This window comes from Haliotis rubra, unplaced genomic scaffold (genome assembly GCF_003918875.1).
Source record: "Haliotis rubra isolate DU_JTF1 unplaced genomic scaffold, ASM391887v1 Scf19, whole genome shotgun sequence".
Lineage (NCBI taxonomy): Eukaryota > Metazoa > Mollusca > Gastropoda > Lepetellida > Haliotidae > Haliotis > Haliotis rubra.
In genome coordinates this window covers 3,832,410-3,976,588 of record NW_025765891.1, presented here as the reverse complement: position 1 = coordinate 3,976,588, position 144,179 = coordinate 3,832,410, and the positions used below count along the sequence as shown (strand labels likewise).

At 39.3% G+C, this 144,179-nt stretch overlaps 2 protein-coding genes across 2 annotated transcripts; both read left to right on the top strand.

The window, feature by feature from the left end:
• The first annotated feature begins 23,561 nt into the window (after positions 1 to 23,561).
• Positions 23,562 to 119,938, top strand: LOC124274387. The gene is made up of 14 exons (XM_046709767.1): positions 23,562 to 24,332; positions 70,170 to 70,277; positions 71,061 to 71,104; positions 71,615 to 71,820; positions 72,318 to 72,438; positions 73,780 to 73,849; positions 76,768 to 76,857; positions 93,737 to 93,954; positions 94,337 to 94,411; positions 115,278 to 115,344; positions 118,313 to 118,389; positions 118,966 to 119,039; positions 119,207 to 119,353; positions 119,825 to 119,938. The coding sequence occupies exons 1-13, from the start codon at positions 24,176 to 24,178 to the stop codon at positions 119,304 to 119,306; spliced, it is 1,407 nt and encodes a 468-aa protein (XP_046565723.1). The 5' UTR covers positions 23,562 to 24,175; the 3' UTR covers positions 119,307 to 119,353; positions 119,825 to 119,938.
• Positions 119,523 to 132,593, top strand: LOC124274299 (prominin-1-like). Its single transcript, XM_046709642.1, has 15 exons — positions 119,523 to 119,542; positions 119,825 to 119,951; positions 120,814 to 120,917; positions 121,495 to 121,579; positions 123,108 to 123,248; positions 124,678 to 124,810; positions 125,878 to 125,948; positions 126,121 to 126,174; positions 126,951 to 127,031; positions 127,145 to 127,213; positions 128,790 to 128,876; positions 129,895 to 130,004; positions 130,706 to 130,735; positions 131,066 to 131,101; positions 131,843 to 132,593. Exons 1-15 carry the CDS (start codon positions 119,523 to 119,525, stop codon positions 132,378 to 132,380), a joined length of 1,686 nt encoding a protein of 561 aa, XP_046565598.1. The 3' UTR covers positions 132,381 to 132,593.
• The last annotated feature ends 11,586 nt before the right edge of the window (positions 132,594 to 144,179 follow it).

Sequence of the window (144,179 nt, the reverse complement as noted above, 5' to 3'; positions counted from 1 at the left end):
ACATAGTTTAATATTGTCCACGGGTTTAACTGGCATAGTTTAATATTGTCCACGGGTTTTACTGACATAGTTTAATATTGTCCACGGGTTTAACTGACATAGTTTAATATTGTCCACGGGTTTAACTGGCATAGGTTAATATTGTCCACGGGTTTTACTGACATAGTTTAATATTGTCCACGGTTTTAACTCCACGACATAGTTTAATATTGTCCACGGGTTTTATATTGACATAGTTTAATATTGTCCACGGGTTTTTTAACTGACATAGTTTAATATTGTCCACGGGTTTTACTGACATAGTTTAATATTGTCCACGGGTTTAACTGGCATAGTTTAATATTGTCCACGGGTTTTACTGGCATAGTTTAATATTGTCCACGGGTTTAACTGGCATAGTTTAATATTGTCCACGGGTTTAACTGGCATAGTTTAATATTGTCCACGGGTTTAACTGGCATAGTTTAATATTTGAAGGCTACCGTGACCCTAACTGTGTTATTACAGATTACGTATACACTACAATCACGACTGGCTCAACACAGACTGGTTGCTCACCGGCGTTTGCTGGCACCTGAAGCCTGGTGTCTCTATACCTTCGTACACATGCACATGCAGCTTGAGATCAGCCATCGATCACTGAAATCGAAGATGTTTGGGTGTTATCCAGAGACCTGGAAATGGAAGTGTATATGCGTCATGTTCCGGAGCTACATTGTTACACTGCAAGCATCCTGTGTTCAACCGTTGTGCGGAACTTGAAGCGCAACCTGCACTCCGGATGTCTCTCCCCGTACTGTTTGAACTGATGTTCTTTATTCTTAGACGGCTTCCTAAAGAGCAGGTTGAGTTTGTCTGTCTGTGCGTGCATGACATAATTGTATAGAACAGAAAAGGCCTGGGTTCGTTTTATGACGAATTAAATGTTTGTTCGCAATTTGCCGGATTACCTGTTAAAGCGTACTTATTGATATTACAAAGTATGACAAAGGAATTAAGACCTAACGCATCACGGCACTGTTTCTGACATAGAACAAATACCTTTTGCAGATAAAGGGGATTCCATGGAAGCCTAGCGAACAATGAACAATTTACATTGATTTGAGTCGATTGAGGGCTGGAGAGTTGCAGCGAGTGGACACGCGCTACAGGATTATGATTCCTCTTTTTAAACATATCGAACTGTGCAGGTTAGGGAACATGTGCAGCCAGGCCCCGACATTCGATCTAGAAATTTCTTTCTGTTGTCATTATATCATTCATCCTGGACAATATTTGACTGGAAATAATGTTAGCCGTAATCTGATAAAAGAGTACTGTTCCGTGTAAGTCAAGACACGAGCCTGTCTCGACATGTCTTTTCGCCATTCACTCGGCACGAACCGCTGTCATTATTCTTCATCCTTTCATTTTCTGTTTTTCATTTGTCACATTATTTACTCTTTTACTCAGCACTTCGATCATATTCCCATCACTTTACCGGTAACTTCTGTAGTCGGGCTAGATCGTTCAATTGCTTGTCCATCTTTTTGAACATTTATTCAAGAATCAGTTTCTACTCCTGCTTGAAACTGTTACATGTGCCTCTGTAACCCCGTGTATGTATCTACATATCTGTGTTTGTACATGTCCCTTAACCGTTTCATTAACGAGGGTAAGTTTATATATTCTTGGTATGCTTGTTTAATTCTTTATCAGTATGTTCTTTCCATTGTTCCTGTGCTAGATTTACCATTCTTAGGACTCCAGATAATATTCCAACATTCAAATCTGAGAACCGCGCAAGCGCAGATGAAACGTTTTGGAGAAGGAGAATGCACTAGGTGGTCACAACACTTATATGTACCCTGGCTACCTGACCGGAATCAATGATTTTCATTGTGACTCAAATGAATTATAATGTTGCAACACGTTTATCTCGAAACAAGATCACGTGTATAAAACTTATATAATGTAGACAGGTTGGGCGTACACACGCACGTACGCACCGACATCCTCACACCCATCCTACATCCCACGGTACCCCATGCTTGTTTCTATAGGTAGTCTAAATGAGCACTATTCAAGGCCCAGGGGTACCTCGTGTCTAAATGAGGATTTTGACCTAGTGGGTTGCAAAAGTCAAATCATCCCCAGGATATCTATATGAAACGGCGGTTTGGGGTCACGCCTACTGAGTGGATCCCACGCTAGCAGGTGAGAGGAAGAAAAGGTAGTGAGTGAGTGAGTGGGGCGAGTGAGTGAGTGAGTATTTTTGTGCAGCTTTTAGCAATGTCTCAGCAATAACACGAATTGGAACACCAGTCTTTGGCTTCACAAACTATACTCATGTGGGGAATGGACGCCAATCACCAGGTTGCCATGCCACTCCGGAAGGAAATATAAGATGGAGATTGTATTTTAAAACAATTTCAGCTTCAGACGAGGAAGGAATGTCAGGTATCATCGTGGGACATGGCGCGGAATCTTCCATTGATCATCGGCACTCACCGACAACAGTAGCCAGAAACCTCAAAGAACATCACCGGACGCCTCAGTACCAGCCTACAAACCGTTGAGACAAGTGCATCTAGGATAGTTGAACTTAGGCTCATATTAAAACAGTCTAAGTGAACTTAGGCTCAGTATTATTCGTTACACTGCTATACTGAGTCTAACAAAACCTAGTAAAAGGTCGCGTCTGCTAACCTTTAAGCGACCTATGACCGTCCAATCAAACGCGGGACTGCCGAACAGATTTAACCAATCAGACAACGACTACTTCTTAGGGTTCGGCGGGACTTACAAAACGGTTTTTGGATTTTCTCTTCCCTGGTCGCTGACACTGATCTATCAACAAACGAAAATCCGCATAAAACAGATATTTGACCTGCATTATATACGCTTAAGGGTTTCTAATGACATGCTTACTATTTGCTTATATTTTCGCATGATGACATCCTTGAATATTGACAAAAACGCTATTTTCACTCATTGCGTGTATCATTCGGAAGCGATCGTGCGGAAAATAGCATTCGGAATCGTTCGAGTTTTTGAGGTAAAGGTTCAAACGGTATGTGCGAATGTAAACTTTCGTGATTTGGTAAGCTGTGTTCTGATTGGTCAGTCCGAAAGGTTAGCTGACGCGACCTCCTACTAGGTTTTGTTAGACTCAGTATAGCAGTGTAACGAATAATACTGAGCCTAAGTTTACTTAGACTAATATTACAATATATTACACCCACACAACTTAAACGTTTTCTGAAATAAACGTTAAACATTTTCTTCATTTCGTTTCGCTTCAGTATTTGTGAAAGTGGGTGATTTCATCTTCCCGTCGCGATGCGGTTGTAAACATAGTAGTTACAGTGACAGTATTTGTAGCTACCACCTTACTGTTGTAAGAATGTATCACTATAAATGTCTTCCGATTATACATACACTGAACAAGAAACGGGGATTCTGAATTTGTTGGTGATATACTAAAGACTGAGCTCACATAGAAAGTCCCTAACAATTTCCATTCAGAAAACGTTTTAGTTCAGTATGAAAACAACATTCAATGCACCTCGCTTTACGTAAGATAGGTTGTTGTTCTTTATGCAGACAGTGTACGATCTGCAAATGTCGTTATGTTGTACGATCTGCAAATGTCGTTATGTTGTAACTTGGGTGGATGTGTCCCTCCTAAATAAGTTTCATAAAGAAAATGCATAATGATGAATTTATTTATACTAAGTTGCCACAGCTGCAAGCTGCTGAATATGAGTTCGAATCCCATATTCGCCTGGCTGCGGTCCATGGTCTGTACGTGTTACATTGTGTCAGAAGTCTACGGTTGCATTACATCGGGCTATCCTTCCACCTCAGAACAACCACCATTGAAACTCGTGGCATTTAACCCAAATTGTTCACTCACACACTATTAAATACAGCGGTGGTAGAGTAACGGCCATCTAGACTCCACAAGGTATTTTATCTGTTGAGTTTCGGGCACCTGTTGGCCGGGCGACTTAATGGATCGGTGAGTTGGTTGATGGCTGGTCACAGTAACCCGACGTCATCGCTGTTCCCGGTAACAGTCCCCAGATTGTCGGATTGTCTGCTTCAGATAGCTGTGATGTTGCGGAACGTGGAGTTGAGCAACAGAAATGTTCAGTTATCCTAACGGAACTCAACAGCGTCACAGGCACTATTTTGCACGGTCAGCCTTGTGTTCATGTAAATGCATATGGCTCTCATACACCAGCATTTGTTCGCAGCTGATGTCGAGGGTGTAACCAGCGTTGCATGATAAACCGTCATAAAGATCAGATGTTGGCAGTGGAGGCGAACTCTGCAACATGACGTCATCAAGGTTCTGCAAGAATGTCTGCGATGGAAGATATAGCCATCATTAACAGTCAAGCACACACCGGATACTTCAACTTCCAGAAACACTTACCCACTATAATCTATTTTTACGCCGCATTACGCAATGTTCCAGCTATATGGCGGCGGTCTGTAAATAATCGAGTCTGGACCAGACAAGCCTGTTACCAACAGCATCATCATCAATCTACGCAATTGGGATACGATGACCAAGCCAGCGAGCCTGACCACCCGATACTGTTAGTCGCCTCTTATGACAAGCATGGGTTACTGAAGATTAATTCTAACCCGGATTTTCACAGGTCCCCACTGTAGTATAGGAGCCATTAGGAGGCAGGTTGATATTTAGTTACTGTACAAGGCAACATGTTGGACATCATGTCCGGTATCGTCCTTGTCCCTTGGACAGTGATGCGAGAAGTCAGATGAAGCAAGTCTAGCCAAACTGACGGCCTCTGTGGTATGGCGGATACAGCCTTGGTCTGCCTTGTCAGTGAAAGGTCGGGTTTGATCTCGACAGCGACATAGGACACGTCATACGGTGGTACATGATACACTGTATAGAACTCTCTCTCCGCGCAAACGTACCACGGTTGCGTATAAGTTTATTAATCGTGAAAGCATCGTTAGATCTCATTTCACCATACGCTTACCATGGCTGAAGAGATGACCACCAGGAAAGGTTTTGATCATTGTTTTGTAGGCAGTGTTCCTTTACACTGTTCAGCTGTTTTGTAGGCAGTGTTCCTTTAAACTGTTCAGCTGTTTTGTAGGCAGTGTTCCTTTAAACTCTTCAGCTGTTTTGTAGGCAGTGTTACTTTAAACTGTTCAGCTGTTTTGTAGGCAGTGTTACTTTAAACTGTTCAGCTGTTTTGTAGGCAGTGTTACTTTAAACTGTTCAGCTGTTTTGTAGGCAGTGTTACTTTAAACTGTTCAAATGTTTTGTAGGCAGTGTTACTTTAAACTGTTCAAATGTTTTGTGGGCAGTGTTACTTTAAACTGTTCAGCTGTTTTGTAGGCAGTGTTACTTTAAACTCTTTAGCTGTTTTGTAGGCAGTGTTACTTTAAACTGTTCAGCTGTTTTGTAGGCAGTGTTACTTTAAACTGTTCAGCTGTTTTGTAGGCAGTGTTACTTTAAACTGTTCAAGCTGTTTTGTAGGCAGTGTTACTTTAAACTGTTCAGCTGTTTTGTAGGCAGTGTTACTTTAAACTGTTCAGCTGTTTTGTAGGCAGTGTTACTTTAAACTGTTCAGCTGTTTTGTAGGCAGTGTTACTTTAACCTGTTCAAATGTTTTGTGGGCAGTGTAACTTTAAACTGTTCAACTGCTTTAGTTCCAGGTCTGACAGTTGATGACGGCCCAGACAACGCGTGGTACCATCCTTTGAGCAGATTACGGCGTTTTGCCAAGTAGCTCAACAAAGGAAGTCGGTGGAAGACCAGGCAACTGTGAGAACACGTGATCTTTAAATATCAGAATAACGGGATCGGGTGGTCAGGCTCGCTGGCTCGGTTGACACATGTCATCGGTTCCCAATTGCGCAGATCGATGCTCATGCTGTTGATCACTGGAGTGTCTGGTCCAGACTCGATTATTTACAGACCGCCGCCATATAGCCGGAATATTGCTGAGTGTGGAGTAAAACTAAACTCACTCACGCACTTTAGATATCAAACACTTTCAACTGGATATGCATGTGTGCGTATATCTATCACTGGGTACTTGGACTTAGACTAAATAAATGTGAGGAAACAATAGTAAGTAACGGAGACATTATACTTAGATATGAAATACACTGTTTAAATGAATGTTTCTGTGACGGGGATGGGGGTCCCTCTGTTTGTGTTATGTACTAGGTGTTTGACTCCAGGGTTTGACTCTCCTAGGTGTTTGACTCTTGGGGGTTTGATCAGGGAGTTTGAGTCTTGGGTTCGACCAAAGTGGCAAACATGTTGGTCTTCCATCACACAGGACTGGCTTCCCACATTTAGCCTACACGCCGTGATATATCTGATTTACTGCCCGGAGCGATGATAAAACACAACTCTCTCACTCACTCACTTAGTACAATGAAACCTTGTTAATACGAACATTGTTAGTCCAGTATTGTAAGGACGTCCGCCTGTACACACAGGATTTTACTCGGTACCCATCCCTCCTTTATTTAGATATTGAATGATAGTGTTTGGACCTCTGAAGTCCAGATTAACGGGATTTCTGGACCATTACATCACGAATATATCCACGGTGAGTAGATATAGGCAGGGTTTGAAGCTGGATCTCACATGCAGGCGAAATATTGTTACTCACATGCTAGTATATCCACGGTGAGTAGATATAGGCAGGGTTTGAAGCTGGATCTCACATGCAGGCGAGATACTGTTACTCACATGCTAGTATATACACGGTGAGTAGATATAGGCAGAGTTTGAAGCTGGATCTCAAATGCAAGTGAGATACTGTTACTCACATGCTAGTATATACACGGTGAGTAGATATAGGCAGGGTTTGAAGCTGGATCTCACATGCAGGCGCGAGATACTGTTACTCACATGCTAGTATATACACGGTGAGAGTAGATATAGGCAGGGTTTGAAGCTGGATCTCACATGCAGGCGAGATACTGTTACTCACATGCTAGTATATACACGGTGAGTAGATATAGGCAGGGTTTGAAGCTGGATCTCACATGCAGGCGAGATACTGTTACTCACATGCTAGTATATACACGGTGAGTAGATATAGGCAGGGTTTGAAGCTGGATCTCACATGCAGGCGAGATACTGTTACTCACATGCTAGTATATACACGGTGAGTAGATATAGGCAGGGTTTGAAGCTGGATCTTACATGCTAGTATATACACGGTGAGTAGATATAGGAGGGTTTGAAGCTGGATCTCACATGCAGGCGAGATACTGTTACTCACATGCTAGTATATACACGGTGAGTAGATATAGGCAGGGTTTGAAGCTGGATCTCACATGCAGGCGAGATACTGTTACTCACATGCTAGTATATACACGGTGAGTAGATATAGGCAGGGTTTGAAGCTGGATCTCACATGCAGGCGAGATACTGTTACTCACATGCTAGTATATACACGGTGAGTAGATATAGGCAGGGTTTGAAGCTGGATCTCACATGCAGGCGAGATACTGTTACTCACATGCTAGTATATACACGGTGAGTAGATATAGGCAGGGTTTGAAGCTGGATCTCACATGCAGGCGAGATACTGTTACTCACATGCTAGTATATCCACGGTGAGTAGATATAGGCAGGGTTTGAAGCTGGATCTCACATGCAGGCGAGATACTGTTACTCACATGCTAGTATATACACGGTGAGTAGATATAGGCAGGGTTTGAAGCTGGATCTCACATGCAGGCGAGATACTGTTACTCACATGCTAGTATATACACGGTGAGTAGATATAGGCAGGGTTTGAAGCTGGATCTCACATGCAGGCGAGATACTGTTACTCACATGCTAGTATATACACGGTGAGTAGATATAGGCAGGGTTTGAAGCTGGATCTCACATGCAGGCGAGATACTGTTACTCACATGCTAGTATATACACGGTGAGTAGATATAGGCAGGGTTTGAAGCTGGATCTCACATGCAGGCGAGATACTGTTACTCACATGCTAGTATATACACGGTGAGTAGATATAGGCAGGGTTTGAAGCTGGATCTCACATGCAGGCGAAGATACTGTTACTCACATGCTAGTATATACACGGTGAGTAGATATAGGCAGGGTTTGAAGCTGGATCTCACATGCAGGCGAGATACTGTTACTCACATGCTAGTATATACACGGTGAGTAGATATAGGCGGGGTTTGAAGCTGGATCTCACATGCAGGCGAGATACTGTTACTCACATGCTAGTATATACACGGTGAGTAGATATAGGCAGGGTTTGAAGCTGGATCTCACATGCAGGCGAGATACTGTTACTCACATGCTAGTATATACACGGTGAGTAGATATAGGCAGGGTTTGAAGCTGGATCTCACATGCAGGCGAGATACTGTTACTCACATGCTAGTATATACACGGTGAGTAGATATAGGCAGGGTTTGAAGCTGGATCTCACATGCAGGCGAGATACTGTTACTCACATGCTAGTATATACACGGTGAGTAGATATAGGCAGGGTTTGAAGCTGGATCTCACATGCAGGCGAGATACTGTTACTCACATGCTAGTATATACACGGTGAGTAGATATAGGCAGGGTTTGAAGCTGGATCTCACATGCAGGCGAGATACTGTTACTCACATGCTAGTATATACACGGTGAGTAGATATAGGCAGGGTTTGAAGCTGGATCTCACATGCAGGCGAGATACTGTTACTCACATGCTAGTATATACACGGTGAGTAGATATAGGCAGGGTTTGAAGCTGGATCTCACATGCAGGCGAAATACTGTTACTCACATGCTAGTATATACACGGTGAGTAGATATAGGCAGGGTTTGAAGCTGGATCTCACATGCAGGCGAGATACTGTTACTCACATGCTAGTATATACACGGTATATACAGTAGAGATATAGGCAGGGTTTGAAGCTGGATCTCACATGCAGGCGAGATACTGTTACTCACATGCTAGTATATACACGGTGAGTAGATATAGGCAGGGTTTGAAGCTGGATCTCACATGCAGGCGAGATACTGTTACTCACATGCTAGTATATCCACGGTGAGTAGATATAGGCAGGGTTTGAAGCTGGATCTCACATGCAGGCGAGATACTGTTACTCACATGCTAGTATATACACGGTGAGTAGATATAGGCAGGGTTTGAAGCTGGATCTCACATGCAGGCGAGATACTGTTACTCACATGCTAGTATATACACGGTGAGTAGATATAGGCAGGGTTTGAAGCTGGATCTCACATGCAGGCGAGATACTGTTACTCACATGCTAGTATATACACGGTGAGTAGATATAGGCAGGGTTTGAAGCTGGATCTCACATGCAGGCGAGATACTGTTACTCACATGCTAGTATATACACGGTGAGTAGATATAGGCAGGGTTTGAAGCTGGATCTCACATGCAGGCGAGATACTGTTACTCACATGCTAGTATATACACGGTGAGTAGATATAGGCAGGGTTTGAAGCTGGATCTCACATGCAGGCGAGATACTGTTACTCACATGCTAGTATATACACGGTGAGTAGATATAGGCAGGGTTTGAAGCTGGATCTCACATGCAGGCGAGATACTGTTACTCACATGCTAGTATATACACGGTGAGTAGATATAGGCAGGGTTTGAAGCTGGATCTCACATGCAGGCGAGATACTGTTACTCACATGCTAGTATATACACGGTGAGTAGATATAGGCAGGGTTTGAAGCTGGATCTCACATGCAGGCGAGATACTGTTACTCACATGCTAGTATATACACGGTGAGTAGATATAGGCAGGGTTTGAAGCTGGATCTCACATGCAGGCGAGATACTGTTACTCACATGCTAGTATATACACGGTGAGTAGATATAGGCAGGGTTTGAAGCTGGATCTCACATGCAGGCGAGATACTGTTACTCACATGCTAGTATATACACGGTGAGTAGATATAGGCAGGGTTTGAAGCTGGATCTCACATGCAGGCGAGATACTGTTACTCACATGCTAGTATATACACGGTGAGTAGATATAGGCAGGGTTTGAAGCTGGATCTCACATGCAGGCGAGATACTGTTACTCACATGTTAGACTTTACTTTGATATTGTCGGAAACAGGGTGTGTTTGAGTTAGCTAAAGATCACGTCAGTTCGGAATTGGGGTCTATTAGTGATTCTTTATCGTGTTCAATGTATGTAAAATTTCTATACTACCAAACATTCTAAAAAATATGATATTATTTGTACATCAGTTGAAATAACGGAAACTTTGTGTACTTTTATTTCCAACGGTCAAGTCGACCTGACCATACAAAACATTCTCATGCAATATTTATGATTGCGTCATCATTTGTCTGTCTGGAGAACACATTTGTTAGTGACAACAACACTGTGAAATAGTAGACGCTGTGTCGGCGAATGATCGTTGCCACATTAGCTGCTTATTGGCCGTAGAATCTGAGCAGTCAGCAAACTGATGCTATTAGATGAGATCTCACGTGAAACCGACTGATTGTGTCGGTATCTCACAAGGGAGCTGAGCTTATCCACTCTCTGATCTCAGTGGATTACCACCTCCCCACTGGGAGAGTTTGGAAACAATGAGGAATGGTGAAAACAGAGCGGCTATGTGCAGAAAGGTCTGATAGGTTTTAAAGTTAGTATGTTGTTGTCTGTCAGCGGAAGTAGAGTCAGAGAGTTTCGCCCTCCTTTACTAGAGGGTTTGTTTGTTCGTTGTTTACTGACTCTCTCAGCAATAGTTTGGACAGCTCAGTGACGGCGGGATGTAAATAGTCGAATCTGGACCAGACAATCCAGTGATAGATATTGTTAGCATCGATCTACACAATTGGGATACGATCACATGTATTAACCTGATGACCAGGGCCCCGTTCCTCAAAGCGATCGTGGAGCGAAGATGATCGTAACTCCCATACTTTAACATAGAACTACGCCTGTCGTAGAGCGACGAACGCTTTGAGGAACAGGGCTCTGATCCCATTACTCGCCTCTTTGACAATGATGCTTTGTTGGAGACCAATTCTAACCTGAATCTTCACGGTTCTCTACACACAGAACGATGGTATGATGAAATGTAAGTCCGGGGAAGGCATTGTAACCATCCGATAGTTACCGATGCCCATTCTAATTGGTTCAGACTAAATGGGGTAGTTGGTTGTTAGAAGCATTAGCTCGTCACGCATTAGACCCGGGTTCGATTCTCCACATGGATACAATGCATGAAGCCCGCTTCTGGTGTCCACCGTCAGCATCGAGCTGGAATATTGCTACAAGCGGCGTAAAACTATACTCACGCACTCACTGATTTAAAATCGGTTCTTACCGCAAGTATAAAGTACTAGGTTTAAATCACTTTTCCCGATCTGCATGTTGCTCGGTATTAGCTGGAAGAATATAGCTCGACTCTTCAGCATACTGACTGGCAGATATAAGGAAACTAGAATTGAAAGCGACGTTTGATGTTTGATGATTATCCGAAATATTAATACGTTATATTTGGTAAAGCTGTGAACACTAGGCACAAAGGTTCCACTCAATGATTAGTGCTTTCCGAATCGCTATAAATTTTATGGTGTTCCCCCAGTTATTTCCGCTAGTATAGTTATAGTGCATTCAAAAGCACGATGTGCTCTCAAGCAAGCGAATCATGGTGTAAGTGCTTCGACTAAAGGGTGTCTCGTCTCGCCGATACCAGTATGCATTACTATGCTATTAGCATGTCAGAGGTCACGTCCAGCTGCTGGCGACTGCGCTTGTTGCTGTGCCCCCCATGGTGCCACTTGAGTGAATACTTCGTCCATCTCATCTCTAGATCCTGTATTTATGCAGTAGCGTGTAACATCAACATTGTTGACTGGTGGGCTGATATGGCGGCCATTTCAATCCTGCGTCCTCCATGTCCAAACTAAAGCTTTCAATCTAATTGATCAACGAAATAATCTAATTGGTAGATGAAAACGTTTATTTGGCAAGAAAAAGATTATCACAGTTAGTTGTTGGCTGGTTTCTTGTTTAACGCCGCACTCAGCAATATTCCAGCTATAGGGCGGCGGTCTAAATAATCGAGTCTGGACCAGACAATCCAGTGATCAACTGTATGAGCATCAGTCTACGGGTAAATTATGAAAAGCCTGAAGTAATACAGGTCTTGTGATCAGATATTTACCATTTTGGAGACACTCAAAAACACGGCTATTATTTGTATAGATCCGGAAACGCATTGCGTTTAATCGAAAACTAAAGACAAAGGACTACCAAGAAGAATAGGTTGGTTGGGTTTTGATCTGCCATTTTTGCAAGTGAGCAGTGGGATGGCTGGCATGATAGATTTGCTGCTACAAGGGAGAACATGCATAACGGACCTTGGTTTCCAGATGATGAAAAGGTTAAAAAGTACTACCATGTTTGAAGTTTAGTTAGGTTTTGCTGTTGCCGTGAAACGGTCTGGAATATCGCCAAGTCTCCAATTCCAAAAAGGATCACATAATCAAAACTGTGATGGTAGTTCTCATGTAAAGTCACAGGCAAAAGAAAGTGTTGACTAAAAACATGAAATTTATCAAAATGTCTCTGAGGTGAAAACAGTTAAATTTAAAGGTCCATTACATCAGCAGGACATATCAAATACATCATAAAAAAACTAGTTTTTGTTTAACATAGAGATTTTTTCTGGGTTACATCTTCTTTTATTCTCGAGTACAAAAGAAAAATAAAATATTCGAGTAAAAGAAGATGTAACCCAGAAAGAATCTCTATGTTCATCAAATATCATCTTCTAAAATGCCAATCAAGCATCTAGTTTTTGTTTGTTTCGTTTGCTGCCAAGTGGTTACTTGCTTTTGTCCTGCAGTGTATTTCTTAACAGACGTAAAATGGATACAGTGGTATCATTTGATGCGAAAAAAGAATTATTTTCCAATCTGGTAAAATTCCAAACATTTCAGATTCTCTTTAAGAGAATGTTTCCGCATACAAAGAGCAATATTGATACCTTTCAGTCAGTCCACACAGAGTGCATACACTCACACACGATGATGACACCGACGGCCTACGCCGCTTCACGCCGCCCGACATCATCCACGGGGATGCCACTGGCTTTCACAAGAAACATGAAGCAGTGGGTGATTTATCAATGTCTAACGAGGCTCACGGTGTGCATCCTTCTACGAGTGACGAGCTTCAAGAAAACCTTGGTAGTGATTAACGTTGCTGTCAAAGGATGAAGAAGTCGCAACAGTTGCTGTACTTAATCTCAGTTTGTAACAATACGCTGTTAGTTTGGCTAATGTTATTTAACGGTTATATGGTAATGTAATGTTATATCCTTCTGTAAGACGTTAGGATCAGGAGGCTACGAAAATGACATTTTCAGGTTGTACACTTTCCGAGGAGCTGAGAATGCATTTTAAAGCGCAAGCGAAGTGATAGTTGATGGGGCTTTTAGAAAAATTCCCCTGAAGATTTGAGTTCGAACTGGTCTTTAGCCACCGTTTCTTGTCGTAAGAGGCGACTAAGGCATCAGCTCGTCAAGCGTGCTGACTTGTCTGATGCATGTTATCGTATCCAAATGGCGTAGATCGATGTTCGTTATGTCAATCACTGGATTGTCTAGTCCGGATTCAATTATTTACAGACGTCATTGAGCTGAGAGCGGCGTCAAACTATAGGCACATTATATGAGTGGAATATTGGGTAATGTTAGTGACCTATTACCATTGTTATATTTTCGTAAATGTTTTCACGAATAGTAAAAAGTATTAGTTCATGAATTAATAACTTATTTGGGCGGTGTGAGAGCGATTATCGTGGTGGGCTATATATAGCTATATACATTTATTGCTATGTACATTTATTGTTTCTTGATGAGGAGCATAGAAATAAGCTAGAAATAATGATATTGTATGCATTTTAACTATAAACACAACCTTCTCTATCTTCAAAACACGTGGGTTTAGAGAGCACGAGGGAGAGTGAGTGAGTGAGTGAATTTAATTTTACGCCGCATTCAGCAATATACCAGCTATATGGCGGCGGTCTGTAAATAACCGAGTCTGGACCAGACAATCCAGTGATCAACAGCATGAGCATCGACCTGGGATACGATGACATGTGTCAACCAAGTCAGCGAGCCTGACCACTTGATCCCGTTAGTCGCCTCTTACGACAAGCATGGGTTACTGAAAACCAATTCTAACCCGGATCTTCACGGGTTGACATGAGTTACGAAAATAGGACATTTCTCGATAAGGCAGCACTTTCGATCACTCTGAACCAGCTGTGAAGGACGTGCATTCTGCTCTGTGAGTATAATACGTTAGTCTATTATAGGTGTCACAGGCCATATTACCACTGGAACATTGAAGAAATCGGCCTAAAGTTAGTCTCGTGTATTAAATGTTACATAGTACACCAGTCACAAAGCCCATGGTTGTCACCGCACTTCCACACTTGGCACAACATCCTACATTCTATATCTTGGCCGAGATGAAACACAAGAAACGTGATTGTGGTTAATGAGTGAACGTTGTGTAACGCTAAACGTATCCGTAGTCTCCTAGCGGTACACAGCGGCGGTCTGTAAATGATCAAGACTTGAGCGGACAGATCAGTTACGGAACACATACACACCGTTTGGGAAACATGGCGCAGTCTTCAAGGTCACGGACCCCGACCATCGATCCAGCATATTTATTCATCGCTAGAATCTACAACATACCCTCAACGTATGTTCTTGCGTCATACGACTTTTGAGATGCGCGCAGCGTATGATCACCTACGGTAGACATAAGCCGCGTGGTGAAGTGTATAGACTGTAGGTACAGGTACAATCATAAATAACACCCCAGCGGTGCCCGTGAAGCAAGGGGTCGTTAGTTCCGCGTTATCTACCATTGTCCAGGATTACTGATGAAGTGTTCATGGGGCTAGAGTTGGTGGTCATTAGTTTTCACGTTAAGGCCTCGTCTCAGCCCCACAAGACAACACTCCATTCCTTCCTCTAACGCAGTACAACAGGTGAGAAGACAGAAACACCCAGCAACATCACGGGGGAGATATCAGTGATCCATATATACAGCTAGACATTGAACTGCAGATTGGTCCCACATTCCTCTAGGTATTCCATAGGTAAAAGGAAGACTTACGTTCGTGTGTTTACTTCTGAGTACAATTCGAACAAGTATATTAGTCAAGGGAGAAGAGCACTGCTTTAGACTTTGGAGTACCATAAACATACTTTTACCTCAAAGGAGTAGATCATCTTATTCGTGTTTAGTGCTGTTGTGGTCCAAGACACCCTGTAATCACCCTGTAATCTGACACGATTACATCAACGTCCGTGGGTCAGTCGCGGTGCAGCCATGGAACCTTGGAAACTGGAGGCACATGTGGTTCAGTGATAAATCGCGGTATCCCCTCAAGCGACGTGACGGAAGACAACGTGTCTACAGACCACGCAATGGACGTTTTGCATCCAACTGCATCAGGCAAGTGGACAGATTTGGTGGAGTTGGTGTGATGATGTGGGGAGCCATCTCATACACCTGTAGATCGGAATTGGTGCTCGTCCAAGGCAATCTTACGGCCGCTCGATATATCGACCAGATTCTCTGTCCTCACGTGCATCGCCTTGTCGACCGCCAAAGGGAGCTGTACCACCAGGACAACGCCAGACCTCACACAGCACGTGCTACAGTGGACTACCTGAACAATAACAACATCAATGTCTTCCCCTGGCCCTCCAGATCCTCGGATCTGAAACCAATTGATTACCTGTGGGATCAGATAGATAAACATGTACGTCAACGTCGTAATCCGCCATTGAGGCTTTAACAGTATCTGTTGTTCAACATGCCACAGGAGGAATGGAGAAGGATTCCACAACGAAACATCCAACAACTGATTTAATTGTGTCAAGGAGGTGTCGTGCAGTTCTAGCAGTAAGAGGTGGCCATACAAGGCAGTAACGTCAACGTCACCTCGTGGACAGCAGTAATGACTATGGTGAATATCATTCTTGCGAAATGTGCACGAGATACCAATGTATTGCTCTACATAATTTCAATGCTGTACCGTTTATTTTCGCTGATTTACATAATTGAATAAGACCAAATTTTTTTAACGATATTTAGCTTTTGCGTTTCTTTTTTTTGAAACGTGTGCTATTTCAACATCTAATTGATTTGTCCTGGGGACATACCCGAGAGATCCAGAAAGTTTCATTGAAATCAATCTAATAGTATTTGAGTAAAGATGCTAAAACACAAACACACAAACACCCACACACGCACACACGCACACCCCAGCTAAAGTGATTTCAAGTAGAACACGCATCCCTTTGTCCACTGTTTATCGTGTTTTGAAAAATATTGCAAATGGATATGGCATTGAGCACCAGGGAGGCGCAGGTAGGCCCAGAAAATTGACTGTCGGTGACAGGAGGCGGCATGGTATTCTTGTTTCTAAATACAAACGAAGGAGTTTAGAAAACTTAAGGCTGGATATGATTGATAGAGGAACTGTGGCTGTCTGTAAGGAGACAATTAGAACTGAGCTGCATGCAATGGGTTTGCAGAAAAGTCGAGGAATTCCATCACCGATCATGAAACCTGAACAAAAGGAGCAAAGGTTGAACTGGTGCTTACAGCATAGAAATTTTAACTGACACAATGTAATTTTCTCAGATGAAAGTTCTGTGTGGCTGTTTCCTTATACAATGAAATTCTGGACCAAGCAAACTGAAAAACCTTTGTATCAGCGCCCAAAGTACAGTCCGAAATTGAACGTGAGGGGTGGCATATCTGTGTTAGGGGCAACGCCCCCCTGTGTATTTGAAGGGAATATGAACAGTGAGCGGTACATAGATATTCTCGAGGGACATTTACTTCCATCTGCTCACGTGTTCTATGGAAATATTTTGATTTTCCAGCAGGACAACGACCCAAAACATCGTTCAAAGCATTCACAGGCCTGGTTTCGGACCCAAAATATGACATTATTAGATTGGCCAAGCTATAGCCCTGACCTAAATCCAATAGAAAATGTTTGGGGACTTATGAAAGAAAGTGTCAATAAGAAAAATGCGACAAATATTGCTGAAATGAAAGAAGAGGTGGTCCGATATTGGGACAGCATGGACCACGACTTTCTAACTTCTTTGATCAGTAGTATGCCTCGCCGCATTGAAGCCTGCATTGCTGCCCATGGTGACTTGACAAAATACTAACTTTTCACCTGTCTTTGAATCTGGAATTATGTTCTGCTAATATTCACATTTAATACGTGAGTAATGAGTGAAAAAAATAAAAAAAATATTACAATCTTTAAATTCTCAATAATTTCTGGTTGTACTGTATTATTGAGATTCATGATATATAATGGTAGTTCTAAAACACGCATCACAAGGTACATTTTGACATACTACATGATAGGTTGTGATAGGTTTATAAAAATATGTTTTTCTCAAACTGGTGTTGCAGCTCGATTATGGGTACCGATGTTCAGTTACCCCAGAATGACACTTATAATCATCAGGGAAAATGGAACCATGTTTTTTCTGAATCCATATGCAATACTGATCACAATTATCAGTGGTTCAAAAATTAACATACACTTCCCACGGAAAGCATTTTTGCTACATAAGCCCCTGCACTAATAGAGCTGATCAGACAAGCGAGACCGACACTCACTGCACCACATGAGGTAGAGAGCTGGGCGGTAGTCGCGCGTGAAATAACCTGGAACCAACACACCGTGACGACCATGCACGCTATCTGCATATTGTACTCTAGTATCACATAATTGATTAATTTTCTAGTGTCACATAATTGATTTATTTATGTAAATTTCTCTTGTTTGTGTAAGTGGGTCATATAACGTACCATGCAGATAATGTAAGAAAATATTCAATTTTTCGACTTGTTTACTACCTGAGGGTTTGAGTTTATGTTTACCTAAAGTGAGTCGATGCCACTACTTGTGGCCTGATGCCACTGGTCTGTGCGTCGTGCAGTGTGACGAGACCTAATTGTACAGCTGACATACACTGCTATCAATTACAGTGGCCTCTCTCTGGGTCGAGTGGAATGCTCTGTGTCTGGTTTGCTTCAACGTAGCCCAATGACTCTCCAAAACAGCATAATTTATTACAGTAGTCACCATTATTTGTTTTGTACAATTGCCAAGAGTCGAGATGAAACAATTCAGTATAATTTATTTGAGGTTAGGTGACTGTGGTCGTTCAGTGCTGTAATAGCGCCTCATTTTGGAATTTGTTTCGGCGGATATCAAGTAGGGCTGGGACGGGTAACCCGGATACCCGGGACGGGTGGGTAATGAGTTGGACCCGGGTACCAGTCTCAATACCCGCACCCGTTATGATCATGTGACTAATAGATTAAACAATATGTGATATGTTATTCTTTCATGATTAAAAGGTTGTATTGGCTTTGAAGATTTAGACATAATTACAGTCACTTCTTTTGAATACAATACATGGTTAAGATATTGAAAAACTCGAACGTTTAGCCTCCGAGCTGAAAAATATATAATTTGCCATTTCTTACAAATCTGATATCAGGAATTAACATAACGGGTATCCGGGTAGGGTAATAGGGGGTGGGGTACCCGGGTAGAAAATTTGGACCCGTCCCAGGTCTAATATCAAGACTGGTTGTTCTTTTGCAATCACGTTATGTATGTTATACCAGGGAGAATAGAAGACTCGCTGGAGATTATACCTGGCTATACAGTTTTTACTTCATCACACCCTTTATCCTAGACTAAGGCTTAGTCTCTGAATATATATAATTTTGATAGTAACAAACAAGCTCATTTATATTGAAAAGGAGCCCTAGGGAGACCAGAGATCCTGAGGAAATCTAGACTTGCTTTATTTAGGGCTTTAGCACTGCAGAGAGGGCTTGGCAGTAGTGAAATTAATGTGGTTCAGGGACTGTGAGACAGACTACCTTTATCCATGCACAGAGGTGCATGCTCAAGGCGCTACAGTAGTGTCAGATGCGAATTTCACGAGAGGAGATAGTTCCTGGGTATAGAACTTTCTGAAGAGAAAGGTTTTTAGGCTGGTTTTGAATATCTCAAGGGTGGGGGATTATTTAATGTTCTGAGGTAGTGAGTTCCATAACTGAGGTGCTGCTACTTGAAACGATCTGTTGCCGTAGGATTGGTATTGCAGGTAGGAGCTGGTTTTCAGACCTTAGACGTCGTGAAGGCTTGTATGGAGAGATCAGTTCTGATATATAGCTCGGTGCTGTACCATTCAAACAGTGGTGGGCAAAACACAAGATCTTGAAGTGGATCTGGGCTTCTATTGGTAACCAGTGTATGGACATCAATACCGGTGTTATGTGGCATCTTTATGGTACACGACTCACAATACGAGCTGCCCTATTCTGGGCCTTCTGGGGTCTGTTCAGCAGTTCCTGACCCAAACCATACAGCAGACTGTTGCTGTAGTCAATGCGGGACATCACAAGTTGTTGGACTAGTGTCTTTGTTACGTCATTGGTAATAAGATGGCGGATATTACCAATACTTCTTAGATGGAAGTAGCAGGTCTGGCACACTTGATTAACTTGGGCTTCCATTGACAAGGTAGAGTCAGAGATGACACCCATCACATGGTCTACCTGTCTACCTGTGGAAAACCTCAGCAGTTGCTGAAGGAACGAACCACGCGATCATCCGACATAGTCATATAGTTCATAAGGTTAGCATACAGTGAGTGAGTGTTGTTTTACGCCGTTGTCAACAATACTCCCTGTATATCTTGTAGGCTACATAGTCGAGTCTGGAGTAGGCAAACCAGTGGACGGGACGTGGGTAACGGTCCACGTCGTCGGGGCGCAGCGACACACATACGTCATCACTCCTCACAATCGTCATCTCAAGCTTACTGAATAGGTTTTATTGTATGGTTGCACGAAACGTGTGCCCCTTGGTCTTGTAGCTACAGTGTGACTCCGAGCGGGAAGATCAGTGGTTCGAACCCGCGTCTTAACAATATACATGGATTAGATCATGGTATTTATTGCTACCCCGACTGACGTTAAGGGGATTAAACAAGTGCTGTCAGGGTTAGAGAGTCAGGGTAAGGTCTAGAAGCATTAGGAACACCACACACGTCCCCATTAGTACTTCTACTGCTTTTGAAAAGCAGTCACACGCTAACGCCGCCAGGTGTGTGGGTGCATGCAATGGACGTAAACTCCAGCTTAAAGTTCATTTTACCTCCCCGTGGGTGGAAGGGATGCTCTGGGTTATGGATGCCCCCGTGGGCGACTAATGGACTGGCGGTCGAGCTTCTGCTAACGTGCCCCGAGGCGAAGTTCGTTGCTCAATCTTTGAACCATTGTTGACGTAAAACACCACTCACTCACTGCACTGAACGCGATCAGTGATCGATACATTTCATAAATACGCGGGAAACGTTTGTTCAAGTATTTAAGTATTGACAAGTGCTTAATACCTAGATAAGTGTCTCCGCAGGTAGGTTCACACACACACACACACACACACACACACACACACAATGTGGTAAAGATATTGTTGTAACCTTTACGAGACGTGACAACACAGCATTGTTGAAAATGTCTATTACAAGAAAAAATAGCTATTGGCGATATAGTAATCCCACTGTATGTGGCCGGGTTAGAATTACAGTTTGTTTAACGCCGCACCCAACTATACAACGGCGGCTAATATAACCAGTCGAGCCTGGACCAGACAATCCAGTGAATGACTTGATGACAGACTGCATTTGAACATAATACATAACCGGACAGCATATCTCTACAGGCACCAGATAGACAGGGTATTCTGTATTAATAAAACCGACTACAGCTCAGTCACCAAGCATCTCCAACTGGAAGGGCTAACTAATCCCACCCACTTTCCACGCTGACGTGGTGTCACCTGAAGGGGATGGTGCTCCTTCCTTTACCATCGTTAGGAGGCTGGCAGCGGAGTTCAAGGGAGGAAGAAAGACATTCAAAGATGATCCACAATCAGGAAGTGCTTCAACGGCCAGCGCTAAGGGAACTGTTGACACAACGCATAAGATTATCACGGATGATCGACGACTCGCTACACGCCACACAGCCCATACAGTAGGAATCTCTCGTGAGAGTTGAGAACAGGTCCAGGAATGAACTGGGCATGACTGCATGCAAGGTTCCGGGGCTTCTGATTCCTGACAAGAAACGCTCGCGTGAGAACAGAAGCAGATCCAGTTGCTTTTTGAACGATGTGCATCCGTGGATAGGCCCAGGGTTCCCAACGATTAGCCTTAGCAACAGTCAATGCTGGGACTATCACCTGGCACCTCCTTATACGAAGAAAGGGCATGCAATACCTGTACTATAAGCTGGCAAGGAGACGGTTTCGGTTTTCTGATGGTTCAAATTAATGCTAAAGGTGGAAGACTATTAGTGGCCAATATTATGCAAATCTGCTGAGACAACTACGTGAGTTTAGCACCTTTAGCAATATTTCAGCAATATCACGGCGGGGGACACATTGTATGCATGTGGGGAATCGAACCCGGGTCTTCGGCTAGACGAGCGAACGCTTTAACCACGAGGCTATCCAACCGCCCCACAACTACGGAGAACACCAAGGGTAAACGTCATGGAACTCTAGGTGATGCCATCCCCAACTGAGCAGGTCATGTCAGCCACCCTTTGTCAATAGCACATATGTCACGCGGTCGTTTGCTACCACCAATCAATACTACAAATATCTAATAAACTAATTTCATTTTCCAAGGTCGCGTAATGGCTGAAGATTGCTATTGCGGAGTGAAGCAATGGTTAATCGCTGCCTCACTCCCTGGAGCTTGTATTGTAAAAGTGTGTACCTCTACTTTACGCGGCAATCATCAGAGCGGCAGCCCAACAACAGGTGGCTGACAGCATGACTGTACACAGTCGACCAAGTGAGACATGTTGTACACAGTCGACCAGGTGACACATGTTGTACACAGTCGACCAGGTGACATATGTTGTACACAGTCGACCAGGTGACATATGTTGTACACAGTCGAACCAGGTGACATATGTTGTACACAGTCGAACCAGGTGACACATGTTGTACACAGTCGACCAGGTAACACATGTACACAGTCGACCAGGTGACACATGTTGTACACAGTCGACCAGGTGACATATGTTGTACACAGTCGACCAGGTGACACATGTACACAGTCGACCAGGTGACATATGTTGTACACAGTCGACCAGGTGACACATGTTGTGCACAGTCGTCCAGGTGACACATGTACACAGTCGTCCAGGTGACACATGTTGTACACAGTCGACCAGGTGGCACATGTTGTACACAGTCGACCAGGTAACACATGTACACAGTCGACCAGGAGACACATGTTGTACACAGTCGACCAGGTGACATATGTTGTACACAGTCGACCAGGTGACACATGTACACAGTCGACCAGGTGACATATGTTGTACACAGTCGAACCAGGTGACATATGTTGTACACAGTCGACCAGGTGACACATGTTGTACACAGTCGACCAGGTGACACATGTTCACAGTCGACCAGGTGACATATGTTGTACACAGTCGACCAGGTGACATATGTTGTACACAGTCGAACCAGGTGACATATGTTGTACACAGTCGACCAGGTGACACATGTTGTACACAGTCGACCAGGTAACACATGTACACAGTAGACCAGGTGACACATGTTGTACACAGTCGACCAGGTGACATATGTTGTACACAGTCGACCAGGTGATACATGTTGTACACAGTCGACCAGGTGACATATGTTGTACACAGTCGAACCAGGTGACATATGTTGTACACAGTCGAACCAGGTGACATATGTTGTACACAGTCGAACCAGGTGACATATGTTGTACACAGTCGACCAGGCAACACGTGTTGTACACAGTCGACCAGGTGACACATGTTGTACACAGTCGACCAGGTGACATATGTTGTAAACAGTCGTCCAGGTAACATATGTTGTCCGCTTGGTCATCAATTAAGGAATCTTCCAACCAGCATGAAGTACTGGACCCTGTTCCACAAGCTACCGTAGCGCTATGACTGCCATAACTCTATATTAAAGTACAACAATATCATAGGGCTTTGATCTTTTTGTGAAACGCGGCCCTGGAGGCTTTGTCCCTCCTGGTATCCCCATCGTCTCCTTTAACTTTAGTATCTACAAAATATAGTGTACGATAAATGAACGCTATTTCATATATGTACATATATTTCATGCCACTGTGTGTTCGGTGGGTATGTCGGTTTAGCTCCACCGTTGCAATATTACCATCGTACGGCGACGGCACACAACCTAGCTATAAATATGAAGGCATTGTTTCTCAAAACAAAGTCGGCCTGTGTTATTTTCCAGCACATTACCTTCATATCCTGATAACGTTCCGTCACACTGTAGTACTAGGCCTGACTGTACATACATGTTGTACAACATCTCGCCTCGTTGAATGTTTGCCGTGTACGAGCGCCGAGATTGCCCTTAGACGTAACACAACAGAAACCTGTACCACAAACATGTCATTTAATGACAGTAAACACGCTATTTAATGACATTCAGGTGGCTGTAAGCGGGTTTAAGCAACTGTTACGCGATATCGTTTACCTTACTGAGGGTCCGTGAGATGAAAGGAACGCGATATATTTAATTATTGTACCACTCGCTTAACAGGGATCCAACAGCCGCATGCTCTTCTGTCACTTGTGAACTTGGCGGCTATAAATAGACTACCACGTGGTGAAGCTTGATAGGCAGCGAATCGCAGGGGCCGGGCAAGTCACTACAAGACTTGTAGAAAGTACATCAACAGTAGGTGCTGATTGTGTTGGCACCAAAGGGAGACAAGCGCTGTCACCGAAGCATAGAATAGTTAGATAGTGTTCAATGGTGTGTGTTCAACTGTAGCTGGGTTGTGGCGTGCCTGTTGGACGTGCTTCCTGTTTGAAACTCGGAGAACGGCATTGTCAGTGACGGGAGGCCGTTTCTTATCGATCGGGATTAATCATGAGAATTGGCGATACAGGATAAGCTAACATCAAAAAGGCGACTTGGATGCCGGGTCGTAGTGGCGATGCAGTTGTAGTTTAACAGCACACTCAACATGAATGGACGGAGATATTTCCATGGACTCGTTTGTGTGTTTCTGATAATTGTGGCAGTTATTGGAGATGAGTTTGTCTATGAGGATAATACCAGTGAGGACCTGGGACATGTTAGAAGTTCAAACGGAACAATATCCTGGGGTTCTCTACCTAAAGGTAAGTGCCTGTATAATATGTATGTATGTTTTTGGCAGTATAAATTTGCTTTTGGCACCAGGGAATTGGTTAGTTTGTTGGCATTTGTGTCTTGACTTGTTCATTGTTAAACTTCTTCAAGACGAACGTGACAAGATGGGAAGAATGGCAATTAACAAGTTCCGGGTTCTCCAGTGTATTAAAACAGCACAGGGCAGGATATCTCCATCGTCGTATACCACGACGTAGAACGACGTAGCACACGTTTATCACAAGCCGTTGCTGCTGTAGTGACAGTGGTAAATTATTCATCCCATTCTTCAGTGGTATTCAGTATGTGATATTAATGTTTTATAAATGCGTATTTCGCTTAGCCTGTCATCGACCACGGATGTCGGACGCTGGTTGTATTTACACAAGGGCGCTGGTTCTACTATTGTCTGTGTTAAAGCATTCATACAAATCTTGGGTAGTCTTCGTGGCATCAACTTTACACTGGCTTAATTGACAATGGATGATAATATCTTTACTATGACAATGGTTGAGTTCAGAGATATGGGTATGGTCGCTCTAACAGATAAAAGATTTTATGACCGCGCCCTATGAACGAGTCGTGTTTCTGATTTCCTCCGTATAATGAATGTTTTCTGTTTTTGTTTGACCTTTATTGAATGATATTGGGCGCCTGTTCGCAAACATTTTACCCATGAATGACATTACAGTTTTGTGATTCCATTCATCTGACGCATTCCCATTTAAAACTCATCATCAACACTTACAGTTTGAGACAATTCTATCTTGGTCAAGAATCAAACGCAATGTCAGATCTATGAGATCCCACGCCAGGCATTGCTCTGTATTTACATGTAAAGCTAATGTTCCTTGGTTGTCCCAGTTAACAGTCGGTGTATATATCAGATATATTGATGCCACTGTGAAACACGGATCTGGTAAATGTGTCACTTGGCACTCAATCGTAAATATAGCAATGCTCTATAGCTATGGATTCAGAGACCAAAGACACAATGCCAGTTTAATATACACTGAAGTATTGATTATTTCAATATGTCGAGCTGTATGGCGATACGGACGAAAAACAAGCCAATTGTAGTGCTTGTGATGTACTCGTCGTCAGTCTGGGATACTTGTTCCACAAGACGTGTGTTCCGATTGAAGGTCGACGTTTTATTATGTGTCGTATTGAAAACCATCTTCAACCGTAGAAATTAAATTACCACACTACGAGTAATTCGGAGAAAGGTGGAGGTTAATTAATGACGAGTTTTAGCATTGAACATCTGTTTGGAGTGCCTCGAGTATTCCAAGGGCCGTGCAGCTTTGTGAAGTGTTCAGGCTTAAAGTCTCTATTCATACTCTGTTAGACACGCAATTGCTTTTGAACCCAGTGTAGTATTACGCTTTCTGAAAGGCTCATACACTATCACTGTAGATAACATAGGATCTGTAAGCAGGGTAACGATTTCACAGCTAAGGTGATTTATGTTCATGGCACTTATTTCGGCTAATCTTGGCTGAAAGAATATTTTTTGTGTATTATTGAATACCAATGCCCATATTTCTCCTGAGAGTATGAGAGTATTAGTTACAGAGAATCTTTTGACAAAAATCGTTTATTATGTTCATTGATATTTCTTGCTTTTATAATGATTTTGATAACGTTTAATCAACACCTGCTGCCATTGTTTTAAGCCATTTTTCGTTTATTGATCAGACCAAAGGATATCTAAAGCTAGTGCTTTTCAGCGATAGCCATAACATGAATAGAATAACTATAATTATTTATATCAATTGGTTTATCAATACACGATTGTATTGATATATGATTAGGAGATGAATGCATTACACAGTCTGTTCACAAATGACTTCCACTTGTAAAAGGCAATCGATCCCTCTCAATTGATTGGTTTCTATCTTTCTATCCACGACTGCTTATTTATAAATACATTAGTTTTTGTTTGTCCGTTCCTCTTACATTCTCCCCTCTGTCTACACCCTCAGTGTCTCACATATACCCTGATGCCAACTTTCACATTGATTATGACCCTTGGTTGACCACTTTCACACTGATTATGACCCTTGGTTGACCACTTTCACACTGATTATGACCCTTGGTTGACCAGTTTCACACTGATTATGACCCTTGGTTGACCACTTTCACACTGATTATGACCCTTGGTTGACCACTTTCACACTGATTATGACCCTTGGTTGACCACTTTCACACTGATTATGACCCTTGGTTGACCACTTTCACACTGATTATGACCCTTGGTTGACCACTTTCACACTGATTATGACCCTTGGTTGATTCACACTGATTATGACCCTTGGTTGACCACTTTCACACTGATTATGACCCTTGGTTGACCACTTTCACATTGATTATGACCCTTGGTTGACCAGTTTCACACTGATTATGACCCTTGGTTGACCACTTTCACACTGATTATGACCCTTGGTTGACCAGTTTCACACTGATTATGACCCTTGGTTGACCACTTTTGCACTGATTATGACCCTTGGTTGACCACTTTTGCACTGATTATGACCCTTGGTTGACCACTTTCACACTGATTATGACCCTTGGTTGACCAGTTTCACACTGATTATGACCCTTGGTTGACCAGTTTCACATTATGATTATGACCACTTTCACATTGATTATGACCCTTGGTTGACCAGTTTTCACACTGATTATGACCCTTGGTTGACCACTTTCACACTGATTATGACCCTTGGTTGACCAGTTTCACACTGATTATGACCCTTGGTTGACCAGTTTCACACTGATTATGACCCTTGGTTGACCACTTTCACACTGATTATGACCCTTGGTTGACCAGTTTCACACTGATTATGACACTTGGTTGACCAGTTTCACACTGATTATGACCCTTGGTTGCCCACTTTCACACTGATTATGACCCTTGGTTGACCACTTTCACACTGATTGTGAAACTCTTAACAATTTGAACTAGTCAGTGAAATAATGTTTTCAAATCTTTTGAAAATGTTATGTTTTTTAAGAACTGTGGTTGACGTTGCACTATTACAAATTAATTTGGTGCTGGTGTATTTTGACATCATCTTGAATAACACTGCCACCATGAGGCCTAAAAAACATAAGGGTTTGGACAATGGTAGTATAACTCAATTCCCACTTCCAGGAGAGCCTTCCATCTCTTGATAAGGCTCTTGGCAAGTGGATGTGTGATAGATTGTGTTACTGACTATTAACAATTCTTCAGTTGTATTTTATAGCTGTGTCATTTATAATATTTCTAATTCATTAACGACAGAGCTGAAAGGAACACAAACATGATTAAGTGGGTTGCTTTTTGCCTATTGGTGACTTTTGGATGAAGCAAATCAATCTGTCACTTTCAATCACTATTCAGTAACCTTCTGGCTTGAAGATTAAGATTTCATGAATAATCTTTGACAATTGGAAATTTACAAACTTTATGTCACACTTTTGACAATCACTGGCTACCAATACAAAGCAATAATTTCCGTATATTGATGTTGCCACACAAGTTACCGTGCATTAAACTTGCTAATGTTAAACCAAGTTATTATTAAGCCTCCCCACATCAATACCAACACACCTAGACAATTCAAGTGATAATACAGCGAAATGCTTCAATATGCAGAACGATGTTTTGGTATTCAGTTATTAAGGTTATTCAGTTCAAGAAGTGCAGTTTGCAGGCTTTGAAAGCAGGACCGATATTACAATGATATCATGGCATGTTGGCTTGTGCATGGGTGAAACCACGGTGGGGTTGCCTAGTAGTTAAAGCGTTTGCTCGTCACGCCCAAGACCCGGGTTTGATTCCCTACATTGGTACAATGTGTGACATTGCTGGTGTCAACGACGTGGTATTGCTGGAATATTGCTAAAAGCGGCCTAAAACTAAACTCACTCATTGGTGAAAGGCCAAAGTCATGCAGGTCTCAGATTGTTTCTACTCAGGTGAGATCAGCAGGCAGGATAATGGTGCCGACAGACCAAGAAACATAATGAAGTTAAACTGAGGCTCGAACCCAGGATCAAAGGCCATGTTACTCTGTACATTAAATTGTGACACATTTGACAGCTTAGCTAAATAAACTAGAACAGCATGCATTGTTACAGTTTGGATTTGCAAGCAGGGACTTGAGAGAGAAAGTGTGTGAGTGAGTGAGTTTAGTTTTATGCCACTTATAGCAATATTCCAGCAATACAAAGGCAGGGGACACCAGAAATGGACTTCCCACATTGTACCCATGTGGGGAATCAAACCCGGGTCTTTGGATTGACGAACGAATGCTTAACCACTAGGCTGCGCCACCGCCCCCTTGAGAGAGTGAGTGAGTATCATCTTGCTGTAGCTTTAACTCTCATGACGTAGCTGCAATGAGACATCGGGTTTTGGCGAGTGGAGTTTATGCTCTGACAACTGAATGCAGGCGAGGAAAGGGCAACAAGACATGGAGTCATGGAGCTGAGGCTATGGAAATCATGGAAGCAATGTGTTTTTGAAGACAGTATTGATTGGGGTTGCGTATTGCGCGTTGTATTGCAGTACTACAGTACATGGTGTCAGCAAGCATCTGCTCACAGGGATGGTGTATTGTTAATATTAGAGTCTGACTGACTGAGTATGGTTTTTACGCCGCTTTTAGCAATATTCCAGCTACATCACGGCTGGGGAACACCAGAAATGGGCTTCACACATTGTACCCATGTGGGGATTCGAACCCGGGTCTTCGGCATGATGAGCCAACACTTTAACCACTAGGCTACCCCACAGCCCCATTAATATTAGAGAGAGGTCACTGCTTATATTGTAATTAATCAAATCAGTTGATGATGGCACTACCTTTTAATATTATTAGTCAAATCAGTTAATGATGTCATTGCTTATAATATTATTAGTCAAATCAGTTAATGATGTCATTGCTTATAATATTATTAGTCAAATCAGTTGATGATGTCACTAGCTTATATTGTAATTAGTCAAATCAGTTGATGATGGCACTACCTTATAATATTATTAGTCAAATCAGTTAATGATGTCATTGCTTATAATATTATTAGTCAAATCAGTTGATGATGTCACTAGCTTATATTGTAATTAGTCAAATCAGTTAATGATGTCCAGAATGGCGATGACCAGTGTGTGACTGACAAAGGTACCAAGGGAGATAATTAGTTTAATTGTTTTCCTGCTGAGTCGGCAAGACCTGACAATGACAACATGATCAACTCCTGTTTGGTGTGTTGAAAATAGCTCAATCAGATTGCAAAGGTCCTTATGGTTCCATGGGGCCTTGAGGTAACTGATCACAGGCCCCAAACCAGCATAACTGACATCCTTATTTGGCATCTCTACAGGGGGCTTGTCATTTGCCAACCTGGAACAGACCTGGTAGCTAAAGAGAATATTTGAGAACCCTTGGCGCTAATCTGTTGTGACTTCCTGGAAATCCAGCATTGTATGAAGAGTGTGAAAGAGAGAATCAGCATTTATGCTAAAGTGGGGAAGCTATCGTCTTATGTCATCGCAAATAAAAGGTGCAACTGTATTGCAGTATCATAGAAAAACTTCTCATTGCTTCAAGCGTCAGGCTCTTCACAGCCTTTCACCGATCAAGTCATTTTGATTATTGCCTTATTAATGCTACAGTAACATATGAATGGTTCTGATAAGTGCAATAATCTGGATTGTGATGTTATATCCTGGACTATTCACATCCATGACATTACCTGAATTATTGCTGACTTTAATGTTCAACATCATTCACTCCTAAACTCTGCACTAATCACATGCATCCAACTATTTCGTGTCTCACCGCGTTTCCTGTTTCATCCCTGACCCTGGGGCAATACTGGCTGTTCCAAGTAGTCGTACAACATCATGTGTACAGATTAAGGGTACTGGCTTCAAATTATCTCAATGTTTGAAATAGCATGTGATGGCTTGTTATAGAACAATGCTTAGCACTCTCAATGTTTAATCCTACACGTTGCCTTACAGGAAGTTCTCCATGCTGACATTCAATTTCCTTGTGTGGTAATTTACCGTGTTGGAAAGTGAAAAAAAATACAAGCAGCTATAAAAGGAAGAAATTGTAATTAGGATATGCCAAAAAATCCTCTCAGGTATAAGATGTTTATTTGTTATTGAGTATTTCGGCATATTCTTCTGATTACTCATCTCGGACCAGTTACGGATCTTTTGACAAAAACTGTAATTGGATAACAAGCTGATGAGAAAAATCAATTCTTGTGATACAAATACCATGTGTCAATGATGAGGGCCTCGACCGACGAGCTTCACACGGACAGCAACCTTCTGATTGAAATAAAACATTGATCTAATCGACAGTTTGAGGATGTGAGGAGAACTAATATCTAAATTGTGTCAGACAACTTTGCTAATTCAGGCATGTAAGTTCGGGATTTCTTTGAAATTTAATCTGCGAATTGTGGAATCATTTATGAAAAATGACTTCGGTTCATAATGATTGATTTTTGTCAAATCTTCTCTTTCAACTTGAGGGTTTATTTCAATTCTTAAGGAAGATGTTGCACAAAAACATTATGTTACAGCTTAGAGACACCGTAATGTCAAAGATGTTTAATTTGAAGCATGTTCAGTGATGTTTTTCTTTAGGTGACAATGAAAAATATTGTTTTGCTTTTGAATGTCAAGGGTAACAGTTTTGTGAGGGTAAGCCTTCATCTACACTAGTAGATAGATATAGGGAACTAACTTCCAGATTAGTTATAAGTTGAGGGTATAGCCCCATCACCTATTTCCTCTTAAGGTTTTGGTTTAAAAACCTAGCTAGCTATTCTCGAAACGTTCATAGCCCTACGAACTTAAGCCCATTCTTAACACACTGGCTACGATCAAAGTTACGAATTCTTAGGGCTACGAACGTTTCGAGAATAAGGGCCCTGTCTTGTATCTTATATCTTATCAGTGAGTTCCTAATGTAGATAATGGATAGTTGTAGTTTCTTGTCAAATCACATTGGCACAGATATTATGTATGCAGTATTTGACTGGAACAGACAAATGTTCTAATCATCATATGTTTTTACAACTCTGAAAACATCGTGTCAGTGATGCAGACTGAAAGTACCTTGAAGTTTTGCCAGGTATAAGCGGATGAATGTTTTTATTTTCCAAATAAATGACTATAAAATATATATTCAGAGCCACCTTGGATGTTGACTTGGACGTTTATCTCCACCACATTCATTCATAGTTTCACCAAAGTACAGATTTATAACGTGAATTACTTCCGTCTTCTTCCCCACCTACTACACCCACCCATCATACCACCGCCATTAACCTGACATGCGTAGGTTTATCTGAAATATACTATTACAAGAACTAATTAACTCATTTGTACCTATATTTGAAGACAATGTAGTGGTTATACAGATAGTTCTACTTCAGAACCTTATCATCAACTCATTAGGTGCTTTGCTTCAAAACATGCGTATAGATATATATATATTTATGATTATGCTGTTATTAACATTTCCAGATTGGCCTGTGATATTTCAGGAGACATTTATCAAGCAATGCATTGAAAGACTTTCATTGTGGAACTATCACATCAACATGAAGCTTTATGGTAAATATGGGATGGTTGGTTAGCCTGGGTAAATAGGGGATGGTTGGTTAGTGTGGGTAAATAGGGGATGGTTGGTTAGCCTGGGTAAATAGGGGATGGTTGGTTAGCATGGGTAAATAGGGGATGGTTGGTTAGCGTGGGTAAATAGGGGATAGTTGGTTAGCGTGGGTAAATAGGGGATGATTGGTTAGCGTGGGTAAATAGGGGATGGTTGGTTAGCCTGGGTAAATAGGTGATGGTTGGTTAGCGTGGGTAAATAGGGGATGGTTGGTTAGCCTGGGTAAATAGGGGATGGTTGGTTAGCGTGGGTAAATAGGGGATGGTTGGTTAGCCTGGGTAAATAGGGGATGGTTGGTTAGCCTGGGTAAATAGGGGATGGTTGGTTAGCGTGGGTAAATAGGGGATGGTTGGTTAGCATGGGTGAATAGGGGATGGTTGGTTAGCGTGGGTAAATAGGGGATGGTTGGTTAGCGTGGGTAAATAGGGGATGGTTGGTTTGCCTGGGTGGTGTTAGCCTAACTGACAACCATCATGCAACAGGCCCTGATTCGATTCACCACAGAGGTGCCATGTGTGAAGCCTATATCTGGCTTGCTAGAGTGTAATTATTATATAGAGAGGCATGGACATATTGTTACTCACTGATGCTCAATGTGTTCATACAAGCCTTTGGGTCCATTTAGTAAAAATTTTGAAACCCATCTTGAGGAAAATAGGGACCAAGGATGTTATTGTAAATCTGTTGAATATCCAACAATCTGAAAGCTGAGAATATGATTCAGGACCTCTTGTAAGACCTGTCAACAGTGTCTGACTGCTCAAAATTTCTATGCATCATTCAGAGAAGTGGACCAACTCTGCTGTTCTTGAGAATCTGTATACATTTACATGATTCATGACCTCTTGTGAAGACCTGCCAACAGTGTCTGACTACTGACAATCTGTATATATGATTCAGAACCTCCTGTGAAGACCAGCCCACAGTGTCTGACTTTGGAGAATCTGTATATATGATTCAGAACCTCCTGTGAAGACCTGCCCACAGTGTCTGACTTCTGAGAATCTGTATATATGATTCAGAACCTCCTGTGAAGACCTGCCCACAGTGTCTGACTTTGGAGAATCTGTACATATGATTCAGAACCTCCTGTGAAGACCTGCCCACAGTGTCTGACTTCTGAGAATCTGTATATATGATTCAGAACCTCCTGTGAAGACCAGCCCACAGTGTCTGACTTTGGAGAATCTGTATATATGATTCAGAACCTCCTGTGAAGACCTGCCCACAGTGTCTGACTTCTGAGAATCTGTATATATGATTCAGAACCTCCTGTGAAGACCTGCCCACAGTGTCTGACTTTGGAGAATCTGTATATATGATTCAGAACCTCCTGTGAAGACCTGCCCACAGTGTCTGACTTCTGAGAATCTGTATATATGATTCAGAACCTCCTGTGAAGACCAGCCCACAGTGTCTGACTTCTGAGAATCTGTATATATGATTCAGAACCTCCTGTGAAGACCTGCCCACATTGTTTGACTACTGAGAATCTGTATATATGATTCAGAACCTCCTGTGAAGACCAGCCCACAGTGTCTGACTTCTGAGAATCTGTATATATGATTCAGAACCTCCTATGAAGACCAACCCACAGTGTCTGACTTTGGAGAATCTGTATATATGATTCAGAACCTCTTGTGAAGACCTGACAACAGTAGCTGACTGCTGAAAATCTCTAAGCATCATTCAGAGAAGTGGACCAACTCTGCTGTTCTTGCTACTTTGCATTTTAGATCACAGGCCAGATCCTCCCCGTCTGAAATATTGATGGACATCATTGAGTGTTAGCACATTTCCTAATTCATGCTATCATCTTTTGACACTGAAGGAAGCCTGTGTCATTTGAAGTAGGGAGCTTCCTCTAGCAGCTAAATTAAAAATCTTGTTATTGTGACCTTTGTTGAAAGTAATCATTATATTCAGTTCTGCTTAAGTTGCTTCCCTTTAAAACAGAACACATCTATATCGAAAGACTCGTGTGTGAAATTATTCAGGCTGTCTTTAGTTCATTAAGGTTGAACGTAGGGGGAATCTACTTATTATTGGATTATTATTGGCAGCATGATAAATGTGCCCTCAGAGGTGTGTTCAGGGTTTGTGAAGAATAGAAAGAAGAAGAACATTCTTAAATTATTGGAACGTGTGCTAAAAACACCATTAGAGAGACCAAACAGGTGTATAAAATGGTTCTTTAATTGCCTCTTCATTCCTCATTTCTGAAATTTAAGATTACCATAAATTTCTTTTTAAAAAGACAACACCTCTGAAAGAATTATGATACTGGGAAACCAGCTATTTCCCTCCACTCTGTCAAACAGTGTGAATGTACAGTTGCACTAATACAATTATTAGAACATCACCGGCAACATTTCAGTAATAATCAAGTCAATATGACTTGACAAGGCTCCTGAAGAACTCTGAGGTTAATATTTCAATAATTGTTAAGTAAACATGACGGTTCACCAAAATGGATAAAGGCTGATTAGTGCTGAGGTTTGCCAATTTTGCTGTTAGCTTGCGGGACAAAAGGTTAGTGGGGATGGGATTCCTAACTTCTGTAGAACTACTGTTAAATATGGCATCTCCTCAAGTTGCCTCTGTCCTACATTATGTACCACAATACCAGTCATAATGGATTCAGTTAACAGCTGTCATTTGGCTCCAGAATTATCTGTTTTCAAATCCCTAGACTGTGCTCAGATCAGTTAGATGAGAAACGGTCAGCTGTATGGTCAGTGATTAACTGGATCATGGTTGGTGACTAAAATGGAGGGATTGTGGTCTGTGACTAAAATGTGGCACCCATCATAAACAAGTGCAAAGGCTGTTCACCTGTAAAGAATTGGGAACATCATCCAAGTCAATGTCAATGTCACTGATCCACTTAATTTTGAAATGTCCTCCACATGTCTGCCTTAAAACATTTAGAAAGTTTCAGTTAGGCCTTGCATGTTGTAACCTTGATTGAATGTTACATTAATAACTGTGTAATTCGTGTGATGTAAAAATAAGGCTATCACTGTTAAACACTGATTGAGGACAGAGTATAGTAATTAAATGAACTATCACACCTTGATTACAGCAGATATTGAACATATGTTCAAAAGAATATATGAACTACCCAAAATAAACTGAAACACTTTTACATGACTGGCTGCCTGACTGTTATTTACCTTCTTGTGAGTACTAAGCGTGTGTCTTTGGTATAGGATAGGTTGGTAACTACTGTCAAACGAGAACATTTTGCGAGCAGGATATTTTTACGAACTTTGCCCTTGTCCTGACCTCGCAAAAGTTTTAAGACGCAGAAACAGCAACGAATTTTCGTGTGTTTTTTAAACTTTATTCCATATTACACCATAATATAACATATTTAAAAACAATGCAGCATACTTAAAACATATTGTCTCTAAGCACTATCCTTTATTAGAACATTATCAACACTGTCTTCTCAACGATTCACTCAGTCACTTGCCTGCAGACATTTTGTCGAGGAGCCCGGATCTCGCCAGCCACGTACAACCCTAGATAGCATTCGGACGTTGGCCCAATGTTGGCAATGTTGGCAAAACCATTGCCAACGTTGGGCCAACGTCTGAATGCTGTCTGGGGTACAGTCTCTTGGTTTTTCTTCACTTGGTCATATCTGGACACTACCCATCGAGCATGGATCGGCTTCATTATACTAATCCTTAAATCAACATGTTTGTCGGTCTTGTCCTTCAAGTTCTTTATCAGGCTGTCAGCTTAAGACTGCGTGAACTGAGCTTTCATGGCTGTCTCGCCGTTGCAGCCAGCCGGAACGAACTTGACCAGGAAGTTACATTGTTTTAAAAAGTTGAGGAATGATAGCATCGGTGCACAGTGAAAACATCAAAGATGACAAGTGATTTCTGGCGTAGTGGCAGTTTGAGTTGTTATTTTTGCATAGATGGGTGCCTCTCGTAAAAATAACACGTCGCAGAACCGGATGAGGTATCAAGGTCGCAAAATTTTAAAGGCGAGAAAATTTCTCATTTTACAGTATGCAAAAACACATATTTTTTTCTTATGTATTATTTTCATTTTTTATATGCATTAATTCAAATAGAAAACAAGAATTGAACGAAAGGTTCTGTCGATCAGATTTACAGAAAAACATATTTCTTTTGGTAGATTTGCTAGAAGACATCATTCCAAAACACTGAAAATAGCATGAATTATTAAGTTTACTGCAAATGAGAGCGACAGTACTTAGCAGAGGAACAAAATAAGCTACAGGAAATATCTCACAGATAGTTTATCAAATATTGAACACACTGAAAATAGCTTTAGATGGACCATGTATAAGATTAGGAAACAGCCACACTGTGATGTCACTAGCGCAGAGCTGGCCCATGGGGTACATTCAATTTGGAACTGAAATCTCAGCATGAGGGTTTGCGAACACATATCATCACTATTTTATAGTGATTGAGAGACGCTTGTTGACAATAAAGCTAGAATCATACAATCAATGATTATACAATCGTGCTTTTAGCCAAGATTTCTCATGAATATCAAAGTGTGTTGTTGCTAAATCTACATGTAATCTAGCTCTACTGTGAGAACACATTGCTCTCACCTTGATTCGTACCATGACAACATAAAACATAAACACTTTGGTGTAAACAGATACACTGAGGCCAGTGACATGGGTTGAGGGCAGGGATATGTTGGTCACAGAGATATCCAGTCGGTTGGTTCAGATTTAAGTTTCTAACTATTCAACATGGACTCCATAAAGATCCAGATTGGAACTTTGCTCCAGCAACACATGCTAGTCTTTACTGCCAGTGATGGGATCGGGTGGTCAGGCTTGCTGACTCAGTTCATGCATGACCTCGTATCCCAGTTGCCAGATGTCAATCACTGGACTGTGTGGTCCGAGACTCTTGCGTATTTACATTGTTGGAATATGTTTGACAGTCGCAACAATACACATTCTGGAATAGATTACAAACATATTCATTGGTCCTGGAGACTGAAATATTGAGAGAGTTATATTTGTCATAGTAATTAAGGACTAATCAGAAAAACTGACGAGGAGTGGTTAGTTGGTTGGTTTGTTGTTTAACGTCGCTCTCAGCAATATTCCAGCTATATGGCGATAGTTTGTACATATCGAGTCTGGACCAGACAATCCAGTGATCGACAGCATGAGAACTGCTGATGAATAAAAATTAAATGGATTGTTATGAGAATACTAGAAAAATGTTTCCTGGCAAATTAATACAAAATGGCAGCCATGAAGGTCTGGTTGATGTTAACACGTCAACGGGAGTCTCTTGCAAGGAGTGAGTGAGTGAGTTTAGTTTTGTGCCGTTTTTAGCAATATTCCAGCAGTTTCATGGCAGGGGACACCAGAAATGGGCTTCACACATTGTACCCATGTGGGGAATCCAACCCTGCTCTTCAACGTGATGAGTGAATGCCTTAACCACAAGCCACCCCCTGTTACAAGGAAGAAATTATGACGATATGGATAACACTGTGGAATAGCACCAGATCCTACGGTTGGTCATACTGTATTCATGTGTAAACAGACGGGTGAACAGAAATGGAACTTGTTGAATTAAGTAAATGTGAATTTAGACAAAAAGTCTTTGAAAATCACCAGATATATTCGAAACAAGTTCTATCAAAGTTTCAAGATGGCAGATATTAAGTTTGTAAAGTTTATCAGATATTCAGAGATGCAGGACACATAACTACTATCCATAACATGTTTTACAGTGACTTGGATTCCTGAACGTTTCTACACGTTTTGTCAGACATTAAAATTTCAGCACCATATTGATTAGAGGATCATATTTACAACAGTCTTTCACAAAACAGAAATAGAAGTGGCAGTTTTACAACAGAAATGACAAATTGGTATTTAATATTCCTTAAAAAATATTATTGCCATTTATTGCTTGGATAAAATGAATTGCAAATGCTTTCGAACATGCTCTCTCATAGAGGACATTATTAGACGGGGAAATACCATCGCTCTTCTGTGATGTGTCTGAACAGGTCGACATTTCCACTAATTCCTACCACAGCTCCCATAGGACCCGAAAGCACACATAATTTGCCTTCCTGTCAAAGCTAAGTGTTGAAAGTGGGGAGGCTAAATTTAGAATCCCAACAGATTATAAATTTGCACATGAGAATGAACTTTGACCCTTCCTATTGCATGATGGATAATTTTCACAGAAAGCTGTTTAGTTGACTTTTGCTTTGGAGAGAAATTACAGCTTTGTCAAAAGCGATTGCTATGTGGATTTCACGTGTGGAATAATCCTTTGTCAAGGCATTGTGAATGTGTGCAGTCATTATGGTTAAATGGAAATAATCCCATTTCGATCCACTGTCCCAATTAATTATTTTCAATATTGCTTTGGAAAGCTGATAATCATGTTTTTATTACTGCAGTTGTAATTTAATGAAAGGAATTATAACCTTTTATAATTGTCCTGCCATTGAATGTATTTGTAATGGGTTGTTCTGGTCAGGCAGAATCTGCTCACCCATTCACAACACCAGGTATCACCACTGTTTGATAGTAATTCAACCCGTGAAGATCCGGATTGGAATTGATCTTCAGTAACCCTTGCTTGTTGTAAGAGGCGACTAACGGGATCGGGTGGTCAGGCTCCCTGACTTGGTTGACAAATGTCTTCATTTCCCAATTGCATAGATCGATGAGCATGCTGTTGATCACTGGATTGTCTGATCCAAACTCCTTTTTTTCCAGACTGCCGCCAAATAGCTGGAATATTGCTGAGTATGGCGTAATAATAAACTCGCTCACTGGTAGTAATTCATTTAAACACATACTAATTATATAGTCAGAATTGTACAACTGACTGCTTTTCAGGAAATTCATGTGAATATAAAAGGGATTCATCGCAATTATTGTATACGATCTTCATAACCAGAAGTACATGTATATCAAAACACGAGTATGTGTTGTAAAGTAGGTAGATTATTACATCCAACTGTTTTTTCGCTTTTGCCATAATGTATTTTCAAATGATGCAGAATCTGTATTTTCTAATATTAACACAAGAATATGGCAAAGACCATAAAAGAATATTGATGTGCAATGAACCAGTATGTATAGCTGCCCTTTAACTGTATTCCAACATCTGATCACATAAAACTACACTAAAGTCAATGTCTTGTGAGCAGTGTAGCTCCTCTAATGCCAGGCAGCCTTCCTATAGACAAGCAATATCCATCTGGGCATACACCAGCAATATAGGGAAAGTGGCTGCTGTAGAGTCAGTGTGGCTATCCTACTGATAGATAAATCTCCTACATATTGAATACAGGGATCGACCAGCTGATATAGTCAACAGGCTGATGTGTGTACTGGATAAAGGACTAATGTATTCTCACAGGAGGTGAGATGTTGGCAATTGTTGGTGCTGACAAATGAAGCATGCATCAGTTGTCTTCTAGAACAGGTTTATACCTGATTGCCTGATTGCTGATAGAAGTCCCAGTAGTTCTTACAAGTGCCTGTACTTACAGCAGTTGGAGTGGTAGGTGGGGTGGGGGTGGCAGATGGAGTGGTAGGTGGGGGTGGTGGGTGGCAGATGGGGTGGTGCTGGTTGGGATGGTGGCGATGGTGGGGGAAAATGGTTTAAGATTTGCTTGTAACTCTGCAAATGTTAATATCTCTTGCTGTAATGTCTGTGAAAAACATGGCACTTAACATCTATTGACAAGATCTGTAACTGGCTTTGATGGCGAAACAACACAGGTATTTGTCACAAACATGACACTAGAAGGTAGCTACAGATGCCAGGTGGTATAGACATGCCCAGTGGTGTATCAGTGACAGTCATGTGTTTCATGATGACTGCCCCTGTTATGACAGGATGTGCTGATCTGTTTGTAAACACCAGGTATCATCGCTGTTATATACATGTCTTCCCACATATAGCAGACATGATGTGATGTCAACTGAATACTGTCCAGGTCACTCACTCACTCACTCACTCACTCACTACTGTCCAGGTCACTCACTCACTCACTCACTCACTCACCCACCCACACAACCACCCACCCACCCACTCACTCACTCACTCACTCACTCCTGTCCAGGTAACTCACTCACTCACTCCTGTCCAGGTAACTCACTCACTCACTCACTCCTGTCCAGGTTATTGCCGATGTGACGTTAAATAATAACTCGCTCACTCCTGTCCAGGTAACTCACTCACTCACTCACTACTGTCCAGGTAACTCACTCACTGACTCACTACTGTCCAGGTCACTCACTCACTCACCCACCCATCCACCCACACAACCACCCACCCACCCACTCACTCACTCACTCACTCACTCCTGTGCAGGTAACTCACTCACTCACTCCTGTCCAGGTAACTCACTCACTCACTCACTCCTGTCCAGGTTATTGCCGATGTGACGTTAAATAATAACTCGCTCACTCCTGTCCAGGTAACTCACTCACTCACTCACTACTGTCCAGGTAACTCACTCACTCACTCACTACTGTCCAGGTCACTCACTCACTCACTCACCCACTCACTCACCCACCCACCCACACACTCAAACACAGTTGAACACAACTAGTTGTTCTCCAGTGATGTCACATTATCACTGATTATCAATAAAATGTATTTGTGAAGCACAGTTATTGTCTTCCCTCAAGCAGAACAATTATTTTCTTGTGTTTGTGAAACTATAGACATCCCAACGAATGACTGTCACCTATTTCATCAATACAACAGAAGCACTCGTGTGATGTTTCCGTTTCAATATTTCTTTATCCTATATGTCTATGTCATATATCAGATGGAACACAAGCACAAACGAAGCTCAATTATTTATTCTGTGCACACTACATTGCTGTAATGACAACAGCTGAGATTGACACGCTGACAACAATATGTGTCTACACAGATATATATATAGTTGACAATGTGTTTCAGGTACCGCCATGTACTTGCTTCTGTCTAAAACTGTTTTGACACCTCACATAGACATTAGTAAAATCAAAATATATTGACAGATGTATTTAACAAGTTTAAGATGAAGGGACCCCTGTCTGGGACAGGCAACAGTTTGGCTAAGTCTACAACTATTGGTTGGGTGCAGGTTCTGAGAGGCAGTGACGAGTGATGCATGCTGGGTCTGTTGATGAGGGAGAGATCAGTGGCTGACAGGCAGATGAGGGGCAGTGATATTGTTTCAAAACTATTTATCCAGCTCCTGTTTTACTGAAATTATTGCTTCCTAAACACAAAAAACTAGGAATGCTGTCCTTAAGCCAGCTTCATCATCCTGATAATTAAATGGCTGCTTGTACTGTTGTCTGATTCTGCCACAAGAAAGTGAAAAATAATGCTGAGTTTCTAATACTGTATGTAATTAATTTCTTTGCTAAATGTGTGTGATGTGTGTGTGATGTGTGCACACGTGTGATGTGTGTGATGTGATGATGTGAGTGTGTGTGTGATGTGTGTGTGATGTGTTTGATATGTGTGTGTGGTGTGTGTGTAATGTGTGCACACGTGTGGTGTGTGTGTGATGCATGAGTGATGTGCATGCGTGATGTGTTTGATATATGTGTGTGTGGTTTCACTTAAGGCTTCAAAGTTTGACATGTTGATTGGCTGTATACATGGTCTAATATCAGAACCCTGCTTGTATCAGTTTAATAAGGCATGAACATTTACATTAGTTTTTCCCAGGTCACCTTCAGGTTAATCCTTTTGTATACTTTCCTCAAGTTGTTTACACCTGAGTACGTTATGCACATATCAACATTCTGATATGTAGTACTGACCTTTTGTTAATCGAGAATAAAATAGACCAAATGGAAAATGGTCAGAGAGAAGTCATCCGCATGAATGATATCTATTCATATATGTTTGATTGTACGGAAGTGTTTTTCAGAAAGATACTAAAGGGAGCGAAATGGTAATGATATATTGGCCAAGGTATTGTGTTGTGGTGTGGTGAGTGTACAGGCAGGTCTCAGTATTGTATGAAATATTCAGGAGTATTTCCATGCCCTCTGGTATGTTTGTAAAGCATCCCTTATTTATGATATTGTATGGAAATCAATATGGATGTCCATTTTGGCAGTGTGTCTGACCAATACTATACAAATACTTGCTGCGGATATCGGTGAGACATACAATGATTCGACACTATAGGTAATATTAATAGGTATTGTGTGGGTTGCAGGCTGCTGAGTGGCTGATAAATAGGTTTGTTCCTTCTATTTAGGGCTGGAACAAAGGGCACACTACTGTAAGGCAGTACAGTTCACTGTGCGGAGTTGTCTCCCTTTTGCTGCTTATCATGAGTTCTAATCACAGATTTACAAAGGTGGTATTTTTGCTCTGTCAGCACTATTCCCACTGAAAGACACTGTTTTTCTATCAAAGTTCCATGAATGAAAAAGTAAAGGATGTCAATTCCTTACAGCATCTGGTTGTGTGTGGGTCCACAGTGTGCAGAGTTGCACCTTTGGGCTTGCCTAGTTCTGGGTTTGTATCTGGGTTTGCCTGGTCCATGTTTCAGGCTTTGTTGGCACCATGCATGTGTTGTATTTTTGTGAAATGGTAATCATTTGAGACTTGCATCACATCAGGATTTCCTCCCACATACTGTCCAGGTCACTCACTCACTCCCTCACTCACTCATGGTGTGTGACATAACACAACATACTGACCATGTAGCCTCAGTGATTGTCACCATGTAGCCTCAGTGATTGTAATGTGTATATGGTTTGGTTGGTTGTTGTTTAACGCATCAATATTCCAGCTATATGGCGGCGGTCTGTAAATAATCGAGTCTGGACCAGACAATCCAGTGATCAACATCATGAGCATCTTTCTACGCATTTGGGATATGATGACATGTGTCAACCAAGTCATCGAACCTGACCACCCGATCCTGTTAGTCGCCTCTTACGACAAGCATGGGTTGCTGAAGACCAATTCTAACCCGGAACTTGACAGGTCCTAATGTCTGTATGGAGAAGACTCAGTTGTAATACAATGAATAATGAACATTCATATATAGTCAGTCATACAATGTAGATCAGATTTCTTATGAATATGGAATTTGGTTTGCTGCTGTTATTTACATAATACATCTGTCTGTCATCCATCACATATCTACTCATATGTACTGACTGTATGTGTGGATTGCCTTGCCTGAATCTCCATACCATCTCTAGGTATAACATCGTCTTGGGATCACAATATCAGATATTGATGGCACCATATATGGAAATGAAGAATAACATTTTTATACTGTAATTCAAAGTTAAGAAACTGCTTGGTGTATATTTGTGATATGGTCATTACTCTAGAACTGTAATGAAATCTTGTACATGGGATAGATTAGAAGGGTAGCAATCACACGATGACATGATCAACTGTAGGAAACAAACGATTAGTCAGCTGAAAGTATGACGATATGCCATATCATCACAGTAAATGATGCCATATTTACGAGAATGAAAGATCATCATGTAAAACTTTGGTAAAGATGATATCAGCAAGTTAGCGTGATGCAGCCTGTGGGAACGTATTTAATCAGAGGATTCGTGACATGTTTGTTTGACAGAAGAGCTACATAGGGTATCAAAGGGAAGTCAGCTGTAGATTCCATTGATCTCTCATGTAAATGAGAGAGTGAGTTATGTTTTACGCTGCTTTTAGCAATATTCCAGCAATATCACGGCAGGGGACACCAGAAATGGGCTTCACACATTGTACCCATGTGGGGAATCGAACCCGGGTCTTCGGCATGACGAGCGAACACTTTTACCACTAGGCTACTCCACCAACCACCACCTCATGTACTCTGTCCTGATTTATTACTACACTACATTATGATTCCAGGTAAGAATACACATTCCCAGCAGCATATACTGGTTGTAAGATGCAATGAAATACATCAGTTGGTAGTGCTCATTAAGCTGGTTGAATGCATTGTCCTTTCATTCATTTTGTTTGGAATGATGCTCATGATGTCAATCATTGTCAGACCGCCTCCGTGGTGTAGTGGTTAGAGCGTCCGCCCGGTGAGCGGAAGGTCGCTGGTTTGATCCCCGACCGCGTCATACCAAAAGACGTTAAAATATGGTACTTGTTGGTCCCTGCCTGGCGCTCGGCATTAATGGGTACAACAAGGACTGGTCAGCTCGGAGTCAGTATAATGTGTCTGAGTGGGGTATTCATGTTTCACTGCGGCATGGTATCTCAGTGGGCTAGCACTATAACCAGCTTAAGTCTGGGCTAGTACAAGCAGCCGCACATACACATAAACACGCATGCACGTCGTCATATGAGCGAAATATTCTCAAGCATGACGTTAAACCCAATTTCACCTCACCTCACCTCAATCGTTGTCCAATGTTTACAGTCCACCATCATGTAGACATCACTGAGAGAAGCATTTAACAATGAAACAAACAAAGAAGCAAGAACAACTTTTACATGACAGTAGCTTCATGTGTAATTAGTGTGTAGGCAGGTAGTCGAAAGCAGAATACACACACGAACCGATATCTTATTTTATTAAAGTTGATTTATTGGTTCTGTTCCTTTTAAATGCAAGGATCCATGGTTTGATTCATGGATTCCCTCACGTTATGATGCTTCGTATACAGTAGATATCCACTATGTGCCTAATCTGGTTTTTTCCACCCACGTCAAGCCTATTCCTGACATTATTGACCTAAAATACTGTTCAAATCAGAGATGAACTTATGTCACTCACTCACACTCTGACTTTGGTGTAAGCAGAATTGACAGTACTGTTTGAAGCAGAATGATCAGCATTCATGAGGTTCTGAGATGAAAATATTGATAGATTCTTTATTCATTTAATGATTGTGTGCAAGGAGAGGAACTGTACCAATGTTATTGATATTAACGACTTGGTTGGGAGAATGTCGGCCGATGAAACAGATGCTATTATGAAACTGTAGTCTGAATCCATAACTCAGCTTGTTTTTTACAGGCTTTAGTGAGTGCCTCTTGACAAAAGTCCACAAACTGATGAAATATTAACGTGTTTATGGACAAGGCGGGGAAAACAATTTCAGTTGGAAGCCATCCCGGAAATGTCTGTTTTATGTCTCCTCATACGCCTCGGGGTCGTTTCAGTTGCTGTTGTGAGATTATGTGTGTTTGTAGTCAGAGAAATAAATCCAATTTTCATATAAAATTATTTATTTCCCATGAGGCCTGCCCTGACGTCTCTGCTAGGACCTGCACTAATGAAGATGGCGATTTTGCCAATCCTGTTGCTGTATTTGGTGCACTGTGAATGGGACGACTTGCTGAAAACCTGACCTTCTTAAACTGATGCACTCTGCTCTCCACTTGGAATAAGACAAAAATGGCTTCCAGAAGCATTGTTGATGTATGGTGAATATTATAGAAATATTTTCTGGGCAAGATGTTTGGTCAATCGCATGTGTAGTGTAAACATTTCCTGGAGAAATGTTGGTTTTTCTTTGTAATTGTTTTCATAAACTGTTTGATAGGCATTTCTTTAAAGGTGAGGATGACAAAGTAGACAAAGTCTTATGATTATCAATAATTTATTGTTTTGTAACAGAAACGTTTCAGTATAGAGCTTTACAACAAATAATGAACACAGAAGGTTATATATAGGAGGTGAGAGATTAACAGTAACATGTTACTACACATGACAGGGTCGTGACAGGTGACAAGTGGAATCAGATGGCCAGGCTTGTATCCCAATTGCGTAGATCGATGCTCATGATGTTGATCACTGGATTGTAAAGTCCAGACTCAAGTATTCACAGACTGCCGCCATATAGATTGAATATTGCTTACTCTGGCACTAAATAACAACCAAACATGACGGGGGTTAACATGAGAAGGTTAACTGGTAACAGTTGATGGATGATACTGCTGACAGGATGGACAGACAACACAACCTCAGGAAGCCAACGAAGCAGGAAGCCAATTAAACTGGATTAAATTTCTTAATGTGACATCACTATTAGAGTTTAATAAAGAAGTCTCATGGATACATATATCTGCTTTTTCATAAATATGTTGTGAAGAAAGTATGTTCCATGTGACAACATAGTGAATAAAAGGTCGTGAACGGTGCTATGCCATGTCAGAAGAAGGAATACACTTGTAGTTCAATACAAACCAAACTGTCAGAGGTTAAGAACTGAAATTTCATTAGTGTCTTGTACGTCAAAACATCAAAGACTTCAATCACAATAGCCATTCCTGGTGAGCTTGTAGGTTATGACCTAATGCAAGATGGATGGTTGCAAACATGGGTGTTCCTGGCACAGCAGCAGCGGTGTACTGTAAATAATTAAGGCTCACTGAAAGTAGTCCCCGAGGAGGGGCCATTAAGGGCAGAACCTAGAGCTGATATCCATCATTGACGAGAATACAGAGTATTGCTTAATTATGCATAATTACATCCTAGCACTGTGGTCAGTTGATGGCTAAAACACAAGGTGGGGAAACACGTAAATATAAATATGGCCATAAAATGGAAACAAGAAAGTATTGACGTCATTGCCATAAATCCCCACGTCTGGGCCCAGGGGAGCTAATAAATTCTGACTTCATGAGGAGTCCAAATGTTAAAATACCATAAAGCGTTGGGTTCAATTCAAGGGGAGACAACTGAGTATTAACTGTGTGGAACTCTAACCCAATATTAAGCATTATTACCCCTTTTGCCTTGAGCTGTCAGTATAATGTAAAGTGGGTTGATTGTCGTTGTACTGCATCCCAAACACATTTCTTTGAACATACATTTCATGTAGATCCAAATAGTTCAATTTGAAATAAGAGAATCTCTGATCTTAATTTAAACAATTAACTGTTGGTGACTTATACACCAAAAAAACTATTTTAAGGCAATGTAATTTTAACAAAACCAAATTTAAGGTAAAATTAAATTGTTTCAAGACCATGGTAGCTATTATTTTGGAGTTGCAGGATGAATCGTCTGATGATGATGGGATTGTTCATGACTTTGGCATTGACCAGCATCATTTATTCAAAACAGTAGCCTCATGATGTTACGCATGAAAACAGTTTGGACCCAGTGCTCTTAGAGAATCTGATGGCAGATTGCTATCATTACATTTGTTGCACAAGTGCTGCAGATTGCTGACAAGTGTTTGATGGCAGTAATGTGAATGCATTGTGTGATTTGTGAGGGGATGTCTGCGTGTCGGTGGTCTGGGGCGAAGTGATTACCATCACCCTGCTCATTTCACTAGAGTGGTAAATGTTTACAACCATCGTCACCCAGGGTTTTATTTCCAGATTAGTCATGCTGACATGACGTCGCTGCAGAGAGTGTGTTAGTCAGAACCATGAGCTTATTACATCAGTTTCTGTAGTTTCTTGTGTCTTCCATGAACTTGTTACATCAGTTTCTGTAGTTTCTTGTGTCATCCATGAACTTGTTACGTCAGTTTCTGTAGTTTCTTGTGTCATCCATGAACTTGTTACGTCAGTTTCTGTAGTTTCTTGTGTCATCCATGAACTTGTTATGTCAGTTTCTGTAGTTTCTTGTGTCATCCATGAACTTGTTACATCAGTTTCTGTAGTTTCTTGTGTCATCCATGAACTTGTTACATCAGTTTCTGTAGTTTCTTGTGTCATCCATGAACTTGTTACATCAGTTTCTGTAGTTTCTTGTGTCATCCGTGAACTTGTTACATCAGTTTCTGTAGTTTCTTGTGTCATCCATGAACTTGTTACATCAGTTTCTGTAGTTTCTTGTGTCATCCATGAACTTGTTACATCAGTTTCTGTAGTTTCTTGTGTCATCCATGAACTTGTTACGTCAGTTTCTGTAGTTTCTTGTGTCATCCATGAACTTGTTACATCAGTTTCTGTAGTTTCTTGTGTCATCCGTGAACTTGTTACATCAGTTTCTGTAGTTTCTTGTGTCATCCATGAACTCCCAATGGCTGTATTTACCACATCAAATAGAATGTTGATCGGCATAGACTTTAGCTTTGTGGCTAAGTTTCAGTCTGATTATGCCTTGGGGCGGTGACGTAGCCTAGTGGTTTAAGCATTCGCTCATCATGCCAAAGACCCTGGTTCAATTCCCCACATGGGTGCAATGTGTGAAGCCCATTTCTGGTGTCCCCGCTGTGATATTGCTGGAATATTGCTAAAAGCAGCATAAAACTAAACTCACTCACTCACTCACTAAGCCTGAAATATGTTGAAATACCAGTCTCTCACTTACTAATATGTAGAGGCAGCCGCATGTACTGGAAATAAAAAGCATTGTTCAAAGACCTTTACTCCATCAGTCTTAAAGAAGCATGGTGCTCTCCAAACAGCCCTTTCTGGAAAACCAGAAGACTCCCCCTTCCCCAAAACACACTCCTTAACTTTGTCTTGTGTTATTAATTCAGGGACACTGTCACTAGCACAGAGAAGTTGTTTAATACAGGGAACACTTCCACTGTATTGACTCATGAATATTGCTGTGGCATTTCAAACCCCTTAAAAGATTAAGTATAATCGTCTTCAGTCATGAAATCTTTCAAAGCTTAACTTCCTCTATTGATCCCGAATCATAAGGAGCTTCGAGCCCACTGTCAAGTAACAGACATGCTTTTCCCAAGTCGCACATTTTTTCACTTATCTGCTCAAATCAAGAGTAAAATCCATTGAGTGGGTTATAATCAATATTTAATGGCCTTAACAGATTTGTTGAGCTTGTGTGGGGTGAAAATGTGACATTTTGACAGCTTTTATTCGTGTTGGTTCCAGCAGACAGTGTTCGCAGAAGGGTTGTGTTTCCGTGGATATCATACCAAGCAAACAATTGGAATGCAAAGTGATTTGGATAGGGATGAAGCAGAGAGACAGACTGAGAGTGAGACAGAATGAGAGAGAGAAAGAGGGAGAGAGACAGACAGACAGAATGAGTAAAAGAATGAGAGAGAGACAGACAGAATGAGAAAGAATGAGAGAGAAAGAGGGAGAGAGAGAGAAAGAGAGACAGACAGAATGAGTAAAGAATGAGAGAGAGAGAGACTGAGTGAGAAAGAATGAGAGAAAGAAAGAGAGAAGAGAGACTGAGAGAAAGAAGAGAGAGAGACAGAAAGAGAAGACAGAGAGAGTAAGAGAAAGAGAGAGAGAGAGAGAGAGAGAGAGAGAGAGAGAGAGAGAGAGAGAGAGAGAGAGAGAGAGAGTAAAATGAGATACAATCAGTGCAGTAAATAGTTTAAAATGTAAATTCCAAAGTCCAAGCTGTTTGATTTCTTGCATCTCTGCTCATGGATGTCTGTAAACTAATTAACAAAATGCTTAACTGTTTTTAATAAAAAAACCTTTTATCAATTTTCATTTTACAAGGTAGTTTAGATTTGTCAATAACATACATTGTTTGAGGAATATCATGAACCGTTTGAATATGGTAGAAAGAGAACCAACAACAGTAAACACAATGGTGACTATTATCTCTCCACAACAATGACAGTGTTTATGTCACATTGTATCTATTGTTTGCCCGACATTGCTGCAATCACATGATCAATATGGCATGCAGAATAAAACCATAAAATCACAACACAAAGGAACTAATTTGTACTGCTGTTCCATCCAGAATAAAAAAACCGATAATTTTAACAGTCTCCCTCCACCACTGATGTTAAAAGCCTACAAGCATGTACATGTCATTGATGACACGACATGTCTTGCTGTCGATAGATTTGGAAGGAAATCACTACCGCCTATTGTCACCAGGCTCTGTCAGTCCCAAAAATCAATGTCCCTTTAATTGATCAGGGTGACTTTGTACTCTACAGGACAGGTTGTTGATAGGCTATTAATCATTATATTGATAAAAATATATCCTTCTTGTTTGCTTTGTTGTTTCAACAAGTTACATTTTGTTTATCTTATATTGTTTGAAGTGAAGATTTTGCTGACAACAAGTACTGTTTGTTCAGGCCAGCATGTTCATACTGGGAGAGTAATGAGGGCTTGACTCCCATGGCTCCTCGAGTGTCTCACGCCGTTCAATTTTCATCAACCCTGTTCATTATGATTAGGGATGCCAAAACTCCTCTGTGAATCCATCTAATTTCACTTGAAATCTCAGTGGCTCTCCGAGTACTACTATAATTACACTGATTTCAAAATCACATGTCAGAGTTCACCTCACAATGGCAATGTTGACTGCATGTGAAAACCTATAGAAAACAGTCTTGAGTAAATGTAGGGTGTGATTTGAAGTAAACTAATGAGATCTCGAAAAACAAACATGAAGAAATTATTTATGTTATTTCTTATTACCAGTAAATATTGAATCTGCACGCCAGATAGGATGCCCCACGTACACAGTGTTGAGTCCTGAATACCAACAAAACTGTCTTCATTGAAATGTGACTCACCAGTAGCGTGTTGACAGTCGTGTTCATCTCTGATATCATACAAACATGTACTGTAGTGTGTAATGTTTGAGCTGTAAGTCGTGTTCATCTCTGATATCATACAAACATGTACTGTAGTGTTTAATGTTTGAGCTGTAAGCCGTGTTCATCTCTGATATCATACAACCATGTACTGTAATGTGTCATGTTTGAGCTGTAAGTCGTGTTCATCTCTGATATCATACAACCATGTACTGTAATGTGTCATGTTTTGAGCTGTAAGTCGTGTTCATCCCTGATATCATACAACCATGTACTGTAATGTGTAATGTTTTGAGCTGTAAGTCGTGTTCATCTCTGATATCATACAACCATGTACTGTAATGTGTAATGTTTTGAGCTGTAAGTCGTGTTCATCTCTGATATCATACAACCATGTACTGTAATGTGTAATGTTTTGAGCTGTAAGTCGTGTTCATCTCTGATATCATACAACCATGTACTGTAATGTGTAATGTTTTGAGCTGTAAGTCGTGTTCATCCCTGATATCATACAACCATGTACTGTAATGTGTCATGTTTGAGCTGTAAGTCGTGTTCATCTCTGATATCATACAACCATGTACTGTAATGTGTAATGTTTGAGCTGTAAGTCGTGTTCATCTCTGATATCATACAACCATGTACTGTAATGTGTAATGTTTGAGCTGTAAGTTGTGTTCATCTCTGATATCATACAACCATGTACTGTGATGTGTAATGTTTTGAGCTGTCATGTGTATATAAGTATTCTGAAATGGAATTAGTACAATGGTTGGGGTGGAGTGAAGGTGTAAGGACTGAGTGAATTTCATAAACACTACCACACTCACTCACTCACTACATGGGCGACAAACCATCATGACAAATTATATGGAGAACAAGTTGCAGAAATTATGGAAATAGTTGTGTGTTTGACAAGAAATAGTTGTGTGTTTGACAAGAAATAGTTGTGTTTTTGACAAGAAATAGTTGTGTGTATGACAAGAAATTGTTGTGTGTTTGACAAGAAATAGTTGTGTGTATGACAAGAAATAGTTGTGTGTTTGACAAGAAATAGTTGTGTGTTTGACAAGAAGAAATGTGTTGTGTGTATGACAAGAAATAGTTGTGTGTTTGACAAGAAATAGTTGTGTGTTTGACAAGAAATAGTTGTGTGTATGACAAAAGAAATAGTTGTGTGTTTTTGACAAGAAATAGTTGTGTGTTTGACAAGAAATAGTTGTGTGTTTGACAAGAAATAGTTGTGTGTTTGACAAGAAATAGTTGTGTGTTTGACAAGAAATAGTTGTGTGTTTGACAAGAAATAGTTGTGTGTTTGACAAGAAATAGTTGTGTGTTTGACAAGAAATAGTTGTGTGTTTGACAAGAAATAGTTGTGTTTTTGACAAGAAATAGTTGTGTGTTTGACAAAAAATTGTTGTGTTTTGACAAGAAATAGTTGTTAATGTTTGACAAAGAGATAGTTGTGTGTTTGACAAGAAATAGTTGTGTTTTTGACAAGAAATAGTTGTGTTTTTGACAAGAAATAGTTGTGTTTTGACAAGAAATAGTTGTGTGTTTGACAAGAAATTGTTGTGTGTTTGACAAGAAATAGTTGTGTGTTTGACAAGAAATAGTTGTGTTTTTGACAAGAAATAGTTGTGTGTTTGACAAGAAATAGTTGTGTGTTTGACAAGAAATAGTTGTGTGTTTGACAAGAAATAAAAATTGTGTGTTTTTGACAAGAAATAGTTGTGTGTTTGACAAGAAATAGTTGTGTGTTTGACAAGAAATAGTTGTGTGTTTGACAAGAAATAGTTGTGTGTTTGACAAGAAATAGTTGTGTTTTGACAAAGAAATAGTTGTGTGTTTGACAAAGAAATAGTTGTGTGATTGACAAGAAATAGTTGTGTGTTTGACAAGAAATAGTTGTGTTTTTGACAAGAAATAGTTGTGTTTTGACAAGAAAAATAGTTGTGTGTTTGACAAGAAATAGTTGTGTGTTTGACAAGAAATAGTTGTGTGTTTGACAAGAAATAGTTGTGTGTTTGACAAAAGAAATTGTTGTGTTTTGACAAAGAAATTGTTGTGTGTTTGACAAAGAAATAGTTGTATGTTTGACAAGAAATAGTTGTGTGTTTGACAAGAAATAGTTGTGTGTTTGACAAGAAATAGTTGTGTTTTTGACAAAGAAATAGTTGTGTTTTGACAAGAAATTGTTCTGTTTTTGACAAAAGAAATAGTTGTGTGTTTGACAAGAAATAGTTGTGTGTTTGACAAAGAAATAGTTGTGTTTTGACAAGAAATAGTTGTGTGTTTTGACAAGAAATAGTTGTGTGTTTGACAAGAAATAGTTGTGTGATTGACAAGAATTAGTTGTGTGTTTGACAAGAAATAGTTGTGTTTTGACAAAGAAATAGTTGTGTTTTTGACAAAAAGAAATTGTTGTGTGTTTGACAAGAAATAGTTGTGTGTTTGACAAGAAATAGTTGTGTTTTGACAAGAAATAGTTGTGTGTTTGACAAGAAATAGTTGTGTGTTTGACAAGAAATTGTTCTGTTTTGACAAAAGAAATAGTTGTGTGTTTGACAAGAAATAGTTGTGTGTTTGACAAGAAATAGTTGTGTTTTTGACAAGAAATAGTTGTGTGTTTGACAAGAAATTGTTGTGTTTTTGACAAGAAATAGTTGTGTGTTTGACAAGAAATAGTTGTGTGTTTGACAAGAAATAGTTGTGTGTTTGACAAGAAATAGTTGTGTGTTTGACAAGAAATAGTTGTGTGTTTGACAAGAAATTGTTGTGTGTTTGACAAGAAATAGTTGTGTGTTTGACAAGAAATAGTTGTGTGTATGACAAGAAATAGTTGTGTGTTTGACAAGAAATAGTTGTGTGTTTGACAAGAAATAGTTGTGTGTTTGACAAGAAATAGTTGTGTTTTTGACAAGAAATAGTTGTGTGTTTGACAAGAAATAGTTGTGTGTTTGACAAGAAATAGTTGTGTGATTGACAAGAAATAGTTGTGTGTATGACAAGAAATAGTTGTGTGTTTGACAAGAAATAGTTGTGTGTTTGACAAGAAATAGTTGTGTGTATGACAAGAAATAGTTGTGTGTATGACAAGAAATAGTTGTGTGTTTGACAAGAAATAGTTGTGTGTTTGACAAGAACTGCCAGTTTATCCCTTCTGACCAATAGTATACCATTTTTGGTCTGTCTTTTACCACATTTGCCAGAGATGCATTATAATGTATATTACTCTCTCTTCAAGCCATTGGGTAGTAAGTCAGCTGAGAAAAACAGCCTGTCTGTGTTTAGTTTCCTGCTTAAAAAGTAATTGAGGTGTGGTGATCATGTAACTGGAAATAGTTAGCTGAAAAGTACATGCTCTGTTGACGGATTTGATCTGATACTTAGAGACATTTTCAGGAAATGGTCATGTTCGATGTTGAGGGAAGGTATAGCTTGGTCATGAGCTGTGGACAAAGGTACAAGTTCTTTGGTGAGATTAGATCTCATAGTGTTACAGATTACATAGAAGAAGGTCTTGGAAAGTGGCAATGTCCGATTTCTTTGCTGTTGCTTGTTGATGAAACATCAACAGCGCTACCTGCTTGGGCACTTATAATCTGATAGTGTAAAAGATTACTTACAGACTCATCTCTATCATGTCTAGACAGTGTCTACTCTGTGCGTGTCTAGACGGTGTAATCACAGTGCCCAGTGTAAGATTGGACAGACACTGTCTCCTTTAAGTGGGAATAACTGGCCAATCAAACAATGTTGTGTGATGGCAGTCCCCCTGTCCCTGCTTGACTGAGTGACGTTGGGGGAGGTCTGTGGCAGAAACTTGATAACATAGTTTTGTATTGTGGAGCAAAATTGCTTAATCCCAGGCAGTTTTGGAAAAGGACATTTTGTTAAAAGCTACAACCATTCATAGTCATACTGTTTTCCATATGACATTATGGACACTGCTGGGCAGTCCCTCCAACGCCACATGAATATAGAAACAATGGCCAACTAAAAGTGTTTTTTTAATTGAAAACAAAAGGAAAATAACTGTGATTCTTAGATTGTAATAGATAGAGACCTTTATGTTACTCTTGGATTGAAATAGATAGGAAACTAAATGTGACTCCTGGGTTGAAATAGATAGGGAACTAAATTTGACTACTGGGTTGAAATAGATAGGAAACTAAATGTAGTTCTTGAATTGAAATAGATTTAGAGCTAAATGTGGTTCTTGAATTGAGTTAGATCGGGAACTAAATGTGGTTCTTGAATTGAAATAGATTGGGAACTAAATGTGGTTCTTGAATTGAGATAGATCGGGAACTAAATGTGACTCCTGGGTTGAAATAGATAGGGAACTAAATGTAGTTCTTGAATTGAAATAGATTTAGAGCTAAATGTGGTTCTTGAATTGAGATAGATCAGGACCTAATGTGGTACTTGAATTGATATAGATCGGGAACTAAATGTGGTTCTTGAAAGAGATGGGGAGTTAAATGTGATTATGGTATATTGAAAATATACGAAACTATGCAGGATGCATGACCATGAATGTAGGATGAGCAGGCACATGTTAGACCAATAAGAACTATGATCATTGGTTCCTGAGATTCATAGGAACCACAAATTTGGTCCTTTAGAGTCTTGCTCCAGTAAAAGACAATCCTATGCTGACTATTGTAATACCTCATAGGTCAGAATCCAGGTGCTTGCAACAAATGCCACGGTCTGTTAGGAATGGTTTCATTGATGTATGTGGCCTTGATAAGAAGTGTTCCTGTCACATGAGTTAGTGAGTGAGTTTAGTTTTATGCCGCACTCAGCAATATTCCAGCTATATGGCAGTCCTGTCACATGAACCGAGTGAGTGAGTGAGTGGTTAATGGTGCATCTTGCTATTTGTGGGGGCAGTAACTCTGGACAGTACTATCAAGTCTATCACTCCAACATGGATCTCTCATTGTTACTGTTAAATTTTACTCACAAATATTCATGATATTAGATTCCTTTGAAGTAAGTCTGCAACTGTTACGTCTACTGCTACTGCTTACTGCTGTTTCTACTACTACTACTACTATTACTACTACTACTACTACTACTACAACAACAACAACAACAACAACAACAACAACAACAACAACAACAACAACAACAACAACTACTACTACTACTACTACTACTACTACCTCAAGTACTAATTTTGCTACTGTACCACTACTATTACTACTACTACTACAACAACTACTACTACTACTACTACTACTACTACTACTACTACTACTACTACTACTACTACTACTACTACTACCTCAAGTACTACTTTTGCTACTGTACCACTACTATAACTACTACTATTAATAATATTAATACTTTTGCGAGTATTTGCATGGTACATTGTAATCAGTGCCCTATTGGGTAATTTATTTTCCCAGTTTCAAGAAGAAATAATATTAAATACTAGAACCTTAGTATATATGAACATTTGTTGTTTCTGTGCTGAAACAAGTAACTGGACAATTTCCCAAACAAAAATAATAAAAAGTTCATAAATGTAATTACAGTGCTTATATTTTTTAACTGCAATTGAGTATGGTAATATGTGCAGCAGGTGTGCACTCTGAGGGTTATCATGTACTCAGTGGGAAACAATTGGAATTCTTAGTTTTATTAGTTATTGTTTTACACCAGATGTTCCATGGAAGTTCAAGGCTGAATAACACATGGCGCCACCAATGGGAAACTGGAGTAGAATATGTAACTACAACTTGTCAACTCCATCTACTTTCTGGGTTTAAGCTCAGGATAAAGTCTTTTTTCTATCATGTTTTTCTGTAATAACATAAGGGGCCTTGTTACACATCTTCACAACCGGGTTCGAATCAGCCCATTTCTGGTGTCCCCATGCATTGATGTTGCTGGAAGATTGCTAAAGTCAGTCAGTGTAATAACATATTGGTACACATCCACAATATCAAATAGGCAAAATATCAATTTCAGCTTTTACACGTGATCTGTTCCAGATGTAAGGTGTTTGTATATGGTAGAATTAGCAAGTGGAGCGATCATGTATGACCCTTCAACCAAATAGAAATGAGGATTTCAGATTGTTAAGAAATGAATGTGCTTCACGGCTATCATTTGTTCTATAGGTGCAATACTGAAGGAGGGATGTGGGAGAAACAAATGCATCACACAGGTGACCTTTCGTGGACTCACTCACTCACTCACTCACTCACTCACTCACTCACTCACTCACTCACTCACTCACTCTCACTCACTCACTCACTCACTCACTCACTCACTCACTCACTCACTCACTCACTCACTCACTCACTCACTCACTCACTCACTCACTCACTCACTCACTCACTCACTCCTCCAGTCTTGTCAAGACTACACTGCTGATAAACCAACATGCACTGTTCATGTATAAAGTTCTGAAGAGAATGTCCATGATGTGTTGAGCGAACATGTATTCCAGAAGCATTGAACGTTGTTTTGTATCTAACATCCACATTGTACTCTTGTAGTCAGCAGCTGCAACATTTGTGTACTGGCAGTGATGTTATCAGGCTCTCTAAGCATGTGCTGTAACCATCGGAGACAGACAACATGGTTTTCAAATTAAATTCGGATTGTGGACTACCTTAGTAATAGGTTATGCATGTGAGAACACAATCGAAAATCTATCTTCTCCATCTTTTGCCTCTTTAAAGCTCAGTATGATAACAGACACAAGCATACTAATTAAACATGTTCATCATTTACACAACATAGGTGATTGTGGATTCATTCTCCACTGTCCAGCTGGAGATCTGCATTTGCATGATATGCTAAGATTAGTGACAGGCAAACATGATCATTAATCTGCTGCTACACAACACATCATGTATATACCTCTCCTCACCTGGCTGTCCTCACTGCAGGCTGATATCGGTATAACTATTTACATCAAAACACTCTATATGCAAAAGACCAGAAAGTTGTCATCAGTGATGTTGTACTTTTTCCTATTTACTCCTGGCTTCTAGGATGCCATCAAGCAGTTACCTTACTCATAGATGTCAAAACACTACATTCATTGTCAAATGCAAACTCATTCTCATAGTCCATTGATTATTGGTAATTAAAAATAAATAATTAATCATCACCACCATCAATTATCATAACCAGATGCATTTTGGTCAATGATAATGGTTCAGGAGTCAACATGGAGGATGTCAATACTTTCCTTTTCACTTTCTGAGGCATTATGGGTAATGGGTCGTAGCTCAGAAGTCTTGATGCATGTATGTCACTCTAACCTTTGGTTTCTATAGGACTTCTTTTGAAGAGGATATGACTCATGTCATCAGCTGATGTGTTGAGAAACAGTAAACAATTGAAAGAGAAAATCAATTTCTATGTACTTACAAGAAGCTATCAGTAAAACAGGTGAGATGCAGTGTCTGGAACAGGCAAGATGACCCACCTGCACCTGGATCCCACCACTTGATACACAAGACAGTAATACTAACATAGCCAATTCAGATTGTGCATAATCCATATCAGAATGTTTCTTCAGTCAGCACTTTAAGGAAGAATAATGAAAATAATTATTATAATATTGTGCTTTCAAATTTCATTTGAAAAAAATGTATTAGTCCAGAGAATGAGATTTTTGACATTACAAAAGTGCCTTCAACCTGGTAGGTTTTAAAGTTAGATGTAAAGCGTTCAGGAATGGGACAGAGCATCGGGTCTATACAGAAGTAGTTTCACACAACCGGGACAGTGGCAGAGCATTTTCTGTTGTGTGATGGTTACGAATCTGAGGCAGTTGGAATGAAGTTGATATGAAAGATATGTGTGCTGACCTGTAACAAGACCTGATGAATGAATGAATGAATGAATGAATGAATGAATGAATGAATGAATGAATGAATGAATGAATGAATTACAGTGCATGTTTGTCATGAGAAGTTTCTAAATTTTAAATGCAAAAATGTTAAATAATATCAAACCCTAAAATTTTTTTTCTGTAAAGAAACTCAGATTTGTTGAACTTCTTTAATTTTATGAGAGCATTTGAATATCCATACATCCATGCAGGCAAAAAGTAGTGGCCTTATATACAGTGTAACTGGTTTATTGAAAACTATGTGAGCTAAAGAACCTACATCTGATGAAATTGAGAAACACTTCAACTGAGGTAGAGTAGGATTGAAAGTAATTATGTTTGACCTTGAGCTTGACATTGCTCCAAGAATCTGGCTCAAAGTCTGTTGACGATGGATGTGAGCTGACAGTCGGCACGGACTTGATTGCCTTCCTCTTTTATATTCAGTATGTTCTGTAGAACTATAAAGGCAGGTGTTACACTTAAGATTCGGTTGAAAACAACATGTCATACTTCACACAGTGTTCTTTCAGAAGTTGCAGTGATGGACTTGGCTTGTTGAAGATCAAAGCTGACGACTGTTGAGATTATGGGGCTTTCTACGGCCATAACCCACAAATATACTACTCAAAAGAACTTACAGAACGACCAGTTCTTTCTTATAACAATGGTTAATCTGTCAAGCAGTTACAGAGCTAATCAAAGGCTTATGTGATTCATGTACACTCCTGTGCAGCAGAATGTTTATGAAGTGTGAATGTCCTCTCACTGTGTATCATATCTCATCATGGACTAATCTCCAAACTGGCAGTGATGTGCACTTACTGGCATATCAATCCCAGGTATTAATAAGTCTGATGCTAAAATATTTCAGTTGGCTTAAAATAGCATACAAATGTGACACAAGCTTGGATTTGGGATATGATTTGTTATATTAAAATAATAATCTTGTTATTTTATTGCAATACTGAGATGATACAAGAGACGATTTGTCTGTAATAATAATAATAATAATAATAATAATTAATTTGTATAGTGCCTATTTTCCAACTTTGAGCTGCTCAATGACGCTGAACAGGGTAGATAATTTACATATCATATGCTTGATTAAACAGGAAAGTTTTTAGACAGTTCTGGAAGGATTTGTGAGAGTTTGCTGTTTTGAGTTCAAACGGTAGATTGTTCCACAAGGTAGGGGCAACTTTGGAGAAGGCACGATCAGCAAGTTTAGTGGATGTTGAGGGAACCGAGAGATTGTACATATTCTGAGATCGGAGATATCGTCCTGATGTAAACATCTGGATCAGGTCCTTTAGGTAGAGAGGGGAGTTATCATTGTGCAGTAATACCACTCAGTAATACCCAGGCAAGACTGGTACATAGTGTCTTGTCAGTACTTCACTCCTTATTTCAACTACAGCATTTAAACTTTAACTTCAGAATTGACCTCAGTATTTTCAGTGTTACAAATGTAAACAATAGTGTGTAAAGTGTACAAACTGGATGTTACTTTCATGATGACATAAACTCAATAAATACTAAAATCAAGTCATGTTAATAAATATTTCAGCATTAATACCTTCACCGACTTCTTATTGAATCATTAATGCACAAGAAACTATGCACAACTGTAGGAAATCTGTAGCACTTTGTTTTTCAGCATATAATACAATCCTCTGACATTCTGTGTCAGTCAATCAGAAAATACTTGTCCATCAGCAGGAATATAAACAATAAACGTTCTTGTTTATCCACTTTATATCCAAGGAATCATTCATTTAAAATAAAAGTCTTTAAAACAGGGTCACCGTTGTGTCAGATCTCTAATGGGATCTGCCAGGTTTGGATCCTGCTTGGGTATGTAATGGTGTGTTGTCCTAAGGTGGACAGAAATCTCATCTGCTAAGTCACTTGCTCCTCAAGATCTGACTATTTTATATTTTGTCAGGGATGTGAGCTCAGACCTTTTTATAAGAAACTATTTTTTACAGAATGTTCTTGAAAAATGTAATCATGCTTCATTCAGACCGCTGAAAACCAGGAAAATACATTGCACAAAATGTACAATGTTGCAAGATATGTGTCATACAAAAACTTTTTAGACTCCTATTTTTATTTTGAAAAAAAGTCTGGTCTTGAAACCATATCCAGTCTCAATGCTTCCCCCAGAATGTCAAATGGTCAGTTCTTCACCAAAAGTCAATAAATTGTTTGTTTTTTGCTCAGTGACGCAATTCGTGATATAAACCAGTTGTAGAAGTTTTAAAAAATGACATATCTGTGGAAAAGATGAAACACGACTTGTCATTTGGTAAATCAATTATTGCCGCCCATGCCAATGTTATTCATTGAAAACATACAATAATAAAAACAGACTGTAATTGCCTTCTTGATGATTTAGTCCAAGCACCAGTGTTGGCGGGAAACTTTCCTAGACCAAATGTCTGATGTTGTGAAGCAGCAGTACAAGTGGGTTATGTTGTAATGAGTTTGGAAAGAAAAACTAGTTTTCATTTTAAAAATATTTTTCTTCTTAGCCTTTTGGTCCTGTCGGTTTATTTTATGTGTGAACGATTATTTATGCATAGAAATGACAGGAAGTGCAATTGACTGGCTATGAAAGTTTAAAAATATAAACAGGGAAAAACTGCAGGGAAAAAGAAAGAGTACACTTGAAAATTAGTATAGACAAAAACATTACAAACATTAGCAAGATGTTACCTGGCTGAAAACAGGCACCATAGAAATGCAAACCTAAGATTCTACTCCTCACTCACTCCTCACTCACTCACTCACTCACTCACTCACTCACTCACTCACTCACTCACTCACTCACTCACTCACTCACTCACTCACTCACTCACTCACTCACTCACTCACTCACTCACTCACTCACTCACTCACTCACTCACTCACTCACTCACTCACTCACTCACTCACTCACTCACTCCACTCACTCACTCACTCACTCACTCACTCACTCACTCACTCACTCACTCACTCACTCACTCACTCACTCACTCACTCACTCACTCACTCACTCACTCACTCACTCCAGTCTTGTCCAGACTACACTGCTGATTAACCAACATGCACTGTTCATGTATAAAGTTCTGAAGAGAACATCCATGATGTGTTGAATGAACATGTATTCCAGAAGCATTGAACTTTGTTTTGTATCTAACATCCTCATTGTACTCTTGTAGTCAGCAGCCGCAACATTTGTGTACTGGCAGCGATGTTATCAGGCTCTCTAAGCATGTGCTGTAACCATCGGAGACAGACAACATGGTTTTCAAATTAAATGCCTTTGAAGTAAATGTTCTACATACTGCCTGTACTTGCAGCTCCCTGACAGCATCAAAGCTGATACGCCAGACCAAATCAAGTAGATATGTTGATAAATTTCAACAAACTCGCTGTAAAGACCAATTCCTGTGATGTGATTCAAACAAGTAGACCAGTTCCTCCACTAGTGACCTCGCTGATGGTTCACGTGTGTCTGGATCTTCATGTTCTTCTATTTCCTCAAATATATCAGTTTATTCCATTATACTTACCAGTTTTCTTCCTTATGTTTATCAGTACTTGTTTTCTCTTGTTTAAAGATTAAACTCACCATCTAGAAATGGGTACAGTTCACACAAAAAATTGCAATGAGATTTTAAATATGAAATTTGAGACAAACTGATTTGAATATGATTTGAAAAACCTCTACATTTGCATGAAACATTGTCCCACGTATATACAACTTGCTTAGGATCTTAGGTTGGTCATGCTTAAGTTTGTGGACTTCGCCAAAGTCATCACTCAAAGCTCTACCATGTTTTAGAAACTGACAAACTTTAATATCACTGAAAGATCATTTAGCATGGTTGTTACTTCCTTGTTCACCCATATAAAATTGCTCTATGCATCATACATTTACTCAAACAACATGGATATAACTTTGGGAAAAGTGATGGCCCCAGATAATGAATGACATGATCCTAGATGCAACATTAACCATACTTGTAAAACCATGCAATCAGTCTAAAACACCATAGCAGTCATCTAAAGGAAAACCCAGGGCTTCATAATTGCAGTATACTGTCAATAATCCAAGAATGCCCCATCACTAACTTCTGTTGATTGTCTAGTTCCTTGCTAATGACAGGTAGTGTTTTGTTGTAGTATAGCTCTCTAATCATTGCATGCTGAACACACATCAATTGATTCAGGGAACTGTTGCACTGGGGGTGCTTTTCAAACAGTAGCATAAAAAATTGATTGGTATAAAAGGTTTTCATTGATTCTCAATTTAAAGTGACCAAACTAATGGATCTAGTGATGTTGATCTGATGCAGCTCAGGACTCAAACTGTTGGGGATTTCAACTTTGGATTTCAACTTTTATGAAATGTCACATCTATCTCTTTCATAGGGGAAATCACCATTAGAACATGCCATAGAATTACAAATTATGTTCTGTTAACAAAGCAGGAATGATGAATGAGTGATGGGGAGTGCAGGTTTCAAATAAGCCGTAACATCAAGTGGTGCTGAAAGCATGGCAACTCATTACGTGGACCTTTGCCAAAACATGTGAAAGTGTTGGAATCGTGGACTAATGATCATTATGGACTGTGTTTTTTTAACCTGTTCGATTAATGAGTGTGGGTTGTTTGGTTGGCTGCATGGTTAATGCATACATGTTCCCGCTCTGTAACGTGCACCGGCATCCATTGTCGGCACCTACATGGAGATTGCTTGGATATTTGTAACCAAGAACTGAGTAAAACCACTCACGTTAGATAAATGTGTTTTTCGTGGGCAATGGGGTAGGGCAGTAGTAGTTACAGCTTTGGTTCCACAAGTTGAAAACTTGATTTTTTATTCAATCACATAATTTATTAAATTCTGTTTTCATTTTTTGCAGTATTGGCTCTGCCACACATAAAAACATTTAATTTAATGTAGCTTTACTTTCTCAATGAACAGTTTTGTTTCATGCAATGTGTCTCTTAAATATTGACTTGTCACGCTGTAGGCCCAGATTCGATTCCCCACATGGGTACAATGTGTGAAGCCCATTACTGGTGTCCCCTACCGTGATATTGCTGGAATATTGCTAAAAATGTGGCATTCAACTAAAATAACTTATTTACTCACGCTAAATACCGACAAATAATTAACTATTGCTGTCAGTACAGTACAGTGGATTCTGACTAAAGAAGGCTGCTGTGGAACAAAACTGTAAGTCCAGTTGGACAGAGATCCAGATTAGTGACATTATGATAGAACGTAATAAAATAGAAAATTATTATTATTAGAAACAGCTTCTATCATGAGAACTAATTATCATGTTACCAATGAGTTATCGTTTGTCAGCACTTATCTCTGCCATTGAGATGTTGGTTTAATGACACTGCCGTTCATATATACATCAGTTTATTGAAGTGAATATATAAATGATTATACAGTACAACCAGAAATTATTGAGAATTTAAAGATTGTAATTTTTTTTTTTTTCACTCATTACTCATGTATTAAATGTGAATATTAGCTGAACATAACTCCAGATTCAAAGACAGGTGAACAGTTAGTATTTTGTTGAGTCACCATGGGCAGCAATGCAGGTTTCAATGTGGCGGGGCATACTATTGATCAAAGAAGTTAGAAAGTCGTGGTCCATGCTGTCCCAATATCGGACCACCTCTTCTTTCATTTCAGCAATATTTGTCGCATTTTTCTTATTGACACTTTCCTTCATAAGTCCCCAAACATTTTCTATTGGATTTAGGTCAGCTTGGCCAATCTAATAATGTCATATTTTGGGTCCGAAACCAGGCCTGTGAATGCTTTGAACGATGTTTTGGGTTGTTGTCCTGCTGGAAAATCAAAAAAATTCCATAGAACACATGAGCAGATGGAAGTAAATGTCCTTCGAGAATATCTGTGTACCGCTCACTGTTCATATTCCCTTCAAAAACACAGAGGGGCGTTGTACCTAACACAGATATGCCACCCCACACGTTAAATTTCGGACTGTACTTTGGGCGCTGATACAAGGGTTTTTCAGTTTGTTTGGTCCAGAATTTCAGTGTATTAGGAAACAGCCACACAGAACTTTCATCTGAGAAAATCTCATTGTCCCAGTTAAAATTTTCTATGCTGTAAGCACCAGTTCAACCCTCGCTCCTTTTGTTCAGGTTTCATGATCAGTGATGGAATTCCTCGACTTTTCTGCCAACCCATTGCATGCAGCTCAGTTCTAATTGTCTCCTTACAGACAGCCACAGTTCCTCTATCAATCATATCCAGCCTTAAGTTTTTTAAACTCCTTCGTTTGTTTTTTGAAACAAGAATACCAAGCCGCCTCCTGTTACCGACAGTCAATTTCTGGGACTACCTGCGCCTCCCTGGTGCTCAATGCGATATCCATTTGCAATAATTTTCAAAACTCGATAAACAGTGGACAAAGGGATGCCTGTTCTACTTGAAATTACTTTAGCTGAAAGGGGGATAACTCTTATGAAAAAAACTAATGAAAAAGGATTAACGGAGTTGTCTCTCTTGAATGAAACCAAGCACTTGATAGCTGGTCATGGTTGTTTATACTAGAAATTAAATTAAACATATTGCTAAAATTCTCAATAATTTCTGGTCATACTATATGTTATCGTTTGAAATTGTTTAGGAATGAATAAAAAAATGCAGTCCCAGCTGTTGTCGAATGACTTCACACAATCACACGTTTAAATTGCGTTCATGCAGAATTTTCCAAAATGGCTGCCGCTCTGTTATCAGTTTCATACTGGTATTGTCATTATACTGGTATTGTCATTATACTGGTATTGTCATTATACTGGTATTGTCATACTGGTATTGTCATTATACTGGTATTGTCATTATACTGGTATTGTCATTATACTGGTATTGTCATTATACTGGTATTGTCATTATACTGGTATTGTCATTATACTGGTATTGTCATTATACTGGTATTGTCATTATAGTATTGTCATTATACTGGTATTGTCATTATAGTATTGTCATTATACTGGTATTGTCATTATACTGGTATTGTCATTATACTGGTATTGTCATTATACTGAGTATTGTCATTATACTGAGTATTGTCATTATAGTATTGTCATTATACTGAGTATTGTCATTATACTGAGTATTGTCATTATACTGGTATTGTCATTATACTGGTATTGTCATGATACTGAGTATTGTCATTATACTGGTATTGTCATGATACTGAGTATTGTCATTATACTGGTATTGTCATTATACTGAGTATTGTCATTATAGTATTGTCATTATACTGGTATTGTCATTATACTGAGTATTGTCATTATACTGAGTATTGTCATTATAGTATTGTCATTATACTGGTATTGTCATTATACTGGTATTGTCATTATAGTATTGTCATTATACTGGTATTGACAATGTACTTGTATGGTCAATATGTTTGTATTGTCAATATACTTGTATTGTCAATGTACAGATATTGTCCATGTACTGGCTTTGAGTAGCCAGAGAGATGAACTGGGTAAAAATGACTGATATAATGTAGTGAATTGATTTTTTTAGATAATTAATAACATCAGTCATTTTAGTTATGGATCTATTTCCCTCCAGTAAATGCAGACATGAATGACAGCAACACATGTTCAGGTCAAACCCCAGCCAACGTGCATGTGCAGTGTGGCAATGCTTACTCATTGAATCTGGAAGGTATTGACCCGAGGTCATCTGTGAGACAAGGAGTGTGTACAGAAGTACACAGGGGACAAGCAGATGCTGCTGGACACCTGTTCTCACCTGGAATCCACCCCTAGCCACCCTGGAGGACTTTGGAATGTCCTGAGGTCCATACGGGAAACAAACAAGAAAACAAATTGATCATTTCTCAGTATTCTATTCAAAGTGCAGAGTCAACTGCAAAAGTCTCCCAGCACGTACATTCCATAGAAAATCACTTATATATATATAAGTGATTTTCTATAGAATGTACATGCTGGGAGACATGTATGTTTAAACTTTAACATGGGAATTCCTAAACTTGAAATTGCCTGATACAGTCTGTTAAGCTGGGTGTGAGAAGATTGTATGTCTTCTGGCTATACCGAGTCCAAATAAGTCCTCCATACTTCCTGCTTGTTGGTCGAGTTGACAAGTATGTGTATTTAGTGCCAGGATCTCTCCCAGTTGTCATGGTGGGCTGTCGTGAACAGGTTGCTTGAGGTCTGTCATGATATCAACCACATGACTTGACTTAAACTGTATGGAATTTTGCATATAGTTAGCTGTAGCATAGAATTACACAAAACATATATTTTCTTTCCTACCAAATGTTATAAACATATTTTTATCTCTTCATACCTTTTCATGAAGAAGCTACCCATTACTTTCACTTTTCTGAAGGTGCGGTTCATTAGCCTTGTGGTTAAAGCGTTAACTTGTCATGCCAAAGACATAGGGTTCGATTCCCCACATGGGTTCAATGTGTGGAGCCCATTTCTGGTGTCTCCTGCTGTGATATTGCTGGAATATTTCTAAAAGTGACATAAGCTAACTCACTCACTCACTTTCCTGAAATTAGATCTTTTCAGTATTAAATATTGATATCCTTGAATACAATGACCGCTGTCTTTCGAAAAACATGAAAGTAACATTTTACATGAGACTACAGTAGAAGTACAACAGTATTTATAACAGTATACCATAATCATGATAATGTGTGTCTGGCCTTGTCCTAACGAAGTTGCTTTTTAACTCATTAAGGCCGAAGACGCATATATGGGGCAAATAAATCAGCCCCTCACAGCGAGTGACGTGTTTATGGGGCAGGTAATTGGCAGTTTCTCACAGCGAGAGCTACATATATTCGTCAACAGAAAGCACCTCTTATTCAGCGAGAGACGCACATGAGTGTTGTACTTTTAAAAATCGCACTGTACCTATTATTTCAACCAATTTAGTAGTACTGAGCAAATATTAGCTTTTCTTATGATAGATGCTACCTTTAGTGTCAATATCAGAAGACGTATTTAAAGTGTTTTGATAGCAATTGCTAATCATTATCATAGGCTTGTACAGCATTTGGCAAATGAACACATGTCGGCGAGAAAGGGGATTATGATGTTTTCACAGAGATAAGTGTCTGGTATGCTTCATACTAAAATACATAGTATGCACATTGATTGAATTAGATGTAATGGTTTAGAGGTTACTGAAGAATTACTTTTTAGGTATTATTACGTTGTCATGTTTCATATAATGAAACATAATGTATAAAAACACAAATAATCACACATCCAAGCTCGAATAGATTAGACATAATTTAACTTACTAATTGGAAGCTTACTGAATTTTACATAGTTATTTTCCCTAATCTAAAGTTGATAATGTTACCTAATCGAATATAAAGTGATAAGTCGCGCCTTTGCAATGAATATATATATATGTCAGTGTTATTACAACAATGAAATCTTATATTACGTTTGTTACAAAACACAGTAAGTTGGTAATTAAAAAAAATCTCACACATAGACAGAAGTAATATCATAAGTTATTACATGTAAACCATACAAAGGTATTTCAAGCATTTTTGTTCAAGCTGTTGAAAGTTTCATGTTGATTTGAATTGTCAGTTTTCTATGCAATTTACATGAGCATTGTGTAAAATATTTGTATTTGATCTATGTAATTATCTGATCCGGTGTAATTATCACGTGTATCCGGGAACTCAATCTCTATTGATCCATCGTCAATAAAAGCAGGATAGTATATCAGTTACGGTATCGATACACATGCGTATATTCATTCAATCAGATTACAGTAATGAGATAATTGAACACCTCTTTCGACCTTGAAATAACAGCCTCCGGTAGAATGCATATGTAGTTACGTCCTTCTTGAAAGGTTTGCCCCGTGACAAGTGTAAAATAAACAGATACGCTGTTATATCATTGGACAACCTGCTTTATGGAGTGACGCCCCTCTCTGTAATGTTTATGCATGCATGCACATCTGTAAACTTATGAACCTCGTTTGCATTCAGTATAAATATAGGCACGCCCTCATTCATAAATATTGGGAGGGGGGATTCAACTTCAAGTTTATACACTATAATAATTCAGTATAGTGTCACTTCGTGAATTCTGTAATACGTGTACTTTAGTTTGGATATTCATTCGTGTACATGAAAAGCAAACCATTATGTTTTATGTTCTAGTTGTGTGCGTAAAATGTATATGAAAATAAATACTATCTCTACTCAATGGTTGGATTTCAATCGCAAAATACTAAAATGAGGACAGATAAACTCGCCAAAGTGTCTATCTACTCCTATTGTCTTATATTATGTGTATATTTCATACATCGTTACCAGTATGTATGTTTTCAATACACAAACTGTTACATGATAGCTTGAGTTGATAAAGCTGAAACCCAGCATATCGACTGGTCAACGATATAGCCAATAATATCAATCTCTATCCAAGCTGTTGGAGTGACCAAACATGCTCTTCAGAAATTTTGCCCACGCCCCATCACCTGTCCTTTCTTCTGTGACAGGTATCTCATGATACGATTGGTCACGGATAACAAATGATCAGCCACTATATTGAAAAGTTAGTGCCGAACGTTCTATTTGGGAAATTTGATGACGCCCTATCACGTGACTCTTTGTTTTATGTCTATGCAAGGAATATGTAGTATACATTTTTTATATGTATGTTTGTATGGTCACGTATGTTTTCTGCATTAAATCTAGATGAAACAAAGTGCCAAGCTATGAATGTGCTGTACGTTAGTCACCGACTAGTGTAATAGTACTTTTATTAAAATAATTCGTATACACTAGAAATGTATCGGCAAAAATGCTATTTTCGTCGAAGATTAAAAAGTATGTAAGTAAATTCTTCTTTACAGTATGTCATTGTCATAGATGTTTTGTAAAATTAAATCTCACACAATGATATGAGAGAGAATTTGTTTATGTGTGTCTCATCTCTTACATACAAAGAATACATGCAAATGGTGATAAAATATAAATGTACAAGCCGCCAAAGGTCTACAAGAGAAGCTTGCAATAAAATTACATAAAACTTTGCAATACACGACATGTATTCACACCTGATTTCTTTCAACATATATCTTTACGACACAATTAAACAATCAGGACTTGTTTGTACGACTAGACAGTTTCCTGTCATCCCTGAAACCTGCCAGGGAAATCAGGTGTGATTAGCACTAATTAGTCTCGGCACAACGATTGGGCAATCAGCGAGGGGGTTCCAGGTGTTGAGTAGTGAGGTGGCTCTGGGGCTTAATGAGTTAATACCATACATGTTCAATTTATTGCCAGAGATCAAGTGATTGAGAAAGTCAGTTGAAACATGCAAAAAACAGCAGTTATATGATGATAGATATTTAGAAATACATTCCTCTCTGCACTGCTGTGCTGTTGTAAAATATCTGATATACACCGCAAAGTATGGCGTGTCATGTAACTATACGGGCTGTACACATAATCGCTCACAGAGACTGTTACACAGAGGTTGGCCAGGGCTGCCTATTGAAGCAGTGCACTTTATACAGGATATATGGTAATATTGTACGTACAGGTATGATAGATAGGTTTCAGGTTGCATTGTCCTTACATTAAGCATTTATCATTGTTATTTTGACATGATTGCAGTTTATGCATCTGAAGGTTATTTTTATGGTGTGACTATGAAACAAAAAATGACCGTATTAATATAGTGACGGGCATAGCTTGACATATGAATGTTTTATTGTCGCAGGATTGTACCATGGTATAACAAGAGATGCTCCAACCAAAGGATGGGAAGTGACGATATCCTTCGCCCGTGCAGTAATCAACAGTATTCAGACGGAACCATTCCCTGCAAGTGAGTCCAGTTTCAGCCCGGAGACCATGACTAGATATCAAAACATTGGTCATTTAGAACATGCCATGGAAGCAAACTCATTTTCAGGGCAATTGTGTGGTTAAAGCTCCAGCTTGACCTATCTGTTGTGTTAATGTCTAGATTTCAGTTATCTTGAGTCGCTGTCAATGTGATGCAACAGGAAAACTGATGTACGTCACATTTGCCGCATCGGTGAATGCCGAACCATCATGATCAGAAACTTCAGGGATTCAAACCCAGACCCTGACACACAATTACTTCATGGAGTACTGTGTGAATACCAACAACTTCAGTATAGACAAGATGGCCTCCAGGGCTTCATGGGGTCCCATGCACTAACTGCTATCTCCCTGTATTAAATGGCTGCAGGCTTTATAACCCTGCAGCAGTGTTGACAAATGCATGCTGTATGTATTTGTTATGTGAGCATGTAAATGAATAACATGGTCATTGATTTTAAGGAATTTTATAAAGGACTCAAAACTGATGTGAAGAAGAGTCTGAATGCCTGCCTGAAATACTTGATAACTGCATTGCAGCAAAATTAATGTATGTTTACAACAATTTATTGTCAAAAGACTTTTTGGAATATATTTGTAACAAATGATGAAATGAATGCTACCTGAAATATCATTGTGAGTTTATGACTGCTATGAAGTCACTGCTATACTCAGGCATTCCACCCTCACTGACAACAGACCTCATCAGCATGTGCTGTTGTCTCCATAGTTTTAGTCTCAGTGAAAGTGTGTTTTGTTACAGAAACGATGCAACGTCTCCTGAAAGGGGGTGATATCGGCATAGATGTAAGTGTATGTGTTTATTTGAGTGAGTGGAGTGAGATTTCCAGCTGTATCATGGCTGTCTGTAAATAATCACACCAGGACAGCCAAACCAGTGGTTAAAAGCATGAGCAACAGTCAGTGCCATTGTTTGTAAGATCAAAAATAATCTTCCCAACTTCATTAATTTCAACAGATTACTCACATAAACTGGGACATTCCGTCTAGAGAATCCATGTGTCCAATAGCATATAGTCATTTAAATTTAAACTTGGGTGTATTCTATGCAATTCGGTTAAATGGTATTTAACACTCAGTCCTTTTAGTTCATCTGTCACTTGGTACCATGACCACAACTGTAACTGGACGTCAGACGTCAGACCCTGTTTTTTCTTTACATTGAATACATGAATGCCAGAGATCAATCAGTCTTGATAATCTACCTAATTATTGGGTATGGATGCAAAATAATGATGAAAATTATGAGGATGGATCAAAGAAATCAGTGATGACACCTGGAATTTACTTTTTCAGAAAGATCGCTATGTTGTAAATGTAGCAATAGCTTGCTTCACCGGCAGTCTCCTCATAGTCTTCTTCCTCATCTGCATGGTGGTCTTTCTACGACACGAATACCGACGGAGGAAAAAAGATGTATACCTCGTGAAAAAGCCGTACATGAGGGACAAGCCGTTCACCTTCTTTGTAGTCGGCAGCTACGTCGGTGCCACGCTTAGCTTGTAAGTAGAGCTTTATCAGAAAGAGACCTATCCGACCTCAAAACCCCACGGGGCTCACCTTATTGAATTATATTCTTTGCTTTTCTTGTATGAGGAGAAAGATGTTGATTTGAACAGTATTTCTATGGCAACATATCACCTCAGTAGAGAAACCAACTGCAAGTTATTGTTCTTGAAACCAAAGGAGTTGTGTGTGGCGCTGACAGACCAATTAGGATGTAATTGTCAGAGCGAGTCTGATATTTGAACCTATGACAAGATGATAAAAGCTTTGGGATGCAACCATGCAGAACACATTCTGCAACCATTGACCATGATGCTTCCCATGGGACAGAAAGATGATTCCATGGCTTGGAAATAAATATTTTTGGTTTTATTAAGTATACACAAAGAATATCACAAAGGCAGCAGCATCCATAACATCCTAATTGGTGCCCAAGAATCAAGACAGGCTATTGTTTTGCTGATAGAAACGGTATTATATTCTTATGTTGCAGAATCTATGTCATTTGCATCACCATCGTGAGCACCAACCTACACTACGGCATCAATGTCATAGACGAGACAGTTGGGGGTGCTATGGATGATGTCAACACTTACTTCCAAACAACGAAACAAGTGAGAACCTTCTCAGTGTCTGCACTTTTCTGTGCTATTTGGTTATAATATTGAAAGACATTATTTTGAAGCGGATGTGAAAGTGTCATAGAGTTTTGGCAACACCATTAAGGTTGATAGGCCCAATAAATATGTATTCCTGCTTAATGTATTTCTTCATGTCCTCGGTGTTTATATGCTGATTTGTATGTGTTGTCAGGTGCTGAGTAAATGAGATATTTATGTTGTTCTGTTTGGCAGAATAAATATCTCTTTACTCTCCATTCTCCATTTTTTCACATCTCAATCCTTAGACCAGTAATGTTTATAGACCAAGTTTAAATAAGCTCCGGCCTGACTTGGGGTTACATGTTTATGTATGTGTCACTTAAAGACATCAAACACATGAAAAATACAAATTTAATAGAGAAATGAGAAACTGAGGATCTATTGGACTGCAGAAAAGATGAACAAGTGAGTGAGTGAGTATGGTTTTACGCCACTTTTAGCAATATTCCAGCAATATCATGGCGGGGGACGTCTTCGAGGTGGCAAGCCAACACTTAAACCACTGTGCTACCCCACCACCCCAAAGGATGGACAAGAGTAAAACACACCAACAGACTAAATAGAACAAAGTGGGCAAAAATCTTTCATAAACATTTACAAGTTGAAAGAACATGAAGACACTCAAGGTTTGAGATAACAACTTGTTATACTTTCAGTTTGTAATGGTGTTACATGGCCCTATTGCTGTCCACAGCAATCCTGCCTTGTATACTGCAATAGGCTGACTAATGTACTCACCAGGTCAAGGAGCAGCATGTGGCCCTGAACCATTGTTACCAACAATACACCTGTTATCCAGAAATGTTCATGTCTTTCCAGGAAATATTAACACAATCAAACACCATTGTGTCAAAGTTAAAGGGATCTATGTAAGCACTCCGAGTTTTCCAAGTTTGACACAAATAAACTTACTAAGGAGTGTGTATGGACCGAGCTTTAACTTCAACACAACCAAAGGTTCAACTCATCAAAGTTTGACACAACACTGTTTGCCATTCAAAGAAAACTGTTTGAGTGTACTAATTTTGATGATACCTTTTGAAATACCAGTGTGTTATTCTCGCATATCCTATTACAGTACCTGGGGCGGTGGGGTAGCCTAGTGGTTAAAGCGTTGTCTCGTCACGCTGAAGACCCGGGTTCGATTCCCCACATGGGTACAATGTGTGACGCCCATTTCTGGTGTCCCCCACCGTGATGTTGCTGGAATATTGCTAAAAGCGGCATAAAACCAAACTCACTCACTCACTATTACAGTACCTCAATCTTAATATTATTTCTTCTATATTTCAGCAATATGAATTTGTTGCATCCAGTACAAATGAATGGTTCAATAAGGACGTGATGGGAGGAGATATGAACAGTAAGTATTCAGCTCAATGTGTGTCATCCTTTCAGCTTGGTCATATGACCACCATTGTCTCAACCCTGTACTGGACTCAGTGAGTTGGGCAATAGAATGTTTTGAGTATTTCAACATATTGTAGCAAATCAACTTTCATATAGAATACATTTTGAAAAATTTTTCTTTTGCAGTTGTAACCATATCCTAAATATTTAGCTGACAGGAATCTTCCCGTGGATGAATCTCAGATTCATAACCATTTTATAGATTTAGAAATGAATGGGGATCTTTCTATGTGGGATTCTGGGATTCAAACCCATTGGGATTGAAAACCACTTCACAGATAATGAGCTGAGCGGGATCTTAAACTAAGGGATCCTGGGATTCAAACCCTTACTACATACATTGAACAAAGATGGATTTTACTGTTTTTGAATCTGGGACTCAAACCCACATTTCACTGGGTCCACATTTCAGTGGGTTTTCATGGACTTAAACCAGCAGCGCAGACATGTAGCTAGGAGAGGTCTTCTCTGGATCTTTCTAGGATTTAAAAAATACATCACAGATATTTAGCTGAGAGAGGTCTTTCTCTTGGTCTATCTTGGATTGAAACAAACATCACTGATATTTAGCTGAGAGGTCTTTCTCTTGGTCTATCTTGGATTGAAACAAACATCACTGATATTTAGCTGAGAGAGGTCTTTCTCTTGGTCTATCTTGGATTGAAACAAACGTCACTGATATTTAGCTGAGAGAGTTCTTTCTCTTGGTCTTTCTTGGACTTAAACAGCAGCACAGATACTGAGGTTGGATTCAAATCCACATTTAAGATCGAGGTGAGAACACCACAATCGTCATGCCAGCTAAAAACTCCTCAGTTCAGTCTTCTAGCCTGGCTCCAAGTCCACGGGTCAGAGAAATGTGGTCCAGGGTTTACAGCATGGAGAGCAGAACTTCAGTGGCGCCCATACTATCGAGAGACAGTGCTAAGATGTTTATTGTTATTTCCCTGCCTGGTGCCTGGTATAAAGGGGATTAAGAAACACTTGTTGGTTTGGAGTGTGTGCACTGTCTGACTGCAGTCAGTAGACACTAGTTCAACCACACACAAATGCATGCACGCATGCACACACACAAAAAACAAAACAAAAAAAAGGCCCCCAAACAAGCAAACAAACAAAAACCATGCAAGTATGTCCTTTTATTATGTCACAATCTCCCACAGATGTCAATAGAAATATCTGATTTTTTTACCTCCCTTTCACATCAGCAAAACATAATTTTTTGTACTGGAACATTTTCTCGATCAGATTATGCAATATTGTTTTTTTATATTTCCCAGATAACTTAACTTTTTATGATCTCCTTGTCTCCAGTGTATTTTGTTATTCTCACCCTACATCTGACGTAGCTTCTGGAGCTGTTACCTTCTCAGTGACTCACCATACAACCTCTACCTGTCTACAGCCCAGTACCTTAGGAGTAAATACCCTGACTGATTGAACAATACTTGTCAATAGTCGGATCTATACTGAAAGACAATGACATTCTTTTCTCTTGACAGATATAAAGACACGTAAGTGCATTGCAAATATTTGCTTCCCTTCAACTGAATACTGGTGTTCTTTTGTTTTTGAAGATGTTAGCGTTGTCTGTTCTCAGACAGGATGTGTGCAGGCCATCAGTAGATCGATCATACATCATTACTTATTTGTGGAGAGGACAGAAGCAAATGGTTATGTTTGTTATTGCGTATTGGATCACTTGGCAGTGTTTAAGTTACAGCCCAAATAGGATGTACTATTTAAAGATCAACTGAACTAACATCTGTTGTTAGGGAAGCATGATCAAATGGCCCTGTGTCACAACTGACATTCAGTCAATAATATTTATTAAGCGAAAAAAGGTAAAATGCCCATGAACAGGATTCATTTCAGAGTTTAAACAAATACAGAAAACCGTTATAATATTGAGGCTGAATGATCGTACAAACAGAGAGATTCATGTTTATTGATTAAAATACAGGATTGATATGGTTCATGGAACTTCCCCCCTCGAATCACGGTGATAAATACTTAGGCCACAATAAAATTAAATGGTTGTTCTGAATTCCCTACATGTCAAGTTATGAATTAAATTATTTTGAATTTTTTTATGACTTTCTTATTTTAGATAAATTTTCCAGCAATTATGCTGTATTAAATCCTTCAAGCTTAGTTATTGCAATGTGTTTTCAACATCACATGTTTTTTGGCGGCAATGTTTATTTGTCCTATAACAAAGCAGTTTGTGACACACAGACATTGTAAATGCTCATATGATGACTTGTGTTTGAGATAAAGTTGGTGATGTGTTTCATATTATTCAAGCTATAACTGAGACAACAATGGATGTTCTTTTGCTTCTGAAAACCCATAACATGAGGGTAAGGGAATATGTTGTAGTTCTGATACTTGAAGTTTTAATTAGGTCATCATTCTTGTACATGTACGACTTTCCTCCCACGTCATTCTGAAACACTGGCATAAGCAGTGTAGGAAAGATAGCCCGTCCCAACGTCCGAGACGGGTGAATTTTGTGGAGGACGGGTTAAAAAAATATCTAGTCCGTCCTCATGTCGGGTCAATTTTAGCAAACCAATGACATATATATAATGATTATAACCTTTTTGAATATTTACTGCCGAAGGTGTTTTATTTATATTTGGAGGACAGGCTAGATTTTGGCAGGACTGGTAAAAAATTTGACCTGCCAGTCCTGTGGACAGGCTAGATTTTCTACATCTTTCCTACACTGGCATAAGTGGAATAATTTGAAGAGCACAGTGAAACTCAACTTATGGTGCACATGATACATATTGTACTTTCAAGTCATGATTTCTGCAAATGTGTGGATCTTTTTAATTCAAATATTCATAATCATTCTTTTCTCAGAAATTGGAGAGCTCATTTGGCAGCCAGGTCGAGATGCGTTTTACCCCAATGTGTCCGCAGTATTTGAAAGTTTAGCAGACCTCGATGAACGTGAGTATGAATAACACCGTTCTTCCACCATGTTCATTAGTTATGTCTGTTGATTTTGCCAAGAAGGCAGAGACAAATGAGTTCAGGTGAACTCATGACAAGATGATTGTCCACATCAATCCATCGTGAGTATTTTTGACATGATCAAGAAAACAACTCTAAAACTTTAAGAACATGTGTAATCTTGCAATGGTGCCTGTCCAATAGCCATATGTTTGCCATGGTTCTCGTGATTCCACCACTGATGTCATTTTGTCTTGAATTTGAATCTCGTTATCACTACAGCCGCCATCCATGTTTGAAGTATCACCGGTTCTTACAATGCTCATAGTAATGTGTCGATTTGTAAGTTGGTGTACAGAGCAAATGTCATTTGTGTCGAAACAATCTTTCAGAGGTTATTTTCCTTTTAATAGGAGCCTGAGATTTCCAAGATTTCCACAAAGGCACCTTTACGGGCTGAAGAATGATATATAATGTAACAATGTCCATTGTTTCTAGAATGAGTACTATAAGTTATTATTTCTGGAACTACTTTTGTGTTGCTGGTGTCTATGTATCTGTGGTGTCTGTCTGTCTGTCATTGACAAACATTGTACAAGCTGTGGAATTGAACCTAGGTTTTTGATCTACCCGAGTGAATGCTTTAACCACAAGGCTACCCCACTGTAACCCTACTCCCTTTTACTTGTGTCAGATGCAAATGGATTTGAAGGTCAGGCTCAGTGATGTGGTTGATTGTTTATCATTTATGGTATAAATCTTGTATTCTGATTTGTCAGTCAAGGTCTCGTAAAATACTGGCCATTTTTGGGGCTTTGGGGATGTAATGACATCATAAAGATTACTTATCAGCCTAGTTCATCTTGTTCACATTTTGAAGTAACATACTAAATGTCTTTTGCAAGATAGATGCAAATGTCACAGAAATATACTGAACATAAAAAGTTAGGTAACAATAATATTTTCGGGAATATATTTCATAGTGAAGACTCAGCTAACAATATGAAAACCAATATCCCTAAAATATCCATGATCCCTACATTATTTAGTTTTGTGGTTATTTCAAGGGGCAGGGGGGCAGCCTCGTGGTTACAGCGTTTGCTCATCACACTGAAGACCTGGGTTTCATTCCCCACTAGGGTACAATGTGTGAAGCCAATTTCTGGTGTCCCCCGCCTTGATATTGCTGGAATATTGCTAAAAGCGGTGTAAAACTAAACTCACTCACTCACTGGGAGCAACAAGCCAACAGTGTAATGACACACCAATGTTGTCTATTAATGGATCGTGTATTGGACAGTATTTCTACATCAGAAACAGTCATATGTGTTTACAAAGCATGGAACGTCGCAGCTCTGTGAGAGTGGGAATCTGTAAAAGTGTGTATTAATGCTAGCTGTGACAATCTGTGGTTGTTTACCCATAGTCCAAGGTGTCAGTGTTCACTATGTCGTGTTTACTCGGACATCTTGAGGCTGTGCACACCATGTGTCATGTTCACACAGGGTCAGTGCACGAACACCATGCTATCTATAACCCAGGCATGTCATCTCACCATCCCACCTCCAGCATCAATAACGGCAGCCTTTGTCAGAATAATGATTTGTGTAAGCCACAGTGAGGACTACAACTCCCATTGAACTGTGTGCTGGTTTACATGGACTATACCTGATGTAGAGAACCCATGTTGGGATTGCAGGCACAACTGATTCCGCTTGTTGTAACAGCTAATGTTAATGGTGATCCCAAGGACCTGGCTGTGCTGGTGTACATGGGGGCTGGGGTGAGGGGGTGCCAGGGTAATAGGGGTAGGGGTGAGGGGAGCCAGGGTAATAGGGTAGGGGTGAGGGGAGCCAGGGTAATAGGGGTAGGGGAGGGGGAGCCAGGGTAATAGGGGTAGGGGTGAGGGGAGCCAGGGTAATAGGGGTAGGGTGAGGGGAGCCAGGGTAATAGGGGTAGGGGTGAGGGAGGTGCCAGGGTAATAGGGGTTGGGGTGAGGGGTGCCAGGGTAATAGGGGTTGGGGTGAGGGGAGCCAGGGGGTAATAGGGGTAGGGGTGTAATAGGGTAGGGGTGAGGGGTGTCAGGGTAATAGGGGTTGGGGTGCCAGGGTAATAGGGGTAGGGGTGAGGGGGTGTCAGTGTAATAGGGTGCACGGGTGAGGGGGTGCCAGGGTAATAGGGGTTGTGGTGAGGGGTGCCAGGATAATAGGGGTTGGGGTGAAGGGGTGCCAGGATAATGGGGAGCTGGGTTGAGGGGTGCCAGGGTAATAGGGGTTGGGATGAAGGGGTGCCAGGGTAATAGGGAGTTGGGGTGAGGGGTGCCAGGAAACAGGGGTTGGGGAGAGGGGTGCCAGGGAAATAGGGGTAGGGGTGCTGGGTAATAGGGGTTGGAGTGAGGGGGTGCCAAGGTAATAGGGGGTAATATTGGGATTCAAACATAGTGTTCTGTAGGACGACTAAACACTTCCCCACCACAACAGAGAGAACATCATGCAATAAAAGACCAATACAACGTCTCAATAAGACTTTATTCAGTACAGGGCTCTGCATTTATTTGGTCAATTTCAACACGTTTTCACTGATGAAAGGACATTTTTTCTTATCATGACAAACATAAATTTTCTTATCTTTTAACAAAAAGCAGTGATGGGTTTGTAAACACAGAGCATCTGAAAGACATAAGTCTCATAAAACAGTGTGGATTATTTCCTAACCTGAAATAGACATGGTTTCAAGGGGAGGATTCATCATGTCCCAGGGTAATTCAAGCTGCTTTTTTAAGCATTAGGAAAGGAATTAACCTCCATGAAGGTGTTAAGAGAATAAGCACGACACATGTGTTTCAGTGCAAGGGGTGTTGGTGTCAGCTAAATACAGTATCTTAGACCCTGCAAGACGGCCCCTAGGGAGCTCTGCCTATTGATCAGGATGTGCGCTACCACTAACGGAGTAGGGGTATTATGGGATAGATATGGACGTCATTCAGTCTATTTCACGCTCATGGATGCTTAATGCGAGATAAGCACTCCCAAGGGAATATAATAATTTGTTTGAAGTAATTATGAGAATTTTCAGAAAATCAATTTTTGGAAAGCATTCAATTTTTTTAATATATATTGATTCTGTTGCAGTATATGTGTTCGTGCCAAAATTGTACTTTCGAAGAACTTTGATATTTGTACAACTTTTCAGTTCAGCACAATAGACTGTCAATTTCATTTGGAATAAATCATCTCAAATTTGATGTGTCACATGCAATGTAGCGTTGTAGTAGGAAATCCCTATAAGTTTGTTCAAATATTTTTTTCCTGAATCAATCATTTTGTATTTTATTAACAGTACGGTCCAGGTTATGTTTCAATTAACACCTGAATGGTTTGGAAAAAAACATTTTGAACATGAGAAGGCAGCTAGTGCAAATGGCAGCCTGCTGGGCAGATAGTTTAACCTTGGCAGCGATCACGGTAATCTAGGACTGAACCTGTTTTACACTATGCCAGTGTTCTCCAGACGTTGCTGTATTGTCGTCTTTAATTACCAAAAAATCCCATTATTCTAGATGGTAGTGTTGTCGCTGTCAAGCACTTACTTTCTTAGTCTCATGTACCGTACGACCAGCAATAATTTCACTGCGTCTTTGTCAGAGAGCAACTTTCAGGATGTTGGTTCCTTTTGTAGAACCTGTGAAGATCCGGGTTAGAATTCAGTCAGATGCTGACTTGGTTGACATGTGTCATCGTATCCCAATTGCATAGATTGATGCCCATGCTGTTGATCACAGGATTGTTAGGTCTAGACTTGAGTATTTATGGACCGCCACCATATAGCTGGAATATTGCTGAGTGTGGGTTAAACAACAACCAACCAACCAATCCTTTTGTAGAGGCTAAAGCAGACATTGTAACAGTGAGTGTATGGTTGTGGGAGTTGGAATATGTCAGGTAGAAGATAAATAGTTACGTTTGTGAAATTTCCGGCATTCATCGTAATTCAACACCCGCAAATCTAGGTTTAAAACCGATGGCGTTAGCCTTTACACTAGAGAGTAAGATTTGTTAGTGAGTAAAACACTCTGTTGCATCAGCGTTATTTCAGCCGTATAGTGATGAAGATATTAGTGGAGAGCTTGGCCTGGAGGTTGATTGTGTGGGAGCTGAAGACAATGTAACGTTAAGACTATTCCCACTACACTCAGTGTATTATGTGATACAGTGTAGAGGATGTGACAGTTGTTACAATAAGATGGCTTCACATAGCAGACTCTTTGGCCTCGGCTGTATTCCACACAGAGATTTTGGTTGATCATAATTCAGTACTTTAACAGTGTTATTGTACTATGTATTAGTGGATTAAAGGGCGATATAGCGGTTATAGAACAGGGCCTGTTTCACATAGTAACCGTTACTGCTTCAGCTTCTGGAAGCCAACGTTCTTGTAGAGTGAGTGAGTATTGTTTTACGCCGCTTTTAGCAATATTCCAGCAATATCACGGCGGGGGACACCAGAAATGGGCTTCACACATTGTACCCATATGGGGAATCGAACCCGTGTTTCGGCATGATGAGTGAACGCTTTAACCACTAGGCTACCCCACCACCCCTGTTCTAGTAGAGGTTGTTGAAGTTGTAGTGCTTAGAGTGCTTAGTAGAATGGGACTTTGGGTAGTGTAGGCGTGAACAGGACCTGAACTGAATCGCTACATTTCTTGCTAGTCTGTGTTAGCGTAGATGATACATCCATTGTAGTGCTAAGCGAGCTTTGTGAGATGGGGCTGAGATGTTCATGTGGAGGTTGGCAGGGGGCGGTGATGGAGTCACGATATTGGGATCCATTAATCCTAAAATCACAGCATAAACTACATTCTGCCCATCACTTTGGTTTTGTTGGCCGAAATAGTCATTACAAGACCAAAATGTCTGGGTTGTATATGGTATTATTGCTGATGTTCATCAGAGCCTGATATTATCAGCTCTTCAACTCCACCTACCATGCTTGCTGTAATAAGTGCACTGTTCAAATAAGCACCCTCCAGCCAGTCTGTTGGTAATGTCTTGTAAGTGTCTTGGACTACGTCAGAAGATTTCCATGAATGGCCATATTTTTCAGTATATATAACACATGTATAACATTATAGAAATATAACATTATAGAAATATAACATAATAGATATATAACATGATAGATATATAACATAGATATATAGAACATTATAGATATATAACATAGATATATAGAACATTATAGATATATAGAACATTACGGATACTCCTGCTCAGAAATTTAAGTTCATATGAACCAAACAGATCTCAACATTGAGATAAAACAAGAAGTATGATATATTTTGTGTAGTGAATTTGTCTTGGTATAATGATGACTTCATGAATGTAAAGTTAGATGAAAATCATTGTACTGGTTACAATTAATGGATGAGATTTATCATCTGCTCTTAAGATGTGTCATGTAATTGTTCTGAATATTGATTTATCAGCAGAGCAGCATTCTCTGTCTGTAGAAACTTCTACCAATGGTTGTTAAGCCAGGTGCTAGTTCTACTCTCGTGATATCGGACTGGCATGTATCAGAATATAGGGCAATCAAAGGTGGTTCATTTCTAACAGAACTTGATACCAAGACTACTGTTGGAATGTCTTAGATCAGTTCTAGGGATATTTCTCACCATTCAGGGTGTAATAGGTCTTTTGGAGATAGTGGTAATTATTTGATAATACTGTTTTTTGACAGATTTTATTTCAATCTGGATGTTGGGTAATGATGTGGCTTGTTATAGAACTAGAGTCAGTCTATTAAGGTCTGTAGATGGTCTCTCTATCTTGATATCAACATGCAAAATCTGCTTTAGCCACAACCAGTGTGTGATTTGTTTTATAAATGTCACAGCCCATAACCAGACTAAAATGTGCAAAAGTAATAAAAAATGTAATCGATTATGCTTTGTTGATAACAGTTATTTGGAATTTTCGTTCCTTGTGTTACAATTAAACCTTTCATTTCAAGCATTACAATGACTTACAATGTGATATACTGTGGAAATAAGATAAAATCTGGAATATTGTATTGTTGACACAAAAGATGTTCTGAAAATCTTCAGTGTGGAAACTGTTTGCTGCAGTCTAATGCAGTGTTTCAACAATACGACATCCACAGGGAGTTTTATAGGTGTGATATTTCACCTGAACATTGTTGGTAAATATTTCATTAAGATTCTATAGAACATACTCAACAGTAAGATATTATCACTTGTTCCTTCATGTCACAACACTTCCGACGTGACTTTGTGACATGTAATTCCGTGTTTGTTTGTGTGTATTTCTTCTCAAGCCTGCATTGTACAAATACTCACAGCACATTATGTTTCTATTCTCCTCATTAAAAGCAATTGATTTTGCCCCTGACAGTTTGTTTTAGATGTCTATCTCACCCGAGAGAATGTTTCCTCAATGATTAGCACTTAAGGCTAATCATTGTTAGGTAGCATGCAACATTCTGTCTCCACTGTTGTTATCAGATGGTGACGTATAGGGATGCCACGATACATTGATACATCGATGAATCGATACTTTTTCTAAGGTGATATGATTATCGATACATTCAAAACTGTATCGATATTTAGATTTGAAAGTATCGGTTTAAATATGTTTATGTATCGTTTACATTTTGCAATTGTATCATGTTGTTTGATGTTATGAGACTTATAAATGATTATTTTTCATGCACCAAGATGGGAAATTAGAACTTTTTAATATCTGAGAATAAAACATGTTGATCTTTTCATGGACAATTATAAAATATGCAATATTAATTTTCAAGATGTAACTAAACTTACACAATAATGCCGCGAAAATAGGTACCATGATACGTATCGATGCGTATTGATTCATGAAACTTATGTATCGTGACATCCCTAGTGATGTATTTGATATAAGTATCATGGCTGTATTTTGGACTTTACATTTGTGTGTCAATGATTGTGTATCATTGCGTTGTTTGTTATATTTCGTCAAGTCCAAATTTGAAGTGTATACATTCTTTTGGCTGCCAGTTTGATAAAGTAGTGGATTCTGTGAAGTAGACATTGACATGTCAGAGTGGTTATTAAACCCTGTCGTAATGATCTCATCCATCAGCTGCATCAGTTAACCTACTCACGTTAATCCCTGTCATGTATGATAACTGTTATGTTAATCCCTGTCATGTATGATAACTGTCACATTAATCCCTGTCATGTATGGTAACTGTCACATTAATCCCAGTCATGTATGATAACTGTCACGTTAATCCCTGTCATGTATGATAACTGTCACGTTAATCCCTGTCATGTTTGATAACTGTCATATTTAATCCCTGTCATTGTGTATGATAATTGTCGTTAACCCCTGGTCATGGGTATGATAACTGACGTCACATCGAAAGCGTTGATCGCCTGACCTGTGTCGTAACAACTTGACCTGAGATTCTAACGATTTGATTGGATAACCGATGACCTCTCAATTAGGTCACATTCTGACGTAACTATTTTTTCATTCATAACAAACACGTGGATCCATTCATTCTACAACTAAATGCATTGTGGAATAAACATCGCTAACGATGCCGTGGTCGCTGTTTTATTGTGAGTCGAACTGAGACATTATACCCGTCGATAAAAACATAAATGCAATGTTTCCACCAGTGATGTTAGCCGAATGAAGCAACTAACTGCTCGGACGTAGTTTACTGTAGGATGTACGAGGCGATGACAACTGACATGCATCTAACTAAGGCAGTGACGTCATTACAGTGACGCGTCATGCAAATATTGTACTACAGTACAAAACTTTTATTTCCTCTTTATGAAACCGGTTTCGGTTTGAAACCAAAATATTAACAAAACTACGTTATTTTGTCAATTTAATGCATGTAAGACGTGGGTAATAAATAAAATGATAATTATACGAATTATCTGTCGTGACCTTCCTATGTTATCTGACTTCGCTTCCCTCCTAGGAAGGACACCTCAAGTTTCGATACTGTGTAATGATTCGTGTATTCTCTATTTACTTTTAATCCTTCACCTACTGTGTATGATTCTGTACATCGTTATTTTGTCTTGCTTTGATATGGTATAAGGATCTCTACAAAGATGTTGCTATTACAAAATTTCAGCATTTTCCATAAATTTTGTTAATTTCAACGTGTCAATTTCAAAGAAATGTGTTAAGAGACAACCTTATATCCCACTGTCCTGAGTGATGACATCAGTAGTATATGGTACATATATAATTGTTGGATGAAGCTGGTGAGTTACTAATAAAGCAAACAACTTTATTGATGACAACTTCTTGTTTATTTCATAGAGCGACATTTCTGTGTAGATTCTTACACCATTATCAAGTAAACAGTGCAGAAATTGTCATCCATGAAGTTGTATGCTTCTTTATTGTTATATATATATAGCACAACATCAGGGAATGCTGGAAGTAGTGCGTGGATACACCATTTGGAAACACTGTAGTTTCATGTCATTTCAAGAGTACTGCATGTTAATAACAAAAAATTTGGTTTTACACCCATACACAGGTACAGCCTAATAGTAAACATTTTAAGAGCCTATTTGTGATGAAGTTTTTACCAGGTAGTATGTGTCTGACAAGGAGATCATATTATGGAAAGACTTTAAAAGGTGAGCAAAGCAAGATAACTGTTCACATCTTTCTTGGGCAGGCAATCTTTTTGATGCCGATTTTTTTCTGAAGTATATTTTCATACGGTCTGAATAATTGAACTTCATGTGAGAATGGTGCACATGCGTACCTGGATCTACATACTGCTATAAAATTACACAGTAATGTCTAAAGGTGTCAATTCAAGTGCAAATACTTAGTGGTTTTAAACAAGGCACTGCCAATTGTTGTCCAAAATGTTAATGTGGTCAATAGGCGCACCTGTTTAGCATCAGTTTAATGTAAATGAAAACAAATACATCACAACACAACAATGTAAGTTCAGGATAGGACATTTCTGTGTTCAGAAGTTTGTAAGTATCTGTTCATAAGTATACAATGAAACATTGTGTGCTGACATTCATAAAAGCTTGTTTTGGTTCCAGGATAATTTTGTATGTAAGTAGCCAGAAACATTCTGAATGTCTGCATATTGTTCTTTGTTTTGTGTCTATCATGGCGTCAATAATGGTTTAAGGTTTGACCACCGAAATTTCCCAAAAATATTTAATGCATCATAATAAAAAACACTTGAGCTGTAAAAGAGGACATAAATCGATTATCACAATCTGAGTTTCATGTGACTGATTTTACAAAATTGTGTGTTTGCTGACATTCATACAGAAGACATTGGGAGGGATCTTGAGCACGCTGGCCAGGGCAGGACGCCAACATTGTTCAGGATAATTTGTACATGTTGTAATATAATGTAGGAATATATGCCCTGCACTAAGTAGCCAGAAACATTCTGAATGTCTAAACATATTGTTCTTTGGTTTTGTGTCAGAGGGTCAGGACCATCAGCGGAAAGGCGGTAAGCCCTTATACCAGCTAATCTTCAATCTTGGTCACTGTGCGACGACTGATACGATGCCCGAGTGCAGTAGCTGCCGCCGACGCTGCCGTCACTTAACATGGAGATGGATAGTCCGATGTAGCGGAAACTAGTGACAATTTTGTTTAATTGTTTAGCCGAACGTTCTAGATAGCTCCCATTCCAATGGTAATGTCAGCTTCGCATGCATGTGCTTTCAGTTACTGTGATATGCCAGCGTGTATCCATCCCATTTCTACCCGACTGGTGCACGTGCATGTTCGTGATTTTCAAAGATTACATGTTATACCTTTTTCTCGTGCTAGGGGTCCGCGTGACTACATCTACTGACATCATCACTACCATTCTGCAATATTCTGCATTGACTTTGACAATGTTTGCTTTGGATGTTTCATGGAATAGGATTCAAATTGAAATCAAATTTTTGAATGGATCTATCAAATTTTGAGTGAATTCTACACAGTATCAATCTGAATATTTCTTGTTTACATTTTGAACAAGCAAAGTCTTCCAAGCACAGCATTTGTTTTGACACATAATATATTTCATTGGATTTCATCATGGCAGTTTCTGGTGACAAAGACCATTTGTTGTTGCATCTAAAATATGTGAGGAATTCAGTAATATATTTGTTGCAGCTGAGCGCAAAGTATATGTAATGTAATAGGCGTCTCATGGCCAGCCTTCGCAAAATGTGATTTTGTAAACACTATCCAATATGGCAGAAAGCTCTCTTTGGCATTTGTGTTCATGTTTTTCAAAACATTCCAACTGATTCTAGGTTTTAGAATTTTCATTAGCGATTTGATGGAAAACAGATATCGGAGAATACTAGTATGCTATTTTTTAAATTCAATCCCTGTAATCATCCGATTTTTACATTTGAAAACATACCCCAAATGACGCTGAGAATCACGATTTTGTAATATGTCAAGGTCAGCACGTTTGCTTTGTATGAGATGGTAATGTCTGATATAAAGAAACGGGAAAATATCCAGCAGAATTAAAACATTAGAAGTGTGAGTTATATATTTAAATTCAAAGTGAAATTTGAAGATGAGGGACATATATGTCCTGGCATCCTGGGGCTTAATCTATGGTATACTGCATGGTACTGGCTGTCTTACATTAAATAGTCATTCAGGAAGATATGTATACCTGTGTTTTCAATTTAAAGTTAGGTAAACTGAAAATTGAATTTGTAACTTAACCAGCAGGTGTGACAAAATTTAGTTTGAACTCTTGGTGGTAATGAATTTATTGAGTGATGCGGCAAAGGCTGAGTCATTTTTATTTGGGTTGTCATTGATAATAGCCTTTAGAGCAAGTATTGTGCTGTGTTTGTTCAAATTGTAAATATTTGAAACTTTCAGGGAATGGTCACAGCCAGTTCCCTGAAAAAACAGGGAGCTACATTTATTGTTGGTAATATCTCAGGCCATCATCTCTTGTTGTATGTGTAAAATTAAACATTAAACAAAGTTGCCATGCCTCATATGGAACCATCTGTGTGAGGAGCCAAACAACAGCTGAGAGCTGGGATATGGCACAATATTTACATACTTCTCAAATTACCACCAGCCCTCTAATAATACCAAGCAAAAATATTTTCTCACATATTTTGACTGCCCTGAAGAAGTAGATAATTGATTTCTCATCTTTTGTGCTCCAAATTGATTAATATTTCCCGAAGCTGTGTTATATAGCCAGGGTCTGTGATCAAACATCAAGTGTTAGAGTTACTCAGTCTATTGTTGATGGCATCGCTGGAACACAATAATTTGATTGCATATGATGGAGTGAGCTTCTGACTGAAAGAGACAGCCTAGCCTGCTGGTTTCACAGCCATGTTATCAATCTAAGTAGAAGGATGCTTTGTCCCTTGACACTGCTGTGCAATATACAAGAGACGCTGGATGCCTCGTGTATTCATTCTTACACTTAAAGTTGCCCACTAGGTATCTGTGTGGTGTGCCAAGTGCAAAGACGTGAATCCTCTTCAGAACATAACAGTATTTGTGAGCTGTATGGTCTACCCAAATATTTGATACTTTATTGATTGTCATGTTGATCTTAAACATCTTTACATTTTGGTACCATGAATTGTGTTGGCGTCATTTATCTGAAGATACTGGTGATCAGTTTGGAGTATTCTGATCCTTGTTATCAGAGTTAAAAGTAGAAACAACTCAGTTATTGCTTGTCTCTTGAAATACAACAGAAATTTATGGAATTTGTTTGAGAATTCTGTGACATCAGTTCACTCAAAGTAGATGGAATTTGACTCTGATTGTCCTATAAGAAGCAAGATGGTTTTGGAGATAGACAAATAGTAGAGTGTATGTAAGGATATTGTGGTATAGACTTTTCACTGCTTTGGGGCGGTGGGGTAGCCTAGTGGTTAAAGCGTTCGCTCGTCATGCCGAAGATCGGGGTTTGATTCCCATCATGGGTACATGAGGTTCCTTTCTGGTGTCCCCCGGCATGATGTTGCTGGAATATTGCTAAAAACAGCGTAACACGCAACTCACTTTTCACTGCTGTCATGTGAAACATGCTGTACTCAGTATTCATTACAAGAAAATATTAAAGGCGCACTAGTCTCAGTTAATACTGCTTTAGCTGTTAAGCTTCCAAATGCATATGTTCGTTGAAATTGTTGTTTTCAATGAAACATAATATCTCACCAATGGCTTGTCAAGTCCAGCCATGATAACCTACTGATTCTGTATAGGGATTCTATGGTAATGTACATCCGCAGGACTCCATGCCTCCACTCCGCGCCTCTCCACTCCGCCCCTCCTCTCCACTCCCTTCCCCTCTGCACCCCTCCACTCCACTCCACTCCACTCCACTCCACTCCACTCCACTCCCACTCCACTGAAAGGCATCAAGGCATCAGAAAAAGACATTCTACTGCTACTGTATAGGTTAAATGTTATAACCACGACTATATTGCAACACTAAATACAAGTCAAGTGGTCCTCATCATAACCCTGATATTAAAAATCATAGGTTAAGGGGCTCCGTAGGTTTCTGTAGTATAGAAAAACCCTCCAAGATCCTAAGACTCCCCTTAAATTCTTCGGCATTATTGCCATATTAGTATATATACCTGTAAGGATCTGTCTATTTTATTCCATTGCTGGAAGATATTTGTCACCCCGCATCCCCAGACTTGACACATGCTGCTATACCAACACAGGACCTCCCAGGAGCGTCTGGCCGGGGAAATTCCATATACTTTGCCAATATTAATGTATGTGTAGTGTACAAGGGCTAATGGTTGACCCTTCCGCCAAAGCTGTTAAGATTGTCCCTCCCATGGGAATATCCCCATCTCAAAGAGCATAGTGTCAGTGCTATCTCATCCTTACCGAATCCACATGATGCCCAAATAATGAAAGGAAGAATTCTGATGGACTGGGTGCTGTCTAACTGATCTATCTGATGTCTTTCAATGAAATGGTTGTCTCCAGTTTTGTAACAGGAGTTTCCGACAAAGGAATAGTTGCAGAAATTCTGCACTTGTTAGAATTCACAGAATATTAGAAAGGTTTTGATGGTTTCATCATGCATGCATGGTGTTGGCACTGAAATCAGACTTCTGTTGCTCTCACTGAGTGTAGATTAAACTGCATTGTAAACACAATATTATATATACTGTATCTTTGTTGAAAACATTGTGAAATCTTGTTCTGTAAGGACGGAAACTTTGCTATATATACAGAGCTAGTTCTTATAAACACAGTTCAACCTTATAACTACAATGCAACTTTGGTGCACATAAAGTGCAACCATTTTATACACTGTACAACCATGTTATAATACTATACAACCATGTTATAATACTATACAACCATGTTATAATACTATGCACCTGTGTTATAAGACTATGTAAATTTATTATAAATACAATGAAACCATGTAATGGGTGAGCTGAAACGAGTAAGTTTGGAAATGGTTTAAATGGGTTTGATATTGAATTTATGATTGTTCTCGAGGTTAAAATTCTAATTTCAGCATAAAAATCGTCATATCTGTCAAGAGCCAGGTACTACTCAGTTGTTTCCAGTTCACAAAGGGCAGTGACCCTATCACTATTCCCCCCATAACCAAACTTTAAATTTCCATATCCTGATCCAGCATCAAGAAGCTGAACCCCAAGAGACCTCGGGAGCCTCATCATAAAAGTTTATTGAGTTGTGGCAGGCAGAAGGGTGTTACAGGAGAGAGATGGGATATAACTGTGGATGGAGAGACTTTATGGAGCAGTGATGACCCTGTCAGATAGGTGTTATGTGAGGGTCTAGATGGAAGAGTGTCCCTGTCAGATAGGTGTTATGTGAGGGTCTAGATGGAGGGGTGTCCCTGTCAGATAGGTGTTATGTGAGGGTCTAGATGGAAGGATGTCCCTGTCAGATAGGTGTTATGTGAGGGTCTAAGTGGAGAGGTGGCCAGTCAGATAGGTGTTATGTGAGGGTATAGATGGGGGGTGGAGGGGGTGTCCCTGTCATATAGGTGTTATGTGAGGGTCTAGATGGAAGGGTGTCCCTGTCAGATAGGTGTTATGTGAGGGTATAGATGGAGGGGTGATGGAGACACATACAAATTGTTGATAACATGGACAATGATTCATGCTGCATGTAGGGTTTGATGAACTAGTCCAAGTCACACATAGCATTATCATCTTTATTTGAGTCCACTCAGCAACTTACATTCCTGGAATTTAGAGGGAGGGAAGTTGTTCCATCGGCGGAATTGGTTCCACTTTCGATATTAAATTGAAAAATATCCATCACAATGTTATTTCAACCCCATAAACACCAGCTAATCTCATTATGCCTCCCACACAGCTGGATTCAAAAGGAGATATTCCTGCAATGAATGTTTATCACTAGATCTGCAGATCATTGTGCCATGTTACGATGACATCACAATCACATGACATCACCAATCTCTCTGCTACTGAAGGTGGTTACTTCCACTTTTACACTCACGATACTGGGTACTACTTTATGGAAAAATATAAGTTTGAAGAATGATTTTGGATGAAATAGAATCTCCACCTCTTGTCTTTTGATGTATATTTTTAAGTAAAAGTTTAAACCTTAGACTTTTAAACTTTTATGGATATATCTGATATCAAAAGATCAAAATATATATTTGATGTATTACCTATAATCTGTCGTAAAATGTATGATCAATACAAATTTTTATATTCCACTTTTGGAGATTCCCCTACCCCACACCATGAAGAAAGAAGAGAAATATTAGCAGTTGATCCAGCTCAGCCAAAATACATTCAGCTTTTAGACAGTCATTTTCTGAAAATAATAAAATGGATTGGGATGTGACAAATGAGATGTTCCTAATCTCTAGAGTATACAATGAAACATGTTGATAAAAATGTAGATTTGAGATCATTATTCTTTCCGATTTCAATTCCTAATTTTGATGGTATTTGCACTGTACATGGTGTTAGTGATGCAAGCATGGATCCTACTGGCTAGGGAAATGGGTGTAGTGCTATAAAGGATAGATAAAGAGATGGAATGAGCTTTATCTGAGTAGGAGACACACCAGGGAATTCACAATTGTGTCCTTTGGAATAATGTAATGGCTGTAGAATCCCAGTTCAAATTCATCAAGTTGATGATTCCAAGGTATGGATGGTTGCCCCTGCTAGGGGATGCCTTCTAACAGTGTTCCTGGTGATGATTGGAGAAGACGGATTGTCCATATCATATCAGTCTTACAGATGATTCATCAGTTAGGCAATGTGTTGTGTCATCTGACATATTGCGAACCTATTCTACTTTGGAGCAGATGGAAGCTTTTTCTGGATTGTTGATGTGGATTGTATGATGTCTTGCTTTGTTTGTGATTCAGTTGTGATTATGAGTGAGAGAGTGAGTGAGTGAGGGTTGGGTGGGGGATGAGTAAGTGGGTGGATGGGTGGGTAGTTGGCTGAATGTTTGGCTTGTTGGTGTAGATTGTATGACGTCTTTCTTTGTTTGTGATTCGCTTGTTATTATGAGTGAGTGAGGGTTGTGTGTGGGGTGAGTGAGTGGGTGGATGGGTGGGAAGTTGGTTGAATGTTTGGGTGAGTGAGTGGGTGAGTGAGTGGATTGATGTATGAGTGAGTGGGTGGGTGTGAGTGAGTTAGTGAAAGAAAGTGATAGAGAGAGTTAGTGAATGAAAGAATGAGCAGATGGGATGGTGGAGTTATGGATGGGTTAGGGAGTGAGTATGAGTGAAAGAGAGGTTGATTCAGTAAATGGGAGAGTTCGGGTATGGTTGAGTGAGTGAGGTGAACATGAGTGTTTCAAGTATTTGTGCTTTTTGCCACATTGTTCAACGTCAGAAGGATTGAATCCTTAGATGAGATTTTTTACACTCTCATACATAGAGGATATTTAATGGTAGGTGTCAAATATGCTATACATCTCATCAACTACAGTGACTGAACTTTCATATTTTTATATTTTTTTAATTACAAATCTATGTGTAGTGGACTCAGGTCCTCTTCAGCAGTGTCAGATGGAAATCATATTAACATTTGCACTTTGAAACAGAAATATAATTTTCCCCCTTCTCATGTCTCCACAACTGAATAACTCTATGTTCAATAGTTTAGCTCTTAGAGCAAGTACATGATGCATCAGAAAATATGACAAAGCTGTATCTCACTCTATGAACTGGCTGCAAGCTACTCCTTTCATTCAGCTTCTCAGCTCTGAGAAAGGGGCAGATAGGTCTGTGGTATATGAGGCATGCAGAGATAAAATGTATTTGTTTCAATGGACACGCTGGGCACTCCTCTGAATATTTCAGTGTGTCCTTTGAGATCTAATTATGCCAACTAGAAGTGTTTTCAATACAGATGTAGGTTATCTCAATCCTGATCAGTAAGCATGTCCATATGTTGATCAGTTTCTGTGTTCTTATTCAGTTTGTTTGAGTAACAATGCCGTTTGACAGACTTCCCACAATAAGACTTTTCAGTAGGTTCTGAACTGCAAATTTCTAACCATACCATCATGAATTAACTGTTCCAATGTCACTTTAAAACAAATCTGAACTCATGGACTAGGATGAGTATTTGATGAGTATTTGGTGCCCCCCTTATGCATGCCAGGATCCGCTTGTCATGACAACGCTCTGTCCTGGTAATAAACATCTTCTATTCTTCGGGCTGTCCTCTGTGGTATAAATAAATACTGCTTAAAAACCTCACTGACTCACTCAGAGATGGCAGACTGTGGTGAAAAGGGAAGCACACAAAGAACCACCTAATGCCACACCTTGTTTGTTGCAGGTACCCAAAAGGCTGCCGATCTCTTGACCTCTATCCACACAAAGTTAAACAGTATTACTAATGGTGAAGGCGGGCAGCTAGAAAACAACTTGAGAAATCTTCTCTTCAAAATCGACGGTGCTCGGCGTGACTCGTCCTGTACAGGATGTGATGGGTCCTGCAGTGGCTGCCAGAACATTGTTCCACAAGATATTTCCTATCAAACTGATTTCACCAAGGTAATAATCTTTCTACCTAGACTAATACCCCAAGCAATATTAACCCATAGTGAGTTCATCATGCCATTTTGGGGTTTGCACAAGTTCGACTATTACTTGATTCTAAATTACTTGTGATGTTGTAAACCTAACCAACTAATCATTTCACTCAGGACACCATTTTATATCTGCCGTCGACTAAGTACTTCTCTTGCCTGAAGTCTGATATGGACAAATGTTTGGGTCTATTTCTCTCAGATACGTCCACAAGGTACCACTGATATCTGCTGTTTATGATGCCAAGGAACAGTTTAAGCTAGCAAACTATAATCTGGCACTATCTCAAACTTATTGTCAGTAAGCCACAACGATGGCTGCTGTAAAATGGCCTTTTCTTCTTCAGCTTCCAATCATCAGCACCAATGTCCAGCAGCTCAACAATCTTGCCCAAAACCCCATGAACAGCACTATGCAAAATGTAAGTGGATGTGTTCTACGTTTACTTCACAACTTGTGAATCTGTTCTACTTTTACTTCACAACTTGTGAATCTGTTCTACTTTTACTTCACAACTTGTGAATCTGTTCTACTTTTACTTCACAACATGTGAATCTGTTCTACTTTTACTTCACAACATGTGAATCTGTTCTACTTTTACTTCACAACTTGTGAATCTGTTCTACTTTTACTTCACAACTTGTGAATCTGTTCTACTTTTACTTCACAACTTGTGAATCTGTTCTACTTTTACTTCACAACTTGTGAATCTGTTCTACTTTTACTTCACAACATGTGAATCTGTTCTACTTTTACTTCACAACATGTGAATCTGTTCTACTTTTACTTCACAACATGTGAATCTGTTCTACTTTTACTATGCAACATGTTAATCCATGCAAACAATGACACTGTACTACAGGGTGATGATACAATGCGTATCACGATACATAGGTCACAATGCAATACATATTGTGATATGCATGTTCAGTCACATTGTATGGAAACTCCTTGCCTAATTATTTCAGAACAAGTTTCAATTGCAAGATGTAGACACACATGTCTGAAACAACTTCTTTAAGTAGTAATAGTGAAATGCTTTTAGTGTACTGTCTAGTATCTATACAGAAACAAATTGTGTTCTTGCATGAAAACTCATGATGAAATAGGGCACCACCACCTTGGAGTTCAGTACTTAACTGATGAAGTCGAGACAAGTGGCATTACTGGAAGCTTTAAATCCACTTTCATTGTTAATTCTGCTGTATATTGATCTATCAGTTGGTGATTACTGTAATTACACACTGTCTAAGTCTCACATCTGACACTTATTCCATCATCTTGATCTGAATTCGTCAGTGGATAATAGTCCCTCTTTTAGTCAAACTTGATAAAATATACATTGTTCTCTTAATACCAGGCAGTGGGGTAGCCTAGTGGTTAAAGCGTTAGCTCGTCATGCGGAAGACCCGGGGTTGATTCCCCACATGGGCACAATGTGTTAAGCCCATTTCTGGTGTCCCATGCAGTGATATTGCTCGAATATTGCTAAAAGCGGGGTAAAACTAGACTCAGTCAGTCAGTCAGTCTCTTAATACCATTTATAATCAAGATAGGACAACAGATGCTATCAAAGACCTTTTTACAATTTTTTAGTTTTATGCTCAATATGATTGTGTAACAGAAACTGTATTACTATTGTTTTGTCGTTTGCTCATCACTTGAGCAGTACAAACCCTGGTTGTCAGTAATTCACAGCTGGAATAGGGTTATAACATCTTGTAGTTGATTCTCAGCATCCCTGTTTATATTTGCTTGATCATCACTTTGCTTGTTCCTTAGATTTAACAAACAGTATGAGATATTATATTTTTATCAGCCATTGCAATACACTGTAATTCAGGCATAAGAAAACCTATTATTACTTTTAAATTGCATAGTTTAAACTGTATCTGTACATGATAGATATACCACACATTATTGTGCAATATCAAATGATATGCACTTACACATGATTGCATTGTTATACCTACCAACCCAAACCATCATATGCCAGATATTGGGATGAATACTGTTATTGTCATTTCAAGCTCCGGCCCTTCAGATGTAATTATTATTGTGTGAAACTCACTCACTCCATTACTCACATCCCTTTGTGATCACATTGACCTTCCTGGACAGAATTCATCACATTAAATACAGTTCTACCATTTTCTGATGCCTGATATTTCAACTTGATCACTGGCACCAGTCCATCAAGGAATTGTGTGAGAATATCAAGTTGTCTTTTATTGATTCTGGCGGTCAGCAAATGGACAGTGGACGTAGCCGCCTACTAGAAATGGCCCCAGTTTCCTGTATCAGATAACATCCAAATGTATATATTTGCCAAGTGAGGTTTGAAAATGATAGGAGAGGTTTTAAGTGTGACACTTGATAATAGCTAGTAACAGAACGGATTGCTAAATTGAATTAGTGTTAATTGATAAGTGTGGCAATATGTCAGTTATCAGCTGATGTTTTCATGGTGGGATCTGGGTATTGGGCCAATCACTTCTCTCTATTATGTTGATGCAAGTGCCACTGATTATACATGATACTGTGTGACATGATGATACATGATACTATGTGACATGATGATACATGATACTATGTGACATGATGAAAAAAGATACTATGTGACATGATGGTACATGATACTGTGTGACATGATGATACATGATACTATGTGACATGATGATACATGATACTGTGTGACATGATGATACATGATACTATGTGACATGATGATACATGATACTGTGTGACATGATGGTACATGATACTATGTGACATGATGATACATGATACTGTGTGACATGATGGTACATGATACTATGTGACATGATGATACATGATACTGTGTGACATGATGATACATGATACTGTGTGACATGATGATACATGATACTGTGTGACATGATGGTACATGATACTATGTGACATGATGATACATGATACTATGTGACATGATGAAAAAAGATACTATGTGACATGATGGTACATGATACTGTGTGACATAATGATACATGATACTATGTGACATGATGATACATGATACTGTGTGACATGATGATACATGATACTGTGTGACATGATGATACATGATACTGTGTGACATGATGGTACATGATACTATGTGACATGATGATACATGATACTGTGTGACATGATGATACATGATACTGTGTGATACATGATACTGTGTGACATGATGATACATGATACTGTGTGACATGATGGTACATGATACTATGTGACATGATGATACATGATACTATGTGACATGATGAAAAAAGATACTATGTGACATGATGGTATATGATACTGTGTGACATAATGATACATGATACTGTGTGACATGATGATACATGATACTGTGTGACATGATGATACATGATACTGTGTGACATGATGATACATGATACTGTGTGACATGATGGTACATGATACTATGTGACATGATACATGATACTGTGTGACATGATGGTATATGATACTGTGTGACATGATGATACATGATACTGTGTGACATGATGATACATGATACTGTGTGATACATGATACTGTGTGACATGATGATACATGATACTGTGTGACATGATGATACATGATACTGTGTGATACATGATACTGTGTGACATGACGATACATGATACTGTGTGACATGATGGTACATGATACTATGTGACATGATGATACATGATACTATGTGACATGATGAAAAAAGATACTATGTGACATGATGGTATATGATACTGTGTGACATAATGATACATGATACTGTGTGACATGATGATACATGATACTGTGTGACATGACATGATACATGATACTGTGTGACATGATGATACATGATACTGTGTGACATGATGGTACATGATACTATGTGACATGATACATGATACTGTGTGACATGATGGTATATGATACTGTGTGACATGATGATACATGATACTGTGTGACATGATGATACATGATACTGTGTGATACATGATACTGTGTGACATGATGATACATGATACTGTGTGACATGATGGTACATGATACTATGTGACATGATGGTACATGATACTATGTGACATGATGAAAAAAGATACTATGTGACATGATGGCACATGATACTGTGTGACATAATGATACATGATACTATGTGACATGATGATACATGATACTGTGTGACATGATGATACATGATACTGTGTGACATGATGATACATGATACTGTGTGACATGATGGTACATGATACTATGTGACATGATGATACATGATACTGTGTGACATGATGGTACATGATACTGTGTGACATGATGATACATGATACTGTGTGACATGATGGTACATGATACTGTGTGATACATGATACTGTGTGACATAATGATACATGATACTGTGTGACATGATGGTACATGATACTATGTGACATGATGATACATGATACTATGTGACATGATGAAAAAAGATACTATGTGACATGATGGTACATACTGTGTGACATAATGATACATGATACTATGTGACATGATGATACATGATACTGTGTGACATGATGATACATGATACTGTGTGACATGATGATACATGATACTGTGTGACATGATGGTACATGATACTATGTGACATGATGATACATGATACTGTGTGACATGATGGTACATGATACTGTGTGACATGATGATACATGATACTGTGTGACATGATGATACATGATACTGTGTGACATGATGATACATGATACTGTGTGATACATGATACTGTGTGACATAATGATACATGATACTGTGTGACATGATGGTACATGATACTATGTGACATGATGGTACATGATACTATGTGACATGATGAAAAAAGATACTATGTGACATGATGGTACATACTGTGTGACATAATGATACATGATACTATGTGACATGATGATACATGATACTGTGTGACATGATGATACATGATACTGTGTGACATGATGATACATGATACTGTGTGACATGATGGTACATGATACTGTGTGACATGATGATACATGATACTGTGTGACATGATGGTACATGATACTATGTGACATGATGATACATGATACTGTGTGACATGATGGTACATGATACTATGTGACATGATGATACATGATACTGTGTGACATGAAGATACATGATACTGTGTGATACATGATACTGTGTGACATGATGATACATGATACTATGTGACATGATGATACATGATACTGTGTGACATGATGATACATGATACTGTGTGACATGATGGTACATGATACTGTGTGACATGATGGTACATGATACTATGTGACATGATGATACATGATACTGTGTGACATGATGATACATGATACTGTGTGACATGATGGTACATGATACTATGTGACATGATGATACATGATACTGTGTGACATGATGATACATGATACTGTGTGACATGATGGTACATGATACTGTGTGACATGATGATACATGATACTGTATGACATGATGATACATGATACTATGTGACATGATGATACATGATACTATGTGACATGATGGTACATGACACTGTGTGACATGATTGTACATGATACTATATATGACATGATGATACATGATACTATGTGACATGATAATACATGATACTGTGTGACATGATGATACATGATACTGTGTGACATGATGATACATGATACTATGTGACATGATGGTACATGATACTATGTGACATGATGATACATGATACTGTGTGACATGATGATACATGATACTGTGTGACATGATGGTACATGATACTATGTGACATGATACATGATACTATGTGACATGATGATACATGATACTGTGTGACATGATGATACATGATACTGTGTGATACATGATACTGTGTGACATGATGATACATGATATTGTGTGACATAATGGTACATGATACTATGTGACATGATGATACATGATACTGTGTGACATGATGATACATGATACTATGTGACATGATGGTAAATGATACTATGTGACATGATGATACATGATACTGTGTGACATGATGATACATGATACTGTGTGACATGATGATACATGATACTATGTGACATGATGATACATGATACTGTGTGACATGATGATACATGATACTGTGTGACATGATGATACATGATACTATGTGACATGATGGTACATGATACTATGTGACATGATGACACATGATACTATGTGACATGATTAAACATGATACTATGTGACATGATGATACATGATACTATGTGACATGATGATACATGATACTATGTGACATGATGGTACATGATACTATGTGACATGATGGTACATGATACTGTGTGACATGTTGAAAAAAGATACTATGTGACATGATGGTACATGATACTGTGTGACATGATGGTACATGATACTATGTGACATGATGGTACATGATACTATGTGACATGACGGTACATGATACTATGTGACATGATGAAAAAAGATACTATGTGACATGATGGTACATGATACTGTGTGACATAATGATACATGATAAATGTGACATGATGATACATGATACTGTGTGACATGATGATACATGATACTATGTGACATGATGGTACATGATACTGTGTGACATGATGGTATATTATACTATGTGACATGATGGTATATTATACTATGTGACATGGTGGTACATGATACTATGTGACATGATGGTATATTATACTATGTGACATGATGGTATATTATACTATGTGACATGATGGTATATTATAGTATGTGACATGATGGTATATTATACTATGTGACATGGTGGTATATTATACTATGTGACATGATGGTACATGATACTATGTGACATGATGGTACATGATACTGTGTGACATGATGGTATATTATACCATGTGACATGATGGTACATGATACTATGTGACATGATGGTACATGATACTATGTGACATGATGGTACATGATACTATGTGACATGATGGTACATGATACTATGTGACATGGTGGTACATGGTACTATGTGACATGGTGGTACATGATACTGTGTGACATGATGGTATATTATACTATGTGACATGGTGGTACATGATACTATGTGACATGCTGGTACATGATACTATGTGACATGAAGATACATGATACTGTGTGACATGATGATACATGATACTATGTGACATGATGATACATGATACTATGTGACATGATGGTACATGATACTATGTGACATGATGATACATGATACTATGTGACATGATGATACATGAAACTGTGTGACATGATGATACTATTTGACATTATCATACTGTGTGACGTGATCATACATGATACTGTGTGATATGATTATGCATGATTCTATGTGACATGATGATACATGATACTATGTGACATGATGATACTTTGTTACATGGTAAAACATGATACTGTGTGACATGATACTTTATTATATAGGTTGTATTTTTCTTGTACCACGATTGGTCAAAATACCATCACATTACCGTCACCGTAACACGATATTGACTTGAGTTTTCTGATGAATTACGATATTGACTTGGGTAACTAAAAATAGACATGAATCCCGTACGAAGGGGCTTCCCTCGCTTTTCAGCCAATCAGATCACTTGGATAGATTGCACAGCGTGTGCATTCAAAGTTTATGTTGAAACCTGTTTCTCTTTCATTATATAATAAAACAATTATAGACTCTTGTAGAGGTCGATATCGGTTTTTATTGATCTGAGTAAAATGATATCCTAAGCAAATGACCACGTCAATAAGCCTCACTATGCAGTCCATTTTGTTGTTTCTTACAAGGGCGGTCGGTTAGCCTAGTGGTTAAAGTGTTCGCTCTCCATGCCAAAGACCTGGGTTCAATACCCCACATGGTCACAATGTTCGAAGGTCATTTCTGGTATCCCCCGCCATGATATTGCTGGAATATTTTTAAGTGGCGTAAAACTAAATTCACTCTCACTCACTCACTCACTCACTCACTCACTCACTCACTCACTCACTCACTCACTCACTCACTCACTCACTCACTCACTCACTCACTCACTCACTCACTCACTCACTCACTCACTCACTCACTCACTCACTCACTCACTCACTCACTGTCTCTTACAACTGGTGTAGGTTGCAGTGCAACAGATACCCAGGGGTTAAACAGAGTTCAAGTTGACTGCCAATATAGGTGGACATGGCACCATATATTGGAAGGCTGTCAAAGATCCTGTCAGTCTTCTCTGTTGACATCAGAGCACACGGGACTTGTCAAGCCACTGGTGCCAGCTGTATCTGGGATGCTTTGTTGGCCATTCTATGGGCGACCCTAGGGATACTGGCCTCACAACTAATTACATTACTACAAATGGTGCCATTTTCTAATAATTGCATTCTATTTTCTCCTCCACTGCTGTGGTGGTGGTGACTTGTCACCTTCCTGCACTGAGATTGGGTCCTCTTCAGTGATATATCCCTGTACACACATGCATATGTATATCTGGTAATTCACATCAAAGACATTTTTCAGGAAGATTAATTACAGATTGATACACTCAAACAATTTTCTGACCGTTCTTTTTTTCTTCTTTAGTGGACTTGCTTCACCAAAATTAGAAGATGGAGGAAGCAAAAACATTCTTTAAATTAAATCAGGGTTGATGTAATAATTTCTGTCAAAATATCGAGTTAGCAAAATTTAAAACAAATCAAGGCTAATTTCGATGTACCTTTCTTTCCAAGTATTAAGTATCACCTAATGAAAGTTCTTGATATGATCACCCGCCATGATATTGCTGGAAAATTGCTAAAAGCGCTGTAGAACCATACAAAAACACTCATTGTTGATAGGAATGATTGGTTTGACTGGAGTTGCATCCTGCCTTGATAAGGTAGAATATTAATGACAATGTGAAGCAAGCACAACTCTCTCTCCTGTCCTGGTATGGATATAGTCAGATTGTGTAAGCACATGGATTATTCAGATGTTATTCAGATGTTATAACCTTTGACCATGTTTCATATGTGTGTGACATTCTACATGAAATATGTATATGGAATTATGTCTGAAAATATCAGTCCTTATGCATAGTCCATATGTGTGTTACTTTCTATATGCAATGTGTATATATGATAATATCTAGCAATGAACAGTTCAGATGTATGTTTCATATCAGTGGAATATCGGTGGTGGCACGAGGTCCTGTGGTTGGCACACAGGTTATACATCTGGACTAGTGGAGCAATGCTGGTCTGGGAAAGTAGTTCAACAGATGACCATTTTCAAGAACTTGACTCCCATAGAGTTTTTAGGGCATCAACATTGATCACATGTTACACGTGGTGTCACTTTAGGCAAGAGATTTGTTCAAAATATGTCTCACCCTGCAGTGAATGGGTACCTGGTTGGATGAGATAATCATTTTGGGTTGTATTCTCCCAATGGAGCTGGGAATGAAACTTGAGATAATGCTGATACATTGGTTGTGGTAGAAGTATAATGTAGGGCATTCAACATGCTGTAGAGTGTTTGATTCAGTGCATAATACAAGATACATTATCATTCCTATATTGGAATATGAGGATTATGTGACTATGTACTGACAAGGGATGTGATATATTGTATATACAAGGCATTTCATATACTGTATATACAAGGCATTTCATATACTGTATATACAAGGCATTTTATATAATGTATATACAAGGCATTATATATACTGTATATACAAGGCATTACTGTATATACTGTATATACAAGGCATTTTATATACTGTATGTACAAGGCATTTTATATACTGTATGTACAAGGCATTTTATATACTGTATGTACAAGGCATTTTATATACTGTATATACAAGGCATTTTATATACTGTATATACAAGGCATTTTATATACTGTATGTACAAGGCAGTTTTATATACTGTATGTACAAGGCGTTTTATATACTGTATGTACAAGGCATTTTATATACTGTATGTACAAGGCATTTTATACACTGTATGTACGCAAGGCGTTTTATATACTGTATATACAAGGCATTTTATTTGCTGTATATTCAAGGTATGTTATATACAAGGCGTTTTGTATACTGTATATACAAGGGATGTGATATGCAAGGTGTTTTATATACTGTATATTCAAGGGATGTGATATAGTATATAGTCTTGTGTATAGTGCACACTTTATATCCCCAAAACACATGCCACAATGAAATTTGATGTTTTTATGCTAATGCACAGTGATTACCATGAGCACTTAACCCTGGAACTACTACCCTGTCACCAAAAAAATACACAATTCAATAATGTAATTACTCTATCTGGCTAAAATAAGTTTTCATTGTGTATCTGGACTTTATCGTGGACTTTTTTAATCAATTTTAGACAAAATCTAATTCAATAATGTGAAGTCATGTGTGAAGCTGTCGGCAGTGCACCAACTGTTACCAGTACTGTTATTTATAGCAACCTGAGGGAAATTGCCGCTAATCACTTGAAATGAATGCAGAGAATGGATACATTTTTCATTGTAAGTCATATTTGTTGCAGGCTGACTATAACATGTGAACACAATGTTTTCTCAATCAATGTAGGAGCCTCCATATCTGACCAAAGTGATCAGCTGTACCAAACTGATATGTATTTTTTACTTAGATTTGAAACTAAAATAATGCAGTATTGGAATATAATATTCATGTTAAAAAATAAAAATATAATACCTAATTCAATGATCATTGCCTCAAATTTGTTTTGAAGTTATTTTATTGGGTACATTTTAGCTGAATCATCTGCACATTAGTGCAAGTGAATCAGCTGTAATTCCACCTTTCTGTTGTGTAACACTTACTGAAGTTTGACATTTCTCCTTTTATAACATTTAAGATGCTATTATCATGTAAGCAATATGGAGGCTGTAGGCCCGTTTGGCATGCAGAGTTCCGGGAGTCTGGTACAGGGGTGTTTCAGGAGTCTATTTAGCGGGTATTCCAGACTCGACAGTCTGGTACAGGGGTGTTCCAGGAGTCTATTTAGAGGGTATTCCAGACACGACAGTCTGGTACAGGGGTGTTCCAGGAGTCTATTTAGAGGGTATTCCAGACTCGACAGTCTGGTACAGGGGTGTTCCGGGAGTCTATTTAGTGGGTATTCCAGACTCGACAGTCTGGTACAGGGGTGTTCCGGGAGTCTATTTAGAGGGTATTCCAGACTCGACAGTCTGGTACAGGGGTGTTTCAGGAGTCTATTTAGAGGGTATTCCAGACTCGACAGTCTGGTACAGGGGTGTTCCAGGAGTCTATTTAGAGGGTATTCCAGACTCGACAGTCTGGTACAGGGGTGTTCCAGGAGTCTATTTAGAGGGTATTCCGGACTCGACAGTCTGGTACAGAAGAGAGGGGTTAGCACTCACAGAATAGGCATTAGAAAGGAATATGTAATCATTTCTGAACGTATAAATTGTCTTTTACATTATACTTATTTATTTTTCATTTAAGGTTTTACCAATGGGTACTGGTGTGCACACAAGCCTCTGTTTGATAACAACATAATGTAATTGATGAATCATATGCTTCTATATCTCCCTTTGATAACAACATAATGTAATTGATTAATAATATGCTACATTTCATATCCTTGCTTGTTTTTGTTACTGGTCACCCTTTCATTGAAAGCGGTTGTTAGTATGGATGAAAACTTGCTCCATTCAGGGTCACAGGATAACACAGAGGGATGAATTAAGTTCTGTAAATATTCGTTAGGGCCATTACGGGATATTCACTGGAGACAGCATTCTGGGACTAAAGCACTGATGTAATTGTCCTCTGTGTGTGGAAGAGTAGTATTTAACGTAGCCCCGTCGCTATTTGTTCGTGAAATTAGTCTTATATCCCTCTGATTGAGTGATTAGATGGATAAATATGTCTAGATAAATGATTATTAAGTGTGGCACAATGCTAACATTTGTGAACAATCTCGGATCTGATCAAGCCACTGAGGAGAGCTGTGAATGCAAGAGGTTCTCTGTGATGTGTGTTTAGTGAAGACATTGGTGCTTTCCCTCTCGGTAAATCAGGGAATTGCAGCAAGCAAATTACACAGTGAAAGAGACCAATCAGTTACCATCACCAGCAGCAGCATCAACAGCAGCAGCAGCAGCAGCAGCAGCAGCAGCATCAACAACAGTATCGCAGTACATCAGATGTCTTCGTCATGGAGTTCTCGCTTAGATCACAGTAGCTAGATCTATAATTCATGCTTTTAATTATCTGCAAGAAACAACCTACTGATAATTTGCATGGAGATGGATGTAGCTGTCATTATGGTAATCAACACCGGCAGTTGTGGCTGCAGCAAGTTATGTGCTTACTGGCTACATTGTCTGCACTCTTGAAGTAGTTAACCTACCTTGACAAGTTACTGCAGCTACTGAGTACTGTCACTTCTAGTAGTAGTGCTATTAATACTACTTGAAGTGGGCAGGCTAATACATATTCCTGTATTCTCAAATCAGGTGAAGTGACACAACATGGGGTGTGGAGAGTATGGGGTTGGATGATGTGTTTGACCTAGGGGGTGGGTCCTGGCTGTACACTGAAGTACATGTAGCATAAGTAAATTTATTAAAATATGCCATTTTTCACTGAGCAGTGAATGGGTACCTGGAAGGATGAGGTGATAATTTGTCTGTTAACCTTCTGATGCCTCACAGTCAGCTTGGCAGGAGCTGAGAATGGAATTGAAGGCCCACAGATCCATTGACCGGGCTACTATTGTAGAGCTTTGATTGAGCATAGATCCACCAACTTGCTTTGCAGAGTTGTGTCCCTTACTGTGGCATGATCCGCTTGTCAAGGGCTTTGTTTCAATTCTGATTCCTGGTTTGTCAGCAACATAGCCATCTGCTGCCTTCAAAGCAGTGTTCAACATACTCTAGCATGTCTCTTATTGATCAGTCATAGTACTGGCAGAATGAAAAGAAGAGTTGAATATTTCGCCACCCTATCCCAACTCCATTCAACTTCATCTAAAGCCAGCTTTTCTTTATTACTTTGATCACGGATTTGCCAGGTCAGATTATAAAAAGAATTCCACAGTGATGCTGCCTGTTCTGAATCAAAGTTTCATGCTTCAAGTACTCAGTAACACCTGCATTCTATGTTCATCCGCTTCTGTCTTCATGTTGTCAATATGGGTCTTTGATGTACCTCTGATAGACTGATGCTAAGTCTCTGAAAATGTATAACTCTGAGAGAAACAGAGAGCTCCATTTACATTGAAAAAGAGCCCAGTAAGATTAGAAATTCAGACCTGAGGAAACCTAGATTTGCTTCATTAAGCATTTACTAAATATACACACAGCGCTGGGTTGAAATGAAAATAATGTGGTTGAGGGATCGTGAGACTATGCAGCAATGGTTCCCCAGTGGCTAGGTGTCTTAGGCTAGTAGGTAGTGTTGCAGCATGATCAGTACACAATGTGCATGGGTTTGAATCCAAAAACCAATCTGATTATAATCCAAATTATCCTTATAATGAAGTAAGGGTCATGCAGACTGAAGCTGCTGTATTTCAAGTAAATGGGAAAATTTATACTCCCGGTGTCACTGCAGGCGTTTCTTTCACATTGATCTGACGAATAGATTTAAACCACTCTTTGGATTAAATAAATGAAAATGTTTGCTTTATTGAAATGATGAAAGTTTGAGAAGCAGTAGTGTCACTGAGAAGCAGTAGTGTCACTGAGAAGCAGTAGTGTCACTGTCACTGAGAAGCAGTAGTGCCACTGAGAAGCAGTAGTGTCACTGAGAAGCAGTAGTGTCACTGAGAATGAGAAGCAGTAGTGTCACTGAGAAGCAGTAGTGTCACTGAGAATGAGAAGCAGTAGTGTCACTGAGAAGCAGTAGTGTCACTGAGAAGCAGTAGTGTCACTGAGAATGAGAAGCAGTAGTGTCACTGTCACTGAGAAGCAGTAGTGTCACTGAGAAGCAGTAGTGTCACTGAGAAGCAGTAGTGCCACTGAGAAGCAGTAGTGTCACTGAGAAGCAGTAGTGTCACTGAGAATGAGAAGCAGTAGTGTCACTGAGAATGAGAAGCAGTAGTCCATGAGAAGCAGTAGTGTCACTGAGAAGCAGTAGTGCCACTGAGAAGCAGTAGTGTCACTGAGAATGAGAAGCAGTAGTGTCACTGAGAAGCAGTAGTGCCACTGAGAAGCAGTAGTGTCACTGAGAAGCAGTAGTGTCACTGAGTCACTGAGAAGCAGTAGTGTCACTGAGAAGCAGTAGTGTCACTGAGAAGCAGTAGTGTCACTGAGAAGCAGTAGTGTCACTGCCACTGAGAAGCAGTAGTGTCACTGCCACTGAGAAGCAGTAGTGTCACTGAGAAGCAGTAGTGTCACTGAGAATGAGAAGCAGTAGTGTCACTGAGAAGCAGTAGTGTCACTGAGAAGCAGTAGTGTCACTGCCACTGAGAAGCAGTAGTGCCACTGAGAAGCAGTAGTGTCACTGAGAAGCAGTAGTGTCACTGCCACTGAGAAGCAGTAGTGTCACTGAGTGCTCATGAACATTATTTAGATGATGATGATGATAAACAGCAGGTACATTAAATCTACAGCATCTACACTTGTACAGGGTTGATCACTGGATTGTATGGTCCAGACTCGATTATTTACAGACCCCTACCATAAAGCTGGAATATTGCTGAGTGCGGCGTAAACTAAACTCACTCACTCACTACACGTGTACAGACATATTGTATCCACGGGATACATTGACATATTGTATTCGTAGGATACACAGAGTACATACTGTAATAATCGCTGTTACTGTTAATTGTGAGAAGACAATGCATCAAACAGTCTCTACATTTTGCTGTTACAAGTAAGACTGGAAATGTCATCTAGGACGTCCATCATTCTGTGAAACAGAAGACTTTATTGTGCTATCTGGTTGCATTCCAGTAAGTCTCATGAATATTCATGAAGCTAGTTAGAGTTGACTATAATCATCTCCTAGGAAACCCCTGCAGTAGCCTCATTGTGGACAGTGACCTTGGTGCAAGGGAGATAACTTTGTGTAGTTGTCATGCCATGGTTCTTAGGTTTATCAGTCATTTTCCTAGATTACAGATATGTGACTGGTAGCTGCAGCTTGTACACCACTGGGGCTATAGCTCATGCTCACATCTGTGACCTTTGTGTGAAGGGGATAAATGGACATTAAACTGAAGCAGTTTGGTTATTTGTTACACATTTGTCAATGCTGTGGCTTGAAATCTTCATATATATTACAATCTGCAATAATCCTGCAATTTAGATTTATCTTGAGCTATTATATCTCCATTTGGTCATTTGTTCTTGCCAGTTTAACCTTTACTGGATTGGAGGGCCTTTGCCATTCATCTGCATTAGTTGCAGTGTTTATATATTCGCCAGAACTACTAGATTGTGATAACAAAATATTGTGACAGTCTTCCTGACCTTCTTTTTTTGTTGAATTTCAAATGTGCCTACTTTCTAGTGGTACATCTGTTGTATATATTTTTAACTCATACAGCTGAACTGTCTGTATTGGTGCATTTGAATTTGTCTGTATACTGATTAGGTGAGCACTATTTCTAACCAGCTTTGTAATTGTATTTGCAGCCCTCCGTACATTACCATTATAAAGAAAGAATTGTGTGAGCATGTTGGCTAAATCTGGGTGCTTAATGTACATTTTGAAAATTTGGATTGTCAGACAAATATTGGAAAATTGCCACAATTATAATGCCAGCTTCATTGTGCATGTTTCTGCAGTGTACAATGTATACATTATTTAGTGTATTTGCAGATAGCCATTCTCACACATTGTGCGTGCCGGTTCTACACCATGTTAACAGTTCTGCAACATAAAGATGGTGTAATGATGGCTGTTATTGTGTAGTGCCCATTATGTCAGACATGGGATGAATGTCCATGTATTCACAAGCATCAAGTAGAATTATGTTCCCTAATGAAACACATTTAAATTTTGTTGAATAATGTCCTTATCAGTTTCATGAAGTTTCATTGAAGATATTGCAAGTGGCATCCATAATTTCATGGCTAGCTTTCTCCAGTACATGAAGGACAAGGCTCAGTGAAAGCATCCTGAAACTAACAAATACCTGGTAATAAATGTAGTATCATCCCTGTGTGCGGTACCACAAAGACATTCACCCTTGTATGATTTGGTTACGAGGTGATTGTTTGATGGGCCCACCATCATTACAGAGACAATTACAATCAGAACGCTGTGGAATGATCACTGATTGTACATACTCATCCCGGTCTAATATAAGTATGTTTAGATAAGAGCTGTGCAGATCAACAAAGGTCCACTAGAGTCATTAAACTGCTATTTAGGCAAACATGGTGAAACAGTCTGCATTAGTGGATTTGTGATATTGATTAACTAGTAATTGGTTTGGATGTGGAGCATTTTCATGTTTGTGACAATTGCAACAAATATTATCTTAATGATCATCATTAAAGGAAGAGTAATTTAAGGTTTACTGATCGTACCTTTATTGACCGATTGTTGATAATGAGCAGGTGCTTGTAGTGATGGTGCTCCCACTCAACTAAAAATGGGCTAATTGTGTTTGATAATGTCATCAGTTTGTTTGGCATTTGATTCCCACACAATTAAGGAAATTTTGACTTTTTAGTTATGAATTATATTTGTTCAGTGATTTAATCAAATTCAGCTTTATCAATAACGTTGTTCCTTGTTGTTCTGGATCAGATGGTGGTCTTGGGCTCTCATTAATTTGCATCCAGTTTGAAATTAGAGTTTCTGATCATGTAAAGTATAGATTCTGTTCAGCTGGACAGGCATACATAGATTTTAGAAATACAACTTTAATGTTTAACCATGTGGCCCCGGTTTATACACTGACAATGACACTCCTGAATGGTGGAATAGTCCAGTGGTTAGAGTTCTTGCTTGTGTCACATAAAGTCCTGGTTCATTTGCCATGGGTGCAAAGTGTGATGACCTCTACTGGTGTATCAGATCCTTTTCTGAAATATTGGTAAGAGTGGAATAAAACCACATTCACATACTATTTGTCCAAAATATCCACTCACACAACCACTTAGCCCTATATTTTGTCTTCAGAAATGGGCATCACTGATAGTTGAACATTATTAACTGTAGTTTAAAGTCATTGAATCATTAATACCCTCATTTCTATGGAAACAGCTAAATTTACGGATACATATCTGTTAATAAGAACGACTATAAATTTCCCAGGAGATTCTTGATGCCGAAGCGCAAGATTGGGCTTACAATAATAAGAGGTCTGAAGTGTATGTATTTAATTTTCCTTGTGTACAGTAAGGTTTTGACAGTGCAATCACTATTTTTCTACTAATGCTATACAAAACATGTGTGGCTCTGCTAGATTCTCCGTGGACATGAAACAGCCATGTTGTGAGAATGGTAATTACTGATTATACAGCTTCTGCCTCAAGAGCTGTCAAAGATAAGACCAGGCACTATAATCTGCCGACTGTTGTATATCGATATATCATAGGTTTTCATTAGGACAACGAATCTGTGCACATTTTTGGGAAATACAATTGTTTCAGGAATGAGATCCAGTTAGCACCTTTCTGAAATTTTCTAGGGTATTTTTTGCCAGAATTTCTTGGTACGGTACTCAAAGTATCTTCTCCATTAATCACACTCGGGAATCAGGAATTATTTGACATTTCCATGGGTACTTGACGACAGAACATAGAACTCAGCAGCACATGTCATATAGACCTTGGACATTATATGGAACATATACCTTACTTCTGTTGGGTTGGAACATAGACCTTATGTCAGTTGGGGATGGAACATAGACCTTATGTCAGTTGGGGATGGAATATAGACCTTATGTCAGTTGGGATGGAGCATAGACCTTCCTTCTGTTGGGGATGGAACATGGACCTTAAGTCTGTTGGGGATGGAACATAGACCTTATGTCTGTTGGGGATGGAACATGGACCTTATGTCTGTTGGGGATGGAACATGGACCTTATGTCTGTTGGGGATGGAATATAGACCTTATGTCTGTTGGGGATGGAACATGGACCTTATGTCTGTTGGGGATGGAATATAGACCTTATGTCTGTTGGGATGGAGCATAGACCTTCCTTCTGTTGGGGATGGAACATGGACCTTAAGTCTGTTGGGGATGGAACATGGACCTTATGTCTGTTTGGGATGGAACATAGGGATGGAACATGGACCTTATGTCTGTTGGGGATGGAACATAGACCTTTATGTCTGTTGGGGATGGAACATGGACCTTATGTCTGTTGGGGATGGAATATAGACCTTATGTCTGTTGGGGATGGAACATAGACCTTATGTCTGTTGGGGATGGAACATGGACCTTATGTCTGTTGGGGATGGAACATGGACCTTATGTCTGTTGGGGATGGAATATAGACCTTCCTTCTGTTGGGGGATGGAATGGACCTTCCTTCTGTTGGGGATGGACCTAGACTTCTTCTGTTGGGGATGGAACATGGACCTTATGTCTGTTGGGGATGGAACATGGACCTTAAGTCTGTTGGGGATGGGATGGAACATGGACCTTATGTCTGTTTGGGATGGACCTTCCTTCATGGACCTTATGTCTGTTGGGGATGGAACATAGACTTATGTCTGTTGGGATGGAATATAGACCTTCCTTCTGATTTGGGATGGAATATAGACCTTCCTTCTGTTGGGGATGGAACATGGACCTTAATGTCTGTCTGTTGGGGATGGAACATGGACCTTCCTTCTGTTGGGGATGGAACATAGACCTTATGTCTGTTGGGGATGGAACATAGACCTTTATGTCTGTTGGGGATGGAATATAGACCTTCCTTCTGTTGGGGATGGAACATGGACCTTAAGTCTGTTGGGGATGGAATATAGACCTTCCTTCTGTTGGGGATGGAATATAGACCTTCCCTGTTTGGGACTGTTGGGGATGAAACATAGACCTTCTGTTGGGAATATAGAACATGGACCTTCCTTCTGTTGGGGATGGAATATAGACCTTATGTCTGTTGGGGATGGAGTCTGTTGGGGATGGAACATGGACCTTATGTCTGTTGGGGATGGAACATGGACCTTAAGTCTGTTGGGGATGGAATATAGACCTTCCTTCTGTTGGGGATGGAACATGGACCTTATGTCTGTTGGGGATGGAACATAGACCTGTTGGGGATGGGATGGAATGGAACATCTTATGTCTGTTGGGGATGGAATATAGACCTTATGTCTGTTGGGGATGGAACATGGACCTTCCTTCTGTTGGGGATGGAACATAGACCTTCATGTCTGTTGGGGATGGAATATAGACCTTAAGTCTGTTGGGGATGGAACATGGACCTTAAGTCTGTTGGGGATGGAACATGTTACATCTGTTGGGGGGTCTGTTGGGGATGGAACATGGACCTTCCGTCTGTTAGGGATGGAATATAGACCTTCCTTCTGTTGGGGATGGAACATGGACCTTAAGTCTGTTGGGGATGGAACATAGACCTTCCGTCTGTTGGGGATGGAATATAGACCTTACATCTGTTGGGGATGGAACATAGACCTTATGTCTAACCTCCAGTCAGTAACATCTCATCGATACAGTGTGGTGGATGACACACACAACCTTGAACCTTCTTCATATTTTCTACCCATGTTTGGAATTCTGATATGCAAACCATTACTAACTGTGCTACCCTTCTGCCTACAGTACTAAGAAGTTGTTTGTGGTCAAGCTGAACGTGACGCTCCAGACAGTACTTGGAGCCTATCTGGTTCCATGAATTGATAGGGAGAGGAAGTTGTATCATAGGTTGTATGGTGGAGTATAGCCTGTTTTTATTGAAAATACCCTGTTTGATGTTTCCTGAGGTCTGACAGGTGGAAGTGCCTCACACACCTGTTGACAGCTGGCTGAATACTTGATTGCAACACTTCCAGAAAATCGATCCCTCAGGGACTTGCCCCAGCTGCAGGTGTGAAAAGGGGTTAAAAAATTGATCAAGTAAGCGAGGAATTTCACATTAGATTTTTTCATATGTCAGGCAATACATGCTGTGATGATTAAAGGCGTAAACTTACTGCTCCTTTTTTTCCTTATAAAGTTCATTAAAACATTAAAAGTTTCAACATTACTCATCTTAAGGCCAGCAATCTGATTGGACAGTCAGATCATGCCCCTTATTTGGCAGGTCATCCTGTCCACCATTTTGATTCAGAAATACAGATGTGTTCATACAGCATATACACAAGTGTCAAATTGTGGAACCCTGCGCGTGACTAACTTCCAGTGTACCTCTGTCCACTCAGCCAGCTGGCCTGATCTGTGAGGAGGAAGCCTTCAGTGCTTGAAGGCAGCTGGGGTTGTATACCATACTCCCAAGGGAGTAGAGAACTAAAATGGATATGCATCCATTAGCGGGGAACAAATTGAAATCATCTGAGGATCTGATGTCTGCATTTGTGTGTATATGAATATATACAATATCTATAACATGCTGCGTGTCTGAAGTCGGTCCACACTTGATTTAGCTGCTAGGCAAATACATGGAAAACTATCTTTGTGATTTGTTAACTCAGAGAGATTTATTGCATACTGATTGTATAGCTCATTAAACCCTTCACACACGTGAAACTTATTACCAACCTTAGGCATATCTGAGCAGGTGATATAGAGTCGTATCAGCATATCCGGGAAGTATGGAGTCTTGATCAGACCCTCCACTGTGAATTATACATGCCTGGTTTGAGCATGTGAGTTATGTTTGACATAAGGTGGAGTGAGAACATATATAATTCATGCAGGGGAAGATGATTCCTGGTGGTTTGTGGAAATTACAGAACCAGCTTCCATGTTGGGAGTCTAGTGCTGCATCAGAAATAGAAATGAGTAAAAGAAGAGTTGTTTATTCAAGTATTCCTCTGTAACAAGAAAACTATTACCATTAATTTCATTTTGTTTATCACATCCAAAATTATAGTGGCAGTTATATTTTGCTTGAAGCAAAAAAGCGAGAAGTTGTCTTGTGTCAAGCATTGATATATGGATTGGTTGAAGAGAATCAGAATGTCTGAAGTGTGTATGTGTTGTGATCAGGCAGTAACAGCTGGACATGGATCTGAAAAATGGAAGCTGCAATATTTACCAAATGCATTATAACAAATATCAGCAGAGGCCAAACCAATTTCAACTCGGGTCATTTGGTCAAAGGCAGGAGGCACATTAAGAAAGTCACAAGGATTGCAAAGTATTCTTGATCAGCACAGATGTTTGACAGACTGTATCTCTTGTTTCAGCCGGAGTATTATTATGACAAAGGCATTGCTGCTGTCTTGACAACGAGGGTAGCTGATGCTGTGTCAGGTGAGTGGATGTTTTACCTGTCCCACATCCTGGCTGGTGATCCCAAAACACATGTGCCTTCCAACCAAAACCTTCCATGCACGCCATAATATTCCATAAAACCACATTCTCGCAAATACGTAAGGAGTCATCAATATGTTCTTACATGAAAAGACTCAACCGGAAGGACATATGATTTTCAAGATACTCCCTTCACATTTATACATGTTTGTCAACAATGCTGGCATTTAAGTTTTGTAGATCCTTCTTTTTGATGTCATAATGTCCTCCATTGATGCTATTGTTTGAGTCATAATGGCGTCTGGCTGGAGCTTTCTTCATGTTTAGGAACAGTTGATGCTGATTAAGTTCACAGACTCAATTGTGGATTGTAGCAATGGCACTGACTGATTTGTGCCCTGGCATGTTGTCGTGAAGGAAGAGCACACCTTTCTCAGTTGTGGCTTTGTCTTTGTCTTGATTTCATTGAGTGCTTACCCCCAAAAGCCACAAAATATGCCTTGGTTATTTTCTCATTTTAAAAGCTAGTCAAGAAGATAGTCATCCCAGGACACCAAACTTTCCTTGGTGGTGATGTCAGGTGTCACTGCGGAGATATGCTGTTTGGTGTCATGTTAGAAGTGGTCATCAAGTTTCATCCATAGGCACAAATAATTTCAAGAACCTGTTTGGATAAACTTCAAACAGAGCCAGATAATCACAAGAGACATCCACATCATGTATGGATCACATGTCAGAAGCTTGGAACCGAATCAGCAGTTACTTTTCTCTTTGCTGAAGTCTCCGATGCACAATGCTTGCTGAACCAGTACATTTTGGACAGATTACAAAATCATCATTTACAGCAGTTTTAGTGTATGTTTGGAAATGTAAATAACAGATATTTACTTTGGGAAATGAATTTTGGAAATTCCATGTTAGTCACCATGGGTGCATGTATCTATATTCATCAAATCACCAATGAACATACTGAAACATAAAATGTTTGTGAGATATTGCTTTTTTTTTATATGCATAATGATATAATGAATAACTTTTAGCAGTGACTTATTTTCAAAACAGTTTAATGTGTTCAGTTAAACTTACAGCATCACATAGGTAATTTGATATTATACATCTTGAAGTAATTTTATAGTTAGAGGTGAATCCAATACTGTGGGGGTGGTGGGGTAGCCTAGTGGTTAAAGCGTTGGCTCGTCACGCCGAAGACCCGGGTTCAAATCCCAGCATGGGTACAATGTGTGAAGCCCATTTCTGGTGTCCCCCACCGTCCCCCACCGTGATGTTGCTGGAATATTGCTAAAAGCGGCGTAAAACCAAACTCAGTCAGTCAGTCCAATACTGTGCTAGTGAAATTATTGCTCAACATACACTTTAGAGATATGAAGCTTTGCATGAGAAAAACATAGCATCCATCAGGTTAGGCTCTGCATCTGACCTCTTTAAGATGCCATTGGAAGGGGCTGCTGTCATGAGTGCTGTAGTCAGATCTCGATGTACAGATCCGTGGTTATTTTACTGATGTCACAGTGAACCAGTTTGCTCAGCTGACCAATGTTTTGTGGACAAATGTCCTTCTGCATGCACTGAACTAAGGAGAATGATGCTGGCTCTCAAATAGAATTTCAACCTCAAGTCCTTTAATGTCAACTATATCAACACTTATGATGAAAGTCATGAAGATGATATTCTCTACATAATAACATCATAAGCTCTTTAAAATCTCGACAATGGACAATTTCAGATTAGATGCAGCCGAAGGTTTTTGCACGGAAAGCAAACATTATTGAAACTAATGCATGTAAAATGAGGGAATGTTTATTTTTATGTCTTGAAACAAATTTCTGTTGAAAATTTTAGTGTTGAGAAAGAACCAATTATTTGTCCATTCTTTATGTTAACCAAATTATTGTGTCACAGTTAGAATGATCAAACCATACATTGGACACGTCTGTAGTAAAGCAGATTATGATCAAGGTGAACGTGCCTCAAAGATGTTAAAAAAAACATGCTGAATATCAGGAAATAATTTCTTCAAATAGAGAATTTCCTTTATCAGGTTCAATAATTGGGAGAATGATTTAAGTATCACAGACATTTAGTTGAATTCCACCAGCTACAAGGATCAGACAACCTAGACAGATGGCTCGTTTTATCTTTCTGTCCTCTCCAGTTTCCTGATCTTGGCAAAAAAGAAACTGATTAGAGGCTCTCAACTTCTGCAAACGTTTGCAAGTTTGCTTTTTTGTAAAACTCTTGGGAGGAAAATATCATCTGCACCAGCATGGTGAACATACTCAGTGCTTCAAACTTACGTTTAAGTTAGTTAATCTAAATATTTTATCAAGTCTTCTTCTTTCTTTTGTATGATATAATTTTTTCCTAAATGTACATGTCCTGCTTAAACAATGTTTTTCTCCTACCTTGGGGCTGATGATACTTTTGTTCCCTGTTGTTCTGGAAAAAGGATGTTATTGAAAGGGAAATTATTTACAAATAAATACAATTAACCAAAGATTCATTTAACTCACATGGAAACAATGGTACTGTTTAACTGCGTTTGAATAGTATAAAAATGTTGTTTTATGGATAAATATTGTAATTAATTTCTGTCTGCCTAGATGATTTGTCTTAAAAAATGTAAATTTCATTTATTTTTGTGTGACTTAATTGAATCTTTTGAAATATTATTACTGTATAAACTCAATTTAATTAGTAAACTATTGCAAATGTTAAACAAGAAATGAACTGAGTGTTTCACTGAAAATGTGATATTTGTTGTTATAACTTCTTAGATTTCTTCCAGAAAATTAGTCTGATGTGATTATCGATTTATTAGTTTATATTTTATTTCTTACCTTCTGCATCCTCTCAGCTGCCTGATCATGATTTTACAATATTGGTCCAGCCTAATTAAGACCATACATTGACATATATGCAGGTATATCATCCCCTGTTTATGTTGCAGAGTTGAATGACACAATAACACAGTACAGTGCAACTGTAGCCAACTCTATATCTGGACTCAAGTTCCCGACTGGGAAGGTGAGCACAACCGACATCTACTGACTTCAAGATCATTAATGGCAGACATCTTCAATGTCTGATGTTCACTGTCACTCAGCCGGTCATTCTTGTTTCAATGTGTGATCGTATCTTCTGTGTAAATTACTGGGTTTATGAAGTTGGTAGGCATATAATATTTGCAGTTATTGTTCACAGTAAATGTAAACTATGATGCTTTTACCATATTTGCCTTATCAACACTAGTGCATACTTATTATTTAATGAAGTCTGTGTATATGCTAAGCTAAATTAACTTGCGATAACTTATTCACCAGCGCCTAGATTTTCAAAGCTCTCTTATCGCTACGATCGTCGTAAGTTAATGTTGATGAATGGTGCTTACGACGATCTTAGAGCTAAGAGAGCTTCGAAAATCTAGGCCCTGATATTCAGTGATATATGGATATTATTTGGTAACATGACATTCACTTGATACTGAGTGATAACTGGGAATATCATTAGGTGATATCACATATATTTTCAAAGGCAATAATATTTGCCCAAACATTTATACAAACGGAATCATTCTTTTATCAAGATGATTTCTAATTTCAGGTCTTTAACTTCCCTGCGTTTCGAGAATCCTTCCAAAAATTTGATAAACGTTTGGTTGTCAGTGACACAGTCAGGTATGTATAAAGGGAGAGAACTCTACAATCATATGGCTCCATTATTTAACACATTTATGTATGCTTCAAACAATATTGATGATTCTGACTCCGAAACACACCTATCTGAACAGAGATAGTGAAATGATAGTGAATGTCCCCCAATAATGTATACTTTGCATTTTCAGGTATGGGTTTACCTGGGTGTTTGTGTTTATCAACTTTGTCGGGTGTTTAATTCTGTACATGGCACTGACCATGACGGTAAAAGGGAAGAGGGAGGCGTGACGAGGGGGACAGCCCAACTACTACCCTGCCTACATCCTATACATTGCGTAAGTCAACAACAAGTCATCCTTTGTGTGTGTATAAGTATAATAGTCAAGGGGTCCATGTCAGAAGTCAACCCTAATGAGAGTAGTTGCTGATTTAGGATGTGCCTGGATTTGAGTACCAAGGCCAATGAATCCCTTTAACACTGAAATAATAATTGTGATGATCATTATGATGAACACCTTGCGCAGGTACTGGTTGGATATGTGCGCTGTATAAATATCTTATAATTTAATAATTATTACCAACAACAGTGGACAATTTTTAATGTTTTTGAAAAGTCAGTAAAACTTAAATATTTTGTGTCTTTTTAATTTTAGTTTTATGTTATTGATTGTACTTAATTATACAAATCAGTGCAAGTGAAATTTGGCTAAGTATTTTATTTCTGCTGAATGACCGCTGAAATAGTTATTTCATTACCTCTTTTCTGCATCTATGCAGTGAGTAACTGATATTTACTGTTTTCTCAGGGTTCTGTTCGGCTGTATCGGGCTGTCACTGATCTTTATGGCCCTCTGCATGATGACCTTCTATGCGGGGGTCAACCTGGAGAAGATTGTGTGTGAGCCAGGAAAGAAACTGCAGTACATGACAGAGGTGAGACAAAAACTGACCAGTCAGGAGTTTTAGAGAAACTCACCAAATATATTTATATATCAAATATGTCAACACATAGCATATTGAAACTCCAAGACAGTTGACGAGTGTAGGGGATAGTTGGAATCATCAAGATATCTCTTTCAATTCATATAGCATTGGCACATGGAAATTAGATGATCACATCTGATGGGGAGCCGACAATGGACCTGTGATCATACAATGTGGAGTGCAGTTTAGTTTGTCATTGTGATACTGCAAAATACCACTGTGTCCATCCAAAAAACGATCAAGCAGTATGATGTTTCATTAAACAGTCAGGATGTCTCCAAACTGTATTTGTTTTGTCATGGAAGTTGGAAGTTAAACTTGATACGTCAGAAAACATGACATTAGCTCCATGTAGCGCTTTGAGCATGCCTTAGGGTGTGGAAGGGGCGCATTATAAATATGCATATTATTATTATTATTATTATTATATGTTGATTATCCTACTGCAGGCCACTGTCACGTCTGATTCAAATGATGTGCAGTAGGTTTCGGGAATGACATATGGATGTCATGCATGTCATTGTCAACTTTGCCACTATGATGCACTGTCTGGGCATGTTCTCTTGCCCCTTATCTGATTGTCTGTTTGCAGTCAATTTCTTTATACCATCATTCCGACTTATATGTCCCGGGGTGGAGAGGAGAGGTTGACATCATGGTATCTCCTTGGAGACATTGCTTGATTTCACCCAAGTGAGAACTCTTGTGGCTGAAGGAACTATTATGAGAACATTTTGCTTGATCTAGTTTGCGGTCACAAAGGTGGTATAGTTTTCTGCATGATATCAGATACATTCACTCACTCACTCAGGTGCTTGATGTCCCGAATGCAGTGAGGAATCATCCCGGATACTACATGTCGTCTGTCCTCCTGGGAAATGGAAATATCACCATGAAATCTGCAGAAATGTACAGGTAGGTTCAGAATGTAATGCAAGTACAGATAGGTAATAATATTACAGATTTCTTTTTGATTTTGCAGTTCATGTTAAGTAAATTATAACAAATATGAACACCTCATTTGTGAGGTGAAATGCAAACTGGTCATTCATGTGGTGAGGTGAAATTGGGTTTAACGTCGTGCTTGAGAATATTTCGCTCATATGACGACGTGGTCATTCATGAGGCAATTTAGAAAACGTATGATGTACAATAGCAGGACACCTCAAAAACACGACATGCCTTCAATGACATGCTTAGTGACGGTTGAAAGGGTTGGAATCACCTCAGTTGAATATTTCCAGTTGGAAGTCCTGGCAAGCGCAGACACGTTTGCCAGAGTCTCCTGATTGGAACTTAACACAAGATGAATGATTGAGAGTGTGAGATGCAGGTGAAATGCACAATATTGTGGTTCTATATGTGCAGGCACCACATGTGCAGAACTAAACACATGATCCATTATGAATGGATCAGCGTCATGGAAGCTGAGACAGAAATAGACTAATCATTACATGTCTTGTTCGTCTTACCACTGTGTTCCATGTTTCAGATCCTGTCTGAAGAACGAAGGGTCATACCAGCTGTTTTCACGTTACCTTGTTCCAACAATCTTCCAGGACCTGGATTACACACAGGTGACAGTTTGCTGAAGAAACAATGAAGTAGATGCACAGTAGATTTGGTTCATTGTTTAAGACGAACAGACTAAAGTTGTGAGAGCATTGATTAGAGACCGTTCATAATTTATGGCTGGGGGGGTGATGATGATTTTTATGGAGGAGCATGTACATTGTGAATGACGGCCCGCCCCCCTAAAATTTATGTACAAAATAAGTGACCCCCCTGCATGTCATGTACAAATCAATGACCCCCCTTCCCTTCCCATAATTTCTAAGCATAATTTTAAACATACTTTTATGTACAAAATTGCTGACCCCCTAGTATGTGTGTACAAAATTAATGACCCCCCTAGTTCCCCAGAACAAAATGGGTGACCCCCCTTAAAATCATCATCCCCCTAGCCATAAATTATGAACGGTCCCTTATTGTGTGCATGTTGGTTTCCATGACAATACCCCACAACAACCTGCTAATATTCAAGTCTGTACTAGACAAACCAGTAGTAGATGGCACGAGCAGTGGTACGTCACACCACTGGGGGAGGTTAGGACAAATAATCAGAAGGTTATTACTATCAGTGTTTATTGACTACCAAGGCATATTAGAATAGAAGTGATATTACAGTCAACACATGGAAATTCAGTGTGAAATGATGGCATGTCATGTCGTAAGGCGCCTCAAATTGTTGTCTAGAGTTGTTGCCCTTAGCTGTTGGGTTTTAGTTCAAATTGTAAATTCAGCTTGACTTAGGCTACTCTTTTGTTGTTGGTTCCACCAAAGTTTTGAACATATATGACCTAGTTTATTTTGGTGGATGTCACACCATGCTATATCTGCTGTTATCATATGGCAGAGGGCAGCATTTAACAATAAACACACACATGTGACGTAAGTGTCACCATCATTTATCAGGGGAACTGCTGAACACTGTATTATACAACATTAAACCAAGAGGTGGATTCTGTAAAGTAATAATCATACATACACAAAATACTAGCAAAGGTTCGTATGTCTTGACTATATTTGCAGTTGTCTCTTGTCATGTGACATTATACATCGCAACCAATCGTTATAAAGCCGTAACTTCATCAATGTATGGTAATCCTTTTGTATCTCCAAACTGGTGTAGCAGGCCATTTCTTCCCCGTTGTAAACCTTTGTTTAGTCCTAGGATATTCTTACCCCGGGGAAAGTTTGGCCTAGGACAAACTTTCCCTGGGGAAGATGAAGCCTAGTGGGGGGAAGTTTGGCCTAGGCTAAAGGTTTGGCCACGGGGAAAGTTTGGCCTGTTACACCGGTTCATATACTGTTGAAAAGAAGTTAAGGAACACCCATGACCATGACCATGACCATGACCATGAGTAAGGCCATGTGTAAACCATGTTTTCTTTAACTTCTTTTGAACAGGATACATACCACAGAAAATATAAGAAGCATTAAGAAATGAATGATGACATATGCTATGTCCCTTTTGATTTACATGTTTTTAAACCATTGATGTCACAATGAAGGTTATGTACAATCTGTGTTTGTATTCTTCAGACCTTCCGCACTGTGGACAGTAGTTTCAACAAGATGTACGTAGATGTTAGTGGAGTCTCAATGGTCACCTCTCAGTTTGAGACATGGATTTCAAACTTCAATGCGGCAGCTTTCTTCGACCTTTCCCGATACCATAATATGGTAACAATAGTTATTATCAAGGTCATATATGAACATAGAACTTGACACATGGGTTACATTTTAGCAGTATGTGTATGCGCAGATCATTAACTTGAGCATCTTAATTTAATTTTTTTTAAAGTAAATTATAGCATTTTGTTTCTCTTTTGTAGTTTTCTGAACCTCTCATCACCACCTAGCTTCTATATTTAGTACCCAATGATACCACGTCTGTACTTCATGCAATGATGCAACAATGAAACATACTAACGAAAATGGAAATATACTTTGGTGAGAGTGTATCAGCTTAATGTGATTCTTGCCACAGCAGTATGATTCCAACTTATTTTGCAGACTTATTCAGAGAAAATCAAGAAATTTTATTGAGAGCTTTAGCATTTCAGAAATGGCTGGATGGAAAGGAAAATAATGCAATTCAGGCACTATTAGACAGACTATGTTTTAGCAATACTATCAAACTATTTCAATGTAAGTTGTAGCATCTCACACAACTCCAAGGACAGGTGTGAGTGAGTGAGTATGGTTTTACGCCGCTTTTAGCAATATTCCAGCATTATCATGACAGGGGACACCAGAAATGGGCTTCACACATTGTGCCCATGCAGGGAATCAAACCCGTGTCATTGGCATGACGAGCCAACACTTTAACCACTAGGCCACCCCACCGCTCTGACTTGGCTGTGACTTGACCTAGTTACAAGGCATTGGTTTTGTTAAGGAACTTAATTTCACTTTGAGTAGAAAGAAAACTCACTTGCCACAGAGAACAGGTTATTGTGAGTTAATACTTGGTGGCATCCAACACATTGGGACAGCATTAATTTTTGGCCAAGTTGACAAGGTGTTCACCTAATCAAGGGTCTGAGGTTTGAACCCATTCACTGAAATATTGTATCGCTTACACAAACACAGATGGGAACGTGTCTGGCAATGAAACGTATCCATAACTACAAGCAAAGTAAACCTTCAATTACGTTTATAACACACACTTCTTCACTGCTCATTGTTTGAGTTTCGCCTTGTACATATACAAGCATCAGTTGTCCTGTGTATTAAGTCTTAATTCTGTCAGGATATATATCATGGATTCATTTGCTTGTCATACTTATGTAGCCATCCAATCAAAATGCACTCACACAGCAGAGAAATTCAGCAGCAAATAACTGATAAGTCAATGGTGACTTCTAATTCCTTATGACGTTTTCACAGTACAAGTTTCGTGAATCTACCTCAAATCAGTCTTAGTAACCTGACTGTGGTGAGTCTATGTTTAATACACAAAGACATTTAGAAAGTGGTCATATGTAGCGTATGTTATATTTGGGGTTACATGTGATGGCATGGTGCCAGTGGACGCTGGTGTTTGTCACGAACAGATGCAGATATAGACACTGGTGATGGAACACGTGTAATATTTCACATGTTCCAGCTCAAGTCAGGTGTGATCAAAGCGGATGTGAACAACTACATCAACAACATCAGGACTATATTGAGCTCAGGAGGACCTAGGTTTCCGGCTAAGGTGATCTCAGTTTGGGTTGTGGAGACTTCCTTGTTGCAATGTTCAATTCTCCTGGACTGAAACTTGAATGGTTTGAACATGTCAGTCTGCATAGTTCCTCCATGGGTGAAGTAGCTGCTCAGTGGTAGAGTGCATGTGTGCATGATGTCAGCCTGCATAGTTCCTCCATGGGTGAAGCAGCTGCTCAGTGGTAGAGTGCATGTGTGCATGATGTCAGCCTGCATAGTTCCTCCATGGGTGAAGCAGCTGCTCAGTGGTAGAGTGCATGTGTGCATGATATCAGCCTGCATAGTTCCTCCATGGATGAAGCAGCTGCTCAGTGGTAGAGTGCATGTGTGCAGGATGTCAGCCTGCATAGTTCCTCCATGGGTGAAGCAGCTGCTCAGTGGTAGAGTGCATGTGTGCAGGATATCAGTTCTAATTGCTGCAGGTCAGCTCCAACATAGTCTCAGGGGTGGAAATAACCCATTGCCCGATGTCCGAGTCCAGTGTTTTTTTCTGTCGGGCAAGCAAATTTGTATATCACACTGTACCGGTGTCCAGTTGACTTTCCAATGTTAATTATGTTGTTTATTTTAAAAAATCAACAAGAAAACGGCCGGTATAGTGGAAAAATTATCAGAGCAAGAGATTTTACATGTGCCACTGTTCAGTACAGTTAGCAATTTTAAAAGGTATTGCCACCCAGTCTCTATAGATCACCATGTTCGCATTCATCCTGACAATAACCTGTAATCAAGGTACAGAACAGAAACATGTTTTTAGAGTATATATTTTGTTAAGTCAGACGTTATTCAGATACATGTTTCCAAAATTTTTCTTGGTTGATCCAAAGTCCAAAATTTCTTGGTTGATCCAAAGTAAAAAAGAAAGACATATATTAAAACATTAGTTTGGACAAAAAGAAGTAAAACAAAACATATTTCTGCAAAGCATGTTTTGTAAGTTTTCTTATGCAATTTTCCTTTGATTCTTTGCAAACAAGAATATGAATCAGCCTAGCCTTTGTCCTTCCTGGTGACAGGTGTGCAATATATACACTAGTGTTATGTCATTATTGATATTCCATCAAGGGAGGGTACATTCATCTGTGACTATCTGTTTCAGCTAATCTGGAGGAAGTGGCAGATGGTCTACAGGGTTTAACAGGCAGTATCCAAACTGTCACTGTTCTCAAGGTGAGATTTGACCAACTGAAGGATCGCATCTTAAACAAAATAAACAATCTTCTTATATATTTGCTTTTCTTGTGTACTTTGGATGGATAAAATAGATGAAAAAGTTCATGTGTTGCTTCATCTGTGATAAAATAGTTCCTAAGTTTCACCACTTTATGTGTACATTTTACAGAATAATGTCTTGGCTGAATTTGAGCTCTACAAATCAGAAGTTGAGCATATCAAGGTAAGGGAAGCCTGATAGAGAAGTACACTTGAGTTCTGAAAGTTACACCATACCAATAGATGTTACATGATGGTACTTGTTGTTACCCTGGCTCTATACAAGGGCGGGGGCTTGGAGTCAGTGTACGGAGTGTACGTGGGTGATCCATGTTCCACTGTGGCCTGGTACGTTATTGGGTTAGTGCTACAAAGCCAGCATTCGTCTGGACTAGTACAGTGCTTGAGCCAGGCAAGCGCCATTGCGCCATTGACACTAAAAAATATGCAGTGGCACTTTTTTTCAATGCTAGAACGTACCCATTGGCGCAACATTTAGTATAACCCACAGGTCTTCTATACTGTGGTTACCGTGAATGGCGAAAATCGCAACTGCATTGGCATACATGTTAGTAGTTGAGGTGCCCAGTGGCAACACTCAAAAAATCCTGGCTGAAGCACTGCTAGTACACTCAAACAATCCTGGCTGAAGCACTGCTAGTACACACAGGCACGTGTAGACTTCACGTCACTTCACAATGCTATGAATACACAATGCCATTTACAAAGTGGTCAGATGTAAAATGTTATATTTGGGATTTCACTTTCTGAATAAGGTGCAGATTCTAGTACTTCACAATGCTATTTCCATTTCCATTAGAATACGTTTACTACATATGTGTAGTGGATGTGGATAACAGTACAGATATTCAGGTGAGAGCACAGTGGTGATGTACTAGTATCTTTTGTAATTTAAAGTTTACATTAAATTGAATTTAAAGTAGTAGCTATTGTTCACAGAATGTCACTGAGTCGGCAGTGAGGAAACTGAGAACCCTGGACCCAAGTCTTCAAACCAGATCGTCAGTGTTGATCAGAAAGGTGGGTGCTGCTCACCACTTTGTCGAAACACAATACACATGTATCACAACAATTTGCTATGTCAGCAGTTTATGAAGTACTATTTGGGTAACAACATGTTGTTTTCACCACAGGGTGTGGATCTGTACCGACAAGCATTCAAGACAAGCTATGCCGACTACAAGAACCGAAGCGAACACTGGGTGAGTATTTGGACTATGCCAACTACATGTTATTTAGTAGTATCAATACAACTCTTGTTGTGTTTACTTGGATCTTTACCTTTTTACTACAAACGGGATCAGGTGGTCAGGCTCGCTGACTTTAAAAATGACATTGTATCCCAGTTGTGGAGAAAGATGCTCATGATGTTGATCACTGGATTTTCTGGTCCAGACTCGATTATGTACAGACCGATGGCATATAGCTGGAATATTGCTGAGTGCGGCATTAAACAACAAACCAACCAACCAACCTTTTTGCTAATGTGATCCTGATTGCTTTGGGGTTCTTTTTCATTCTAAACAATATAAATTTCACCTTAGCATACTTCTACTTGACCTGAACACTGTGAAAACAATAACTTTGCAGGGTAATTCAATTCTTTGTCTGTGTGTGCCTTCAATAATGTGTTCCTTCAATAGTGTGTTCCTCCAACAGTGGGGTCCTTCAATAATGTGTTCCTTCAATAGTGTGTTCCTCCAACAGTGTGTTCCTTCAATAGTGTGTTCCTCCAACAGTGGGATCCTTCAATAATGTGTTCCTCCAACAGTGGGGTCCTTCAATAATGTGTTCCTTCAATAATGTGTTCCTCCAACAGTGTGTTCCTTCAATAGTGTGTTCCTCCAAAAGTGGGGTCTTCCAACAGTGGGGTCCTTCAATAATGTGTTCCTCCAAGAATGGGGTCCTTCAATAGTGTGTTCCCCACCAACAGTGGGGTCCTTCAATAGTGTGTTCTTCCAACAGTGGGGTCCTTCAATAATGTGTTCCTCCAACAGTGGGGTCCTTCAATAGTGTGTTCCTCCAACAGTGGGGTCCTTCAATAGTGTGTTCTTCCAACAGTGGGGTCCTTCAATAGTGTGTTCCTCCAAGAATGGGGTCCTTCAATAGTGTGTTCCTCCAACAGTGGGGTCCTTCAATAATGTGTTCCTCCAATAATGTGTTCCTTCAATAGTGTGTTCCTCCAACAGTGGGGTCCTTCAATAGTGTATTCCTTCAATAGTCACAGGAACTCACTTTCCAGGGAACACACTCATTGTGTATTCCTTTAATAGTTGGAGGAACTCACTATCTGGGGTCCTCCAGTAGTAATATCATCCTAAAGTGTGTTCCTGCAAGACTGGCATCCTCCTGTAGTGGGGTCCTTCAACAGCTGGGTCATCAAACGTGGGGTCAGTCAGTAGTGGGGTCCTTTTGATTTTTTTGTCTAGAGTATAGTATTTTCTTGAGTATAGTGCACAGGTGTGTGTTTTTTAAAAAAATAATCACAGCTTTGTCCTGAGGATTGCACATGATACACACTATAATGGTTTTCAATATTGTCCCAATGCACAGTCATTACCATGAGCACACAACACTGGAAGTACCATGTCACAAAATATGCATTAACCCTCACTCTAGATCTTGAACTTTAAAATCAGGGCTGTGACAAGTACAAGTGTTTTATAGCAAACAATGTTAATAGCTGGGAATACTGATTGACAACTATTTGTAAACATACCATAGTAGGAGTTATCTCCCCTGTTGCCACCATGACATATAAGCTGTATTATGTTCCAGATCCATGAGCTGGGAAACTGTCGGCCTGTGGCTGATGCCTACGATGCTTTAGTCTACGGCTTCTGTGATATGCTGTCAGACTTTGAGGTGGGTATTTTCCAATCAGGAACAGTTAAAATTCTTTGGCTGTTAAAATGTAATTGTTTGCTATATTTGTGCAAAATTAAAATAATTATATTTGTTTAAATAATTATGAATAGGTACATACTCAGAGAATGATATAATCATTGCCCTGAAGATATCTGGGTTAGAACTGGTTTTCCCATCCATACTCTCTGTAAAATGTGACTAACAGCTTCAGACTGTTCGGCTGTCTGACCTGGTGGGTGCATGTCATCATATTCCTATTGGTTAGATCAATGTTAGTGCTGTCAATTACTGGAGTCTCTGGTCCACGCTTGATTATATACAGACACTTGTCATTTAGCTCAAATTTTGGCATAAAAAACAGCAAATATCATGCAAGGAGAATTCCAGGTGATATCTCATGATAGTCTTTATTAGAGGTCTTGAAAACAGGATTATCCTAAACACTGAACTAAATAAAGTAGCAAACATTACAAATATAAGGTGTGATGAAAATTTGCTGTATGAGTATGCTGTCCACCAGTTCTAGAAATCTACAGGCACCCTAAGGGACCGTTCAGAATTTATGGTTAAGGGATAGGTGGGTGGGTGAGTGGGGTGATGATGATTTTTATGGAGAAGCATGTACAATGTGAATGCCCCCCCTAAAAAAAATAATAGTAAGTATGTTACCCCCCTGCATGTCATGTACAAAATCAATGACCCCCTGCCCCCTTTCCCATAATTTTTACGCATAATGTTTTATTACTGTACAAAATTGCTGACCCCAAAGTACTTAGTACATGTGTACAAAATTGATGACCCTCCTACCTCCCCAGAACAAAGTGGGTGACACCCCCATCCCTCCCCTTAAAACCATCATGACCCCCACTAGCCATTAATTATGAACGGTCACTAACATCAACAGCCTGTAATCTCCATGTGAGTGTACACTCTGTTATCTATGTACATGGATCACATTCGATGAAGCCCTGGTCACTCTCTAGACAACATAGGTAACAGATGCCCACTTTTACAGAATGCAGACTGGATGCTGGAGGGAAATAACTCTGTGACGCTGATGTTTCTGCTGGTGTTTGTGTCAGTTGTGTTGTACTATCTCCCTGATGACGACGGTGATGACACTACGTAAGTAGATGACAGGTGTTTGTGTCCGGACTCTGGTGATAGGTTCCTGGAAGGTTTTATAAGTCACTGATATTTTTGGCGTTTCCATGGCAACAAGTTTTACTTAGACTGAAATTGGTGGTAGTACTCTTTTCTGGAGCAGAACTTTAAAACTGTTCACTGTTTCATCACCAAATTTCATACATAGGTAGGTCTAGTGGTGAACTGGTGCCCTTTGGTAGTTTTGGATTTCTGATTTTTTGTGTGTGTGTGTGTTTCCATGGCAACAATTTTGGCTTCAACTGAATTTGGTGGTAGTTCTCCTTTCTGGAGCAGAGCTTTGAAACCTTTTCAGTACTCTCCTTTCACTTAGCTATATACACGCCAAAACATTTGACATAGTCATAACTCGTAGACATATTCATTGAGAGTATTTTGCCATTGAGGGGGATATTGATGACTTTGGCTTCTTGTTGGAATTGTACAGTGTGGCTCCAATCTTTTCATTAATGGCCAGCATGTCTTACATAATTATCAATCTCCTGCCAAACTTAAAGATGCTACTTGACAGCAGATACTCAGCAATTTATTCATGAATAAATAGAATAATGTTTCATTTTAGAACACCTGGTGTCAACACTATCTGATTTTGTCAGAACTAAGAAATTTGCTTTTATCAAAGATATGTTATTATGTTATGACTATCTTTTCTGCTTTTTCAGAGATGAGTTTGACAGCATATTTGGAAATGGGTACGTACACTAAACATTCAAGGGGAGACAACCTTTGGTTGACACATTAACTCCCTTATTGCAGTAATCAGTTTCTAGCAGCCAATCATGAAGAAGAAATATTAAACAACTGAATAAGTAAATATACAAATGATTTCTAACAAGTTTTACAATGATCACACCGTATAAATCTAGGAATATTTTGTTTATTCATGTATACTACCCTCAAAAACTTCAGGTCACCCGATTCTTTCATATAACTATAGTTTATCATTAATGGAAGCACATAAAACAATCAGGTGGTGTGCTGACTGTCCATGTTGGGAATCCAAGATTGCTTTGTAATTTTAGGCCACCAAAGGGGTTGATCAACAAAGCCATCTACAAGTAAGTAACATGAGATTTTGTATGATTGAAACTGCAGGAATAATTTTCCTTTGTACTTTCTGAACCTCCATCTGATGTAAAATACATGGTAAAGGGTATACTGCCTCACTGTGTCGGTTCAGTGAGTGATATCAGTATTACTAGGCTGTCACCCTGTTAAGAATCCTGACCTTTTCCCTTGTGAAGATCTGGGTTAGAACTGTTCCTGAGAGCAACAACTGATGTGGTGGTTAGGACACCTGCAGTGGTTGCTGCAAGTTGTTGCATCCCAGGTGCATAGACTGATCAACAAGATGCCAATCACGGGGCTGTCTGGTCCAAACTGTGTTACTTACAGTCTGCCATCATACAGCTGGAATACTGTTTTATGATTAAAAAACAAACAAGCAAGTCGTCACCTGGCTTAAATTACTGCTTAAAGCTGAATTTTCTTTGGGACATGCCTTTGTTTAAGAACACGAGAAGTTTGATTTCACACTTGCCTGCTTGGTTTTCTTTAATACAGATATGGACTTTCCATCACTGTTTTGGCCATACAATATAACTTGTCTTGATATAACTTTGTGAATAACAATAAAATGAATAAAACATAAAATGTTTTTATATTTGGATTTTAATTGGAATTGCTCAAATATTATGCTTGTTCATTGTATGCTTACGGGCAATATGTTCTTAAAACTCTTTACATCAGCATTTAATTGTCAGAAACGTTTTCCTGCAATTTTAACCTGTTGCTTGCAGAGTAAAGTGTGTGTTTATCAAGCGACGTCCAAGCAAGAATGGAACGGTCAAGCAGGGCAGCTCTGTAGACAGTAATGGATCCAATGCTGCTCCCCTGCTGAACAAGAATGGGGAGAACCTGGAGATGAAGAACATGCCCAATGGCAGCATAATGAACTCCAAGACTGAGAAGAACCCAAGTCCGGTGTCAGAGACAGCAGTTGTCTCCCCTAGAACCGTGGGGACAGACAGCACTGTGTCACTAGAGGGCTCTGTGTCCACACCAAGCCTTGACACAGACACAAAGTCTGGAACCAGTAAAAATAGTGCAAGTACGAACAAAAGCAGAGGTGTTGTTAACCAAGGAGGTGATCTCTCCACTTCAGGTGCGTCACGTCCAGGGAGCGTAGTGATATCAGAGGTTCATCCTCGTCCAAAGGGTGTTGACCTTTCACCCAACGTAGCTCCAGGAACTTTTGTAAGTTCTCGACCGGGCAGTTCTGGAAATACTCCAAGTTCAGCATCTGCTCATGTCCTGGTTACAGACATAGATATGTAACTCTGTCAGCCATTAATATTGAGTGCCATCTGTGATTTTTAGCTCACCTGCCCACAAGATGTAAAAGCCGAAACAGAATCGTGGCGAGTTTCAGTCATCTTCCCAGAAATTGGACAGAGAGGAAACTGATACTGATTCTTTTAGTGAGTGAGTGACTGAGTTTAGTTTGACGCCGCTTTTAGCAATATTCCAGCAATATCATGGCAAAGGACACCAGAATTGGGCTTCACACAGTGTACCCATGTAGGGAATCGAACCCAGGTCTTCGGCATGACGAGCAACCGCTTTAACCACAAGGCTACCCCACCATCCCTGATTCTTTTAAAAGTATTGCTTTAGATTTAGAGCTGGCTTTTAATGGACAATCTTGGATCTTGCCTCGTCATGCACATTTTATCCATAGGTAGATATTTCAAATATGATCACACGAAAGTAACCTGAAGAGGAGTTCCAGTATTATTCTGTGGATGGTATGTACTTGCTCTGTCAATGCCAATCTACAATATCAAATTATCTTGATGTTCTCTACCCAGCTTGCAATATAACACTGATTAGTGAATTTAAGTACTGTAGTTTAACATCAAGAATGAGTTCTCATTATTTGTTAATATCAACGATAAATAAGTTAGATATGATTAGCCCAAATGTAGCAAAAAGTATTACACTCATTATGTCTGTAATACTTTTGTGATGAACCCTCGACACCATGTCCAGTTGTCATGACGAATCTGCAGCAACTAATATTGTTGAATTTCTAAAGTATATTGAATGTTTTATCCAAACAACTGGCCATTTTGTTCAAGACCCGTCCCATGAACTAACAGTGATTTTGGTTTGCCCTCTCAGATATTTTCTGTTTCCTTTAAGCATGAATATAATTTGTCAGATTGATTGAATGTGCGAATTAGCTAGACACAGGTCATGTGATATCTTGCCATATGTACCGGTAGATGACAGAGATGGAACAAATAATTAAATCAAAATAACTTGACATCGATTATCATAATCAGTATATAGTATTTTAGTTGATTCAGCACATTATTTATCAACATCCTTTTAATGATCCTTTCAACAAATATTCTTAGATGTAGAATAGCTAGTTTTGAGTACAATTTAGGACAGTGATTAATGTATTAGCCTCTTACAAGCCTGTTATTGCTAAATGTACTTGACAACTATATGTACTAATCAGCATGCATTGTTAAGTTATGTGTAACATATCATAGATTGAACATTATTATTAGACTTTTATTGGGAGCTTTTCTTCAATTTGTATCTCCTTTTTCTCAACACCAACTTTTTATGGATCTGTGAGTGCTGGTGAAAGCTATTTGTCAGTGAGTGTTACAATCAGAATTTGTTTTCTAAAAATTATTTTTTCTTTTCTGAATTTTGAGTCACTTTTAGACTTAATTCTTCTCTACTGCTGAGAGTTATATTTCTGTATTCCCAGCATTTCATTCATAGTGCAGCCACAAATCTTGCACGTTCCATTTGTAGACACATCCATGGCCAAAAACTATGGTTGTATCATTTAGATATCATCTCTGTGGATATTTCATAATTTCAATAATTTTTAGATTAGGCTATAACGATAAATTACTGGTTCTCAGGTGCAGCTTGCATCCGCTGTGCCTGTATTTATCAGTTTACAACAGATGTTTTTTCACCAAAACTGTGTCTGTGCTTCCTCTGTAGACAGAATAGGCTCTCATTTATAATACGGAATATTCAGAGCTGAGGAAGCTCTTGGATGTACACGTTGACTGGAACTTTAAAGTGTGGAGATTCCTATCAGTGGGGCCATGCAGCTGAGTAATGATCCCACAGTCTGGGTCTGTATACAGGCAACACTCTTAAACTTGGGATAATTCTATCCTCTATCATCCATCTGTCTGCCATCCATGTATATAAAATCACATTTTTCATTCTAGAACCAAGGAAGTCAGTGCATGGAGAACCATCATTTGAAATTGTTGAAATTGAATATTATTTTGTTTGTTTTTTGTCAGTTAATTGACTAGTATTTGCCATCTTTCTTGTGAGAAAATAAGTATACTACTTACGTGTCAATACAACAAAGGCTTGGAAGGTCACTGACCAAGGCTGTTTGAGGCAAATTCAAAAGTGATTTTTTAAATAGTATCTGTGATTCATGAAATGTATTTTCAAAATATTTATTAGATTTAGTCTGTTTCCATTTACCGATGTAGTCTTTCCTTATAAAATATGATAATTAATTGTAAGTTCATCCTTACAATAAAAGAATAGGATTTTTTAAAAACCTTTTATGTTTCTTGACAACCTATAATTTCCTTAATTTGCAGTTAAAGCTGTGAAATGTCATCTCTCTTGTCACTGTCACTTACATTCCTGTGTCTCAGGTCCTGTACATTATGCATGATATACTATGATATATAATGAAACTAGGCTGTGAGGATATATCATAATTTATTGTGATATGTGATTAAACTAGGATATGAAGATATATCATGATATATTATGACATATGGTGAAACTCAGCTGTCAAGATATATCATGATATACTTTCATATCGGATGAAACTTGGCTATAAAGTTATATCATGATATACTGTGATATAGGATGAAACTAGGCTATGAAGTTATAGCATGATATACTGTGATATAGGATGAAACTAGGCTATAAAGTTATATCATGATATACTGTGATATAGGATGAAACTAGGCTATAAAGTTATATCATGATATACTGTGATGCATGAAGAACTAGGCTATGAATATTGGCATTGGTTCTCAGGCCCAACTTGGGTCCTATATCAGTTTATTACAAATTCTACTTCTCCTAAACTGTAGCGTTGGTGACTGAAAATAAATACACATTTGAGTGATTTTCTAAAATAAAGTATACATATAAATGAACTACAAATAGTAAATAAGTAATTAATAACAACTGAAACACCATCAGACTAAGAATTCTTGCCTCAAGTTTTCCAAAAAAGAATATGCATGTCATGTCTGTTTTATTCCTGTCCTGAATATATTTGTATATTTTTCTACCTGCGGGAAAGTTCATTTATGTCCATCCTCAAAGCTTAAAGTCATTATTCCCTCACCCATGAAGCACTTTACTCAACTCTTTAACACAGCGCTCCAAACTGGTTTCCTTGAGGTTGCCTTGGGAACCAATTGCTTCTGTATTTCTGAAGATGCCAAATTTGCTTTAACATATCAAAGTAGGTTTTCGGCAAATGTAAGTAATTTGACATCATATTCACAAATCTGGTTACATGACATATACTGATGGTCAAAATAAGGAAACACAGGAATTTAGCAGAATGGCATCAACTGCATTTAGTTTAATCCCTCATAGGTTTGGATTGAAACAATCCAATGTATGGTTTTACAGCCACCAACATCAAACAAATGACTAATAGATTAATTTTTAAAGAAATTAAAAGACTTGATTCTTTCATATTACTGTGGCATGAGAGATTTATCATAGTGATAAGCAAGGAAACAATTGTTCTTTTACTTCTTGAGATGTAGGTCATGTTCTGTTATTTCTTTCCATCAGTATATTTGCAAACTATTTGGAATATATTAATTATAATAACACTAAGTGTTGTGTCTTTCTGCAATCTGTGATTGTTCCTTTACACTTACACTTTAAACATTTGGAAACTTTAATGTTGCCTTTTGAATGTTAAATTGTATCACGTGAATATTCCAGTTTTAAAGAAATGTTATGTTGGTCATGTGTGAATTTATGTATGGTGCACAAAATGTTCAACATTTATTGAACACAAAAAAGCTGTTCATTCCTTCTATAAGACAGTATGGTGGATGATGGGACTTTAGATAAGATTAGTGTGTTTAAAATAGAGTATGTAAAGCTTTTATTACAAAAAAATATTTTGTTTTATTTTTTCTGTATCCAGGGTAAGAAGTTATTTCATATATGTATTAATATTAATATTTGAAAATATTCTTATTTGTACACAAGGTATCAGGTTAAATCATATCCTTTAATCTTTGTGTGTCAATTATTCAATTAATTTCCCCGATTTTTACTGCTGATATTTTGAATGATGCAAGTGTTGACAAGGCCTCAATACATTACTTACTTGTTCACAATCTGATGTCTTGGGACACAAGTTCCTTTACAGAACTGTGGTTTGGAGAAAATACTCTCATATGGATATGATCTTCAAAAATGTAGCAATAACTATGAATCCTCAAATACCTTGTGCGAAAACTCAAAGTAAATATCACTCATCTCTGCAATGATATTACATGTACCTGATTCCATAGACAGTAAGTTTGAAAGAGATATCTGTTTTTCTGTACCAAATGCTGGAACATTTCATTATAACAGCAGCAAATGATCATCAGAACAATGACATAATTTGTTGAGGCCACGTGTGATTAAATGATTATCATAATCTCAAAGCTTTGTAAATACTCATTGTTACAATCATGTACATAACGTTGCACATATTTTTACCCATTTTTATAAGATTTATATTTTTTGTATACATTTTTCAGTGTTATGCACCATTCAATCTTTCAAAGTTTTATATATCGATGTTGTAGCCACATTATGTAAAATATCACAAATTTATGCATGGTTTTACCTGATCTATTTTGATATTTGACATTTTCAATTTTTTACAATTCTGCATGTTTGTCCCATTTAATCAGAGTATGTTGAAGATGCAGCTGGAGAGGATGTTCATGCTGTTGCTGCAAGCGGATGGCTCTGACACATCACATTATCTCTGTTATCTGCTGAAACCCCCAGAGCATGAAAGGCTGATATGTAGTTGAACAGTAGTGATGACACCAGGTGTTGGCTTCTTGACTATGATCAAAGAATAAGCCACATCCATACCTGTAAGGTACAAGGACAACATCACTATTAATTCTCTGGAGTCATGCAATGTAGCATAAACTTGACCCATCCTAATAATACTATCAAAATTGGTTTTTAACCACCCCCCAAACAACAAAATATAATTATTGGGTTGTCCTAAAAGCGAAGGCTTTACCTCTCCATGGTGTCCTATTTCTACTTTATCAAGAGATTCATCAGTGGGTAATACAATGCAGTGCCTGACTACTTCTGTATTCATCCCAGGGATGTGCACTTCTAACCATATCAATATAAAACAACATTAATAGTATACTGTCGAACATTTTCACTCACGAATGCCATTTCTAATGTCTAGTGTGACAGTTCATGAAAACTAAAAATTGATTTTTTATAAATTGATTTAGTAAATGTCCAGCTGAACTTCACAGGAGAAGGGGTCTGACTAGCCAGTGGCCAATATGCTGTGCATCTTCAACACCACCAGTCTGGTCTCACCAATCTTCAACACAACAAATCTCCATCTCACTTCAACCTGTCTCATAATCCTTCAGACAGATTCAACAATATGCAATTTCCTCATTTAGATAGTGTTGTGATGATTAAATCTTCACTTGAGACAAAACTGTCTTGCTTGTTTTCTTTACAACAATGGGGTAAAGAGTGTGACTGCCATGATAGTCAATATGAAATTGTTTATGGACCAGACAACCCAGTGAATAAAAGCAAATAAAAACATCTAGTCACTGGGTGCAAGCAACAGTCAAATTCTTGAGTCATTTGTGCCCCAGTCAGAGCAATCTTAGTAACGGTGCTTTCTCCAGATGGGATACCTCTCAAGGTGAAAACATGGCAACTGGCCCACACATGGATATCCAACACAGACACATATTATATAGACTCCGAGCTTCCTGTTCTTTTCCATCCCCACAAAAATGACGAGCGGATTTGACTTATGAGACCAAGCAGATACCCATGTGATTTGCGAAGTTCAATTATGTGTTCTGATCATGTAAAATGTAAGACGATCAGTAAAACGAACATATATAATATTTATTTCCACGAGTGTGAAGAGTACAAGGGCCTCATAGTATGTATACAATAAAATATTACAGACAGACAGACAGATTTATTTCGTAGAGTGGCCATGAGGCCAATAGTACAGTGACATTTTGACATCATGTTCTTTGGAGCGCTGGCATGAGAAGTACACTGGCATTTATAAGTATCATAAAACGTTATGGATTTTGTTTACAAATATGGCTAGGCGTAAAATAACATTTGCATTTTGGGTGTTAAGTAAATTTACAAACTTCTGTATGTTGGGATTTACACAATAATATTGTTGTATATACCTGATGCGTAAATCAGAAAAAACAGGACATTGTAAAAGAGCATGGTACTCGTCCTGGACAATATTGACGCAATGAGCGCACATGGCAGAACTGATATCATCATCTTTGGATCTTCTATAGGTTTGTACATTCAGTTTACTGATGCCACATCTAAATTTAGTAAGAGATCTGCGGAGTTGTATAGAGGATAATACTTCTAAATATGTTTCATGGACAATGTCATGTTACAATGGACAATAAAATATTATTTCTCAAGCAATAGTAGTTGGGCATATGCACAGTCAGTACCAAATCTGGGCGTCCGTGGAACAGTTCTCATATTCATGTGACACCAATAGATCTCTGGTTGTAACTGTTGGCCATGCGGAACACACACTGCACACAGACTGCCGCGATAGTGTCTCTGTCATCTGTGCACAGATAAAAGCGAGTCACACAGGATAACATGCGCAGTGTGAAATCATTAAGGTTGTGGAGATACACACTGAATTCCACACTACCAATACCAATGATCTCACACCACAGTTCATCCCGGAAGTCAGTCAAGTAATCACAGTACAGAAGAAAATGGGTGAGAATATTTGTGTAAAACAGACCACACCTATAAAGTACAAGTCACTATCACCCTGGTTCTCCATAATCATAGCACAGGTTTGCACCACAAAGTTAGCTGCTGCTCTGCAGGCCGGTTTCTTCTGTGCAATAACCCAGGCTTGGTGCACACGCAGGTTCGGGTGGATCTGGTGGAACTCATGTAGGCCTGAATCCACTAATCTCTGTCTGTATGATGTCACTTCAAAGTTCATTACAGATCTTTGCACAGTTGTCTTCCACGCAGTTTGCTTTATAAACTGTCCTATTTGTACATAAGACTCTAGGTGCTGATGAAAACAGTATTTATGAAAAATTCTCACAATGTCAGGAATGAAACCCATAGACTTCTCAAGCTCATGCCTGAAGCACATGCGTCTGGTAAGAAATACCTGGTGAGGCAAATATTGTCTCTTCTTGTTAATGAGTCTGCCCATATATAACAACTTTCGAGTATCTATCACAGTCTCAAAAGAACAGAAACCCTAGTAGACCAAGACATATCTGTTCTGGTTCCTGCTGGCAGATTACATATTTTTCTACTGCATAACGGTATGCTCGTTCGAGCATGGTTATCTCATGTTTGGTGAGACCAGTCCAGAGCTCATATCCATGGTAGCACAGATGGATGACCTTCTCTGTGTGAGCACCATGCCAACATGTCTGATGATATCAGTCTGAAGCACAGGTTCACTATAGAGTGTCCTTTCCGGACGGTTGCTCCTCGTGTTCGCACCATATGGAAAGGCCATTGTCTCACTCTTGCTGGGAGACAGTGAATCTCAAATCATAACTGTACTCCTCACACAACTGCACTAATGGTGAAAAGTCTCTTGTTGATTCAAATCCTCGTCATTTGTGCCCCAGTCACTGTGCAGATGGGATACCTCTCAAGGTGAAAGCATGAGATCTGGCCCACACATGGATATCCAACTCAGACACATATTATACTGACTCCGAGCTGCCAGTTCTTTTTTATCCCCACAAATTAATGACGAGCGGATTTGACTTATGATATCAAGCAGATATCCATATAGTTTGCGAAGTTCAGTTATGTGTTCTGATCATGTAAAATGTAAGACGATCAGTAAAACGAACATATCTAGCTGTCTCCTTGAAGCCCATATTGGCAGTAGATCTCTCGGCGATGCCTTCGTGCTGATCTCTCGCATTTATTGTGTGTAAAGTGAAGGAGTCGGCTTTAATTCTGAAGCCTGCCAGCCTCGTCTAAAGATAATGTCCTACTGGCAACAACTTTAAGTCTGTAAATATGTAGACAGGTCAATGGAATGATTCAAGTACCAGGCAAATTTTAACTGGATTGATTCTCAGAAGCAATGTGTGTAGTCTTGACACGAGTAACAACACATGAGGGAAAAGACCTGGAATTTCCTTTTGTAAGATTTCTACATGCTAGGCTCATGGTAAATATCAGAATCAGTCACACGGTTTCCACCTGTCAAATTATTCCCAATCCCTAGGTAGGTCCACAACTTCTACAGGGCGAGTTTCTACAACCCCCTACCTTGACCAATCCAGACACCAAGCCAGTCTTAACAATTCACAAACCGGAGTGGCGCGCTAATAAAACCGCAAGAACCCTCTAACAAAACCTCAGAGTTGGCTGGTGACTCCTCAGAAATCTGCCCTGAAAGATCAAATGTTTTGAGTGAGATGACTTTGCACTCCGAGTTGTTTCATTTGTTTCCGATCTCTCTCTCTTCTTTTTCCTTTTCATCTTCCAATCTATTTTTTCCAGCATCAGCTTTCAATTTCACTTTTCTGTTCTTTCTTAGCTTCTCAGGTAGCAGAAAGCTGCTTTTCTTTCTGATGCCTCATCTGAATTGTCTGTTCTATTACCATTTCTTTCTCGAGTTCTAACTTCTTCAGAGCCAAAACGAAAGTCTTCTTAATCAAGGTCAGATCAGCACCATCAAAACTATCCCATTCAGCCAGGAATGAATCAAAAGGATTCTTTAAGGATACAAGATTTGATATCTATTTGGTTATATTTGGTCAGTTCGACCAGAGCAGAGTTTTTAGCATGGAGACATGTGGAAGGATAGTTAACAATCGTCTCTTCACTAACCCGTAATAGTTGTTAGTTGACATATTGTGGTGTCTTTTACACAGTAATGCCCAAGTTGAAACTCAAAAGTTAACCGGGCATCAGTCCGTAAGCTATATGGCGGCAGTCTGAACATAAACGAGTCTGGACCAGACAACCCAGTGATCAACAGCATGAGCATCGATTTACGCAAATGTAATACGATGGCAAGTGCCAACAAAGTCGGCTCTTATGACAAGCATGGGTTGCTGAAGACCAATTCGAACCCGGATCTTTACAGCTTCGACTATTCAGAGAGAATGCATAGTTATAAATGATCACACAAAATGCTGATCGTCTAGTGAGTTGAGGGGCGAGAGATTACTCCCCTTATAAGATAAAAACATGTCCTACTATAGTCTCTCTCTAGTCCCTACTGTTGCCCATCCAAGAAGCAATCTTGTCTTTCCTGTGACAATAACTTTGTTGGTAATAAATGTATGAGCTCAAATACTTACAACAGAAAACATTTTGAATATTGAAATTAAGGATATATATATATATAAATGTATTTGTATAGCGCTATAGTCCATCCAGGTTGCATGCTCAAAGCGCTTGTGAGTGTCACACTCCTGTGCTGATATACTGTACAAACAGTAAAAAACGTCTCAACAGGACTGGAAGAGGTCACTCAGAGTAATATTTAGCAAAGAGGTGGGTTTTTAACTGGGACTTAAAAGAGACAATAGTTGGTGAATTCTTTGTGGCAGGAGGAGAGTGTTCCAAAGTATTGGGGCTGATGCACTGAAAGCCTTTTCACCAAAGAGTTTCAGTTTAGTTCTTGGAACAGACAAGAGATGTTGGTGGTCTGACCGGAGGTTTCTGGGGGCCTTGTGATCTAAGATTAGTTCACTGAGATATGCTGGAGCTAGGTCATGCTGACATCTATAAGCAAGACATAATGTTTTGAAATGGATCCTTGCCTCTACGGGCAACCAGTGAAGGTCTTTCAGAACTGGGGTGATGTGTGACCGTTTGGACGTCCTGGTGACAATTCTTGCTGCAGTATTTTGGTTTTTTTGAAGGCGTGTAAGGAGCTCGTGGTTGATGTCATAGAGGAGACTGTTACAATAATCTAGTCTAGACTTGATTAAGGCCTGAATCAGAGTTCTGGTAGCATCAGTTGTTAGGAGATAGCGAATGTGCCCAATGGCCCGTAAGTGGAAGTAGCAAGTTTTGCATAGGTAGTCCACATGTGCATCCATAGTGAGGCAGGAGTCAATAAATACACCAAGACTCTTCACACTAGCGGAAACCTTAATGTTAAAGTCAACAACAGTTATTTCATTGCAATCCAGTTTGTGAATCCACTAATCTCTGTCTGTATGATGTCACTTCAAAGTTCATTACAGATCTTTGCACAGTTGTCTTCCACGCAGTTTGCTTTATAAACTGTCCTATTTGTACATAAGACTCTAGGTGCTGATGAAAACAGTATTTATGAAAAATTCTCACAATGTCAGGAATGAAACCCATAGACTTCTCAAGCTCATGCCTGAAGCACATGCGTCTGGTAAGAAATCCCTGGTGAGGCAAATATTGTCTCTTCTTGTTAATGAGTCTGCCCATATATAACAACTTTCGAGTATCTATCACAGTCTCAAAAGAACAGAAACCCTAGTAGACCAAGACATATCTGTTCTGGTTCCTGCTGGCAGATTATATATTTTTTCTACTGCATAACGGTATGCTCGTTCGAGCATGGTTATCTCATGTTTGGTGAGACCAGTCCAGAGCTCATATCCATGGTAGCACAGATGGATGACCTTCTCTGTGTGAGCACCATGCCAACATGTCTGATGATATCAGTCTGAGCACAGGTTCACTATAGAGTGTCCTTTCCGGACGGTTGCTCCTCGTGTTCGCACCATATGGAAAGGCCATTGTCTCACTCTTGCTGGGAGACAGTGAATCTCAAATCATAACTGTACTCCTCACACAACTGCACTAATGGTGAAAAGTCTCTTGCTGATTCAAATCCTCGTCATTTGTGCCCCAGTCACTGTGCAGATGGGATACCTCTCAAGGTGAAAACATGAGAACTGGCCCACACATGGATATCCAGCTCAGACACATATTATACTGACTCCGAGCTGCCAGTTCTTTTTTATCCCCACAAATTAATGACGAGCGGATTTGATTTATGAGATCAAGCAGATATCCATATAATTTGCGAAGTTCAGTTATGTGTTCTGATCATGTGAAATGTAAGACGATCAGTAAAACGAACATATCTAGCTGTCTCTCCGTGAAGTCCAAATTGGCAGTAGATCTCTCGGCTATGCCTTCGTGCTGATCTAACGCATTTATTGCGTGTAAAGTGAAGGAGTCGGCTTTAATTCTGAAGCCTGCCAGCCTCGTCTAAAGATAATGTCCTACTGGCAACAACTTTAAGTCTGTAAATATGTAGACAGGTCAATGGAATGATTCAAGCACCAGGCAAATTTTAGCTGGATTCATTCTCAGAAGAAATGTGTGTAGTCTTGACACGAGTAACAACACATGAGGGAAAACACCTGGAATTTCTTTTGTAAGATTTCTACATGCTAGGCTCATGGTAAATATCAGAATCAGTCATACGGTTTCCACCTGTCAAATTATTCCCAATCCCTAGGCAGGTCCACAACTTCCACAGGGCGAGTTTCTACAACCCCCTACCTTGACCAATCCAGACACCAAGCCAGTCTTAACAATTCACAAACCGGAGTGGCGCGCTAATAAAACCGCAAGAACCCTCTAACAAAACCTCAGAGTGGGCTGGTGACTCCTCAGAAATGTGCCCTGGAAGATCAAATGTTTTCAGTGAGATGACTTTGCACTCCGAGTTGTTTCATTTGTTTCCGATCTCTCTCTTCTTTTTCCTTTTCATCTTCCAATCTATTTTTTTCCAGCATC

Coding starts and splice junctions, on each gene's coding strand:
- LOC124274387 (XM_046709767.1), top strand. CDS start 24,176: ATGAATGGACGGAGATATTTCCATGGACTCGTTTGTGTGTTTCTGATA. Junction 71,105..71,614: donor GGGGTGATATCGGCATAGAT/GTAAGTGTATGT, acceptor TTACTTTTTCAG/AAAGATCGCTATGTTGTAAA. Junction 71,821..72,317: donor GTCGGTGCCACGCTTAGCTT/GTAAGTAGAGCT, acceptor CTTATGTTGCAG/AATCTATGTCATTTGCATCA.
- LOC124274299 (XM_046709642.1), top strand. CDS start 119,523: ATGATGAACACCTTGCGCAG. Junction 120,918..121,494: donor AAATCTGCAGAAATGTACAG/GTAGGTTCAGAA, acceptor TCCATGTTTCAG/ATCCTGTCTGAAGAACGAAG. Junction 127,214..128,789: donor AGAACCGAAGCGAACACTGG/GTGAGTATTTGG, acceptor ATTATGTTCCAG/ATCCATGAGCTGGGAAACTG.